Raw genomic sequence first — 128,720 nt, forward strand, 5'->3', positions numbered from 1 at the left:
TATGATTTAAAAAAAAATGCATACTAGCCTATAAGCTTCCCTGTTAAAAACTTGTTTTCAAATTCAAAAAGTACATCATATGCTAACAAATAGAGGGCAGCATATTGGCACAACAGGTAGTGTCACTGTCACACAGTTCCAGGATCCTGGGGTTTGAGCCCTGCTCGAAGTGACTATCTGTGAGGAGTTTGGGCTTCAACCAGGTGCTCCGGTTTCCTCCCACAGTCCAAACACTAGTTGGTAGGTGGATTGGATACTCAAAAGTGTCCATAGGTGTGAGCGTTTGTTACCCTGTAAAGGACTGGAGTGCCCTTCAGTTTGTGTTCCTTCCTTGTACCTAGTGATTTTGGGTAGGTTTCTGGACCCACTACAACCCTGAACTCTATAAGCTGTTACAGACAATGAATGCAAATAAATTCAATGATTTTATTCAACTCAAATAACTCTCAAAATATGTAAAAGTACCCTTTTACATCAACTCAGACTTTAATTTCTCAAATAAATTAAATTTAAATTCCTCTTTCATAGAGCTAGCTCAAAGAATATAACCACTACTAACTAATCTCTTCATGTTGCAGCTAATCAAAATACATGATGCTGAAAAGAACTGAATAGATCCCATGCTTATTCTGTATTACACTTATTAAACTTATTCTTTAATACACACACACATTTGTGTCAATTGTGGGAACATTACAACTTCCTTTCATTTTGTTGAGACTTACCCTAATCTTATCTGTAACAAATATAATGATCAGAATTAAAGAAAATATATTTTTAAGTTTTACGAGTTTATCATTTTTAAGTTTTATAAGTCAGTGGTCATCCCTGTTTAAAGTTATCCTATTATAAGTAGACAGGATATAGTTGAATTAATTTTCATAATAACATTTATAATTATATAACACAATTTCTAAATGTAATATTTAGAAATTACCTCTCTTTCAAGTGAATGTTAATCAGTTATTGATGCTAATCTGGCCTTGGTGCTAATTGCTTTAATTATCTGACTGCCAATTACCTCTTTATCTGCACACCCTTTTAATCATTGTTCAAAATAGCAAGGTGCTCCAAGAGATTTGAAATCCTGCGACGGCGGTTTGTTCAGAAGGCCCAATGGATGACCATTGCTAGAGAATTTGATCATTCTTCATCATGATTTCTAGAATTTGACATTTTTCAGTGTTACTAACTCTTTCAAGTCCCCCAAAAGCACTGGTCATCTGTATCAAACAAATTCATAATGGAACAAGATGATACAGACAGTCTCAATTGAGAACTGATTCAACACTGCAGCTGGAATTGCTCAACCATTCAGTGCTGAATGGGCAAGATTTTGTCTTGGCATAAAGTCTCATAGCCTAAGAGAGTTAGACTGAATGCACACTCTGCAGTAAATAAGCCTCTAATCAAAAGGTTAGACTAACATTTGCTGAGAAGCAAGCTGTGTGAACAGAGAAGAACCAAGTCCATAGTTTACTTTAGTGAGAGGAAGTTTAATTTAGCTGGGTCAGATGCATTATATTTGTTGTCAAACTGGGGAAAGACTGAACCCAAAATGTGAGAAGTCAGTGAATTTGGATGAGTAAGCATCATTTCAGGGAACCTTTCTTCAGGCCTCTTAAACATCTCCAAGATAATGTAAGAGATTGAGAATGCCGGATTTGGGATCTGTAATGTCATTGATATCTATGATTTTGGTGTTTCCGATAGCAAATTACAGAATTAATGATGGAAGAGAACTTTATTTATTATATTCATTTGTGTCCTACTACCAACTGTGAAAATGAAAATGACACGCTAGACATGTATTTACATTGTTGCTGATTTTTAGTTTAATACTCTACTTGAAATTACTTTGAATAAAATCTTTTTACACTGACTTCTATTGAAAGTTAAGAAGGTTTTTTTTCTTTCTTCTATAAAGTTACAATTTTGGAGATACAGGTTTTTCTTTGGACAGTGACAATATATATATATATATATATATATATATATATATATATATATATTCATCTAAAAGTCTGCATGCTGTTTGTGATTTGAAGTGAATGTTGACCTTTGACAGCTTAAAGTGATGTGGGCTATTGAATTGTGATGGGTAGACTTTTTATCTGAGTTTCAATGTGGTTAAATTAGTGAATGGGTGGGTTATTTTGCTATGGTTATTCCTGATTCTTGAATTTTCTGTCTGAAGCATGACATAGGATATCACTGATCCAATTTTCCCTTGCTTTGTTCTCAGAAAATATGTTAATACATAAAAATAAATAAATAAATGCACCAGACACAGCACCTGATCTGATAATAAAAATAGCTGAACCACCCTCACATCCAACAGTAAAGTTTGAGTTATTCATTAATCTCTGTAACCGCTTCATTCTAGTTGTGGCTGGTACAAGGCAGGAACACAATCTGGATAGGACACCTGCTTGAGTTCCACTATATTGCCAAAAGTATTTACTCACCCATCCAAAAAATTCATGTGTTCCAATCACTAACAGACAGATATTTTTCCATGGCCAAGCAGCTGAATCTAAGATTTACATCTTCAAGCTCAATGCAAAGCTTTGCATGCAGTGGTGTAAAGCACGCAACCACTGGACTCTAGTAATGAATCACTCTTTTCTGTCTGGCAAATCAAGACGAGTCTGGATTTGGCGTTTGCCAAGAGAACGGTACTTGTCTGACCACGTTGTGCCAAGTGTAAAATTTGATAGAGGTGTGATTATTGTGTGAGGTCACTTTTCAGGAGCTGGGCTCGGCCCCTTAGTTCCAGTGAAAGGAACTCTTAATGCTTCAGCATACTAAGAGATTTTGGATTATTTCATGCTCTCAACTTTGCGGAAACAGTTTGGGGATGGCCACTTCCTATTCCAACATGACTGCACTCCAGTGCACAAAATCCTGACCAGAGTCCTGACCTTAACCCGATAGAACACCTTTGAGATGAATTAGTGCAGAAACTGCGAGCCAAGACTTCTTGTCAAACATCAGTGTCTGATCTCACAAATACGATTCTGGAAGAATGGTCAAAAATTCCCATGAACACACTCCTAAACCTTGTGGAAAGCCTTCCCAGAAGAGTTGAAACTGTTATAGGTGGAAAGGGTGGGCCAACATCATATTAAACCCTATAGATTCAGAACGGGATGTCACTCAAGTTCATATGTGTGCGAAAGCAGACAAGCAAATACTTTTCACAATATAGTGTATAATCAGATTCGTTACTTTGGTTATTCAGGTTTTTTATTATTCAAAAACTTCATAATCCAAATCACAAAACTGAGACAATAGTTCATTTATTTGAACTGTCTGTATTTAAACAATGCTTGACACAGAGAACAATGTGCATACAGTATGTACATATCTAATCTCTACAGGAATGATCTCAGGCACATTTACATTGAAAAATAGATTATTCTAAGCAGCATTGTGTGTCTGTTAAACATACAATATTTTTAAATATCTACAAGTGCTTTATGTTACAAAAATACAAAGTTCATTGCATCACAAGGACATTTCAGGGATTATTGATCTGCTACCACTTTAAACTACTTCTGGAATTTGAAAAACTGTTGTTTTTCTATAAGCATTATTGATGTATACACATAGAACACCCTAGAAAACAAGTTTCATAGATTCCTTCCACACCAATACAGATGTATTTAACACTAAAGATTTTGTCTGCATTTTGGCCTCCCATCCACACAAAAATGCTGTTTTAGACCGTTAGTTTAAGGTTAAGTTTTTCAAAAATGCTCTCCAAGGTGGAGATTTTTTGAAAATGCCATTGTCAGTGTTTTCCTCGTCCACAGGAAAACTGAGATTTTCAGAAATACTAACGTCTAACAGCATGCCTGTCTCTGGCTCAAATTCAAACAGCTCCTCATTCCCTATGTGGTTTCATAAATCATAAAACTACAGTGTATACATTCAGATATCTCTAAATTTCAGATTCCCACATATGAATATATATGATATTGAATTAGAAATTAATACAATACTATTAAAATCTAGATTCAGTAATTTCATGACTTGCATAGTGCACTACACTGGGAGTATGGAGTGATTTGGAATTAAACCTCTGTGTTTCTCTCTTGCCTCATGGTGTTTTAATGTCTCTCTTAAAGAGGTACTATGCCTCCCCACTAGACTTTCATGATACTGCAGCTGTATTCGTATTCATCTGGATGAGGATATTTTCAAAAACAGTGAGGCAAATATGTTTTTGAAAATATCTGCGTCCATGAGGATGGGGCCTTAGGCTTTATTAATGTTTGATGAGGCAGTGATATGACTATCCCTTTTTATGTTAAAATCCATCAAAGTTGCTTGAATGGAAAATGGAACTTTCCATAGACTCACCTCTACTCAGCTAATACACCAACTCTCATCGAACTTCTAAATATTGGCTAAATAATGCATATGTACCTATTTTGCTAAATATTTTAATTACTGTACAAAAATGAAAGCCCTAGGTAGCTTTTAAAGCATTTGTGTATGTATCTGTAAGGCAAGTTCAGTATTTTTACATTTTTAAAAATTTGCTTCTTTGGTGTAATATGAAAGATCTAACAGTAGAACAGAGATTGTGTTTATAGCTTCACAAAATGTAGGAATCTGGGTTTGTGTCTCTTAACAGCTCTTCAGAAGAAAAACTGGAATAAGAGAATAAGCCCACTTGGATTTTGCCTTGATTATTCATGTACTCTTTGATACTTTTTCAGCATTTTGACATAGGTTCATTTTAAATCGTGTCTTGTTTTTAAAGCTAAGACACCTAAAGGACACCTACCTGAATGTGAAGAAAGCAGATGTTTTAAAAAAACAACATATTTTGGAAAAAATGCATAAGTGTATAAGTACAAAATGTATAAGTACAGAAGATCCATCATTGTGTCCATCCTTACAATAAAACTGACAGTACTGAATATATCTAGCTTTTGACACTTCATAATCACCTGACGCCAGTGAAAAAGACTTTAGCAGTACACTTATATTGTCACGTATGACAAAAAATCCCTTCATTTTTATTCTTCATTTTATTTAACGTGAACTAGTGCAGATACTGAACCCTGACCATCCAGAGCTGCAGTGACTGCCAATGAGTTCTTGCTGTCATAGAGCAATTTTATTTTTCCACTTACTTTTCTAAAAATGCAATGACAACTGAAATATGTCATTTATTACTTCGCTTGAACTTTTATTTAACAGACGAAAGGACAAAGAAAAAATTTGTGTTTCAGTGACATAATTAATTCTGTTTATTAAATAGGAAAAAAAAGTTGAAAGTGACGCCTGCAACATAAAATAAATAAATAAATAAAAGCTGGTACATTTTTACCACTGACTCACATCACCTTTTCTTTAAATAAAGTATTTAATCATTTGTGAACTGAAGATACTAATTTTTACACTAAGTGGAATTTTTGCCCATTCTTGCTGTATTCAAGACTTGAGCTGCTCAGCAATCTCATCTCTCATCTTAATGATATGCCATGCATTTTCCAAAAAAGACAGATCTGGATACAGGCAGGAAGGTCAAGCACCCATACAGCATGTAACTCATGCAGAATGGGGCCTGGAATTGTCCTGCTGAAATAGGCATAGAGTTCTTGGGAAAAGAAGTAATCTTGGTGGCAGCATATGTCTATCCAAAATACGAATACAAGCCTCTGCATCAATGACACTGTCACATAACTTAGGTACTGACACCCATGCCATCACAGGTGCGGGTTTTTGCATTTTTTGTTAGTAACAATCTGGATGGGCCTTTTCATCTTTGGCTTCTTTTCTCCAAAAAAATAAAATAAAAATAAAATAGCTAGAATCATTTGACCACAGAACACATTTCCACTATATTTTGTTTCATTTCTGATGACTTCAGGCCAGAGAACTCATTGTTGCTTCTGTGAAAAATAAATATATGACTTTCTCTTTCCATTATATACAGTTTCAGGTTGCATTTTTTGATGCAGTGGTGGACTGTGTTAAGTGACAATGATTTTCCAAGTATTCCTGAGCCCATGTGGTTATGTCCATAAGTGTAGCATGACAGTTTCTGAAACAATACTGCCAGAGGTCTCAATGGCCACACATATACAGCTGCTGTTTCTGCCCTTGGCTTTACATATCAAGTTTTCCCAACTCCTTGAAACTTTACATTATATCATGAACTGTAGATGGTAAAATACCTCAATTCTTCGCCATCTTGTGCAAAGAAACTTTTTTTTTTTTGAACTGACTGAAAATTCTCTCAAAGTGCAAAGCGCAAAGTGGTGAATTATGACCCATTCTTGCTTGTAAAGTTTATTTCTATGGTGGATGTTCCCTTTTTTCTGCCTCTGTCCCAACATTTTTTGTATGTTGCAGGCATCATATTCTAATGTTTTTACAAAATACAATTAGGTTTGTCTGTTTAAACATGAAAATGTTTCCTTTGTACTTTAATCATTTAAATAAACATTCAAGGTCTTTAACTAATTACAGTTTGTAGATATCATTGCATTTTTAGTTAGTGTCTCAAATATTCTGGAAATGGGATTTGTTATTTTATTAAGGGTTATAAATAAGTTTCTTTGGGCAATATATTCCCTTAGAACACCCTGCATAGAAGCCATTTTAAACCACATTTTAAACAAAAAGGTTTTGTTTCATCAAACTGACAATTTTATCTGGCTATAAATTGAAAGTGGGTTTAGGCCTAAAATTATTATTATTTTTTTACAATACATACATGGCAGGGAGGACAATGCATTTACAGCATTGTGTGTATATATATAAACTACTCACTTTTACTTTTCTCACATCTGAATGGCCAAAGCTATCCAGATAATTTGAAAAATCAGTTTAATTCAGTTATTACAATTTTAGTGCAAGTAATATTATAATAAGTTACTCTTTGTTTTGTTCTGGTGGAAGATTTGCACCAGACTTTCTCTACTGCCACTACAAATGGTTCCTTCATTTTTACAAAAGCATCAAAATCCCAGCAGATCCTGTAGACACTGCGGTTCTTTACGGCTCAGGTGCAGTAGGATGCAGATGAGGGATGTAATAAGAGTATGATATCGATAGAAGTAGCTTATTATAATAATAACAGCGCGCTGATAAGACACCATTGTGTGTTTTTGTACAACCTATGAACAAATATCTTTGTTCATTAAGTCATTTTATCTGTACAAAAAAGGCTGCTGTGACTGTGGATCAGTGACTGTCACTGAAACAGAACGCATGGAAAAGGCACTATTATAGTTATTGACAAAAGCAAATTATATGAAAGCACTTAAAGAGTAAAACCCTTTTCTCGGGACTGTAACTGCATTATGTCAATAGTTCTGATGCTAGGTCACCAAAAAGACACACCTGGCAAGAAAAAAAAAATCCAATTGCAAACTGGGGCAGGAGTTAAATAGCATTCAAAGAGGTACCGACCCTGCTTTGATGAGAAATTGGAGGAATGAGAATGGTCTAGAAAAGGAATGAAAAAAGAAGTGTGAAAGAATGTTAAGAACAGAACAGTTTCATGTCCATTTGCTGTCCTGTGTGTTGACTGGCTGAGGGTAGTGCAGGACCCTTAGCTTGTTTAACCAAAGTCAATACGTGGACGATATTCAAGTACCATTGGGTAGACCTGATGAAAGAGAATAAAACACATAAAAATATATTATTATTATCATTATCATTGGTGAAAGAGCATTAAACATGTAACACACATAATTAGAAATCAATTAGAATAAAATATTGTCAAGCATTTAAGAGAATACACTAAAAGCTCTATTATCTGTAGCATATGATCAGTTACGTCTGATAAAAAAATAGCTTCATAGCAGGTACACAAGCCTAATATTTCAACTGATATAAATCTACATAATCAAATATAAAAATCTTAATCCAACAAAAGACATTTGTCATAAAGCCTGCTTTAGTCAGCTTCGCTATAGAATGCATTATAACAGCATAAAAGAGCATTTATAGAGGTTTATGTCAGTGGTAATTACTTTTATTATTTTTGCTTGTGTGTATATATATATATATCAACAGCACACTTGATTTAACATAATTAAGTATTTATTAAAAATATTAAATAACAAAACTAGGTATTGGATGATAAGGGTTAAACTAACACATTCACACACAGAATAGCAATACTTACTGAAATAATTTTATTTGTTTAATTATAATATGAGGATTTTTGGTTTGTTTGTTTTTGATCAAATAAACTCTTACTGCTCAAATAGTTTTGAAATATTTTTGTCTGTACTACTGTACCTACTGTATATAGGTGTCATGTGGCCCTCTGAAGGATGACCTACAGAAATGTGTTACCCAATAATGTTCTGGTCTCAAACAGAAAACCTGCTAACTATGTAGCTGACCACAGGAAAATCACATTACAATAAACCCCTTTGCCGCAGTAACAGCCTCCAGTTTTCTAGGAAGGCATTACAGGAAGAAATTGCCCTCAACCCTGAGAGCATTAGATTCTGATGCTGGCTGATTAGTTCTACATCACAGAAGCTGCCCCAACTCATCTCAAAGAATGAAGCTCCAGTCCAGAGAAAAGCTTTCCACTGCAAGAGCTACAACTCCCACTGTAAATCTGATTGTGCCCAGTCACTCAGAACATATATCAGAACTAGCTATCTCTATGTTTTCCTGCTGAATTTAATGACTGTTCTTCCAGAGTGAGCTGATGCTGATGAAGACTGCCTGGATTGTGGTGATTCTACCTTTCTTATGTACAACCAGCTTCATTCAAGAGGCACACTCCAAAAGCCTCAAGATTTCAATGAATTTTGGTTTTTAGAATGTATTTGGTGTACAAATAAGCTTTAAAGCGTTTTTATGTAATGTGTAATTGTAATTCAAAATTAAAGCATTTTACCTGTGCTTTGGACATTTTATGGTAATTGTGGCGTATAATTAAAAATGATAATTGTCATTTTAATCAACAAAAAATAACCTAAAATTTAAGTAGCGACTATTGCATTCATTATGATTTCTATTAAGGGACTACACACTGAGGGGTGGTGGCAGGGTGGGGGCGCCAGTCCTTCACAGGGCGACACACACTCTCACATTTACTCACACACTCACACCTACGGACAATTCTGAGTCACCAGTCCACCTAACACACCTGTGTGTTTTTGGACCATGGGAGGAAACCTGAGCACCCGGAGGAAACCCACACGGACACAGGGAGAACACACAACTCCTTATAGACAGTCACTCAAACCCCCAACCCCAGATCCCTGGAGTTGTGTGAAAGAAACACTACCTGCTGTGCCACCGTGACACACACTTGTATTAATACTTTTTTTCCCAATAAAATTATTAGAATTTTTAATACTAAAAATTAACAGTTAACAAATGTTATAAAAATGTGAAATATATATATATATATATATATATATATATATATATATATACACAAACACACACACACACACACATACATGCGCGTACAAAAGCTCTAAAACTTGCAATTGCAAAAAAGAAAAGCAAAGAAAATATAAACACAAAATGAACATAAAGAATGAAGCAAAATATGTGGCAGGTTATTAATTTATTTTCTTAATTAGGTCATAAAGCTGTATAATGCATTTTATGTAACAGGATCTTAATTTGATTAAGGACACTTTATCAGAGGAGGGTGGAACTGTGAATACAAAGCACTGTTGAAATAAAGATGGCTCACTGGCAGCTGTGGAGAGTGGGAGCATCTGGACAGCAGCGACTGCAGGTGAGTCATATGCGCGCACACACACACACACACACACACACTGTCATACATATGCATACACTAATATATTATGCCCAGGCCTAGCAGGGGGCTATTTTTAGAGAGAGTTGAAGAAGGTGTTGTGTGGGGAAATGAAGTGTGGGTCCACACTGACCCACTTGTGAGTGTTTGGATCCCAGTGAGAATTCCCACAGAACTGCAACTAGCTGTCAGAACTCCTTACAGGATGGAGCCCAGAAAATTGGACCTTTGTGATGTTACTGTGCTTATAAGAAACAATCATGCTGCTGTGATATTGATTTGTAAATGACATGTTTGTTTGCTACAGACATAGGTGCACAGGTGCAGTTATTTTACTGGAAAACAAATTGGATCACTACACATCTCTGGGAATATTTAATTATGCAATAAACAAAAAATCCTGACCAGTTCCCTGACCAAGTATACCATGCTGATTTTAAGTCATGTATGCACATCTTCAGAGAAACAGCATATCACCAGTTAAGTAATCACTAAATAGGCACTTAAAGGTGTTGTTACACAATTCTGGAGACCTACTGTTGCTATTTACCTTCAACAAATCAAACACCACCCCACAATTTAGTGCTCCCTCAGAAACACCTCTTTTTGTCTTACACCAAAACAAGACCTGCTGTTGCTAATTAGCTGGAATATAGTTGTTACTCTGACCGAGACACATTGTTTGTTTCCCATTTACAGTGTCAAAGCTGAGTACAAACACCAGATTTTTCCCAGCATGCAAACAAACCAGAGAGCTATCAAACTGTGAATAAACATTGGTGGGATTTTACAGATGTGTATTGGATTGAAATCATATACACTACCTTTAATTGTCACTGGGCCACCACCCTCAACATGTACATGTAATTCATCCCTACAAGTTCACAGTTACATACAAGTCTGTTACCTTACAATTAACCAACTTGAATAAAACATATCCTACTATCAAAGCAGAACAAAACACCTTAAAATTTAATTCAGCACACTTGCAAATATGTATGTCACTTTTACCTGGACTGAAATAGATCATGTTCAGGGTGCATGTGTAGAGAAAAAGCAGGACAAACAAAAGTGAGCCAATGAGGACAGAAGCCTCAGGTCTAACAGCAGCCAGTAATTACAGAGTTGTATATTCCAGATCTCACAACTATTCCATTAGATTACACTTCATTAACAAATTAAAATACACTCCTTCAATTTTTTGTCAGGGGAGCAGGTAAGAGGATACAGATTTAGCAAGAGGTGAGAATAGAGTGCTTAAACAGCTTACGTTTTCACCGTGAAGCCTCCACCTTGTCATGTAGATGAATTCCATGGTGTGATCTTTCCCCATGATCTCTCCGTTGCATAGAACATCTAGCTGCAGGGAAAGACAAAATGTGTGTAGATACAATCATTTTTCACAGAACATGCAAACGTTTGACATCCCTGATCAATTATTTAATAGATTTTCTAGGTGAAAACCAGTTAACGCATACTCTACAAAGAACAACCTCAACAATATTAATTTTCCTGTTGATTTTAGTGACCATTTTTATATATGTGCTCAGTGTAACTCAGTGGGGGGCTGGGCTTTGAAAAGACACCAAAGACTCTTTAAAAAAGATTAATTTCTGACAATATCTTACTTGTAAATATGGTAGGTTTTTAGTCACAAACTGATTTAGCAAAGAATCAAAACTATATTAATATGCACCCACTCCTGATAGAGGCATTCATTAAATCTTGAATAACCTCAGTGACCAGTAGAATGGGATGCTGTGGGGCAGATGCATATAAGTCTAAGATCACCATGTGCAATGCTAAGTGTCAGTCAGAGAGGTTAAAAGCAACCCAGCATTGGGCTGTGCTGCAGTGAAACTGGCTTCTCCTGAGTGAAGGAGCACTATTCAATAACTCTAGGATAATTTGAAGTGATGGTTATGATGTGTGTGATGTGAGCAATATTCCAAACTTTAGGCTAAAAATCCTAGAAGAGGAGATGCTGTTACAGCAGTTGGTGCAGCCTATATAAACTTCTAACACACACATACATACTTAAAGTAATTGCCTACCTCATAAGAACTTGGAAGCTTTAACTTTAGACTTAAGAACTTCTTGATTGTTCCAACTGTGACTCGAGTTGAGCAGCGAATAAATTTCTTCATTAAGCCCTGAAGACGATATATTAAAAAATAAATAAATAAAATAAATAATATGAATTATATCCAGCTTCCCAGTAACTGCCCACCTGCATCCCCAAGTAGCATTTCAAAATTTCCCTCAACATCAAAATGCATCAAAAGTGTTTGTCTATTAAAACAAATTTTTTGTAGTACGCAATTCTACTGAAACTTTTTTAACTGACAAATGTACAAAGAAAATATTTCCAGTGAGTTCACTGATCAGCTTGATTGTAAAATTTTATAAATATTGACAAATTTAGAATTTTTATACCTGCAACACACCTCAAAAATGTTGGGACAGAGGAATGTTTTCCACTGTGTTAAATCACCATTCCTTTTCCTTTATGCTCCTTTTTCCAAAATGTTACCATAGTTCACTGGGGTCTTAATGAGACAACTGTGACATGGGTAACATTCAACAAGGATCAAAAAACACAAGCAAATTTCTTACCCTGTCTAATGAGCCTTGTTCAGAATTGTATGTTGAAAATTAGATTAGCTTTACTACAGTTGCAAAGCACCCAAAACTAAGAATATTTTCATTCTGCGTGGCTGAGTTGCTGTGGTTCCTAAGTGCTTCCACTTTTCAATAATACTGCTTTTAGTTGTTTGTGGAATATCTATGAGGGAAGAAATGTTACAAACTGACTTGTTGCCACATTGGCATCCTCTTACAGTACCACCCTTGAATTCAGAGATCTATACAATGACCCATTCTTTCACAAATGACTGCAGGAGTAGGAGTAATTTTTTACACCTGTGGCAATAACTGACATCAATGAATTCAGTGACCTGTAGTTAGAATGTTTCAAAATGGTGCATCCTGAATATAACTTCAAATTCTAAATTTGTTAATATTTTCAGAATACAATCAAGTTGGTCACTGAACATAGGAAATATTTTCTTTGTACTTTGGTCAATTTATATAAAGCAAAATCAATATAAAAAAATGGTAAATAATTACTGATTTAGTTTGTGTAGCGTTTTACAAACTGTCCCAACTTCTCTGGAATGGGCTTGTATTCTTGGTATTCCCTAGAGCATACGTTTCTGGTTCTAGTCTAGGAGGTAAGCAGTCATGTTTAAAACAGATGACACAAACGTTTGATTTTGGCCTAGGGGCCCCTTTAAGAGCTTACTTATTATATCAGGAGATTTTTAACATATTCAGACATGACTTCAATCAGCCTTCATATTTTGCATAATGTAGACAATGGTAAAGAAAACATGATATTTTTAATTGCGATACCAACATGCTGAATTAATAATTAGAGCTGTGATGTGATCATGTATGATAAGTATTGTCATTAAATGTAAGCAGGCTGTGGAGTGGGAGGCAAAAGCTCAAGATTAGCAGCTACTCTTCAGTAAATCCTGTCATGCATTTGGTGCTCACTTAGGGAGAATTAGCAAGGAGGAAGATCAAAGAGAGAATCAAAAGGAAAATAAGCAGTAACTGAACACACAGACAGAGTGGGAGCAAGGGGAACTGAGCGGTGCTTCATTTTAGACTAAATATCAGTCTTTTTTTCTCAAATTCTAGTTAGATAAAAAAATCCTGTATATGAACAGTCTAATTAAGTTTATCTTCTGATAGGGCTACATGAAATATAAATAACGTCACTACTGCATACGATGAGTGTCCAAAATACCTTATGACCACAATATTATAAATTGTGCAGAGAAGCATGTCACCATTATATCATTATTCCTTTTTTTTTTACTGTATCACCGTTTCATTGATCTGAAATAGTTTGAAATACAAATATAAACGTAAAACATACAATATCACCCTAGTAACACAGTAACATTTATTACACAATACCACAGTAACCATAATAATGTTATTTGTAATTATTTTTTGCTTTGTTATTGCCTTCTTATTCCCTTAACTCCTTCAAGCACTGACAGATACCTGTTATTTGGTAAGATGTAAGCCTTTCACAATAATTACACTATTGACTTAGGGTACAATATATTGACATTTTCTCAATTGTTTTTGCTAATCTCAATATTGCTCATAGTGTTTATTTGTGTGTTTGTGTTTTTAAATAAGAATGAATATCACCTATACTGTAACCAAAACTCTGTTCTGTTCTCTCGGTTTTGGGGCACTTGTGTTGATTTGTTTGAAAACAGTGGTATAATTTTATTTCTGATTTATTTATTTAGGTTATTAAAAAATTATACAGTAATCCCTCATTTTTTGTGGGGGATGCGTTCCAAGACCACCCGTGAAAAACGAATTTTTTTATGTATTTAACGAGTATTTGGACTTTTAAAACCCTCCCTGTACTGTTAACAACCCACCCTTTGCATTAAACAGTCATTCTATAATGTTTTTCAGCTGGAACTACATGTGATATCCTACCAGATTCTTTAATAGAGTAATTCCTACGCTGTGTTTTAGCGTAAGTAAATTTCACGGATTCGGATGTGGACACGAACAATACATGTACTGTACGTAAGAAATATTGTATATGATATATATTTTACCTACAGGCCTAGTCTAATACATGTAAATAATAAAAAAGCCCCCTTGAAAAAACCCGCGAAGTAGCGAATCCGCGAATGATGAACCGTGAAGTAGCGAGGGATTACTGTATTCCAATTCTAATGTCCGAATATTCTTAATAACTTATTCATTCATTCATTCATTCATTCATTCATTATCTGTAACCACTTATCCAGTTCAGGGTCGTGGTGGCAGGAATACACCCTGGAGGGGGCACCAGTCCTTCACAGGGCAACAAACACACACACACACACACACACACTTTTGACACTTTGGACACTTCTGAATAGCCAATCTACCTACCAACCTTTTTTTGTGGGGGGAGAACGTGGGAGGAAACCAGAGCACCCAGAGGAAACCCACATGGACATGGGGGAACACACCAAACTCCTCACAGACAGTCACACACAGTGCGACCTGAACCCACAATCTCCAGGTTTTTTTTTTTTTAGGTATGCTTCCCTTCTTTAATTTTTTTCTTCTTAAATTTTTTAAATTTGTTTTATTGTACACCACTTTGGCTGATACTTGTTGTCTCTGAAATATAGAAACATCCATCCATCCATCCATTATCTGTAACCGCTTATCCAATTTAGGGTCGCGGGGGGTCCAGAGCCTACCTGGAATCATCGGGTGCAAGGCGGGAATACACCCTGGAGGGGACGCCAGTCCTTCACAGGGCAACACAGACACACACACATTCACTCACACACTCACACCTACGGACACTTTCGAGTCGCCAATCCACCTGCAACGTGTGTTTTTGGACTGTGGGAGGAAACCGGAGCACCTGGAGGAAACCCACGCGGACACGGGGAGAACACACCAACTCCTCACAGACAGTCACCCGGAGCAGGAATCGAACCCACAACCTCCAGGCCCCTGGAGCTGTGTGACTGCGACACTACCTGCTGCGCCACCGTGCCGCCCCACTATGTATATTATGTTGGTTTATTTTTTGTGACAATATTATATAATTAAATGAATAAATAAATAATTAATTAAAAGAAGAGATAATTAACTGAATGTTTCATTAAATTATTAAAATTTGAAATAAAAACAAAATAATTTTATGTGATTTATTTAACTGATTTTAAATCTGTCAACATCATCCATCATCTGTCAGTGGGCGGGCCTAACTCCGATCCAGTCTGATTGATTGGCTAGATTGCACAGTAAGGCAAGACAGATTGATCACGTACATTAGATTCATATTTCAGTCTACTAATGGTAGTTTTAAGAGGGCAGAATTTCGAAAGTAAGAGTTCAGGGTGAAAAGCTGCAAATTTAATTGAAGAGCACCCCTGCTGCTCCGTTATCTTCCACTCCATCAGGTTCCACACTAGCACCCAACAGACAGCCAGTAGTTAGCGCTAGCTAGAAAGAAAAAGATCCTAACGTTAGCCAACAGCAGGCTATCAATCGGATTAGGCCCGCCCACTGACGGATGATGGATGATATTTGTGTGAATGTGTGAGTGTGTGTCATCCTGTGAAGGACTGGCGTCCCCTTCAGGGTGTGTTCCTGCTTTGCGCTCAGTGATTCAGGGTAGGCTCTGGACCCAACGCAACCCTGAACTGGATAAGCGGTTACAGACAATGACATTTAATTAATTAATTCTTCTTTTAATTAATTATTCCTTAATTCATTTAATTGTATAATATTGTCACCCAACCCTCCAATTAATAACCCAATAAAATTAAATTACATTTTTTGCATAAAACTAATCAGTGTGGGATTAAACTCAAGTTTTGCAATTAAGAAATGTTTATGTATTATTATATGTATTGTCAAATATACACATGAATAATATCAGACATCGGCATGAGTTCCCATATCGGTGCATCCTTACTTTAAGTCATTTTTTGATTAAGAGGAAAAAAAGAGAGATATGGAAATATGATCAGGGTAGCTAGAGAGGGGGTTGTTGAACACAGCTAACCTTAACAATATTCTCTCCCATCTGACCATTGTTGCGAAGGCAGTCCAGGCAGATGGCTATCTGAGGGTCACTCCTGTGGTAGTCTCCGTTCCCTCTGTCATCAATTTCCTCCTCCACCTTCGCCTTTTTACACTTGGGCCCATCATCTGAAAGGACACACAGTGATCATGTTGAATTTACAAAAGCCATGCAGGAGTGCATAGCTGCACAGATGAAGACGACCATGGGAAGAGAAATAGACTCATGTTTTATGGATTTAATTAAGAATGCATGGATTCTTATATTGGACATGCAGTATGCATGAGGTGCATTGTTTTGCTTGCTTTAATGAGTGAATATAGCCAACACCAAGCTGCTCAGATGTTCAAGCACAATCATGCAGTCTCACATTCATGCAGCTAAACCGAGCAGCTACTGCTGCGAAAGAGCGGCAGAGCCTTCCCCCATTCTTCCTCTATATAATGATATGAAAGGGCCGATATTTGGGAAGACACACTTGGGGAAATGAAGGAAAGTAATTACGTGATCATTAAGAATTGCTTACAGCTGCACACTCTTATGAGCTTTTGTGCAGATTCAAGCCTTCAGGAAAATGTGTGTGTGTGTGTGTAAAAGAGAGATTGGGTCATTTAAAAAGCAAAGAAGATGGCAGAAAAACAGTATAATGTTCAATAAAACCGAACCCCTTTTCTCTGTAGATTATATTTGAATTCCAAGCTCATGAGGGGGATTGTTTCAAACCCAAAGAATGTGACTCGACATCTTTCAGGTTTATCTTTCTGGGAGTAAACGCTTGATTTCCCATCTACTGAAAAAGCCTGACAGCAGACTAGACCTACATAATGAATACATGTCCATAAACTATGCAAATGCATTAATTCCAAGTAGCTTCAGACATGCAGAAATAATACAACAAGATATCTGGTTTCAAATCTGCTTGGGAAGAAAATGTGACCAGCGCAGTATGAAAATAATTGATTTAAGCAAATCTAGCAAGTACCCCCAGCTCTGTAGTCAGGTAATTTGGTGGGCTCTTTGACTTAAAGCATAATACATATTTAACCCTCCTTCTAGAGTACCCATATCCTGCATATTTTCATGTTTTCCTGCTTGTACACACACAATTCACAATAAAAGGTTTTGTTAATGAACTGATTTTTGGATCAGCCAGGTTGGAAGCATGAAGAACACCAAAATATGCAGAACAAGGGCAAGTCCAGGGCCCAGGTTGGGAACCACTGCACTATAGAATACTTAAATGGAATAAATATATATATATAAAATTTATAATAAGCACCAAAACTTTGAATTGATACATATACAAAACAATATTCAGTTATTATTTTGTTTTATATAGTATTGTAAGTTTATATGTGTATAAACTCTCTATATATTTTATTACATCCTTGATGGAAGGAGAAGGTCAAACACTAGTTATGTATGTAACTGTGGTTATGTGAATAGAAGATGACTTCCAGGGCGACACCAAGAGTGTGTATACCAACTAATTCACCATGTGTCCTAGCACACAACCAGTGATATATACACTATATTGCCAAAAGCATTCATTCATCTGCCTTTGCACACTATTGAACTTAAGTGACATCCGATTTTTAATCCATAAGGTTTAATATGATGTCGGCCGAATCTATGCAGCTATAACATCCTCAACTCTTCTGAGAAGGCTTTCCACAATGTTTAGTGTGTTTATGGGAATTTTGACCATTCATACCTAAGGTGCTCTATTAGGTTAAGGTCAGGACTCTGGTCAGGACTCTGTACAGACCAAACTCATCCATGTCTTTATGGACCTTGCTTTGTGCACAGGTGTACAGTCATGCTGGAACAGGAAGGGGCCATCCCCAAATTGTTTTCACAAAGTTAGGAGCATGAAATTGTCCAAAATCTCTTGGTATGCTCAAGCATGTAATCCCCCACTCCACCAAACTTTACACTTGGAATAATGCAGTCAGACAAGTACTGTTCTCCTGCCAACCAGCAAACCCAGACTCGTCTATTGGATTGCTAGACAGAGAAGTGTGACGTCACTCCAGAAAACACATCTGCATTGCTCACATTGCCCAGTGGCAGTGTGCTTTACAACACTGCATCCAACACTTTGCCATAGTGATATAAGGCACCCTCCAGGGTGTATTCCTGCGTTGCGCCCAGTGATTCCGTGTAGGCTCTGGATCCACCGCGACCCTGAACTGAATAAGCAGTTACAGACAATGAACGAATGAATGAACAGTGATGTAAGTTTGGATGCAGCTGCACAGCAATAGAAACCTATTCCATGAAGCTCTCTACTCACTGTTTTTGAGCTAATCTGAAGGCCAAATGAAGTTTGGAGGTCTGTAGTGATTGACTCTGCAGAAAGTTGGCGACTTCTGTGTACTACACGACCCCACTCTGTCATTGCATCGTTGCTGTTCTTCCCAATCACTTTCACTTTGTTATAATACCTCTGACAGTTGACTTTGGAACAATTTGTAGCAAGGAAATTTCACAACTGGACTTGTTGCACAGGTGGCATCCTATCACGGTACCATGCTGGAATTCACCAAGCTCCTAAGAGTGACCCATTCTTTCACAAATGTTTGTAGAAGCAGTCTGCTTTCCATGGGTAATGACACATTTTAACCATTTAGGCACAGTGTAGTCTCTATTCAGCTTAGTGTTCTCTAACACACGTGTTAAAGTTAAAAACCTGTGCCTAAGACAGCTAATTCAAGTGACATGTTCTAGACTAACATATCCCGTGCTTATGGAGTATGTTCAACACAGTAGCATAAAGTGGGTTTTTGAGCGACATTCATTACTGTAATTAAACAACAAAAAAAAAATTCAAGTGTTTCCTCACCATTTGCTAACTCTCTAGTCTGTTAGTGTGGGAAATCAATCTAATGTGTTTCTGAAACTCAAGTGACAGAAAACAAGTAAAAAATGCAATGTGGCTCGGTCAGACATGCTAGACTTCCTCTCTCTGCTCACAGCAGAGAAATGGCAAAGAGGCCTCCAAACGTTGAAAATCTTGAAAATAGATGAGTATACTGCTATATTCCTGCTCCACTGGTGGGTGATACTGACTTATTTTTTTCTGTATCAAACTATTTTGGTAAGAACCCACTCTAATTTCGAGAGACTGCTAACTGCATGAAAGTAAACAGAGCAAAAGTGCTAAATACTAATCAACGTAAGCTACAAATGAGTTTCTGTGGTATGTCAAACTGAATAAAAACTTACAGACAAGTTCAACTTCAGCCACGTACAAACAACAGGAATTTTTTCCCTCAAACATACCATTCCACCTTTAAAGACGTAGAGCTTCTGAACATGAGCATACCAGAAAAAACTGCACTTCCCCACAATTGTCAATACTCCTTTTAAGATGTAAAACACTACTGTGTTAAATACCTCAGTGTTAAACACCACAGTACAGACTGTGTTCCAATTAACTGAGGCTGAAATCACACGTTTAGAAGATAGACTCATATCTCTGAAAACAAACTTGACTGAAGGGTCTTTGCAGGGTTTGTGTCTGTTTTCACACACACGTCATCTTCCTTCTGTGCTAAAGCTGTAACTCTGGTGTGCTACTGGGCTTGTGTTTTTTCCCCCACCTGGTTTCAGCATGACATCATTAGTCAGTGAGTTCCCACAGTGCCCCCTCTCTGTGGTTCTCTTAAATGCACATGATTTTGAAATGTACCAACCAAACAGGCACAGAACTGAACATCTTTATAAAGACTGCCATTTTGAGATACTATACACATTTTTACATACCGTGGTCTATTGTATTGCCATTATACTGCCCAAACCTACCAGGAACCCTGGCAGTCAACCACTATTTACAAACATACCTACCATTATGTTTCAGAGAGTGCATGATGAGTGCTGTTATGGTCCCCCCAGCCACAAGTGGGTTGAGCCACAATTACAGTTAGACAACTCTGAGCACTAATCTTTGCTTAACAGAGGAAACCCTCACCAACTCTTCAAGAATTCGCTGCTTACTCTAGCTTAGATGTGCCTATGTGGCTTGCAGCTTATTCAATGTGTGTAGCTTCACCTGGATGCTCTCAGTGATTATCATTTTATACCGTGTGAGGGAATTTATTTGTTAAAAAATGTTTAGAAAATAAAAACATTTACAGTTATTGTGTCAGTTGATTGGTTTCCTTATTTAAATTTGGAAAACTTCAAGTGAAAAAATGCATGCATACCATTGCCATTTTCTTTTGACTTGCTCCTTTTCCAGAACTCAATCTCCTGCTGTTGTTCCTCTGAAAATTAAGAGTGAGTGAGAGAGAGTCAGAGAGAAGGAGAGTGAGAGAGAGAGAGAGAGAGAGAGAGATGAGAGCAAAAAAATAAAAGAAGACTGAGAACTTATCTGAGGAAACACCTCAGCATACTGTCTCATCAGTGATGCAATAAATTGCTGTAATTTACTGCCAAAACCCAATTAAAGAAAGAACAATACAAGTACATTGGTACACTTACTTTCTCTGAGGCCAGGCACAAGCTTGAAAATGATTTCTTCTAAAGTGTTGTCCAACCTTTTTAACAGACATAAAGAAAATGAGCAGGAATTAAGTATTGACCAGAACTGCATGGACAAAAACATGTCATTTGTACAACATTTTAGATTATAATAATTGCTTTAAAAAATCAATGTGAATAACATTTAAGTAACTATATTCTTCTTTGAATACAACTATTAAAAAATAAATAAAACACTTAAAACATAAGTTAAACAACCATTACTCTCCACTGCTCTGTAAGGGCATTGTTCCACTGTATAATCAAAAAGAAAAACTAAAAGCAAAAAGCCAACTGTGAATCAACTTAGACTTTTTATTATTTTCCACCTCTTGCTTCAGAGACTGCTGGAATGTTCTCTGCGATTTAATAATGCATACTTTTAATATAACATAAAAGAGAGCAGATCTGCACATTTACATGTGATTTACTGACATTACTCAATAACAATATAATAACCAACTTGAGGACTAGCAAGATTTTAGACAATCGTTGCATTGTCCATTTCACTCATTACACTTAAGACCCCTTATATCTAAACATCAATGTATGTTCTACCTCTCCTTTATTATAAATGAAACCAAAACACATTAGTAAAGAAATTAAGAACAGGTTTGCTTTCCCTCTGGTTAACTATAAAACTAAAACCTCGTCAGAACCTGAGAATTTTTCAGAATGTAACCAGGGTTCCTGTGCTGTACAAAATCTTTTGTGATGCTCCATGAAAATTCTCATGATAATTTCGACAAGTCTTGGTTGGTTATTAGCTGTAGACCTCAATGACTGGAATTTAAGCTTTTTGGTCCTATGTGATTGTCAAAATGTGTGTGTGTGTGTGTGTGTGTGTGTGTGTAACTGAGAGCAATTCCATAATGAAATGATACCAACCAAAGAACCAGAGACAGAGAGGGAGCAAGAGAGTTAAACTAAAACATAGACAGAGCTAGATAAAACAAGAGCTAGGAGGCTAAACACAGAGCATACAGAGACCTTGAGACAGGAACATCAGTGGTGGACCAGCAAGAAAAAAGCTACGTTCCAAAGCCTAGGCTGCGGTCGGTAGGATGGTAGGATGTGTCCTCAGTAGGACTTACTATGAAGGCTTCTTTTAGTAACCTAGGTCAGACAAATGGAACGGTCTAAGGAGGCTGAGTAATCTCTATACAGTAACTGACAGAGCCCAATTCTCTGGACATTTCACTGTGTCCATTTTCCTTTCCTCCTATGAAATTTTGCACTTGCTCTTTTTGTCTGAAAAAAAAAATGCCAACATTGAGTATGTTTCCTTATAGAAGCTGTAGAACTTATTTACACTTAGAACAAATCAACAAATTAGTGGGGTAAAAAAAATTGCCTGGCATCTTCTAACTTTTGAATGTATAGACATTAACTGATAACAAATATAATACACCAAAACAGATTTGTGGGCGTCGAATGAGACTTTGTGTGTGACTGTAATGAGGATACCCGTAAGTGATTACAATACTAAAGCAATAAATTTACTGGGAAAACTGCTTCTAGTCTGAATGCAAGATGAAATACGTTTGAGCGTGGAGGCATAGATGATCTGTATGGCATCCTGCAACACATTTGCCTACAGATGGGCCTGTAGATCTGGCACACTCATAGGTTGCCAAAGCTGGCTTCCCATAGATTTGCTCTTAACATTGGTGGGGACCTATGAATCTACCACCACCCTCCTTATGTACACCTTCTTTTTTTGCCTCCATCCTCACTCGATTTTGACACCCATGTGTCAGCCACATTGCACCTGAGTCTTGAACATTAATACTCACTTATGACTGGAAAGTTTTCCTTCCAGTTTTGGTGCTGCTAACAACCAAACTACAGAGACTCACGTGACAGCAGGGAAAGGCACAGCCAATCACACTGGTCTTATGTTAAAGAGAGGTAGGACTCGAGTAGAGAATGTGATTTATCCCTTTCTGCAGCTCTAGGTTAATGACATGTTGATAGATTTTTCAAATTATTGGTGGGGACAATTCAATAATCCCTGGATAATGGTCGGGAGACATCGCCTCTGGCCATGCTAATTCAACACCCTTGATCCATTGTAATGAACACAGAAACAGACACTAGTGAGCAATTCTTCACACACTAGGGGCAGTAAACACACACACAACCGGAGCAGGGGGCTGCTAACCACCTCTGTGTTCTGGGAGCAGTCTGGGGGTTAGGTGCCTTGCTCAAGGGCACTTTAGCTGTGAATGAAGTTTTTCTTGTCAGTCCCGGGAATTGAACCAGCAACCCTCCAGCATTCCCTAACATCAAGGCCACTGGATGTCCTGCCCATATCACTGAACTGTTAGTGTCCTTGTATTATTTCTGGGGCTGACCAACTGTAGCATACTATGTCTCCACAGATCATCACACCCGCAGTTGGGGCAGTGTGTTGCTCCATATCAAAAGCAGGAATGAAACGCTCAACACGAGGCCTCCATACTGGATCACAAACAGTACCTGGATTCATCGTTAAAGACGATATGGTTCCAGTCTGTAGCAGTCCAAGTTTCTTATTCATGACACAACTGTTCCCAACCCCTCCTAACAGCTTGATCAGTATGGCCTAGATTGTGGGCGGTTAGTTGAAATGAAGGGTGGCACGGTGGCGCAGCAGGTAGTGTCGCAGTCACACAGCTCCAGGGGCCTGGAGGTTGTGGGTTCTATTCCAGCTCCATGTGACTGTCTGTGAGGAGTTGGTGTGTTGTCCGCGTGGGTTTCCTCCGGGTGCTCCGGTTTCCTCCCACAGTCCAAAAACACACGTTGCAGGTGGATTGGCAACTCGAAAGTGTCCGTGAGTGAATGTGTGTGTGTCTGTGTTGCCCTGTGAAGGACTGGCGTCCCCTCCAGGGTGTATTCCCGCCTTGTGCCCGATGATTCCAGGTAGGCTCTGGACCCCCCGCGACCCTAAATTGGATAAGCGGTTACAGATAATGGATGGATGGATAGTTGAAATGACCATCCTGCTTCTCACAGTCCAATGATTCGCCCCTTCTAAAATTCTGTCAAATGGGCAAAAGATCTTTGAGTGTACTGTATAATAGAAGCCTGCTTTCTACAGTATTATGTAAATCATTAATCTTGTGTCTATTCATTATTATTTAAATCCTCCCTAAGGTAAATTGCTGCATACAAGTCTTTCATGGGTATTTACTTTCCCTGCACATTCTTTTAGTGGTGTGGCAAATATATAATTAAATTAAATATAATTAAATGTCTTGCAGTCACCAAAAAGAACGTTACCCATATGTAGCATCTGAGAGACTTTTTAATAGAGCATCAGGGTAAAGCAGCTTTATACATTCTTTTGGAAAGACCCAATATCACATTAGACTACACCTGTAATTTTCAAATCTGCATGAGACATGCAGACATGCTGAGATTTGCAGCTGTGTGCATTAATATAATTTTGGTCTTTTTTATGGTCGTTGAATATAGAACAAATACTTAATCATGATACTTCTGATAGATTTAATTGATGAACATGAAGATTCAATTTTGCTTTCGCTGATGTACCAATTCTTCTGAACACACCATAATAAAAACTGTAACTGTGTGTGTGTGTGTGTATGTGTGTGTGTGTGTGTGAGAGAGAGAGAATAGAATTGGTGAATCTCAGAGCTGAGGCCAGATTTACACTCAGCACTCCAGCTGCTGGCCAGAATACTGGAATCCCTGCCAAGATCAAATTCCCCGTATCATCCCCACACCCTGCCTGGCTCAATAACACAACTACAGTGAGACAACTCTGAGCACTGATCTCTGCCTAACAGAGGAAACCCCCATCAACTCTTCAAAAAATTCACTGCTTACTCTAGCTTAGATATGCCTATGTGAAGCAGGAGTAAACACTGATCCTGGATCTTTATCCCAGTTCAGACTAAAGTTTCATCTCCACTACATTTCCACCATGAAGCACAAAGTGCTAATGCTGAAAACTACAAAGCACAGCTAAAATGGCTGGCTCGTCCATCAAAGTCAATTAGGTTAGTGGTGATGAAATTTGTTATACCTGGTGAATGTTTCTCTTATTAACTCTGCATACATTCTTTTCTATATCTCACCCTGTACTTCAATGGTCAGGACACCCGCAGGATCTCCACAGAGCAGGTATGATTTGGGTCATCTGTTGCTGCACAATAACACTACTGTGTCTGACCCAGTCTCACCGGCACAACACACACTAACACACCACCAGCATGTCAGTGTCACTGCAGCACTGAGAATGATCTACAATTCAAATTAAATTGCAAAATAAGTGTAGATACAAGGTAGGTGTTTCTAATCCAGTGATTGTTCAGTGCAGTGGTCCTCAAACTTTTTAGACCAAGTACCACTCATTATCATACCAAAACCTGAAACTGGGCTTTCTGTACACTGATTACTCAAAAAAAAAAATGTAATAAAAAATATTCCGTTCCCTCCCTGGAAAAAGCCGGGTAATGCTGTTCCTAGACATAATCTTCTATGGTGTATACATAGCACTTTGAATTTTCATTGGGGTAAAGTTAACTGTGAAACATCATGGAATTTACACATGAAAATTTACATGCGTAATGTAAAAATTTACATTAAAAAAAAATTTACTGGCGTAATGTGATCTCCCCATGTCTGCATGGGTCTCTTCCCACGATCCAAAAACAAATGTGGGTAGGTGGATTTGTGACTCAAAATGTGTCCATAGGTGTGAGTGAGTGTATGAGTGAAAGTGTGAGTGTGTGTCGCCCCCTCCAGGTTGTGTCCCCACCTTGCACCCAGTGATTCTGGGTAGGCTCTGGACCCACCATGACCCTGAGCTGGATAAGCGGTTAAAGACAATGAATGAATGAATGAATGAATGAATTTGGTGTAACACCTCTTGCTGCTAGTGTTACGCCAAATTCAATGGTTCAGTGTATTTAGTATGATACATTGTCACATTTACAAATACCCTCCTATAAGTTGCTTATCCAGGTCTGCTTTCTGGATGAGACATGATATTGAACAGCCAGCTGGGTCAGTCAAGCAGATTAGGAAATGTTGGATATTCGCCATAAATCATACGTTTTAGAAAAAAATTATACAGTTCATTTACTAATCACTTAAAAACCAAAACCTTATGCAGCTAATATGTAACAGATGTGCCAGTTTTCTTACCTTAACATTTCAAGAGGGTTTGTTTCATGCACTTGGATACCACATTTGGGACACTCATTACTGTCTTCAAAATGCTGGACGATGCAACTTTTGCAAACTGTCAGGGACAGAGAGAGTGAGATATTATTATAACTTAGCAACCACAAAGCCAATACTTATCAATGGACATGTTCATTAATAGGCAGAGGCGACAGAATAATATTCAGTTACTTTATGGAGAATTTTGCTTCAGCCCTCAGGGAGAAACTTTAGCACCACATCCTTCAGGCAAGGTATTATTGACATTAATAATGGCTGAATGTTGGCTGAAAGTGCCTTTGGCTACACAGGCCATATGCTGTAATCTCCGATATCTCATTCTATATATCAGTTTAAGTTATGCAGGGGGATGAAATTGTACCGTATCTGCAGCTGCAAGGCTGAAATCTGCATATCTGCTCTTGTGAGGGTGTGAGAGAGAGTGAGGAAGAAATGACACAGAGCCTGTGGCCTGGCAGATAGATAAAGCCTTCAGCCAGGGCCAAGCCTGGCCAAAGCTGCACCTATCATATTCCCTCAGTCAACCGCAGTGGTGCACAACTGCTTCACTGCTGTCCTTACACACACACATTTGAAGATATCAGGCCATACAAAAAAATCTGTCAGGCATATGTCACCTATATTTAAAATGCTATCCAAAATGCACACAAAAGCTTTTTAATAATATCCAGCCTTTCAACAGAAGTTAACCTTTCCATATCAGGTCCAAGACCAAATAAAATACAGTATAAAATACATTATTTGATTTTGACCACTTTTCTAGAAAGCTTGGTCATAAAAGTATTTACTACTTCTTATGATCCAAATAAACATATCCATCAACATTCAGCAATGATGCTGAAGTCTGGGCTTCGGGATTGCCAGTTAATTGTTCAGACAACACAAGTAGTATTTTGCTTGATAAGTATATGTTGATCTCAGTAGTGGGACTTGTATAGTTTCCACAAAGATGCAATTACACCTGTATTATAATGTGTTATTAGTTATCAGCATTCATAGTGCCTTCAAAAAACAAATTATGTACTTCAGATGTTGATATACATTCATAAATGTTCACTGAACCTCCACTATACTGATGGCATTGGACATGGCTTTCATTACTCTAATGGCATATACAGGGTGGGTCATTTATATGGATACACCTTAATAAAATGGGAATGGTTGGTGATATTAACTTCCTGTTTGTGGCACATTAGTATATGGGAGGGGGGAAACTTTTCAAGATGGGTGGTGACCATGGTGACCATTTTGAAGTCGGCCATTTTGGATCCAACTTTTGTTTTTTCAATGGGAAGTGGGTCATGTGACACATCAAACTTATTGGGAATTTCACAAGAAAAACAATGGTGTGATTTTAACGTAACTTTATTCTTTCATTAGTTATTTACAAGTTTCTGACCACTTATAAAATGTGTTCAAAGGGCTGGCCATTGTGTTGGATTGTCAATGCAACCCTCTTCTCCCACTCTTCACACACTGATAGCAACACCGCTGGAGAAATGCTAGCACAGTCTTCCAGTATCTGTAGTTTCAGGTGCTGCACATCTTGATGGTATGGTGTGGTATATGGGGTACAAAGATAGTGGAAACCTCAGGGCCACTGGATATGTGAAATTGCTACATGATGATGTGTTTCCCTATTTATGCACTGAAGCTGGCACGTTCCCTGAGTTTTTCCAGCAAGATGGTGCACCACCACATTATGAGTGTCAGGTCAGAGCATTCCTGGATGAACAGTTTCCTGGAAAGTGGATTGGTCGTTGTGGGCCAGTTGAAAGGCCCCCAAGGTCTCTCAATCTGACTCCCTTAGGCTTTTATCTTTGGGGTCATCTGAAGGCAAATGTCTATGCTGTGAATATACGAAATGTGCAGCACCTGAAACAACGGATGGAAGCCTGTGCTAGCATTTCTCCTTAATGCACACCAAAACCAAGCACACCATTGTTTTTCTTGTGAAGTTCCCAATAAGTTTGATGTGTCACATGACCATCTTCCCATTGAAAAAAAAAAGTTGGCTCCATTCCCATTTTATTAAGGTGTATCCATATAAATGGCCAACCCTGTAGTCAGATGCACATAAAGAAATCTGCAAGGCAGCTGAGGTGTGTATGGGTAGCTGTTTGTGTGAATGTTAGGGTCTCTGAAAGGAAATATAATGAATTTTGGGTGCAGCTTTAGTTAGCAGGACACATCTGCAAAGTAACATATTATATGAAATTATCTTAATGTAACAGGAATATGTCCCATCTGTATTATAAGTACCTGATACTATCTATTAAAACAGTTCAAATCTGTTTAATCTGTTTAACAAAAGCGTTAAACCCATTCTGTTACATAATAACAGCATAATAGTAAGATAATTGGTTTTTCACAATCCTGTGAAAAAACTGTAATGATACAAACACAAACAAGACGAAAATATATTTAAGCCATAATGCATGAGAGGGATTCCTATTACGTGAGATATAGGCACAAGATCAGAACACCAGTGCCAATTTCTCATAGCACATAGCACTACCTCTCATGTATTATTGCAAAAATATGATTTTTTTTTCTTTATCCACATTCCTTCAAGGTCTTTTTGACCAATTTTTTTTTGGTGGGTTCAGATCATAGTGTTATATAAAACATGTGTGTAAATGATGAGTTTTGTCTGTTTAAATTCAAAGTGAGCATTTCGGTGTGTATGGCTCCAGGGTGTCCTGCTAAGCTTGTGAAGGAGTGCAGTGGAGAAAGGGGCAAGGTGGGAACGACTCTTTCGGCTATCTGGCTATCTGGCATCACTGCTAAGTTACGTGTATATTGTGGAGTAATACCTGAAGAGCATTGGTCAGAGTGCTATTATTGTGCATATTGGCACTCCAGAAACACTTCTTAACCAATCACATTATGGGTGACTGAACTAACTGTGGTATAATATGGATTACAGACGCATCTCAGTAAATTAGAATCAAAATCATCAAAATGTTAATTTCTTTCAGTAATTCAATTAAAACATTCAAACTCATTTTATTTTAATGTTACAACAAAACAGAGTGATCTATTTGAAGCATTTATTTCTTTTCATGTTGATGATTATGGTTTACAGCCAATGAAAACCCAAAAGTCATTATCTCAGAAAATTAGAATATAATATAAGACCAATTTTAAAAATAATTTCTAATACTTACGTATTTGCCTACTTATAGGTATGTACAGTATATGCACACACAACTCCTTTTGAATTAATTACTGCATCTGTGTGGTGTGGCAAGGAGGCAATCAACCTGTGGCACTGCTGAGGTGTTATGGAAGCCCAGGTTACTTTGATAGAGACCTTCAGCCCGTCTGCATTGTTGGGTTTGGTGTCTCTCATCTTCCTCTTGACAATACTTTATAGATTCTCTATGGGGTTTAGGTCAGGTGAATTTGCTGGCCAATCAAGCACAGTGATACTGTGGTTATTAAACCAGGTATTGGTACTTTTGGCAGCGCGGACAGGTGCCAAGTCCTGCTGGAAGATGAAATCGGCATCTCCATAAAGCTTGAGACTTTGATTTACAGATGAAATGCTAAATTTACTTTCATCTGAAAACAAGACTTTGGACCACTAAGTCCAGTGCTTTTTCTCCTTGGCCCAGGTAAGACGCTTCTGGCTTTGTCTCTGGGTCATGAGTGGCTTGACACAAGGAATGTGACAGTTGTAGCCAATGTCCTGGATACGTCTGTGTGTGGTGGCTCTTGAAGCACTGACTCCAGCAGCAGTGCACTCCTTATGAACCTCCCACAAATTTTTGAATGGCCTTTTCTTGACAATCCTTTCAAGGCTGTGGTTATCCCTGTTGCTTGTGCACCTTTTTCTACCACACATTTTCCTTCCACTCAACTTTCCATTAATATACTTGGATACAGCAGGAGGGTGTCAATAACTGCCTTATCTGTCAAGTCAGCAGTCTTCCCCATGATTGTGCAGCCTACTGAACCAGACTAAGGGACCATTTTAACAGCTTAGGAAACTTTTGCAGATGTTTTCTATTGATTATTCTAATTTTCTGAGATAATGACTTTTGGGTTTTCATTGGCTGCAAGCCATAATCATCAACATTCCAATTTTGAACATCATGCTTCTTTTTGACACTGACCATATATGTAAATATCTTCAGCAAAGTAGCACTTTACCATCTTTAAATGTTTTATTCCTTTTTCTCTGGTTTCCATAAAAACCATTTGAGATTTTTCTGCATAGTTACCACAGAGACGCACACTGTCAGTCTTCCATCTCCCATTAATACAATCTCTTAATGAAGATCCTATTATAGAACATAACTGTAAGTAACATGAGAAAGCACACATTTCTCTTTGAGAATGATCTAAGTAATGTCTAAACAGCACTAGACACAGTCAGGTCAGTAATATGTATAGAATAGCCTGGGAGAGGCTGTAAGATATAGGGCGAATTAGCCCCTTGAGCAAATTGCAATGTGTGCATAACTGCCTGGCTGTATGTTAGGGAACTGACCTATACATCACACACAGCTATTCCGAGCCCTGCTGCCATAGCCGTTCATCCATGAATAAGAAACTAGCAGTACAACAGAGCACTGACATCTGTACCAAAGATTATCATCCACGTCAGGTCTATCAGGTAAGCTATTATAAGCCATGCACAAATGATAACAGCCACACGAGAGGATTAGCTCCACAGATTTCTACCAATACACTTTAACATGTAAGTGTTAAGGCTGTATTCTGTGCCATGGTACATTAACAAACATCATCCAGTCAAATACAGGACACCAGTAGAAGCAGTGTTGTTGTTGTTGATGTTGTTGTTTATTCCTGTTTGACATAGAGTATGCTGAAGCAACTGCGTCTAACAAAACAAATAATTTGAACACAAAAAGCTCATTGAAGAAGGCAGATATTTGTTGTCATGGTGACTAAGGCTGCAGATGACTTGTGTTCACCCTGATGCTTGGAGATGTGTCATTTCTGCAAGCAAGCCTTCACCTTTACTATTCCACTCCATCAAACACACACACTCACAAAAACACGACACACACACACATACCTGCCACCTTCAAACTACTAAAAGGAAAGGTACAAACAACATTCCCAAAATCATGATTACATTTTTGCAATTGGGCACTGAGTGCTTTTGCCTTATTGAATAAGCATTCATGGATTTACATGTTTTCTTCTCAAAGAATACATGTCAAAATATTAATATATTGTCTTTTAGGGATGCATCAAACAGAATATTAAAGATCTGATAGTCTTCATGTACATATATTCTATTGTTGGTAAATGGATGGATAAACTGCATTAAATGGGACTACATCTACCTTGATCAAGACCACTGAAAATATCATATATATTTAGAATAACAAATGATGCAGAAAATGAATAAAGTGCAAGAGTTTTAATGCAGTAGCCTAGTGTCTTCTAAACAATCTGCATTTCAGGAGTGCAATATATACATCTTTAAACTGTGGTTCAATTTTGGCTGAATCTAAACATCTGTCTGATGCTGAAATTATCATCTGAGGTGAAAAGCAGAATCAAATTGTAGATTTAATTCCAAGTTATTATATGCAGCTTTTCTGTGGCTTTTATATTGTTTATATCAATACAGGAAATATATCATGATATTTTTTCTCCCATATCGTCCAGCCCTAACGTAAAGCAAAACTGAGTGTGCACTGAGTATATTACCCGTATATGTTTGCTCAGGTTGATGGCTACTGTTTATTATTTTTGTCTGAACAGTTTCTCAGTTGTCACGCCCTCTGTCATGTCTGTTTTCCCTGCCATGTGCTCTCTTAGCACATGGCTCTGTTTGTTGTTGTCCATGTCTCCGCCCTAGTCCCGCCTTTGTCCCGCCTCCTTGTCAGCCGTCCTCATTATCTGTTTCAGGTGTGTCTCGTCTATTCATGTATTTAAGCTCCCTGGTGTCTCTTCCGTGTATCAGTCATTTGTGTTGTTACTTTCCCAGCCAAGTCATTTCGTTGTCTTTCCAAGTCATGTCATGTCATGTTGTTTCTTTGTTTTGTGTTGTTCCCATTCCAAGTCATGTTGTTTCGTGTTGTTCTAATTTCTAGTCAGTTGTTCCTTGTTTTCGTTGCCTCATTTCATGTTGTTGTTTTCGAGTCCTTTCATTTATCCAGTCGTCGTGTTTGCCTTCAAGTTTGTTTGTGTTTGTTTTGTTATATTAAAGTGTCTGTGTTTTAGCAAGTGCATCCACCTCCGTCAGTCCGCCTCGTGAATCGTGACACCAGTACTATGTATTCCATAGAATTGTTCCACTGCGTGTTCTCTTGGGTTGTGACTATATATTCCATGGAAGGCATCCTTTGAGAAAATTAAGGCTTTCACAGCAACAGTACCAGAAGACTACACAGCACCACATGGTTGTTGCAGTGTAGTAGTTGCTACTCCTAACATTACAATTGTCTACATCTGGGAGTCACTTTGGACAAAAGTGTCTCCCAAATGACATAAATGTAAACACCACAAGACACATTTCCCCATCCTTTAGTAAACTCAGAGTTAAACTTGGGACATTATTGTCATTGTCCTGGTAAAGTCCCTGACTTTAACAAACCATAATAGTAAATGTGAAGTACTCACAGGTGTGCAGGCACTCGGTCACGGTTGTGGGCTTGATCAAGTATCCTTTACACACGTAACAGGTGATGAAATGGTTGAAATCCCTGACTAAGTGCTTTCTCTGTGTGGTCATCTTCACCTGCTTCTGCCAGGCTGGTGGAGGAATATCTGAGAGAGTGTATGGGGCTGATGAAGATATATGGGATGAACAGCTGGAGCTAGGTCTCAAAGCACTGCTCGGTCTTAGCTTTACTTCCAGGCATGCTCAAAATTTTGCAATAATACAATATCATGTGTGCTGTATTTTCACCATTGTGCTCCTCTGCTGAAGCCTTGTGTGTCTGTGGAGGAAAAAGAGGTAACTGTGGATTAAAACAATACTCTTATTCTATAACTTTTATTGTATTCAAAGTAATACCCCAAACGTACTACAACAATGTTAAAGACACACTATAGATTTGGCTTTTTTGCTGCAGGGCTCTCCCTAGTGTAATTAATATTTATAGAGGTTTACTGAACTCAGTTGGGGGTGGGGTGGGGTCCTATGCTGCAAAACTTACAAAAGATATATAGTGCAGCTTCTGCACTGCTAAGCACAGAGTAGCAACAACAGATAGTTGTTCTCATTTTTACAGGTCAGTGGAAGAATCACAATGATTCTGTAATTTTAAGGTAAAAATATTACATAGTGTTCCTTTAATGATAATTAATATATAAATATGGATGCTTGGGCAGTTATTTATTCATATGTTTATAGACTATTTAAATAAAGAAAACACCCAGATATTCAGCTGACTTAAAGAGTTAGCTGATTTACTTAATGATCCAGTATATTAACACCCAATGCCATTCAGATCACAGCTGCTAATAACAAAGCTCAGATTTTTACTCCACCAGCAGGAGATTTGAGTCCTCTCACCTTCAGCTGAGGCAGCAGGAATCACTGAGAGGTACAGGGAGCACTATTGATGTGAGAACTAGCCATGACTACACTGGAAAAACTCAACTCAATAAACATTGACCAAGACACAAGATTTTTCACTTTACAGAAATAACAAGGCTTGAGATGTAAATCATTATTCAAAGTGGATGTCAGAGTGATAGGATAAAGTGCAGGAGTTGTGATTGCCTCAGGAGTTAGGATATGCTGAAAGCAAACTGTGATAGGCTCAGTTCATCAGTAGTGAACATGACATTTGAAAGGCATCAGCTCTGTCCCATTTCCCCAATTACTGCTCGTTCTCCCATTCCTCCGCTAAATTTTTCCATCTCTTACCTTCTTCCGGGGTAAGAGAAGGAGCAGTAGGAAGGGAGTGAGAGGACAGGAGGAGTAGCAAAATTACTTATAAGCACCCCTCAGACTGTGGAGCTTTGAGGCAGTGACACCAGCTGCACTACAACTGGGATACTCAACCATTAAATTATGGTATGTCGCGCTGTCCAGAACGGTTCCCTATTCACAGTATAGTGCACTATAGTTGAAGTTGTGTCTGAAAACATAGTGAACAATATTCAGTGCACTCACGATTCCACAATAAAGAATACACTAGCTGACACTAGTAGATAGTTAATAACCTTAATGAATTGCACTGTTGGGTAAAAACCCCGCATGAGGTAGTGTCTGAAATCGTTCACTACCCTTCTTAAATCATTTCCCTATAACAGTGCACTGTATGGTGAGTAATAGGGAGCCATTTTGGACACAGCGTATGTTAATACTGCGTATGTGTTGCTGCAGCATTGTGTTCCTGCTGTGTGCTCATATAGGTCATTTTATGGTGTAGTCTCCTTATAATCTGTATATTACTTTTAATTAGTCTTTTTTAAATATGGGAAGCCTAACGGACAAACGTGTGCCTGACAGAGCAGCATACAGGTGCGTGTTGCGTCACAGCATAAGCCCCGCCCCCATCGCTCTCTCTCTCTCTCTCTCTCTCTCTCTCTCCCAAACCGAAACTGATGATACTCAGACTAGCGCTACTGACATTTAGGCTACTCTTCAACTGACAGCTCTCACAGAAACAAAATAAAAACACAATGCGCTGCAGACCGATTTAAACTGAATTACGGATTAAAGTGATGTGGCTTTTGGATGATTTTGAGCAATTAATACTTGAAAAATAAAAGAAACAAACAATTAAATATATTGACTGCTGGAAGAATCGTCATGACTCGCCAAAACTAGCACGGTGCCTCCAAGTTTTATAACTGCGTTTTCTACAACCTCTTTTCACGCCAAAGTCGCACAAGAAATATCTGGATGTGCGTTATCTAGGGAATTATACCTTTGTCAACTAAACACAAACAGGTCCTGGGTAGGTAAACACTGGACTGTGTAAATGTAATATGTTATATGTATTAGCCCAAAGCCCCGAGGGCACAGGAAAGAAAGACAACAACGTCCTGAAGCGGTAAAAGAGTACATGGAAGCTCGAGCGCTAACAGTCTTAAGAGGAGGAAAAAAGAAACGCTCCGTAATCGGTTAACTCTCACTAACCTTTCCCTTCTGTCATGTAGCTCGACACATGCTCTCGGCAACTCGACCTGCGACACAGGACACCGTCCCGAAACTTTAGCTCAGAGACACAACCGCGTGAAAACCGAGCCGCCGCCGCGTCGTCTCTTGCACTTTCACCGCCTTCTCTTCTCTCCTCTTTACCACCAGAGGATCAGCAGAGCTGGCTCATGGTCGCGCACACCCGTGTGTCTATGTGTGCGTGAGTGTTTTCGGTTTTTGGGAGGTCTTGTCACAAGAGAGCTGTCAGAAGAGAAAGTAGAAGATCCGAAATACGGAACTGCTTTCAATGGAGGGGTGTGTGTGTGTGTGTGTGTGTATGCATGAAAGGGGCGGAGGTGTTCGCAGCGGCGCTTGTTTACGCATTGCTGCTCTCTTTTACAGAGCCCAGAGCCTTCAGTGTGTGAACAGAGTGTGTTTGTCACTGCAGGACAAACTCACTTAAAACTACCTTCTCATTGAAGACTCGCAGCCAAACAATGGTCCAAGGTAAAGAAACGGTCTCCCACTGTAGATGTGTAAAAGGGCGTTTCTCAAAGAGGCTTACGGGAGTCCACAAATAGAGACGTTCGTACTACAAGAACACGTGACGCCTGACCATCACACCAGTTTTATAGTGGCGCTTTTCCAAGGCATGGCCCCTACTCTAATTCACTCTGCTCTTTTGCGTTTCCGTTAGGCAAATTTGGAACCAGGGTATCGTTTTATTCTCTGCTCACTTCTGGTTTCAAGCAAGTCAATGTGTGATATGTAAACTTTTGGCACTTTTCCATTGCATGGTGTCTACTTGGCCTGGCCTGGCCCAGCTCTACACACTTTTCTATTCCTAGTCCCTGGTAGCTTTTCTATTAACACCATTTGAAGGTTTTTTTTCTGGTCCTTGTTGCATTGTCCACCTCTCACTGGAGTTTCTCGTTGGAAACCAAGCCAAGGAGCTTTGAAACTGTTCAAAGGATTTCAATGTAATTTTATGAGCTGCTGTTGTGAGTCGAATAAAACAAATGTGATCTCCACTCTAGCTTGTAGATTTTACAAACAGTTGGACATCATATACCATGTGCCAGATGGAACAGCATCTGGCAAATGGTATATGGAACAGCAAAAAACACAAAACCGGTAAAATTAGGTATTGGATAATAATATTTAATAATATTGGACTGCCTCGAGGAGAGATTTGGAAAATGTTAAACCAACACATTCACACAGAATATTGTTACTTAAAGTAATAATGATACTGTTATTTTATTTATTTATTTATTTTAGCAAATATATTCTTGGATAAATAGCTTTTTAAATATCATTTTCTCAGGTGCCTCAAACTATTGCACATTACCTTAGATTAAAAGTGATTGCATATTGTTACTATGTTACACTGCAGATTCCACCATTGCCTGCTCTTTCCAAATTTTATATATTCCTGTGCTTTTGTTTCTGTTGTAACTTTCAAATCCGAAGAATTGTTGATAAGCTTTATGTCCAGTTTTATGACCCTGTTTAATGAATGACCACAAGTCGTCAGACTGAATGCCACAGCCCACAGGACATGGTCTTCATTCCTTTAATGTGTTCCTTGGGTGGGACCAGAAGTGCTGAGGAACCAGTTGAAAGTGAGATATTATTACCCTCTAGCAGCTGTGAGGAAGACTGTCTTTAAAAAAATCAATAAACAAGTTATTTTTGACAGAGGATGAAAAGGAAACAATTAGCTTGCTAGATAGTGTGTAATTACCCTGTCTTATAAAGCTGTTTTGGAAAATAAAGGCACATCAAAAGCCTGAAGACTGTGATAGAAAACCAGAGTAATCATTCTGTCAAAAGAGCTGCTTTATTTATATATTTTGTATATGAATTTGGACAGTTTGGTGGCATGTCAACAATTAAGCCAAATACAAGAATCAAGTAATCTCTAAAAATTATTTTTTAGTCATAAAAATGAATCTTAATATGCACATAGGACCATTAAGGACTCTTTTAAAAGTGTAGAAATATCACTAAGACTTCACTGGAATTTATTAAAATATCAAGATATTATCAGCACAGGAAGTGAAGCCTGTCTGATACTATTCCCACTTTTGATCCTCTTGGTCTAAAACAAAATGCTAAAGCTCAATTCAGTGATGTGAACCAATCACGAAGCAGCACGGCAACAAAACATTAATTCATTCATTATCTGTAACCGCTTATCCAGTTCAGGGTTGCGGTACGGCAACAAAAAAATTAATTGAATTCTACTTCTGAAATTTGCAGGCAAGTCATCTAGTCTGATTGTCATGAATGAGTTAATATACAGACATCAGTGTATCTAAGCATTAGCAAGTAATGTGAGATTTTAAAAAATCAATCCAAAATTAGTGATGGAAAGTCAGATATTTTTCTCCAAAACAATTAATTCAACCATCAGTTTAAATTAAATTAACTTCTGATTTGGTATGTTTTGTACATCCATAGTAGTTTACACAGTTATATATGTACCAATGTACCAGTGTTAAGTCAGTTCTGCTGTTGTACAAACCGGATTCCAAAAAAGTTGGGACACTAAACAAATTGTGAATAAAAACTGAATGCAATGATGTGGAGATGCAAATGTCAATATTTTATTCGTAATAGAACATAGATGACAGATCAAAAGTTCAATCTGAGTAAATGTACCATTTTAAAGGAAAAATATGTTGATTCAAAATTTCACAGTGTCAACAAATCCCAAAAAAGTTGGGACAAGTAGCAATAAGTGGCTGGAAAAAGGAAATTGAGCATATAATGAACAGCTGGAAGACCAATTAACACTAATTAGGTCATTTGACAAAATTGGGTATAAAAAGAGCTTCTCAGAGTGTCAGTGTCTCTCTGAAGCCAACATGGTAAGAGGATCACCAATTCCACCATTGTTGCGCAGAAAGATAGTGCAGCAATACCAGAATGGTGTTACCCAGCGTAAAATAGCAAATACTTTTACGTTGTCATCATCAACCATGCATAACATCATAAAAAGATTCAGAGAATCTGGAACAATTGCTGTGCGTAAGGGTCAAGGCCATAAAACTCTACTGGATGCTCGTGATCTCCGGGCCTTTAAACATCACTGCACCTCAAACAGGAATACCACTGTCAAGAAAATAACAGAATGGGCACAGGAATACTTCCAGAAAGCATTGTCAACACAATCCACCGTGCCATCCGTCGTTGGCAGTTGAAATGCTACAGTGCAAAGAGGAAGCCATTTCTAAGCAAGCTCCACAAGCTCAGACCTTTGCACTGGGCCAGGGGTCTTTTAAAATGGAGTGTGGCAAAATGGAAGACTGTTCTGTGGTCAGATGAGTCATGATTTGAAGTTCTTTATGGAACACTGGGATGCCATGTCATCCGGACCAGAGAGGACAAGGATAACCCAAGTTGTTATCAACGCTCCGTTGAGAAGCCTGCATCACTGATGGTATGGGGTTGCATGAGTGCTTGTGGCATGGGCAGCTTGCATGTCTGGAAAGGCACCATTAATACAGAGAGGGTTCTAGAACAACATATGCTCCCATCTAGACGTGATCTCTTTCAGGGAAGACCCTGCATTTTTCAACAAGATAATGCCAGACCACATTCTGCAGCAATCACAACATCATGGCTACGTAGGAGAAGGATCCGGGTACTGAAATGGCCAGCCTGCAGTCCAGGTCTTTCACCTATAGAGAACATTTGGCGCATCATAAAGAGGAAGGTGCAACAAAGAAGGCCCAAGATGATTGGACAGTTAGAGGGCCTGTATTAGACAAGAATGGGAGAGCATTCCTATTTCTAAACTTGAGAAACTGGTCTCCTCTGTCCCCAGACGTCTGTTGTGTGTTGTAAGAAGAAGGGGGAAGCCACACAGTGGTAAAAAATGGGATTTGTTGACGCCATGAAATTTTGAAACAACACATTTTTCCCTTAAAATGATACATTGTCTCAGTTTAAACTTTTGATCTGTGATTTGTGTTCTATTCTGAATAAAATATTAGATGTTGGCACCTCCACATCATTGCATTCAGCTTTTATTCACAATTTGTTTAGTGTCCAACTTTTTTGGAATCCGGTTTGTATGTTTGGCTGTAATTTACACATATATACACATAATATATTGTAAAATATGTTTAGAATTCAAGTTTTTAAAGGTAATGTAAACAGTTGGAATGATAAACAGATTACAAAGAAAACAATGTAAAAAAATGTTTACATTCATATTAATTCAATGTCCATTATATTGGACATCAGGTCTCAATTGGTAAATCAAAAATACAAATAAAAATTAATCAAATGAAATTAATGAAATAAAAATTAATATATCATCTACAGTTAACAAAGGAATTCCCTTGTTCCTGAGTAATTTTTAAAAAACTATTTAAAATAAAAAACTATTACACTAAACACTGAACTTAAAACCATGAAGATTTTGATGTCCAATAATCTTCACAACCAAAACTGATGTCCCTTACAAACAAGAAAATAATCTTGCCTTTGTTTTAGCTTTGAATGATATTTTAAGAAGCAATCCAATTGTGTGCACATATAGAGAGATATAGTGCACATTAAACATTTCACAAATGTCATGGCATTACATCCAGTCCTTCTGTATGTAGTGGAGTTTAGTGTATTGACCACCATTGGAACTTAGATTGCACCATTCCTTCTCTTTCCTTCATCCGGCTTTAGTTGGGCCTATCTCCTCTTTTTCTGTGATGCATATTCTTCACAACTGGAATGGTCACTGGACCTGACGTCTCACCTGAATAAGCAAAAAACTTTAATCAAAGGTTATGTGAAATTACATTTTAAACCCACATGTAAGATGCTTTCCATTTATTTTTAAATTAACTTGACTGAACTCTTCTGCAAGACCAGTTTGAAATTATACCAGTTTGAAGTATATAAGTAATAAATGAGTTTTTTTTTCTTGGTTTTCCAAAAACCTTGCTGTCTTGCTGGTACTGAATCTAGCTGTTGATAGCCAATACCTCATTATGCAGACAGTCCATTTCTATCCAGCCATTTTCATAGCACCTCAGTGGGCTTTCTTTGACCATTTCTGAAGCTTGATTTCTAGCTCCATTGGGATGTCTGATGGACTGGGAACTAAGGTTGATAGTTCTGGAAGGTTTTCTATATATTGTAGGGTGGTAGATGTTTTTATTGAACTCTTTGTAGAATAGCAAGGGGGCATACATATATTATGGCTAAGACATAACTCATATGAAATTAGATGCATTCTTTTTTGTGACTGGATTTGTAATGATGATGGAAAGAACCCTGAAAGAAGTGGTGTCACATTGTTTCTGACTGATATCTAGAGTATTTTGGTAGATTATATATACTCCACCTCCTTTGCCTGATAATCTTGGGCTGTGTATATAACTATAGCCTACAGGGGTGGTTTCATTTAGTGCTGAATATTCATCCTGTTTAACCCACTTTTCTATGAGACAGAAAACGTCAAATTTATGATCACTTATAAATTAATTCACCATGACTTCTTTTGAGTTTAGCAATCTTATATTGAGTAACCCAAACTTTAGATCTGAGGTGTTGCTGCTATCATCTGAATATGATCTAATATTGATTAGGTTGTTGAAACAAGCTGATTGAGTTTTTCTAAGTTTAGATTTAACTCACGACAAAGATACAGTCACAATACAGTTGAAGCTTGGTGGCGACTCAAAGGCAGTTAGCAGACGGTTGGTTTAGGCTGTCTGTCTGTGGCCTGGTCCTGGCTCTGGATTGTCAAAAGCTGTCTCCCCTAACCAGGGCACTTTTAACAGGCTCTTCAGTTGGTGATTTGCTGAGTGGAGCAAATTTGTTTGACCCACCAATTGGAGGAGCGTGGTGTTCCAGTGGGCTAGCTTTGGTGTCAGCGTTAGCATTAGCCTTGGCTTTCCGGCTATGTCACAGAAAAGTCATCCATTCACCCGGTGAGGAGCAGGCAGCAGCCGTAGTGCCTCTCTAATAAATACTCCTGTGGAGATAATCAATGGAAGAAATCTGCAGACAGTTAATATGTAAGAACAGAAAAAACAAATAACAGAAAAACCAGGGCAAAACAACTTCTTCCAAACAAATTCAGCCTACAGGTACAGAAATTAATGCAGATTCTTAGATTCTGTTTAGTAGGGGCCTGATGTTCCACAGTGGGTCATTCTTTTCACTCTTAAACTCAACATCATTGATAACTTAAAGGGAAGTGTGGATCTCTGTTTATGGATCTAGAGATGATTGGTACACTTGTCGTTATGTTCCAGAATATTTTATGTTTTGGGCATGACATGTACAGATATAAACCAAACATTTTTTATGTCTTTTGGTGTGGTGTTACCAGTATCTTTTTCTGGTTAGGAAATGCTGAAAAGTCTTCAAGATTTTGGCATCTATCTACTGCCTAAAGTAGAGATATTAAGAGAGACAGTATTATCTCTGAATACTCATTTCTTTTACACCAGCCTTGAATCTTGACATACCAAACTGAGGAAATACACATTTTAACTTTTGCAACAAATGTTATAATCTAAATACACTGCCCACTGACCTAGCAAACTATTTTCCATTTTATTATCACCACTTAAAATCTGTAGTTCTACATGCATTCTAATTACATTGTCACTTTTCTATCTGGTTCTGTCTTTTTCTTGTTTGTGGTTTCTTTTTTGATTGTCTTTTTTTATTTTGCTCCGCTTGCCCTTTAGCTCCAACCCTTGTCTAAGTAAACCCAGCTGTTCCTGCTAATTGTTGTCATGAGGTCTTTGTATATAAGCCCCGTTTCAGTGTTGTTGTTGTTGGGCATTTCAACTACTTGTGCTTGTTGGTTTGTACTAGCGGGTTTTAATTTTGTCAGTCTGACTTTTATAGTATTAAACTTTTGTGTCTTTGAAGTACCTTTGTCTTGTTTTTCTAGTTTAGTTTGTGTCTTGCTTGCTTTGCTCTCTTCTTTTAGCTTTTAGTCTACTGTGACCAAGTGCAGTTAATTCTAGAGTTTGTTTGTTAGCATTTAGCCCCGTCCTACCTTAGCTTTGATTGGTCAGTCCCTTGTGTTTGTATCAGTTTTTCGTTTCTAATATAGTTCTCCTGTTTCCTGTCTCTGTTTTCTTGTTGTTTACCTGTTCCAAGTTTCAGTCTAGTTCTATGTATTTAGCCTAGTTTCCAAGCTTCCTTTCTCTAGCTGTGTTTAGTTTCTTTATTTCAAGTCTTATAACTCTTGTATTGTCTGTTTATTTTGTATTATCTTGTTTGCTTTTGTCATTAGTTATTTTTTTCCAATCTTGCTTGGTTTTCTGTTTTAATAAAATTGTTATATTGCATTTGCGTCCACCTCCATGACCTCCACCCACCATCACATATGTTGTGAATAAATGTGCTATAAATGAAAAGCACATTATTATTACTGATGTTTATGTTACTGATTAGAGATTTTATATCTTTCTAAAATGGGCATGTTCAAAATTGGCCGTTGCTTTGTGAATGCTGCCATTCGAGCACCGGTGCAGACCACTTAAACAGACCTAAAATCCTTAGGGGTTCAGACTCAGCTCACTTTTAGTCAAACTCAAAACTTTGAAATATGAACATACAAACAGAACAAAGATGACTAAACTGATCAAAAATAGTGAACCTCCTCCCCTTATAAAAACCTTTCTCTTTTGAGAATAGAATAGAGTTTAGAGAATTTTGAATAGACAGTGTCCTCTAAAATACATGACATAAACACACATGACTGAATGCATATATGATAATATATGCAAAACAGAAGTGGTGTCACATTGTTTCTGACTGATATCTAGAGTATTTTGGTAGATTATATATACTCCACCTCCTTTGCCTGATAATCTTGGGCTGTGTATATAACTATAGCCTACAGGGGTGGTTTCATTTAGTGCTGAATATTCATCCTGTTTAACCCACTTTTCTATGAGACAGAAAACGTCAAATTTATGATCACTTATAAATTAATTCACCATGACTTCTTTTGAGTTTAGCAATCTTATATTGAGTAACCCAAACTTTAGATCTGAGGTGTTGCTGCTATCATCTGAATATGATCTAATATTGATTAGGTTGTTGAAACAAGCTGATTGAGTTTTTCTAAGTTTAGATTTAACTCACGACAAAGATACAGTCACAATACAGTTGAAGCTTGGTGGCGACTCAAAGGCAGTTAGCAGACGGTTGGTTTAGGCTGTCTGTCTGTGGCCTGGTCCTGGCTCTGGATTGTCAAAAGCTGTCTCCCCTAACCAGGGCACTTTTAACAGGCTCTTCAGTTGGTGATTTGCTGAGTGGAGCAAATTTGTTTGACCCACCAATTGGAGGAGCGTGGTGTTCCAGTGGGCTAGCTTTGGTGTCAGCGTTAGCATTAGCCTTGGCTTTCCGGCTATGTCACAGAAAAGTCATCCATTCACCCGGTGAGGAGCAGGCAGCAGCCGTAGTGCCTCTCTAATAAATACTCCTGTGGAGATAATCAATGGAAGAAATCTGCAGACAGTTAATATGTAAGAACAGAAAAAACAAATAACAGAAAAACCAGGGCAAAACAACTTCTTCCAAACAAATTCAGCCTACAGGTACAGAAATTAATGCAGATTCTTAGATTCTGTTTAGTAGGGGCCTGATGTTCCACAGTGGGTCATTCTTTTCACTCTTAAACTCAACATCATTGATAACTTAAAGGGAAGTGTGGATCTCTGTTTATGGATCTAGAGATGATTGGTACACTTGTCGTTATGTTCCAGAATATTTTATGTTTTGGGCATGACATGTACAGATATAAACCAAACATTTTTTATGTCTTTTGGTGTGGTGTTACCAGTATCTTTTTCTGGTTAGGAAATGCTGAAAAGTCTTCAAGATTTTGGCATCTATCTACTGCCTAAAGTAGAGATATTAAGAGAGACAGTATTATCTCTGAATACTCATTTCTTTTACACCAGCCTTGAATCTTGACATACCAAACTGAGGAAATACACATTTTAACTTTTGCAACAAATGTTATAATCTAAATACACTGCCCACTGACCTAGCAAACTATTTTCCATTTTATTATCACCACTTAAAATCTGTAGTTCTACATGCATTCTAATTACATTGTCACTTTTCTATCTGGTTCTGTCTTTTTCTTGTTTGTGGTTTCTTTTTTGATTGTCTTTTTTTATTTTGCTCCGCTTGCCCTTTAGCTCCAACCCTTGTCTAAGTAAACCCAGCTGTTCCTGCTAATTGTTGTCATGAGGTCTTTGTATATAAGCCCCGTTTCAGTGTTGTTGTTGTTGGGCATTTCAACTACTTGTGCTTGTTGGTTTGTACTAGCGGGTTTTAATTTTGTCAGTCTGACTTTTATAGTATTAAACTTTTGTGTCTTTGAAGTACCTTTGTCTTGTTTTTCTAGTTTAGTTTGTGTCTTGCTTGCTTTGCTCTCTTCTTTTAGCTTTTAGTCTACTGTGACCAAGTGCAGTTAATTCTAGAGTTTGTTTGTTAGCATTTAGCCCCGTCCTACCTTAGCTTTGATTGGTCAGTCCCTTGTGTTTGTATCAGTTTTTCGTTTCTAATATAGTTCTCCTGTTTCCTGTCTCTGTTTTCTTGTTGTTTACCTGTTCCAAGTTTCAGTCTAGTTCTATGTATTTAGCCTAGTTTCCAAGCTTCCTTTCTCTAGCTGTGTTTAGTTTCTTTATTTCAAGTCTTATAACTCTTGTATTGTCTGTTTATTTTGTATTATCTTGTTTGCTTTTGTCATTAGTTATTTTTTTCCAATCTTGCTTGGTTTTCTGTTTTAATAAAATTGTTATATTGCATTTGCGTCCACCTCCATGACCTCCACCCACCATCACATACATACTTTATAAACCCCTTATCACTCTGTTCTTAAACAGCCAAGATGCCTGCAGGACTACTAAAGAGCATTATTTGACAGGTGGATGCAGTGCTGCAGTGACACTGACCTGGTGGTGTTAGCGTGTGTTAAGCTGATATGAGTGGATCAAACACAGCAGTGCTGCTAGAGTATTGACAGTAAGTGTCATTGCTGTCCTGTGGGCAACATCCAGTGACCACTGATGTAGGACTAGAGGACACAGACAAACCAGGTTTCATTCAGTAGTTTTACTGAATAACACTGCATTATTCTAAAAATTCACCAAATTGCAAATGCAATGCTTATTTTTTTTATTTAATTATTTTTTAGAAAAGGTAATAAAACAGTATTAAATTTGCATAATTGTAGTCTCTTACTGGGTTTTTTCCCCTCCATAAAATTGAAGATTGGAATTGACGATTTTTTAAATAAGCAGAAAGTTGTCAATGTCTAATGTTCATTGTGAAATACATGGTTAGAGTAAGAGTAAATACTTAAATTAAAGTTTGATTTTTCCAGATAATTTAACAAATTAGTTTTTCTAATTTGTTACTAATTTGTTAACTGTTTTTTTCCATATTTGGTAAGTAATATGAATGCCCAGATATGACAGCTAACATTTTTATCACTGAGTAATTAACAAAAAATAAATTTGAAACATTTTAGTAGTCAGTATATTAAGTTTTATAAATATAAAATATTTTTTTTAGGAAGTTACAAATAACCTTAACCTAAGACTTTTGACAGTTTTTTATAAGGAATAAGGATCAGCAAGTTCAAGCTCCTTGCAGTGCTGACTCATAAAAATAGTGGGTGGGAAAGAATCTGACACACAGAGGCAAGGACATTGCCAAAAGTGGCTTTGGGGTGTCCAGAGCAGCTGAAGCACAGGTCAGACCTCAGGCCATTTTCAAGGCTAAGAACAACAGCTTAAAGAAGAGAGTGGTCATACTTCCGGAACTGGAGCTGCCTAGCTGAGGTAATGCCACCTAGAACCTAGCACTGTAACTCAGCTTCATGCATGGTGCAATTAAAAGTAGTCTTTATGTAATTGGAACCACTAATTTGTACTAAATCAATACTAATATATACATTAAATCAACTTATATTTATTGAATTATTCATGTGTTTTATTCTCCACACTGCTAATACAATTTAAATATATTTATATGCTTAGTGTATTATAGGTATGTACATGTAATTTGCAAGTATTGTAATTTGTAATGCTATATATTGTATTTTGTGTTACTTTCTTTTAATCTCTAACAATTTTGACATGGTCTGTTTGTGTTAGTGCCTTTTATTTTATTTTTTATAATTTAAGCACATATTCAATATGTTTTTAGAGGTCAGCTCAAAGAAATATACTTAAATTGTATTAGAAGAACGGCAAAAACATATGAATAATATACTCCGTATATTTTAAGTTGATAACTTAAACTTTAATGATAACTTGATATCATTTAAATTACATATTAGTATTAATTTAGTACAAATTAGTGATTGCAAAATAATACAATTTTACTTTTTTTTCCACTAAGGAAAAACAAATCTTTTGTTTAAAAGGGCAGAACATCCATCTTAATCAGAATATATCTACATTGGTGAAAATATTGAACATCGAAACATATTTTGGAGGAAAAGTAATAGTGAGTTGCTCAGTCCATCATGCATCATTGCCTTGTGCACAAGAAAACAAACAAATATCTACAGGCAGCTTTAGAGAAGACATTTGAGGACATAAGATCAAAGAATTGTCAATAGACCATAACAAGGTCATGCAGGCTACATGAAAAGGAATGAATAACCGCATGGGTGAGTTTAATAAAAGTAAACGGCTTGGTGTGCCACAGAAAAGAAGTAGATGAACAAAAAGAAACATTCTCTCTTAAAGCAAAACTTATTAAGAAGGTCCAGCACACTTGGGTCAAAGTACATAAAGTGAAGAGAAGAAAGGGCAAGCTCAAGATTTACCATAAGCTACAATTCACTAGAAATCTTCATGAACTCACAGGGTGATTCTTAAAGTCAGTGTAGAGAGCATGTACCCCACAATGGAAGGAATGCAAGCAGAAAAAGAAATAAAAGGAGCAAATTACTGCTTCTGCTCTAAAGCATGTCCCCTCTTCTTTATAACAAGCTTTGGTGTTTCATACCAATGTCTTTGTTAACATGCAATCTTTATTATGTGATTGTGTTTTACAGAAAATATGGAGGGCAGGACTAATAAATGCAGAAATGAAAAAAGGAGGAAGTTTTGTACATAATAAATAACACTGGCATCAGTGATTTTCTTTTACATTTTATTTAAAAATAAACACTAGATGATCTACCACCAAACATCAAAGAAGACCAAGAACATTTTGCGAACACTCAAAATGAAATAAGACAAATTCAGCAGTCTTCCTTTCTCTGTGAGATATGTGTGTAAATGTTGTAGAGTGTGCTGAGCTTGCAAACAACGTAACGCAACGTAACATAAGCCCAAATCCAGAAACACACACAAACGGAGCATGTTCCCGTTTTATTTCCTATTATTTATTTATATAAAACTATGTAAATGACCCCGTCCAGCTCCACTGGGCAATAACGCTGTGTGTGAGGCTCTGAGTTCTTTCTTGAGTTACTGAACCTGAACATGCCCACAAACGAAGCCACGGTTCACGCTGAAATCATTTTTTTCTGGTTCGCAAACTAGTTTATGTCGGTGGAAACATGTCGAATGGTTCCAAATTTAGTTCATGAACTGGAACCATTTTATTTCCTCGCTGCTGGAAAAGTGCTATGTGAAATATGGCTGAACTAACAACAAATGGTGTTGTAGTGCCACCGTGTGTAATATGCTAATACCAATAGCATGATATGAAATAACGTTCTTACTCACGCGTGCACCTTTTAACATTAGGAGTCACCAAACATAAATAATCTAAAATTAATTTAATATGTTAAGTCCATTGACAAAAGCAGCTTTAAAGAATTCAGGGTTCTAGCCACAAGTGTTTGATACTGAGGTAACAGTGGCAAAAAAAATACTCCCTCAAGAACCTGAGGAAGAAACCTTGAAAGGAACCATAACACAAATGCTCCTCTGGTTAACATTAGAGCAATGAAATGAAAACAATAAAAGCAGTATGAATGAAGATTTATGCATTTACAATTGTGGTTATATAACAAAAGGAGACAAAATAGGTAATTATAGTCATACACAAAATAAGATGTAAAATATCCTATGCCAATCCATTAGAGCTTCACATAGGGCCCACCCCACCCTCTTCCTATTGGCAGCCACACAATTTATATTGTTCCAATACTACACCCTAAGGTTGCTGTGGCCGTTTATGATCCAATCAACAACCAGCTACTCATAACATCTATGGGTACTAATTGAGCCCATCACATGAGTACCCAAACCACCCACTGTATCACTAGCTCTTCACGGGGGTCATCAGGTAGGCACCTCCCCTCATAAACGTTTAGCTAAATTAAGCCCATGAAATATCCAGAAACCTGGTGTCCCAGACCCACCCTACTCTACAATTAGGGTACATGTAAACCCTGATTGGGGGAAGCCGAGGACCATCATGCAACCTCTCCCCATTTACGACCCACATAGAGGCCCTGATTACTACCTCCATCGCCATCGTAAGTGCTAATGGTGAAGTCGTACATCCAGCCATTATACCTATTTCTAACTGCTGTCATGACATAACAGATTCCTCTGAATGTCCTCAAAATATGCTTTAACAAGCCTGGTCACCTTGTCTGGCACCTGGAAAAATTCAAAAGGCTATTATTGGACAGAGAAATGTATAGACTAGTGATAGAAATCCAATCTCTACTATTACAAGACCATCAGAGTCAAAATACGAATTAAGACTATTTATTGATGATATAATGGTACACAGCGGCAGCAGAATTAATTCTGGACAGATTTTCCTTTTTCAGATTCACCAAAAATCCATCACTCAATCTGTAAAAAAATCCTCACAACAAGAACCTAAACTTTCTGCATTACGGGCCTGGCAGAGCATCATTATGGAGGAAAGCAGCATCTGGATTAATGTCTTCTTCATGACATTATTTGAAAGTACCACTATTTACTATTTACAATATTTACATCCACTATTTACACTTGAAAAATGCCATGATTAATGAAGCAGTAAAATGGTCCTTACTGACTTGTAATAAATGATTGTTGCACTAACTTCACTTATTTATTTTTATTCTCCTGTAAAATTATTATTTTTGGAGGTACAAGGTTTGGCTTTGACAGTGAAAACAAAGTAGTCATGAACTGTTAAATCACTTGCTGGCAGAGGAGGCAAAAGTTAAAAGTACAAATCCTCTCCAAGATTTCATTCCAAAGGCCTGGGTTCTATTTAGGCATCTCAAACCTTAGAGCTGTAAGGACAGCTGAAACCTTTTAACTTCTGGACCTGAATTTGCTATCTCTGCTCTCTGGCATGCTCACTTGTCCAATCACTACCTCAATAAATCAGTCACTGGCTTGCTTGTTCGCTCATTCCATTATTTACTCACTCACACCCTTAATAAAAAAACTTGCTAGCAAGCCTGCATGTGAGTGAGTGAGCATGTTAACATCCTCGCTTGCTCACATTTTCACTCAGTCACTGGAGAGCACAGTCATAACAATAAAAATAGTTACACATTTTCAAGGTGTATTAAAGCAAAACTAGGTATAATACTAGTATATTTACTTTAAAATTACAACTTCATTTTGATGTTTCATTCATCTGTAATAGGGACTGATCTGTCACTGCTCTGGGCTCAGCACAGCAGAAACTGTGCTATGTACATTTTGGAGCAGAGGAAAAACAAGGGTGGAAGGGGTTATTTCCTACACTCCTCCAAAACGTTATTTGAATTTTAGGACATTGTTGTAAACGTGAATTAAACTCTGCAACCGAAGGGGGAGCCCAGGAGCAAAAATACCCCTGGCTAGTTTTCCTTTAATACGGATCTACCATGGGTTCTGGGGGGGTATTATATCTCCTGCTGTTCAAAGCTTATCATTGATGCCAGAACAAACCCTTTTATCTGTCTACAATTAATGGGAAATAATTGAACAGTTTTTTTTTATTTGAATATTTGTATTGATTCATTCATCGTGACATTTTAGAACAACATTTATAACCTTTTTTGAAAACATTGAAAACAACAGAAATGGAAAATAGACATAGAGTCTTGTTCCAGCACTTAATAGAGGGCTGTTATTCATGAGCCTCTTAAGTAGGCCTTTGCTTTCATTCATTGTAGTGGCAGAGGTGAAAATTGAAAAAAGTTTGGGGGGGGGGTGTTCAATAAATACATATGGCATACATTTGTGAGCACACAATAACAACAACAACAACAAAACCTGCTGATGTGAGCATTTTGGGAAAAGCACTGTTACTGTACAAAACTCTGCCCACAGTCCTGGTACATCAGTGCTGTCACCTGTGCTGTATTAAAATGGTGTTGTGAAGGGTCAGCTCACAGTCTTTCTCAGCGGTTTCCTCATTAATAAACATACCACACATACCAGTGCCTCTCTGCACCAGCCACACTCACTCTGTATGCAGGGGTGACTCTGAGGATCTTACTGTCAAGCAGAATAAACACATAAACATTTACATTATGAACAAAAAAAGCAGAAGGAAATGGAAAGAAATCTCCACCACTGCCAAGAATGAAACTCCATATCAAATACGTAAACAGAAGAAATGCCTTTCTTTTTCTGGAAACCACATTTACAGAGTCACACCTTCCCTTCCTTCTCATTTCCAGAGAAACCCATTCTCAAGTCAAAGTACTGTTACATGGGTTAGTCAAAAATAAATATTGAAATAAATAAGTAGCTCCGCAAAAAAATAACTCCAGTAGAATTACAGCTCCAAAAACTACTTAGTAGTAGTCATTCTTACCACCAAAAGTAGCAAACAGTTTACAAAAATGGTTATTGACTATGTTTTGCATTTTTATTAAAGCAATATTTGATGTTTTCAGTATTGGGCTCACCTTACAGATGGAGAGTGTAATTCACTTTTCCAGCACTGTTCTGAAATCAAGGTGGAGAGGCAGGGATGGGGTGGTTACCTATCCACCTCCAAATGTTACATAATGCACTTTCTGAAGTGCTGAGACCGGTGTAGCAAGGACAGAGGCTCTAATTTCTCTTTTATAGGTCTGTGACGCATCACAATGATTTTGACAGTGTAAGTTTAAACTAATAGTAAAAACCAAAGTCAAAAGTTCTTTGATGTTTTATATAACTCATTATATGACTGTCACTTTCAAGAAGCTGTTCTTAATGACTTGCTTAGCTAAATACATACATCCATTATCTGTAACCACTTATCCAGTTCAGGGTCACGGTGGGTCCAGAGCCTACCTGGAATCATTGGGCGCAAGGCGGGAATACACCCTGGAGGGGGCGCCAGGGGGCTACCTGCTGTGCCACCGTGCCGCCCTAGTTAAATACAGGTTAAAATAAAACAAAAGAACATTAAAAAAAACTCTCATCAATGCAACATAATGAAATTTAACCCAAGAAGGAATCATTGTACATGTGCAATGTACAAAAGTTGTAATTGAGAAAAACAGAAGTAGCTTACTCACAAATGCACTGTAATTCCAAAACACAGCTCTATTAATGAGTGGTTTTCCTACTTTATGGTGCACCCAGTACTAACACAAATGGTGCCCAGGACCATGTATAGGCTAGAGAGGTAAAAATCTCCTCAGCATTGGGCTGTGAAAAGGTGGAACTGTGTTGTAGCACCATCCAGTACCTTTGGGATGACTTGAAATAGCATTTGTGATACAGAACTAATCATCCAAGAATACCTTATGAAGCTGAATACAATCAAATCCTCACAGAAATGTTCCAGAATCTAATGGAAAGCTTTCCAAGATGTGTAGAATCGACCTTTAAAAATGTATGTCTTAATACCATTTATTTCAGTAGAAACACTGGGCAAGTGGATTTAAACAATGACTACCTTAGTAGAAGTAAATGTATTTAAATAATATGTAAATAGTTTAAGTACATTTAAAAAATGTATGCAGTTATGACCCACTTCTATATGTTTCTGTATGAGGCTTGTAGCTGAGCATATATAAGTAAATACTGTGTTGTTGTTTTAGGTTGGACACAGATGGAGCACTATAACTTCCATTTACTTTCTGGTGAATACAATGAGCTGGATTTTACGAAGGTGAGTTTACACACACACACACACACACACACACACACACACACACACAGCACATGCAAAAAATGTTGGAAAGTAAAGATGACTTCAAAACTAATGGAATTCACTTGTTTATTACTTGAAAGAAAAAGACAACAATGTGCATTGAACATTAATAAACAAAAGAACATAATATTATATGTGACACCCATAAATTGCTTTTTTTTATATTAGTCCTAGGTACAGTTTATACAGATTTATTAAGAAATTAGATGGTAGTTTAACTAACTGTCTTGGAGAATCTGCCACAGTTCTTTTAAGAAGTTGGATTGTCACACTTCTTTTTTTATGCAAAACTCATTTAATTGGAGATTTCATTGTTTTTTTTTATTTGTTTGTTTGCTTTTAATTGAACGTTTTTTAATAATTTGCTTTCTTTATAGACATACAATTACTTTTTTGGTATTTTTTTATATTATTGGTAAAGTAAATCTGATTTTATTACAAATTTCATAATGACTGGACCAACATTAATGCCCCAAAATTACTTGAAATAAATTATTTTATATTGACTTCCACTGAAAATTAAGAAGGCTGTTCCCTTCTCCTAAAAAGTTACTATTTTGACGATATTTCTCTTTGGAAAGAGACAAAACAGCATTAATAATCTGTCTGAAACTAACATTTAAGTAATTCTGTGAAGTGAAAAAAGTGAAATATCTGAAAATATGAACACAATTTTTGTTATATAAATGAGTATATTTATTAGTAGAATTAACTCCAGTAAACCTCCCTTGTAACTGTTGGATTTCCTAAATAGAGCAGTGTATGCACAGCACTGATTGTGTGTTGAAAGTTTAGATGAAAACCTGCTAAAAGCCAGTGTTCTTTTACCTTCATAACATATGTCAGCACTGAGTTTAAATTTCATACGGCTTATTAAAATGGAGAAAGGCATGCTGTAGTGTCTCAGTGTGGCGACAGCTTTGAGCATCTTCAGAAGGTAAATCAGTAAGGTAACACCTCACTGTACCCTCACAGCAGGGGCTGGAAATGTGCTGCATACCAGCTAAGAGTGACATCAACTCACACGCTTGTAATGAAAGAGATCCTCAGCTGCCTAGAAATGATCCACATGCACAGCACCTTGACCTCTGATCATCTGCATTTAGCTCCTCACAGCAGTAGCACTAAAAGCTCAGCATCACTCACATACTGCTATTCACTCACATGACCACTCAATATATCTATCAGCATAAGCCATTTTTAACACAAAAAATACAAAATACTCACATTTATATTTGTTGTGGGCAACTCACATGAGATAAAGTGTCAAATTTATTTACACTCTGTGAATGAACTAGGTAGAGTAGGTCTCTGGCACGTTGATGGCAATGTTTAAATTGGATTTTGTACATAATCCAAGCCTCTATGTGTCACTATAATATTTGCTCCTTGAACTCCATGCAGTAAAGAGCCAACACATATGGTCAGGTTTCATGCTGAATAAAAACAGGGATTTCAGTGGACTAAGCCTTGTGGTACATTCAAATACATATCAGACTGATTGTGTGTTGTGTTCCAAACAGCCACGCAAGGCACATCTCACAGGTTATATGCTTAATGCATTTTAATTGCTGAAAACCTATACTAAGTCATTAACATACATTCTTAAAGGAACTCTAAGTAGTATTTTTAATCACAAAGTTAGAGCTTCAAAATCAATGTGATACCCCACTGACACAGAATATGGAGAACAGAGCCTCTATTGTTGCTACTCTAGGCGCAGCATTGCAGAAATTGCACTGTGGAACTTTTAGAGGAGGGTATGAAAACCAGCCCCTCCCTCCGTGCATTCTTTATTACAAGACGGTGCTGTAAATATGAATTACACTCAGCAACTGTAGGGGAAACCAAGAGCAGAAATCTTACCTAGTGTTCCTTTAAAAGCAAATGTGATGAAAAGGATTCTTCCACACTCTCAGAAAAAATGTGCATTAAAGGTACATTATTGTTCACTAAGGGCGTTTTTACACCTGTAGTTCGTTTGTTCTGGTCCAAATCAGTTAAGAAGCTTATATTCTTGAAGCGTTTTCCCCTTTGCTTAGTTTGTTTTCACACACTGAAAAATCCAAGCACACCAAGACGCATCACTGCACACCACATGCATTTCTGACCCATTACTCTGATTAGTGAATAAACTTCTTTGTTTCCAGTTCTTTGTTTACCTGCCTACTGCATCCAACATGCAAAGTACACCCTGGCTATGATTCTTATTGGTATATTGTGATGTTCCTGCCAAAGCAGGGATCTGAATATTAATCTGCCATGTGGAGGGTGGATTGTAACAGACTATGCTGTGTCAGCCACTACTAACACCTTCAGATATAGTCATACAAGAACAAAATACAAAAGCACAGCAACAAGTGGTTAGAACTATGCATGGGCAACAGTATGGTTACTTCAGGGGCAGCATGGGGGCACTGCCAGTAGTATCACAGCCACAAACCTCCAGTGTCCTGGTTAAGCCTCGGGTCACATGTTTGTGAGGAGTTTGGTGTGTTCTCCTATGTTTGTGTGGGTTTCTTCTGGTGCTCCATTTTCCTTCCTCATTCCGAAAACACATGAGGATAGGTGGATTGGCTACTCCACAGTGTCCATAAGTGTGTGAGTGTGTGATGCCCATCCAGTGCTTTTAGCCCGATGATTCTGGGTAACCTCTGGACCCACTGTAACCCTGAATCAGATGAAGAGATTACAGAAACGAATGGATGGATGGATGTATGGATGGTTGTTACAAAGAACTTCAGCAAAGCATCCCAACAAAAACCAAGCTGAATAAAGTAGTTTCTTTGTCGTATAGTAGTAGTTCCTAGAGAACCCTGAAATGCATGATTAAAATAAAAGATGAAAGTATGTTCCTGAGCCTAAGTTTTATTTTTTGCCTGATGTACACACTAAAACAGTTGAAAAAAAAATTATTCTACCAATATTTGTACAATTTTTTTCTTCCTAAACATTTTTTCTATCAGTGAGGTGAGCCTGAAGGGTATCAAAATATTTTTAAATGGATAACAATGGCAGCAGATATTTATTTTTTATTATCTCTCAGGGTTTCATAGAAACACAAAGGAAAATGAATTCTGGAGAGATTTTAAACATTTTTTCACTTACTCTTCAGGCTCATTAAGTTCCCTATAGCACTGTGATGGTACATACTTAGCTAAAGTACCTCAAATAATCCTGGTGCTGAACTAATATGACAGAATGAAATTAAACACAAAATGAATGATCAATTAATAATAAAGGGTGTAACTTAAAAATATTTATTTGAATAAACATTAGTATCACATTACTAAGATTCTCATGAAATGCAGGCAGTTATTTCCGAACACATGTAGTGTTACAGACTGACTTTTACAAGACTGAGATATTTTAGGAATCAAGGACATTAAATGCTCTACGCTGACATTTGATACTTTGGCACAGTTATGACCTTTAGTACAATAATTCTCTGCTCTTCTGAGTGTATGGCCTCTTGGAGGTGAACCCAGTCAAAGAGTATGGCAGGGTGATGGAGCCGAGCTCTTAGCATTCTCCTCTATAAGATGGAGTTTTAGTGCCACGGCACTGAAAGATAAAAAGAAAAAAGATTCAGAGAATAAAGTCCGAATTCTGAGAATAATCTCGGAATATTTTGCTGTACGTATTATTGGGGCAGACACACAGTGTAATTGTGGAATGGTGTGTGTTTCTTAAGTCATTATGGTATAGATTTCAGGAATAAACACTCAGTTCTCTTCCACATCAGGACTGATTGTGATTAGTATTTATACCCTGAATCGGTGCAAGAACCAGTTCATTCATAACAGGGCATGTAGTTTCACAGGATAATTTATGATCACGAAGATGATGGATCCAGAGCGAGTGGAACTCCAACATGCCCATGAGGCTTCATTGTGTTACGGCTCATGGACTGTACAATAAACTAAAGCCTTATGCATCGCAGTCAGGGGTTGCACTGATGGGGTCGTCATGTCGTGTGGATGCATTTAATAAATAATTTTCTTCACTTCACTGACTGCTTCTTTCAGAACTCACCCTATGGCGCACAGTCTGTCTGTCTACATATTATAATAAATAATAACCCAAACAGTGTTTCTTGAAATATTCTGACTATATTCTCGGAATTATACGGACCTTTTTTACTCAATTATTCAGAGATTTTTCTCAGAAATACTCTGAGATTATTCTCAGAATTCTGACTTTATTCTCAGAATCTTATTTATGTTTTTATTTTTTTCAATGCCATGGCCCTAAATCTCTGTCCTACCTCTGAGCCTAAACATGTACATTCATTCATTATCTGTAACCGCTTATCCAATTCAGGGTCGCGGTGGGTCCAGAGCCTACCTGGAATCATTGGGCGCAAGGCGGGAATACACCCTGGAGGGGGCACCAGTCCTTCACAGGGCAACACAGACACACACACATTCACACCTATGGACACTTTTGAGTTGCCAATCCACCTACCAACGTGTGTTTTTGGACTGTGGGAGGAAACCGGAGCACCCGGAGGAAACCCACGCAGACACGGGGAGAACACACCAACTCCTCAACATGTACATTAATAAAAGCAAAGTTACCTTCTTAAAATGAGGATTCCTAGGAAATAATGAACAATAAATAGAATAGAATAAATAGGAAAGCAGCTGGTCAGAAAACTCCTATAAAACTGTATAAAAAGTAAAGGAGTAGATTTTACTGAACAAACTCAGACTGTGATCCTCACATGTTTACATAAGTAGAGCAACAGGGGTAACACTTTACAAAAAGGGTACATAATTCATGACAACTAAGACAGTAATAAGTCTTACTAAATGGTTAGTAATGCCATAGTTAACCATTACATAAGGATAAGAAATAAGAACTAGCATTAACTCACCTTTTTAGGATTTTGTAAAATTATAAAATAATGCTAGTTCTTGTTTTATTGTTTTGTTATTACTTGATAATAAATTGTGGATTAGTTAATTGCTTAGTGTCCTCTTTCTGTCTACCTGCTGGTCTGGATAATTTGTATGATACAGCATGTTACAGATATATAAAATATGAGCTAAAACAGCTGAAAAATGAAAAATTTATACTAACTAAGCAACTTAGGTTAAAATATATGACTTCAGTGGGCATAAAAATGTTTAGGGACCATTTATAACTCATCATTGATGGAAAGGCTGCAGCAAAATGGATATTGAGTCTTGCTTGTACTGGTGCCAAATTGTTTGAATAATTACAGATGTTAATCAATACCTGCAAGTGTGCTCCTGCTGCTGAATCACTGAAGAGTTGACTCAGATATTAGCAGTGTGTGGAGATGTTTTTAAGCAGCAGTTTGAGGATAAAATGTAGTAGATGTGCAGGAATTATATGTAGAATGTAAGAATTTAGACTATCTATAAAAAAAACAAGTATTAGTTCAACAATATTGAAGATTATTGTTTTTGTCAAGTATGTCATTATTTTAACTTTCTTTGGAGGATTTTCCACTGACCCAGTTTCTATTGACCATTCTTATGGGTTCCTTCTTTTCTATCGGTTTTTACTGACAATTTGTATTTGTCTTTTCCTTTGTATTTACTGTTCAAAAATATTAGGCACCTAAAATGACTAATTATTAAAAATTTGGATTATTTCAAAGTTTGCTAAATATCACTGTTCTGGCCAGTCGAAGTTTATTATTATTATATACTTTTTTTAATATTTCTTCTGTGTGCGTGTGGGGGTATATATATATATATATAGGACTTTTTTTTAGCTCAGATAAATAGTACTGTAAATCTTTATTTTCTCAAGTGCTTAAAACTTTTGCACAGTGCTGTACCTTCTCTACTGGCCTATTCTTTACTATTGTATTCTGGTGATTTTGTACATAGACAAATTTCTGTACTATATTAAAATTATTTATATATTATAATTTATCATTGTAATTATATTATATAATTATTATTATATATATAAACATTATTAAATGTTTTTAAAAAATAATTCCTGCAAAATTCATGGATGGGAACAAATTCATTGCAGCTGAACGAGAGAGAATAAATAAAGGTTTTCTCTATTCACTATTCTATTTCTCTATTCTGTTTCTACACTTCAACACTGTAAGCAGAAGCCTGATCAGTGAGAATGTGAGGAGAAAGTGAGTTTGTTATTATTGGTTGGAGCTGAATTAAAAGGTATCTGTTGTTATAATCAAGCTTAGGCCTATCGTTAGGGAAGAACCATTGTTACATTCGGGTTAGTCTATGCGTGTGTAAAGGTTAGGGAGAATTTACTCTATTAGATTTGGTTAACACATTTCTGCACATTCTTTTGATTATTGCATGTTTGCTAAATTTATATTTTGAAACAATTAAAATATAAAATGTGGCCTGTGCAACACCTATGGCCTATTTATATGTCAGTCAGGGAATTAATAGAACCAATGGATGTATTTCCATATTATAGTTCACTGATCATTGAACCAAACTTTTGCACACCACTGTATGTGTGTCTGTGTGACAACTACACTCTTGGCTTTATGATGCTGCAGCTGCAGTCCACTCCAAGTTGGTGGTGAGATCCTGTTCTGTTTAGAACGCTCTCTTCTACCACACACAGCACTAAAGGAAAAGATGTCATCTAGTCAACAAATGCCTCAGCAATGCCTCAGCATTTGTTCAAGCTATTTATCATTTCATTGGGTGACTTGAATGACTGGAGGGCTCACCATTTTATGATTTACAGGCTCCAGTACAGTCCTACATGCAGAGTGCCCTCATGACCTGTTTACTCCGAACATAATTCACTCCTGACTCAGTCACAAATAGTCACAGGTAGTAACCTTTACTGGTGCCTGTGGTAGCAACATGTGGCCAGAAACCAGAGAAGATAAAAACAAGCAGAAAGATGAAAACAAAACAGTTAATATGGAGGAAAACCAAGGTGGCTTTGAAGACCGGCTTATAAATGATGACAAAATAAATTTCCATTATACTCATTGTGATAAATCCTTAGTATTATGTTAATAGTAACTTAATTTTAATCTTCACTAGTACATAGAGCTGTAAAATATGTCCAACATTTATATCATATTATATATCTTAATTTTGGTCAAAACTATATATCACCGATATCGATATGAACAACGAAAAAGAAAAACTAACATGAACAAACAAGAAACATGAAATCACCATCAAACATAAATCTCTTGGATTTGTCAGTATTAATATTTTTAAACTAAATTTAAACTGTAGTTCAAATAACTAATAGCAGCAGCCTGTAATGAATGTCAGTTTATGACAGATGCTGTAAATAAAGTATACTGAAATATTGAAGATGGGTTTGAATACTGTATCAATGTTATTGAAACATTTTATATAGTGCTAAATATTGATAGTGAATTATTGTCCAGCCCTACCAGTACAGCATTATTTTTATTCTGATTTACTTTTCTGTTGACCCATTACTGTTCCATGCTTCCTGTTGTTTTCTGTTTATGATTTCTGCTGTTCTAAATTTTCTATTTTCTTCTCACAAACATTTCCTCTAATCCTCTCTTTTCTGTTGTTTTTTTCTACGTCCACTGTTAATTCTTTGGAATTCTGATGGTGATTTTTACAGATTCACTATTTTCTATTGTTTTGTAATGACTTTCTAGTGGTCTGTTCTTTTCTATTTATTTATTTTGATGATTTCTACCAATACATGCTTCTATGTTGGTTTCTATAGATATTTTCTACACTAAAATTAATACATGTACATGCTTTTAGTAATATACAGATGAGAATGACTTTGGCCTGTCAGCTGGTGCCAGGAAGCATGAGCAGACGTATGATCATTGCTTGCTGAGATTCCTTTGGTGTATAAGCAGAGTCCCACTCGTGTTTCACCTGAATTCCTGTGACTGAGTGGTGATTTAAGCTTGAGCCATCTTGAAAGACTTTTCTTTTCTTTCTTTTTTTAACATCCATACCTTTTAGTATGTGATTGACATACAATCAAGAGTCCATGTCAGAGGTAGAACACCTTAAGCAAAATGGGGAGGGCAAGCAGGACTTGACGTCATCCCAAGGTATAAGAGGTGCTGGTCTAGGGTTCTGCTTAACTTTTCATACAAGAGTAGTCATCAGGCAGTGACTTTGCTGGACTTGAATTGACATTACAATTTATACATGGGAGTGCTACGGGTTCAAGAGCTGGTAGGTAAACCAGGAATAGTGTTTTTTCATTGCAAATCTTCTTTTACATGTTCTGGACATACTGCTTCTATGTCCAGCATACTACTTCTGTAATGTTTTTGTGTTCTCCTTTGAATTAGATGATTTGTTTGTGAGGAGTGTTCATTTATTAAACCAGATAATATAAGTCCATTCTATCTAAAGTCTGTCCAATAGGAAATAACATGACATTTTTATTGGATAGCCCTCAGCAATGGATTAAGTTATCCAAGTAATATATGAGGAATATTAGGTGTTTACTTTTTTCCTCGTTTCTTGAATAATTGGTGTTGATCATTTCTTTAAGAGACTTAAGGAGTAAATGTTTTTAAAACTGCATGTAATTGTTGTCATTCAGAGTTGTTTGATTTGAAATACTCAGCTCTAAATAAATGTTCATATTCAGAATCATTCACAGTGATGGTGATGGGAACCAGACATGTTAATGATTATGCAAAAGGGTTAGGAATATGTTTCCTGATGCTGGACAAATTATTTTAAGATGGTTATATATATAAGGTTTAGGTCTTTTTTCAGGTATTTATTCATTTTTAAAATACATTCATGGAAATTTACAAGGAGATTGTTATAAGAAAATTCAATTTTTAAAACATGTTTTTATATAAAGTACAGTGCAAAGTCTTAGACACCTAAGCATATTATTCTTTAAAATAAGAGTGGTGCTTGTATAAAATTATATACAATCACAATAAATACAAAAACATAAAACTGTAAAAGTTTTCTAAAATAGTAAACATGTTGTTAGCTAGTGTGCTAGTGTGAAGAACAAAGTTTGTTGTCAGATTTTCTCCTTGATTTGATTTTCTGGAATTGATAAGTCAGCAGCACATATGATTTAACATAAAGTATTTATTAACTGGTAAAAGGTATGATATCCTCAAATAATACGCCATTGCCACAAGGAGAGATTTGGAAGGGGTTACCAACACATTCATCAACAGAATATCACTATGTAATGTAATAATGTTATCTGCTTTTATAATATTAGGATTTAATTTGTTTATTTTTGTGAAAATACATTTTAAATAGTTTTCTCAACTCAATAAATAATATATTTTTCTCAGGTGCCTAAAACTTTTGCACAGTACAGGTACTGTTTTTACCATTACCAAATGTTATAAAAACACAAAAAGGCATCTGTCGGTTCACTTGCCAGTTTGGAGACTTAGCTTGGACACTGCATATATTGAAACTCTTGCTATATATCATGGGTGGAGCCAAACATTTTAAACATCCCAGGCTTAGTCCAGATGTCCAGAACCATGCTTACCTCTGAAGATTTATCTGTCCATTTACAGCATTGACATGAACTCTTTTTCAACAATGCAGTGCAACAATTAGTTAATTATAAAAAGTTAACAATTAACAATAAATTAATTATAAAAATTATGATTATTTACATTTTAGTTCTAATTTCTGTCATTTATCGCTAAAGTTTATATAACATTAGCACTGTAATTTTGCTATATTTTCCTTATTGCCAAATTTATTACATTTAAAATTTAAATAACTTTACATCTGTGAAAAGTTATTCACTGTTACTTACTTTTTGATATAACATAAGAGGCACAAAAGCATTTCTCCTATTTTAATGAGTCTGAATAAAACTTTTAGGTCGCTTTGGCAGTCATACACAAATACTACTAGCCCCAGTTCTACGTCTAATGTTTAAGCACTTAGTAAAACTAACAAGATCTCAACGGTTCTGACTTTAGTCAGCGAGCTAATCGCGGCTAACATTTGTTTACTAGCACTACATCTAGCTACCAGTTCACCCACTTATTGGTGTGGACTCATCACCTGAAACATCTCTCTGCTGTTCACCAGTGGTCGATGTAGCTGACTGTTTAACTTGAACCTTTGTCAGAACTCTGGCAGCAACAGCCAAAAATACGTCAACTATTGTTTTTAAATTTTGCGTTAATAATTACAACAAGTAAAAAACAATAAATAAAAATAAAAAGGGCACCTAGTGCACAACAGGGGGCCCCACTAGCGCGTCAAAAGCTATAAAATAGTTTTCATCGTTGTATTATTTTAATGTAACATTATTTTATTAGGAAATTTGATTGAAACTATTGAAAAGTTTATTTCCCGAACACCAAGAAATCTATTATCGATACGTGTTTAACACATTTTTCATGTGTTTAAAATATTTATAGAATGGAACAATGGTAATGAGAATTCTTTGGTTATTTTTAAAACAATTGTACAATTAATGTAACGTAATCTAATCTATGCAGGTAACCTAAATACAATTAACCAAGCATAATCTAACCTAAAGGGTGCATTGAAAAACTAGAAAAGCATGTTTCCAAAACCTGTTGGTCCAAAACCTCTCCCAATACAATTGTGGACTGACATGATCAGGGTAACTTTTATCAACATTTCTACATTCCCCTAAAGCTATGTTTATATATTATCATATATTATAATATTGTATGATATATCGGTTCATAAAACATAAATAAAAAATGTATTTCACTGGACCCATAGACTGTTGTTATGGAACCAACTTGGGAAAGCCTACAAAGGCACTGCTTCATGTTTTCTGACCTGGAAGGGCATCTAAGAGGGCACTTCACAAGTTTTTTAATTACAATGAGGAAGTCGAATTTAACCCACCTATAGTGTTGGGGCCACTATATAAAATTTTCACTGATGTAGCTTCCATTAGGAAACATACCCATATTCTGTCAAATATAGATACACCCTTAGCATGCCATATTCTCACCTGGAAAGGCCACTGTCACGGAGGGTCACAATACAAGACACTTAATAATGTACACTTCTCTATTTAAAGGAAACCATGGCACTTCTTAAGACACATTGTCAAAATCTCTTGTTCTAGAGGGGACATCATAATTTATTGCAAGAAATGGCATCCAAAAGGGCAATCAGTTATTTTTTTGCCATGTGAAGTGCAGCCAATAAGGCACTTGGTCTTGTTTTTGCCACTCTAGAGGGTACTTTAGAGACCCCTTTTTGGCCCTCAATTTTCATATATTGATTTTGCCAGTCAAATTAGAGATTTTTTATTATTTTTTTGTTTTTTAATTTTAGTATCTGAAAAAGTTTTGGGGGTCTTTTGCCAAATCCTCTGGGGCTAAATCCCCATAAGCCACCCTCTTGCTGGGTTATATCACCATGGTGACAATATCTGAATCTGTGTGTTTCTCTACAATGACCGATTTCAAATCAAACCTCTCTGAATTACATTTTCTACATCTTAATGTTTAACTATTGCAGATAATTTGGGGTGGGGTGGAGTGGGGGTGGGGGTATCACTGTAATTAAAGGCAACGTCTAAAATTTTTCATGGTTTGTATACATTCAGAATCTCCACTTCTTTTAAAGTGGAATAGTATGTTTGTATATTACTGAAATTGAACTTGTCTGTAAGTTTTTATTTACTGTTTGAATTACCACAGAAGCTCATTTGTAACTCAAGTTGTGTAGTTTTGGTCTGTGTTTACTTTCATGCAGTTAACACTCTCCTGAATTTAGAGTGGGTTCCTACATAAATAATCTTTAACAGCAAAAATAAGTCAAAATTGCCCAAATCTGGACCAGGAATATAGCAATATCCTCATCTATTTTCATGATTTTCAGCATTTTGAGGCCTCTTTAGAGATAGAGGAAGCCTAGCTTGACTGACCAAGCCACTTTGTTTTTTTACTCTTGTACCGACACTAGGGTTTTATACAAATATTAGACTGTTTTTCAGTGTACAAACAGACTAGAGAGCTAGAAAATGGTGAGGAAACGTCATGAATTTTAAAAATCTGTTTTTTGATTAGCTCAAAAATGTCACTAGGTGTGAGTGTGTGTTACCTTGCGAAAGACTGGCACACACCTCCTGGGTGTATTCCCACCTTGCACCCAGTGATTCCAGGTAGGCTTCGGACCCACTGCGACCCTTAATTGGATAAGTGGTTACAGACAATCAATGAATGTTTTTTGATTACAAGCATGAACGACATGTTTAATTCCTTTAAAAAACAACAAGTCATTTACAAAGTGTAAATAAACAGTATTATTTCAGCTTGGATCCTACATTCATGACCTGACTTAAGCCTTCATGAGTGTATAATGCCACCTAGAGAATTCCTGTGTTTAAAATAAAAATGATACCTATTCAGTTTAACCAATGCGCATGTCTTTCTTGTTAGGTCAAGGGCAAGGAGTGTGGGGTCACTGAAAAAAGGGACATTTTCACACATAAAACATCCATCAATCAAGAGACACACGTTGAGTTGGGAATCGACAGTGACGATGAACTCAATGAGGTAAAGCAAAATACACATTAGTCACAAGGAGTATTTACTTAAAGCTAAGAAAATTAAATCCATATAAATAAGGATCTACTCTTAAATTACATTTGGTTGATTTTGCAGACTAGCAAAGTTAACAGTACCAACCAACTCCAGCAAAAACTTATTGACGACCTTCAGAAGATTTTAGAACTTCGACAGAGGAAGAAAGCCAGGCGGACATCTGAACTAAAAACACCTCCAGCTCCACAGACAGTGGTAAAACTGAATTTTTCATGGTTATTATGTGCATAAAATCCATCATAAGTTTAAAGTCACCTCTTTGTTACTATACTGATTTTCCATTTTATCCGCTCCACTCACCATACAGGTGCACTTTTTAGTTCTACAATTAGACTGTAGTCCACCTACTGTTCTGCATACTTTTTAAAGCCTTGTTTCATCGTTCTTTCAACAGTTAGGACCTCTACAGAATTACAGGCATTATTTTTGTGGTGTATGATTATCAGCAATGCAGTGGCACTGGCATGGAGGTGTGCTAGTATGTGTGGATTAACACAGTGCTACTGGAGTTTTTAAAGCCCTTAGTGTCTGAAAACAAATGGGGTGCTGCGGGAGTAATGAATATTAAAAAAGAGGGTGAAATGTATACAAAGCAAAAGACTGACTACATTCCTACATACTGTAATTGTAGAAACACAACATGCTCCCAAATAGTAAAAAGAGCTGATAAAATGGACAGTGAGTATAGAAACAAATAAGTGATGTTAATGTTTTGGCTGACTGATGTATATGTTCACAATAAAATAGTCCATATAAAATGGGATGTGTCGTCAGTATGGTGTCTATATAAATTTACAGTCATATGGCTTTTTGGAGATATCCTCTAATGAAAATCAATGAATATAGAGCATTTCTCAGCAGATTTCAGTGCAGGGTTCCTGTTTACTTGCTGAGTTTTTTATAGTCATAGTTATTGGTATATGGCTTTTTTACAACCTGCTGATGTCATAAAATAGCTTTACAGAAAGAGAATTAAAACAAAATTAAAGTTAATAACACCAGGTGAGCAAGCCAAAGGTGACAGTGGCAAGGAACTCCTTTTTTGAAGCTGGAGGAGAAAACCTTGGAAGGAAGACTCACAAGAAGGACCCATTCTCTGGTCAAACAGATTCTAAACAACAGAGTTTTCATTTAGAACCGCAGGTAGAAGCAGCCTTGGGGTATGTATAAATAATGGAGGTTTTTAAATAAAGGTCTGTGCTGAATCAGTCCCATCAAATATCCAGGAGCTGCTGCATGGTGACGACAGGGGCCACAGATGTGGTGTGAATATTTGGAGTGTAACAGAAATTGGGAATGGAGGGCAGATACTGGTCTCAAGGCAAGTGAGCAGGAACTTCCGACAACCAGTCTTCCATAATAATATTGCTGCCCTCCACACAGCAAGAGAAGGTTCAATTCCCAGAAACAGCCATGCTATATTTTATGCTAGCTGTACACTCAACAGAAAACATGTTAAAAATGTCATTTAAAAGGTTTTATTTAATTCTAATTTGGATACACTGTAATTCAACCTGAATTGGATAAAGCTGTTACAGAATATAAATGAAAGGGCATTCTGTGTATGTTCTTGCATGGATTATTCCCACAGTGTGATTTTGTTGATGAAGATGGCTTTCTGAAGGCAGCTGTGGACAACAAATTGCAGATGATTGAGAGTTATCTGGCCAGGGGAGCAGACCCAAATGCCTGTGATAATGTGAGCGCTAAAACTGAGCCACTTCTTGACATTCCAACAGCTCAACTAGACTGAGATACGCACAGAGATGAAAATCAATCTCTCTCTCTCCCTCTCCAGTTCAACTGTACAGCTCTACACAGAGCTTGTTCACAAGGTAACGTAGAGATTGTGAAGAGGCTGTTGGACGCTGGGGCGTTAATTGAAATCAAGGATAAGGTATGCTTCAAATTACATAAATTCTGAACACTGTACTTTTAACAGGGCATCACACATTCACCATTCCCTTCCCATAGAAAACTGATATTTTTTGGAAGTCTTCTAGGCTTTTTATTTTTTTGTCATTAACAAATGTTTTCCTATCCATTTATAATATATGGCCAGATGTTTGGGCATGCATCTACTTTAATGTGCAGATTTACTTACTTACTAGGCCTACAGTTTGTATTATTAACATGCAGCTGCACATATGCTCAAGTTCACAATTCCCAATTCCAAGTATGGCCCCACAACATTGGACTATGACCTGTGGGAGCAATGGAATTATGTTCTCTGAATTGATGGAGCAATATTCCATGCCTCTGGGATGATTTGGATTGAGGTTTTTGATCCAAAGTTAATCCTCCAAACGTACTAATTTAATTAACCATAATGTTAAACTTAATTCACTTATGTTTCTGTGGCTAAATGTCAAACAATCCTCACAGAATATGCTACACTGTTTTCTCAAAAGAGCAGAGGTTGGTACTGCCACAGAAGAGGATATATTGCTTTTTAAAGGCAACGTTTATTATTTCAATTAAAAAAAAAATGTCCACCAAGTAAAAACATCCAGCCAACAGCATCCTGTGTCCACTGATGAAGGACTGGAGGAGGACAAACAGAAAATGTGCAGCAACAGACGAGCTACTGTCTCTGACTTTACATCTACAAGGTGGGCCAATGAGTTAGGAGTGTCTAACAGAGGGGAAAGTGACTGGGCACAGTGTTTAAAAACTCCAGCAGCACTGCTGTGTCTGATCCACTCGTACCAGCTCAATACACACTAACACACCACCACCACATCAGTGTCACTGCAGCACTGAGAATGATCCACCACCCAAATCATACCTGTTTGTGGTGGCCTTGACAGATACAAGCCATGTGTTGTTAATCCAGTGATTGTTCAGTGTATAACACAGGGAAATGAATAAGTTACAGGTTGGACAAATTTATACTTTGCACTTCAATACCCATTTGATTCCTATCAAAACTTGTTGCAAGTAAAAATATTACTATAACTGTAGGGATCTCATAGAAATCAAAAACAACCAATATATTTTTATTAAATATAAATGTACTAATTATTTTTAGTACCCAGAAATATTTTCAGAAACATTATCTATTGTTAACCATTTAAAATTTCCCCTCTACTATGAACATGCTGGCTAAGTTGCAGAAATATTTCTACAAGACAGGGTTATTTTAGATGCCTTGCATGTTGCTATTCCGAGTCTGCCATTTTCACTGATATGTGGTGTGATAACAGCTGAGGTGTTGATGGATAAATCAGTTCTCCCCATCGCAAACGAAAATGTTCCTCTTTTCATACCACCCATTCTACCATGTTGAGAAAAGGCTTGTTTCATCTTTCATTTTTGTTTTTCTGCTCCCCACAAAGGTCCATTCATGACATAAACCCACAACATGTACAAAGCCCAATACCAAAAAAGCTCAGACGCTGTGCAGAATATAACAAGAGATAGAATGCCATAATGTGCAAATCATTTAAAACCTATATTTCATTGAAAACATTAAAAAGACAACATTTGAATTGTTGAAAATGAAAAATGGGTTCACCATTCTATAAAGAAGTGTTCACGTGCATGTTTCTGCACTGGGTAACAATTCAAGAATCATGTTTCAAGTAAAATAGCCAAAAAAAAAAAAAAGTACATTATTGCATATCATTAAAAGGTTCAAAGAAACCAAAGAAATATTTCTATGCACAGGACAAGGTTCAAAATCAATACTGACTGGCTGTGATCTTCGGGTCTTCAGGTGGCACTGCATTAAATACAGCCATGATTCTGTATTGGAAATCACTGCATGGACCCTGAACCACTGTCTGGAAACATAGTTAGCTACTGCATCCATAAATTCAGGTTAAAGCTCACAAATGCAAAGAAGAAACCATATATGAACAGGACTCCGAAATGCTGCTGCCTTCACTGGGCCTGAGCACTTTTAAAATGGGCTGAGGTGAAGTGGAAGTGTCCTGTATTCTGACAAATAAAATGTTTATATTGGTTACATTTTTTTTCTTTTTAAAATCATGGTTGCCACATCCTCCAAGCTAAATAGATGGATCATCCAGTGTGTTATAAGTGCACAATTGAAAAGTGAATGATGGTATGAGGGTGTATTAGTGCACATGGCATGGGTGACCTCTGTAAAGGCCCTGTTAATGCTGAACAATAATTGCTGTACAATAAAAAAAATTTAATTAAAACATCTCCCAAAATAGTAAATTTACAGAAGGAAGTCAATGTATAAAGATTATATTCCAAGTAATGTTGGATTGTGCATTTCTATTGCTCCATTCATGATTTTCACACGATGTGAAGGACAGCTGGTGTGTTTAAATGATTTTGTCAAAATTGGACAGCGGCGATATACAGGCCTTGCTTATTTTATCAAGACAATGTCAATCCACACACTGTATGGATTACAACAGCAATGTCCCATAGTACTACAGAGGTGCTAAAGTAGAAGAAGTAAATGACCTACTGTAAACAGATAAATGAGTTTTCACCAGAAGTCTACAAGGTGTACGAGCAAGGTATTTCTACCAACGTGGCTGCTAAGTGAATTTCTATCCAGCTTTGCTTTATGATTTTTGTTTCTATCAAGCTTGATGCTACTGCTGTTCATTGGGCTTGTCGTGGAGGAAGTCTGCCAGTACTACAGCTGCTCCTGAATAACAACGGCAGCCTGACTGCCAGAGACAAGGTGAAAATCTTCTTCCTTGTGTCACACTGCTGCATAATTTATTGCTAGCTCAATTGCACAACAGAAATGTTTAGTGACTAACATTTTGTGTATTCAATAAGTGAGAGTTGGACAGTCCAGATTTATAAGGCCAGTTCTCTGCAGCAACAATAACAGCAAACTTGTTGGCTAACTGACTTTAAAATTATTATTATATATTGTTAGAAATATGGGCGGCACGATGGCGCAGCAGGTAGTGTCACAGCTCCAGCGACCCGGAGGTTGTGGGTTCGATTCCCGCTTCGGGTGACTGTCTGTGAGAAATTTGGTGTGTTCTCCCCGTGTCCGCATGGGTTTCCTCCCACAGCCCAAAAACACACATTGGTAGGTGGATTGGTGACTCAAAAGTGTGAGTGTGTGTGTTGCCCTGTGAAGGAATGGCGCCCCCTCAAGGGTGTAGTCCTTCCTTGCGCCCAATGATTCCTGGTAGGCTCTGGACCCACCGCGACCCTGAACAGGATAAGCGGTTACAGATAATGAATGAATGTTAGACATGTATAACTTTTAGCAAATAGTGCAAATCGGGGAATGTGTGGATTATCTTAGCCAGCATGAGTCTGTAAATAGTTTTGCCACTAGGCCGAGAGTGTAAACTAAGGGAAAACAAGACCAAAAAAAAAAAAACCCTCACAATTTCTTAGGTTAGTAATTCTGATTCAGTTGTTGGTACCACCATTCCCACTACAAATTTTGTTTGGGGAGATTTTCTAATACATGTCAGAGAACAGAAAGTTAGAGGACTTTTACTCACTGAGAGGCACATCTGTCATAATTCTGACAAATTATTTCTCGAATGTGACACTGTCTTCTATGTACAAATACTATCATCCAGCTCCAGAGTACTCCTCTACATGTGGCAGTGAGAACAGGTCACTATGAATGTGCTGAACACCTCATACACTGTGGAGCGGATGTCAACGCTAAGGACAGAGTAAGCCATATGTCATGCCCTTATCACTGTTTCTGCACAGCCACAAGACAAGGCATTGTATTAAATCCCATTCCCCTCCCCCACAATTCAGGAAGGAGACACACCAATGCATGATGCTGTCCGACTGAACAGATTCAAATTTATCCAGTTACTCCTTCTACATGGGGCCAGCCTGAAAGTAAAGAATAGGGTAAGTATACAAAAAGCTCCTATATAAATGCAGCTGGAAATTAAAATTAATCCATATTAAATTATACAAGATATTCTCTAATATTTGTCAATCCAGAAATAAGGTCAGAGATAAGGTACTACTTGGAAAAATAACAGATTTTTTACTTTATAGCAAATTAACAAATCACAGACAAAAAAACATTGTTGCATAATAGCTGTCTTCTGGCTTCATAAAAACAACCTCAAACTAAACAAATTCTATTATTTGAATTAATGGCTTATGATTATTTTTAAATTAAGTAAAGGGGAAAAAAATGGAACCACTCCATGTTGAGGAAAATTTATGGAAAAACACAAGTGTCTTAACAAGCTGTTGGCTAACTGAACAACAACAATAACAAAAAACACCACCACCAACAATAGCTTTAGTGAAATCGCTTCTCTGCATTTGACCCATCCGAGGTAGTGAACACACAAATGCACACTAGTGAGCGATTCTTCACAAACACTAGGGGCAGTGAACACAGACACACAACCAGAGAAGGGGAGCAGTTTGGGGGTTAGGTGCCTTGCTCAAGGGCACTTCAGCCATTAATGAATTTCTCTAACCTCTAACCAATAAGAAAGTTGAAGACAAATAAATGAAATAAATCTAACTTTAACTGAAAAAGAAAATGCACACAAGGACAAATGACAAACAAATTAGTGGAATCTGGTGACAGAACTACAAGCAATTTTCTGAATGGAATTACATTGGAGTTACATTTTAAAACTGGATCAATTTTGATAAAAGTGTAGAAAATGACCCAAACTCAGAATGGTCTCAGGCACAGATGCCGTTTACATGCTTTAGTCTTCTTTCAGGACTGTTTAGTACAAATGTACACAGTGCCATCTACTGACCTCTTGATGAATACACTCCTTAGGCCAAAGTCTAAGACAAAGGCCAAATTGCAGGAGGCAGAATTTTATGTGAGACCAGTTTCAATATGATGACCCTATTAGGACACATTATCTGCACTTAATGGTAGAATTAGGGATTTAGTGACAATCCCCCTGCAGCCATAAATACTGTGCTTAACTTAATATATGACTTCTTTTCTACAGGAGGGAAAGTCACCGATGGACAGTGTTTTGGAGTGGCAGAGTGGGGCCAAAACCATTCTTGACAACTTTAAAGAGTCTCAAGCTATTTAAATGTGGAAAGCAATCTGATGAAAGTTTAGGTTTTCTGCCAGTATGTGTTATGATGATATTGCAATGGTAACCATATATTACTTGTTTTCATAGGAAAGTGAGAAAATATGAGGCATTCGTGAATGTTTTGGAAAGCAAGGTAAAATAATTTTAGTTAGTACAACTACATGTTGATGATTTTTAAAATTAGATCCCTTACATCAGAACTTAGAAGTTGTATGCCATGTATGATAGTGTCTTTGATTCTTTTTTTAATTATTGGTTATAATAATAATAATAATAATAATTATTATTATTATTATTATTATTATAATACTGGAATGCATGTGACACTTGCATTATTACTTGTTTTTATTGGTTTCATATTTTCAAATAATCACTGAAAACAGAAACACTGTCTTAATTTTCTGAATAAATTTATTTTCATGGTTACTTCAATACATTTGTTTAAATATTTTACAAACAATACACTAAAGAAAATAGAAAGTAGTAGAGGTTCAAGATACCAATTTAAAAGGGAAAAAAAGTTCAATAGGTGACAAAATCAGTTAAAAACAAACAAAATTCAAATTCAAACCTACACTCCTACTTTGTGTTTGAACTAAAGCTTTTCAATTTTAGCTTTTTTGGCAGCTGGAGTTTCGTCCTTTGGATGATCACTGGACTGCTGTGGTCTCTTTATAGTGTGAATGATGCCGAATGCTGTTGCTCGGGTCTCTATGATAAACAAGTGAGAAAAAAAAGCCTCTGAGCAATTTGCTATAACAAGACAACATTCAAAACCATGCCTGATTGTATGATACCTAGTAATAATAACAGACTTTATTTATATATAATTTTTCATTTATAACTTGATGCAAGTGTCTCATAAATATATAAAAAATTCTGTTTATAAAAAAAGAACAAACAAAATGAGGCAAAATATAGATTTTAGATATTGGAATAATAAATAATAAAAAAAAACAGGTGGACCGAAAATGGAGACTTGTGGAACACCATGAAAATTGCCTTTCAGTAAAAACATGGTAACCAAGTGCCTAATTTCCTGACATACTACACTGTTTGATTGACCTGAAATATAAACAGAACATTTATAAAGGTAACATAGTACAACTAAGGTAATGCAGCTAGAGAAATAATTTACCTCCATGCAGTACGACAGATCGGCAGTTAGTAGAGACTGCAGCTTTAGCATCCCCCTCCGAGAGGCCAAACACTAGCCCTCTAGATTTACATTAAGGATTATTAAAGAAAAAACCTTTAAAAACATATCACGTCTTTAACAGCTGCAAATAATAAAAGGATACAGATTGGCGATATCGTATGGGCCACGTAACTCAAGAGGCTAAATGAAACAGAAAGAAGAATATTAGTTTCTGAGAATGAAAAATGAAAATTTTTTCATAATAAGCTAATCCCCCCTAGCATTTGTAAAACAGAAAACAGAAAAAGAAGAAATTTGCTCTTACTGCCTCTGCCGCACTGGACACAATGACGTTCTGTGAAGGTAGAAGTTACACATCAGACTTTATGACCATGGTATTTGTAAGTCTGTATAAGCATGTTAGGGGCTTACCTTTCCCTTGCATACAGACATTAGATTGATGGCATTTGCAATGGTGTACTTCTTCATGGTGGAGTCTCTGATGGCAGCAGTGTAGCTTATCTCAAAAAACACTCCCCTCTCAATAGCCTAGAGAACCAAAACAGAACATGACACAACAAAAGGCACACTCTAGGATTTAATCTTATATTGGTATTTCACAATGAATTATAATAATATGTATTTTAATAACAACATTCATTTTCTACACATATACAAACATTATGCACACTGTCACCTAACTGCTGCTGACTCACTGTGAAGGTAGAACTAATCAATGAATTTCTAACTCAGTAATTAAACTTAATCAATCAATGACAAGAGCCATAACCTATGTGATTAAAAATGTCTGTTCACAGACTAGGTGTAATACTTGCAACACTGAACAGTGACGGTTGGTTGTCCATTTAATGCCTCAGCCATCCAAGACCAGGAGCTCGTGGGTAGGATGGCCCTCCCTTACCCCCAGTGAATCAATGTTAACAAACACAGGTGTCTATTACCTGGCTTAACAAAAAGAGCAGGTAGTGTTCTCCACCAAGCATTTTGAGCTGTACAGTGGGTTTTAAATGTGTTCCGAAAAGAAGCAGGGGCTGGCTTCATATGTTTCATAACTTTACTCTCCCATGATTGCAGCATCATGTGTGTGATCAGACTCCACACAATCCAAAAAGATGTAAATGGCAATGGCTAATCTGGGGAAAGTAAATAAGTAAAAAAAATAATTGATTTGAACTAACCCCATTTATAGGTGACCTCTTGCAATGGAAAGGCTGCTTTTCAGTCGCTGCTATGCAGATAATGTCCACATCATACGTCATGCAAGCTGCCTGTTGAAATAAGGCACAAAAAGAAACATGTACTAAACCTGCAGGTTATTAAATGGCTGAAAAAACATGGAGATTAAAACATAATATTAATTTATAGATATTTAAAAAAAATCATTTGACTTACATGGAACAGCTTCTCTGTCGTGGGAAGCACAGCCACAATATCAAAGTTTTTGTAGTCATTGGATGCCCTCTAGAGTAAATGTCACAGAAGAATATGATTCCAATAATGCACCAGATTATGAAAGATTCCCGCTAATGACAAAATGACCAAATAATATTTCATCTACACTTACGAAGTGAGAGGTATCTGTGGCCACAACTGTCAAACGGTTCAACACTTTAATTGGCCTGGATTTACCCTGAAGTGACAGACAGCAAGAATTAGAAGAGTCACACTGCTACTTATAGCCACAATCTCCCACACAGAGGCAGATTCATCACAAACGCAGCAAGTCACCTGCACTATTGGAAATCTCTCAAAGAGCTCTGCCACCGGCTGTGGCTTTGGAATATGCTGTAATCAAAATTAAACATATAAGCACACAATTAATTCAGTATATTTCCAGCATCTTACATATAAAACACATAAAAAATAAAGTAATTACCTGTTTCTTCTCTTGTCCTTCCACAACATAATTTATTGCAACTGTGGAGTAGCCAACTGAAAGAAAATGAGACTGTGATTGTTTAAGAGAACTTCACATATATACATACGTAATGTGGAAATGAGCCCTTCATGTTGTAAAGTTAGCTGAATGAACTGGGAATTCTGGCTTAAAAATAAATGCTAACATTAACTGTCATGTTCTTGTAACATTCTGGTGGGCATTAAGAGCCATACACAATGAAGAGACTTTTTTCTGATCAAACTGTACACGCTGTGTTCAACCCTTTTTTGTGGAATTTCACAGGAAAAAAACAGACAAATGGATGAGCTACAGGAGGAAGGAGCTTTACCTTCAAGATTAACTTTAAACAAACACAAGTTACCCTGTGTCCGAAATGGCTCCCTATTCACTATTCCTATGTGACTCACTATGAAGTGCATTATTTTAAGGAGCTGAATTCCGGAGTGTAGTGAACAATTTCAAACACTACTTCATGCAGGTATTTTACCAAACAGCACAGTACTTTATGGGTATTCACTATCCACTAGTGTCAGCTAGCGTATATGGGTTATACACTATCTTTTGACCAAAAAATGACCATTTGAAAAATGACCAAATATGCTCCTCTGAGCTCTCCGAGTAAGATGTGGGCATGGTCTAATATACTAATGACCTTGTGTGACTGAGAGCGCTCTATCCCTGTAGAACAGCATGTTGTTTACGTTACCATGGCAAAACAGCTTTGAGACAGAGCAGTTGAAGGTTTTATTTTCTGGATTTTTACTCTGAACTGTGGTTGTCATTTTACACAAAATACACAATAAAATGGCACAGGCGGGTAAAGTTGGCATTATACAGCTGTTCATGTACGAACCTGTGCGTCTTTGTTGTGGTTTTGTGTGATTATTTTGTTAACATAATCGCATGAACGAGATACCTTCTAGAGTGTCTGCAAATTGGTGCGTTCTCCGCTGCTACTCTGCTGTATTGCTGACTGAGTGTGGCTGTTATCCCCGCTGCTACTCTGTTCTATACGCCGGCCCAGTGTGGTCACCATCTCCCATCTACTCTGCTGTACTGCTGACTCAGTGCATCTGCCGTCCCCGCTGCTAATCTGTGTTAAATACCGACTGAGTGGTTCTGCCTTCCCCGCTGCTACTCTGCTCCACATGCCGACCCTACCCCTATGGAGAGAGATTAGTCTCGAAATACTTGACAAAGGCGTAAATGTTAATTAACAAACGAAAAACAAGTAACAAATATCTTTACATTTTTGCCTCACGGTTTGCTATTTGTACAAATAAATAAATACATGTTTTTGGCTTTCATCTATATATTATCATTTAAAGCAAAATTTACATTGCATATATTTCTCGAATTTAAAATGTATATATAAAGTATATATATATATAAATCTGCATTTGTGGATCATGTCACTCACCCGTTTTCCGTGACGTATAATTGTTCATTTTCTCTCATGGGTTTTTGGATTCTGAGACTTTCCTTTCATATTTCACTTGATCCACACACAAATGCATCCTCATCCTCAAATGTGGCCAGCAGGCGAACAAGTCATCGCTATGTGGCACTGTTGTTTCCCCCAGTTTTTAAAGACTGACCTGTTGCTCTCAGGACCACCACAAAACAACCCCCTGTAGGTGGGACTGTAACTCTGGCTTCCTCAGTAAATGATGGGCAGCTAACTCAAGCTTCTGATTGTCTAAATAAAAGTAACGACCAATGAGAAGCGCATTTTCTGTTTAGGAGCCATGGGGTATCTGCCCCTGGATGATTTGTCTGGAACAAATCATCCGTATTAACAGTCCTTAAAAATACAGAACACAACACATCCCATATCAGACCAATATACAACATGGCTTTTAGTGTCCAAATACTGGATGGTTTTAAAGTATTTTATTTGACAACCCTAGTCTGAAACAAAATTAGGAAAGTTCCGCTGGACTTTGTTAAATTTAGGGCACCTTTAAAAGCATTCCACAATGATCACCCACTCCTAACCGTCTGTGATATTCGGCTTTTTGTTCAACATTAAGTGTTGAGCAATTGCTTCTCCATTTAAGGTGGCCCTACACCTCCTAAAACAGCAGTTTCACCTAGCAGGTAACATGTTCGCCCGGTGGTCACATCTGTGGATGAGAATGCATGTGTGTGTGGATCATGTGAAATGTGAAAGGAAAGTCTCAAAATCCAAAAACCAGCAAGAGGAAAAAATGTGTCATGGAAAACAGGCGAGTGACTTGATCCACAAATGCAGATTCAACACTTTATAAATAAACTTACAAATCGAGACTGTGACTTTACAAATATATTCAATGTAAATTTAATGTATGTATTTTCACATAAAATTATAATATCTATGAAAAAAAATGTATTCAACTGTATTTGTGCAAACCGCAGACCATGAGACACAGATTGAGATATATTTATTTGTGATTAGTGAAACATTTGTGACTTGTGTTAAAATTTGTGGATTAACCTTTATGCATTTGTCAAGTATTCTGAGATTAATTTCTCTTCGTATACCCCTAGTTCACTATGATGACTCCTTAGCTCACCAGTCGAGGCATGGCTATGGCAGCATTGCGATTGGTCAGGGTAATACTGACATAAGCATTGCCCACTTTTTTAACTGCCCATTCTACATGGAGAATAGAGCAGTACTGGTCATTTTTTGAGGATAGATTAATCATATTTCTGTTGTGAATTTTTTTTTTTAATTATTGCTAAAGGTTTCACACAACACCAAAGTTTAGAATTGTTTAGAATTATACAAAAAAAATCTAAATTAGTTCACAAGGGCTTTAAATGTAAACATAACAATTATTATTAATGCCATAAAATAGTAAACGTAGTGAAAATCACAAATACGTAGCTGTACACATGGGTGATATTCTGCGCATGCGCTGTCCAAATGTCTAGCCAGGGTAACAACGCAAATCGCTGAGAGGCTGGGCTCTTCCTAACTTTTAAACGCATACATCTCACTCCAAACACTATTGTGGCTTTAAAGTGGCTCTTTAAAATGTGTGAAAGCAGTGTATGACCCTCACATCTCTGTACACTGCTAAACGTGTCCCTAGACACCTCGCTTTAGCCGTGTGTATAAACTACAAATTAAGACTCCTGGTGAACTAAACGTGCTAGGAACTTACGATGAGCAGCGGTCTCCACTGTGCTCTGGAGCTTTGCCTTGTCACTGGCGGCGATGATGTTTAAATCCATAAACACAGACATTCCCTTTATGTTTTTTTCCCGAAAACAATACTCAAATTTCTCCACGGTCAACGGTGTATTTTCCTAAACATCTAGGCGTGTTCTCTCTATTAAACTGAACTGTCTTTTGTGTTGACGTAAAAACACTATTTTGTGTTACTGTAACTTCCTTCAAGTTCGCTAGCACAGCTACAGCTCGCAGCCCTTTCACAAGCATGTGCACTGCGGCTGTGTCTCAAATCTCTTATTTACTGCCGCATAGTGTATGAAATCATGCCATTTACACTTAAAAGTGTACACGGTTGAGGCTGTGGCTGAATATACATGAATTTGTGGTAGAAAGTATTATTAATAACAATTATTATAATATCAATAACAATAATATTTTGTATTACAATATCGCAGGTTAAATTAAAGATATATTATAACCAAAAATGTACTTACTCCAGTTGTGTTACACATTTCATAGTGCACTACATCGGGAGCAGGGAGAGGTTTGAGGCTGAGCCTGGGTTTACGCAGCTCATGGGATTTGTATTTCACAACGGGAGTTAACCGCTTAAAGCGGAGCTAGTAAAAACTACAGTATTTTGACTTCCGCTCCCGGCAGGCAGTTCGACTCGGAGGGGAACACCGATTGGTGCATTTTAAACAAGACCGCGGCCGAGGAGAGTCTACTGGGAAGCCTTGTGGTCAGCGGCGATTGTTCTAGATAAAAAATAAATAATAATATTAAAATACAAAAGGCGAAGAAACGTATTTATTTAAACGGACTTCTGACTCTATTTTCCTGGGGAATAAATAGTTTTACTCTGTGCTGACGTTTAACTCTGACTCAGTTCAGCCGCAATTCGTTGTTGAAATGCAGTTACCTTTAACTGCTGCTGATTTTTTTTATGTTCTGTTTTTGAACTTATTTAATGTTAATTGAATTTTACATGCGACATCTATGTAGTCGCTGCTATTACTAGCACAAAATAAAGGGTATTACTTAACGTTACGCGAAGGCCGTTTCTACTAACCAGGTTTGACCTTTTACCTGATCTTAAGCGACCGCGCATATGTTGTTGTTGTTGTTGTTTTTGTTTTTGAGATGTTTTACTTTCTTTCTCAGAGCTATGGAGTCCTGCCTCAATTACAAACCGGAGAGAGTTGGGTCTGTCATTGTGGAAGATTTAAGGAAAGACCTCTTTGCCGAATTCTCCAAAATCCCTGCTTCTCGGGTAAAAACATCGTTTGCCAGTTTTATTATTGCGGAAGCCAGTAACAAAAGAATACAAATGAGAAGAGGTGGAAAAGCTATTTTGTATATAACTGACTTTAAAAATAATTTAATAATCCGTTTTCAAAACTTTGTCCAAATAGTCTTACCTGTTCCTATAAACAGTCGCATACAAATAATAATAAGAATAATAACTGTTAATAAAAATTGCATGTCATGTATAAAGCTAATAATTTTACAGTAGACGCGTTTATTGATCATAATTTGTGGTCTCAGATCTGATTGCACGATTAAGTCTTAAAATAGCTTAATTACAGATTGTCCTTATGTATCAAATTAAACTCAGCTCTGAACTGTGATTTGCTTGTTAATAGGAGTCTGTGATACTGGAGAAAGAAAATTTGCAGGTGTACCTCAGGATACGTCCGTTTACCTCCACAGAGAGTAATTTTGGAGAATCACAGGTATGGACAGTGTTCATATTAAACTGGAGATAATTCTGATATCCTGAACTCTTAAAAAAAAAAAAAAAAAAAAAAAAACCTCGTTTGCTCTTTCGCCAGTAACATGCTTTTTACGTCCGCTGTCCTAATACAGGATTGCATTTCAATTGAGTCTCATGACACCGTTGTTCTGAAGGCCCCAAGAATATCCCTAACAGCGAGGCAAAGTGAAAAAATAGGGCCCCAGATTGCACAGAGATTCCAGTTTTCCAAGGTATGAGACAAGCCATTTTCATTTATTATTCAAGCACATTGTACATAAACAACATTTGGCAGACACATTTATGCAGTGTGGTTTACAGTCCATGTCATGTTACAGATGTAGGCAATTGTAGTGTTAGGAGTCCTGCTCTGGACTCTTGGTGTGGTGGGGTGTGTCTACCCAGGTGGGGAACTGGACCCTGGCCTGACACATTTGCAGTGTTAGCCACTACACAACGCCAACTAAAACCAATCTACATTCTTAAATCCGCTAAATTCATTGTTCAGGTGTATGGTTCAGAGACGACACAAAGGCAGATATTTGACGGAACCACAAAATCCCTCGTGAAAGATGTCCTGGGAGGGGAAAATTCCCTCATCTTCACTTACGGAGTTACCAATGCTGGGAAAACTTTCACATTTTTAGGTAAGTTCTTCTTCCAGGGCTCCTCGCTTGTGAGTATTAGATCTCTTCTGCAGTGGAGACATGACTAGTCTGGCTCTTATTTTTAAGGCCCTGAAACCGACGTGGGGATTCTGCCAAGGTCCCTGAATCTGATCTTTAACAGCATAGAAGGAAGAATCTATGCTCAGAGTAACATCAAGCCCCACCGCTGCGTAGACTTCATCAGACTCACCAAGGATCAGCAGGACGAAGAGGCAACAATTAAAAAAAACCTTCTTAGAAGATTTAAAGAGGTAAAGCACAGGGTTTTTACATGTTTTAATTAACAAAGCACCAAAATGAAACTTCTTGACAGAAACTGAACAGAAAATGGATGGCTATAAAAAATATATTATTTAAAATTTTTACAAATTATATACAAACTATTTAGGCTATTTATATACAAGTAATTATTACAAATATTATGGAGAGCACAATATGTGCTTTTTAGGTCTTTGATGACAGAGTAGATTGTAGATTATTATTATCATTAATATTATTTTATTTTCATTATTTACATATAATAGAGTTAATATGACATTAATAAGTTAATGGAAATTAATGTGAATTGAACATCAATGTTTTTAATTGCATTTTATATCTAGTTTTTAAAATTATTATTATTATTTTAATAAATATTCTTTTTATTTCCTTCCCCCCATAGAATGATTTGCAAAAAAGCACCTCCAGCATGTCTCATTCTGCTTGTAGTACATTGCTAGAGGGCAAGTATCTACATTTCTTTCTGTTTATTTATACCTGTTCCTTTAGAAAATAGTATTAAATACTGTATTTCGCTATCGCTTTAGGTTCCAGCTGTAGTGATTTAGATGCAGAAAGTCTTTGTTTGGAGGAAGATTCTCAAGTCAAGTTCTCAGTGTGGGTCTCCTTCTGTGAAATCTACAATGAAAACATACACGATCTGCTCAACTTTGCCTCACACAGTTCTCAGAGAAGGAGCGTTCTACGGCTTAGTCAAGATGTTAAAGGGAACACGTTTGTCAAAGGTAACCAGATGGTTCTGATAAATGGTCAGCTCCTGTTCTGTTTCTATACACAGTACTAGGTCCATTTTTGCAATGTTTACTTGCCAGCCTCTACATTTCTAGTATTGACTGCAAATGTTTCCTTTCATGAGACATTAGTACAAATAATCATTTTATTAATGCTAAAATTTAATTGTCTTCACAGATCTGACTTGGGTCCAAGTAAACAGTGCTGACGAAGCATACAGAATTCTGAAGATTGGACGTAAAAATCAGAGCTTTTCTTCTACAAAACTAAACAGTGTGTCAAGCAGAAGGTAAAACGTTTTAAATGATTAAGCTGTTATACATATGCAGCTACCACTCACAAAGGTGGTACCAAAATACATTTATAAAGTGTATTTTTTAAAAATGAAAAGATTGTTTAAAAAATCTGCTTGTTAATGTTATTAAATATGTTAATGCATTAAAACTCATTAATAACCAGTTATAACAGATAGACAGAAAGAGCAACAGTGATATGTTTGTCAAATAGTGAACCCTCATCTATCTACACTCTTAAACCTCAGATCTTACCTGATACTGACCTTACTTGGCCTTCCCCATCAGTTGACGTTAAGCCTGTCAGCTTCAGCACATATTTGTTAATACATTTAACCAATTAACCACTAAATTATCAAACGAACCACAAAGAGAGTGTCTTTTTATACATTCATGATAATGTGGTTTTACCCTAAATGACATGTTAAATGACTAAATTCACATTCTCATGTTTACCTTAAAATGTTTTGTATGTCAAATGACTCTTTCAGTTTTAGACAAAATAGAGGTCACTGTTGCCCTTTCTATCTCTATGTTAAACATTATTATTAATGACTTTTAAGGTGTTTACAATCTAATTAATAACCATGTAATAAACTGGTGTTTATGACATTTTATAAATGTTTTCACATGTCTTATATTCAAGTGTTACTCTTATGCGTAAATATTATGATAAATATACAACGGTTGTATTGTAATACATTATATAGTATAAATCAAACATATTTTGTTCTTTCTCAGCCATAGTATTTTCTCTATCCGAATTCTGCGAATTGAAGATATGTGTGTTCCTCGAGTCCAGGCGATAAGCGAGTAAGAATTTTTGTCCAGATATTTTAAAGGGGACATAATTACCTATGTTTTCTGAGTATGCGGACCACTAAAACTAACTAAGTTTGTTTATTTCAGTTTGTGGGTTGGTAGGAACTACAGGCTCTCAATTTATTTTGCTAATGCACTGATTTTGATTTTGAAAATATGTACCATTTTAAAGCTGAAACTAGGGAGCAAATATACACTGCACAGTTAATGGTTCCTTTGCTAATGATTTATTAAGAAATTTTACTTTAAATCTGGCCTTTTTCTTGTACTTTATTTTTTAAAAATTATGTAAACGTGTGGTGTTGTGCAGCGAAATATTTTAAATAAATAATAAAATCTTTGCAGAAAGCTTAGTTTTTGTACATGGACCGCCAAGTGTGCTGTACATTTTAAACATTGTGACATTGTATTTACATATCAGAACAACAAAGCAATATGTAACAATTCAGTCTCAGTACTAGCATTATATCTATGTTTTAATATATATTAGTTTTGGTTGTTAACTGAATGTTTGTTATGCTGCAGGTTGTCTCTGTGTGACTTGGCAGGATCAGAGCGATGTGCCAAAACCCAGAACAGAGGCGAACGCCTAAAAGAAGCTGGCAATATCAACACATCTCTCTTAACTTTGGGGAAATGCATAAATGCATTGAGACTGAATCAGACACAGTCCAAGTGAGCTTTTGATCTATGTCGCATTTAGAATTAGATTATAATCACTTTATTAGCCACTGTGCTTGCACACAGAGGAATTCGTTCTCCTTATTTTAACCCAATCCGTGTAGTGAAACACACATTTACACACACTGTAACACTAGGTGGCAGTGAGCACACATGCCCAGAGTGGTGGGCAGCCCTAGCCACTGTTGTTTATCAAATAACCAGCCAAATAGATGCAAATGTATGCATGTTATTTAATACCTCTTTGTTAGCCAACAGTATATCTGATTTAAACCACAATTTTGGGTTTATATATATATTTTTAATACGTATGTATATGATTTATTTATATATATATATCTTTCTGTTCTTTTTACTAGGTTCCAACAGCACATCCCTTTCAGGGAGAGTAAGCTTACTCATTACTTGCAAGGCTTTTTCTGTGGCCGTGGAAAAGCGTGCATGATTGTCAACATCAACCAATGTGCTTCTATGTTTGATGAAACCTTGAATGTGCTTAAATTCTCTGCAGTGGCTCAGAAGGTTAGTCATGCTTTTGTTTCACCATTTCTGTCTCATCCCATGGTTCATGTCAGTTTCTTCTCAGAAAAGATTTTTCATGTACATTGTAGAAGGTCATATAGAAGGTTAAGCCATCATTATTTGTCTTAGTCATGCATTGAATGTATTTGAAGGTTACATGTAGGCACATGTTTGTGCATTTGCTCCCTACAAAATTGAAATAAGACCACTATATACAGTGGAAATATGCTTGACAGTGCTATTGAAGTGTTACATGTTCAAGCACCTGCCCATTTGCTTTCATCCTGTACAAGTGCCCATCCATCTTAATGTATATTATAATTTTGTTTCTCTGTGCACTCCAAATATTTTCTCTAGGACTATAGCTTTTATGTGATATTTGAATAGCCTATTCGTAAAGCAGGGGTAATGTTTCTTTGAAAAGATTACATTCCTTAATGGGTCCATGACCTGGCAGATGCTGATATTAGGTGTTTCCAATAACTTCCTAAAGCATGTCACATTTATGTCTGATTTCACTGTTCATGATTTTATTGTACATTTCATAATTACCCTTAAATGGAATAACTTTAGTATTTAAAAGTTATTTTGTACTTAATTGTCTTGCCCAAGCAGAACATGTGGCTTCCTCTGAAATATTAATTAACCTTCCTTAATAAAATTCCTTGATATACATTGTACATTAATTTTTTTACATTGGTGGCATGGTGGTGCAGCAGGTAGCATCGCTGTCACACAGCTCCAGGGTCCAGGGAGTCCAGGATTGCGATTCCTGGTAGGCTCCAGACCCACTGCAACCCTAAACTGGATAATCGGTTACAGACAATGAATGAACAAGCGATAGTTCAAGCTCTATATTTCCCCTCTTAGCCCCCCACACCTCAAAATGTAATTGCACAAGTCTGTTTACTGTCAGTTATAAGTAGGTTGGCCAGCATTATCTTCCCTGTGCATAAATTCAGTTATCTGAATTAAAAATAATTTGTAAATCCAGAAAACGTCAAAGGATTTGGAATTAAAATAGAGGATGTTCCCTGAAGCATTTTGTTAGTTCTTTAATAGCCAGCTATGATCTGATTTTTAACTCTGGGTGTGTTCATGCTGAATGCTGTAGGTTTTGGTCCTGAACCCAAAGCCGATGTTTAGCATTATGCCAAAGAGATCTGCCAGAGATGTCTCTATGGTGATCAACAATGTGGACAAGAGAGAGTGGACCAGGAGAAGCACTTTGATTGGCTGGGAGACAAGTTTAGAGGATGTACAGGAGTATGACAATGATGAAGATATGGAAGCGGAGGAGGAGGAGGAAGAAGAGGAAGAGGAAGAAAGTTGTGATGAGAGTGTAGTGGAAAATACGGTTTTAGAAGCTGGAGATGATCAGGAGTTGCAAGAGGTATGGTGTCTATGTTATAATATGAATGCATTTACTATTAATCTATTTAATTAGGGGTGTGCAGATATGGAATTTCTGCACTGATAAATGAACTGGCATCTTGTTACAGTCACATTATAATCCACATAACAAGTTTGCTGAGTATAGTAATATAAATTAATAACTATGAGATGGTTTTGTTCACTCAGGTTAAGCCTAGTCTTAGTTCATATTCCTTATGATGTATTCAGACATTTTTCAAGTGAAGTACCATTTCCAATGTTTTGTTTTGTAACCTCTCAATAATGTAAACTACTGTGGCATGTATACACTCTTAAGTAAGAAAATTGTCAAGCCTAAACTGTCAAATATCTAGTTAATGGCAAAAAATACTGTATGGAATATTGCAAAAAAGGCTTGCTTTCTAAAATTAAAAAGATGTTACATTTTTAAAAGAGGAACCAAGAAGTGGATTGGGAACAAGACCCTGAGGCTCATGTTCTGGCGAGTGTCCAGATTTAAATTCTATAGAGAACCCTTAGACTTGTTAAACAGTCTATATTGGAAATGTTTGTAATGGCTCCTTGACTGTTAGAAGCTGTCCAAAGTGATTGGAACAATACTGAATTTTTCAAAAGCTGTCTGCAAGGCCTGAACATTTAAAGATATCAAACGGAAACATTCCCACTAGGGCTTCAGTGACCACACAAGAGCATTCTGTACTTCTACAGTTAGACTGGATTCCATCTGTTGCTTTTCATACTTTGTACGCCTCCCCTTTTCGCCTCCTGTTCTTTAATGATCCCTCCAGAACAACCACAGAGCAGGTATGATTTGAGTGGTGGATTATTCTCAGCACAGCAGTGTCACTGTTGTGGTAGTGTTGTACACTGTTGTGGTGGTGTTGTGTTAATGGGTGTTGCGTGAGTGGATGAGACATAGCAGTGCTGCTGGAGTTTTTAAACCCCTCAGTGTACTGTTTAACTAGGAAAAGTCAAAAATATTCAGCCAACAGTATACTGTGGGCAGCATCCTCTGTCCACCTTTGAAGGGACTAGAGGACGACCAACACAAACTGTACAGGAACAGATGAGCTACTCTCACTGATTTTACATTTAAAAAACCCAAGAGCAGTGCTTTGTCTGATCCATCAACATGTCTCCATGCCCGCTCTATGCTGGTCCTCTGGGGGTCCTGATAGTTCAAAAATGGGGTGAAAGGGGGCTAAAAAAATATGCAGAGTCTGTAAATGTAGAACTGTGAAAAGTGCCCCTATATGGTCTGTGGAACTGAGAGAATGGACAGTGATTTTAGAAACAAGAAGGTGGCTGATTGTTGTATAATAAACTATGTTCTTTTGAAAATGAAGCCTCCATTTTGGAAGGGGGTTAATTTGCCTGTGGCTATGTGAGATTCAATTTGACCACGTGTTTTTAATTGGGTAAAATGAACTTAATTTAGACATTTTATGAGGTCTTTTAATGTTTATTTTTACTTTTCCTACTAATTCTCAAACTATTACTGACATTAGTGGTGCCAATAGTCTTTAGAGTGTTTTTGTCTGAAGCAACAGAATGTGTTTTTCAGTGTGTGGAAAATTGGAATTCAAGTTGTTACTTGTAATTATGGACTGCACTTATGGCTGGGCAATTAATCGAAAATGAATCTAAATCGACATTTAGAAGTTCTATTCAACATAAATTTGTCTATATTGATTATTTTTATTCTGTTATGTTCATCTACTGTCCATTTTAAAAACCACACTACCAAGCTGTAGTTACGTGATACTGCCCCTATCTGCCTCATGGAAGCAACCTAAATGCAGAGGCCGACCAAGCAACTCAAGCAGCTCGTACCAAAGAAAAACAAAGTGTCTGTGGATTGGACGTGTTGTGTTTTTACTATAATTAAGACGACATTGAACAAAAAATGTCAAATGTAAACGAGAAAAAACTGTTTCAGCGGCCAAAGCACAATCACACACCAAATATAAACAGTTCTCAAAAACAAGAGAGGAACAAGCTTCCAGCAATGTTAGGAAATATATCTCATATTTAATACTGGAGCAGATGTACAGTACAAACTTGACAGTGAACTATGAGGGTCAAAAACAAAATAATCGTTCATTAATCATAATCATGAAAAAATGTACAATTAATTGTGATATTGATTTGTGCTCACATTGCCCAGCTCTAACATCACTGTATTATAAGATTGATAATATTTAATCTTTTTATATTTGATTTATTTTTTTTAGCTTAAACAGAAGATTAATGATCTTGAACAAAAGCTCTCCAAAGCAGAATCTGATAAACTGTCGATGGAATCCCAAATCAGGGAAGAAGTTACCAATGAATTCATGGAACTGTTTTCTAACATGGAAAAGGATTACAAGTAAAGCCAAGTTCTTTTTTTCTGAAGGAAGTCTAGTAATTTTAAGCCTGCCACATACACTTAATGCATTTTTGTTTCCTCAGTGAACGTCTTGTGAGAGAGAAAGAAATTGCAGAAGAAAGAGCTGAAAGGAGACTGGAAATTCTTAAGAATTTAGTCAACAGTAATGATAGCGAGTTGGTAGAAGCCAGCTCCTCTGGAGGTGCAACTAAGGTGAATATGTTCATTTTATTTTAAGCTTGTTTACTGTAATGTTTTTTTAAATGCCATGTGCATCATCATTTCACCTTTTGGCAAGTGAACATGAATAATGCATCGCATTAGCATTTTTATATTGAGACATGAAGCTATGCGCTGTTTCCCCTGTTGTTCAGGAAATGAAAATGGAGTTTAAGGATTGTATGATTGAAGTCATGCAAAATGAAGATTCAGATGCAGCACAGATGTGTCCAGAAAGGGGAACCCTCTCCCCTGGAGCAGAAAGCAGACTAAGGACACAGCTGGATGAAATGTCTGAAGAGCTCCTCAAAAGCCAGCAGCTCCTCAGTATAAAAACCAAGGGTATGTTCACTAACTTTGATCCATGTATACCATATAAAACACAGCAAGACGATATTTTGTCACTCTAACAGCTTGGTAAATTTCATTTCAGAAATGGATGCCCTGCTTGTGGAACTTAAGAATTCTAGTGACCAGCTACAGGAGACTAACCAGGTTGGTTTGATTCACAGCTATCATTTTTAGTACTATAATGTTGTAGTTGGTTTTCAAGTATTCATTTATTTCTTGTTCCTTTTTGTAGAAATATGAAAATCAAAAAACAAGGTGTCAGGAGCTCGTAGTGATCTGCCAAGAGAAAGATGAAATGATCTCCAAACTACAGGCTACTCTGGATCAAAATACTGAGGCAGCTAATGAATCTGTGAGTTTTAATGAATTAACTGTATTATTAATAATAATAATACTTTCTTTCTTATATAGCTATTTTCTAAAAAAAAAAATTATGCTTATTATTATTATAATTATTATTAACATTATTGTTATTATTATTATTATTATTATTATTATTATTATTAATACTATTTCATTTTTATGGAGAATTGTGGATGGTTGCTGGGCTTGAAAGTGTGAATTAGGAAAGTAGTGGCATTTAATCATTTACCAAGATATCATTTTAAGGCTACATTCACATTACCAGGGTGAAGATACACAAATCTTTTTTTTTTCTTCCCCCTCTCTCTTCACTTTTGCATTAATATCACTCAGATCTGATCTTTTTATGGCTGTCTGAACACCTCAAAACCAGTTTTGAAAAATTTGAGAAACTCTCAAATGTCCTGTTACATCGGATGTGTGTCCTATTCCTGGTAATGTCTCATGAATGTGAATGATCAGATTGGATTTCACTCATCCTTTTGCCTGTTCCCATGCGCTTAGTACTGTCGCCTCAGCCAGCACTGGCAGTACAACCAAACAATAATGGAGGAGAGCCACAAGATGCTTCCCATATAGCACCATACTCTCTACATATGGTGGTTTTCCATTGCATAGAACCTGCTTGGCTTGGCTTTTTAGCTTTTCCAGTAGGCAAATCTGATACCTGGTACACGAAACCGGTTCAAATGCTGCTATGATTGGTGGCTGACAAAAAAACTCCAAAGAGAGTCAGATGTGCAACGAGGAACAGAAAACATTGTTTAGTCCCCATAAAAAGAAATCATGTGAATATATGAAAATTAAACACATTTTACATTACTGTCACTGTTGTTGTGTTTTCAAAGCCCACACTTCCCGTTAGAGACTTTGTTTTGGCAGGGAGCTGTGCTAAAGGAAAAAGAAACCAGGGCTGAAAAACTAGCCGAGCTGAGTTGGTACCATGCAGTGGAAAAGCGCCAGTAGTGCACGTCACTGATGATAAAACTAAAACTGCAAAAGCCAAACAGGGCACTCATTCAATAGATTTGAAGTTTATAACACTATTAATTGTTTCATAAATCTACATTCAACTTCCTACATGTGTATTATTTTATACTCTACACTGTGCACTTCATCAGTGTGCGCATTTGTGCTGTTTCAGGGACAGATTCCTTCATATTACAGGCAGATACATGTCACATATGCTATACTCACACAGCAGTGGCATGGAAAGGATGTGGAAACAGACATGGAGATCATCTGGAATAAAGAAAAGGGAGGTTTTGTGATACAAAGTTGAAAAGTCTGATTGCATTCCTTTATTTCAAAATCAAAAGTTATTGTATGAAACATGATGGACATTTCCTTCTGGTCATCGCCTGATGCACTGTTCATACTGTGATCTTTCAGATATATCAAATCAAATTTATTTGTATAGCGCCTTTTACAACTGACGTTGTCACAAAGCAGCTTCACAGTTTCAAAACAGAACATTTAAATCAAAGCCCAATGCAAGCAAGCCGGAGGCGACAGTGGCAAGGAAAAACTCCCTCGAGGCTGGAGGAAGAAACCTTGGGAGGAACCAAGACTCACAAAGGGGACCCATCCTCCTCTGATCAAACTATAGATTGAATTTTAAATGATCACTAATGAAATGTCATTATGCTACATAATAATAATAATAAGGTGAGCAGCTGGTCTGGTCTGGTCTGCAGGAGAATCCAGCAAACAATCTTCCATCAGTGGGCCACCATTCTCTCAGAAAACAGTAAAACAGTAAAGGGAAGCAGTTAGTTTAGTTGAGTGCAGCAGAGAATAAGAGCATGTGAATATTTTCTTTAGTGTAGTGACGGATCTGACTGTAACAGACCGGGAGTAGGGAAACCAGAAGGAGCTCAGGCAAAGACATTCTTTCGCTCCAAGTAAGAGAAATTGTGAGCATGTCATCCAGGTTTACCCTGATTCTCCATGTCCATGAGTTCCTGAAATGACAACCTTAAACTCGACAGAGGTTAGTTGCCAAAGGCTAAACTGAACAAGTGTGTTTTGAGCCTAGACTTAAACATAGTAGATAGATAGATAGATGATAGATAGATAGATACTTTATTGATCCCCAGGGGAAATTAAAGGTCTCAGTAGCTTACAGACTTAGACATCACATACACGAATCACTAAACAGCAATGGACTAATAGAGTTTTAAAAAAAAAAAAAAAAAAAAAAAAATCAAATACCCAAGAAGCTGACAGTGTGCTTAAGAATAATCAATCAATCGTCAGAGTAATCAAACATAGCCTGGCAAGAATCTGTGATACTGTGAGCAGCTGGGGATGATCTCTTTTGTGCAGCATATGATTTAAAAGTTGAAAAGGTGTGGATAATGCAATGGGTATGGAATGTGCAATATAAGTACAGTGCAATAACAGTGCAGTTTCAGAATTAGAAATAAATATATTAAATAAACTAGTGCAAGGCAATTTAGTGCAATGTACCTGTATTAAGTATACACCTACTATTGTAGCTGTCAGATTAAGGTACACATGAGGTAGATGAGTTGGTTGACTTGTCCAGTGGTTGACCTGTCTATTGTCCATTGTCCAGTTAGGTACACAGGTAGTGACTGTGTCTGCGTCCCGAACACTAGCTGGAAAATTGTTCCAGAGCTGAGGGGCTTTGTAGGAGAAGGCTTTCCCCCCCGCTGAAGTCTTATGAATTCTGGGTACTAGTAAGAGGCCGGCGCCCTGAGATCTGAGTAATCTTGGTGGTTCATAGTTTGTGATGAGGTCTTGCAAGTATTCAGGGGCGAGACCATGTAAGGATTTATACGTGAGTAAAAGAATTTTGTAATCAATACGGAATTTAACTGGAAGCCAGTGAAGGGCCGATAAGACTGGGCTGATATGATCAAACTTTCTAGTTTTAGTGAGGACCCTGGCTGCAGCATTTTGAAATAACTGGAGTTTACTCAAGTTTATGCTGGAGCATCCTGATAAAAGTGCATTGCAATAATCTAATCTTGATGTAATAAAAGCGTGAACTATATAGATATAGGTCACATTTATATAGAAAGTGTGAACAGCAGAACGAAAAAATCAGGTTTGGTCCTCTCTTACCTGCTGTGTGAACGTAGCCTTATACTCATGAATGTGATATGTCAAGACAGCCAGATCCTCTCTTTAATGTGAACATAGCCTAACACATTACCTTGATGACAGAAATGGATTAATTATATGACTCTTGTGGTTTCTTTCAGAGGACAATTATCGACACCATAAAAGAGGAGATCGTACACTATAGGAACAACTGCAAGTGTATTCTTTCTGCTAACAAACAGGAGATTAAAGACCACAAAATTCAGCAGCTCACGCAAGCTTTTAAAGACAAAGATGAGTGCTCAGATGAGCTCACACAGGAGCAGCTTTTACAGCAAAAGGTGAAGGATCTTACTGAGGATCTGATGAAGCAGGCTAGTGCATGTGAAGCTGCTGTTTCCTCGCTTGAGAAAGCGAGGGCAGCAAACATGAAACTCACAGATGAGAATAGGGCTCTTGGCAGCGAGATCAATGTGCTCCAGCAGGCAGCCAGCAACATGAGCTCCAAGCTCAAAGCCATGGAAACAGAACTAAGCACTCAGATGACTGTGGCAGCCAATCTTTCAGAGCAGCTTCACATGGCCAAAGCTCTTATTAGGGAGCGTGAAGAAGAGTGTAGCGAGCAATTCAGTACCATCGAATCCTTGAAGCTGGAGGCAGAGAACTTGCGCCAGAAGCTTGGCACCCAGGGAAAAATGAATGACAGCAAGTTCCAGTACACTGTTGAGGCCTTGCGGAAAGAGTGTGAGGCGATGATGTCCACTACCCAAGAGAAGAGCAGGAGGATAAAGGCCGTGGAGCAGGAGCTTAATGAGACCAAAATGGAATTGTGCCACTTTCAGAACCAGTGCAATCAACTCAAACAAGAGCGAGATGCCCTGAAAGAGGAACATGACAACATTCTCTCCCTTTACAATAGCAAGAAGTTGGCACTGGAGCAATTTCAGAGAAGCCACTCTGAGCTTCAATCAGAGCTGGATAGTCTGAGGCAACAGCTGGAGCAGCGTGAGCAAGCTTTCACTCACAGCGCTGAAAACGTGGTGCAGCTTCAGAAGGAACTTGCTGAGAGAGAGGCCCATGGTGCAGCTCTGCAGGAGAGACTGCTGCACACTCAGGAAGAACTGGGCCAAGCACAGGAAGATTTGAAGAAACAGCAGAGTAGAACAGAAGAGGAGGAGAAAAATGCTGCAGAGAGCTCTAAAGTGAGGGATGATGCACACAGAAGGAGAAGAGAAATGGAGGAGGAGCTCATTCATAAGGATACAAAACTGCAGATTAAAACTCAGGAACTTTTGAGGTAAGTCCCAACTTCAGTACTCAGTAGAAATTTGTTGTTGTACTTTCTTGTTAGTGCTGAGAAAGCAACTCTTGGATTAGATTTGTTTTACTGAGGGAAATACAGTGTAGATGATTCTGGAGAACTACTGTTCTTACAGCAAACCAATCACAAACACTCACACACACTCACTATTCAGAAGCTTCACATCTTTTAAAGTGGAAAGGTATGTCTGCTTAATTGGCCAGCTGTAGCTTGTTTGTTGCTAAAGTTTAAGGGTGTTTTCACACCTATGGTTAGTTTAATTCATGGTATTGTATACTTGGAGCGTTTCCCCTACGTTTAATTTATTTTCACACAGTGATAAATCAAAGCTCACCAAAATGCATCACAACAAACCATGTGAGAACATTCTCTTCGCTTATTGGTCAATTCTATATGGGGCAGGAGCAAGAAAGTTCATACAAGAAGAAACTTAAAATTTTGTCAGTTCTTTTTTTGCATGTTCTGCCGCATCCCATAATGCAAAGCACACCTGGCTACAGGAGCCATTTATCAGGAGTTCATCTGATAATTGGGTTGGATCAAGAACGGATCACATTCTCATCACAAATGAACTGCTCCAGAGTTCATTTGGGACTGGACCGAGACCACCTCATCTCAAGGGTCTCGGCGTGGTTGTTTTGGTCCACATCCGAGTGCATTTACTGCGTTCACACCTGTGCAAACGAATCATGCTAAAGGTGTAAAACGAACTGGAGTCCGATTTAACAAATCTGACTCTGCCTTGTACTTGTCTGTAAGTTTTATTAATTGAGTGCTTTTACATGCATTTAATTATCTGAACTTAACTGGATTTCTGCTGTTAAGATTACTCAAATGGTCATGTAAACAGCAAACACAGATTTCTGAGATTGGAGTGAGGTCTACAAATCAGATTAAGAAATCAGTTTAAGAGAACTGGATTTTAGCTCGGTAATCTGATTTCTCAGTGGTTGTGTACTCCTACTGTCATTTCTTCCTGATTTCTCAGTCTGTGCATGCATGCAAACATAACCAGACAGAGTGGAGAGCCATTTCTGACACATCCCTAAAACCGTTGAGATTTATCAAGTACTTACCGTCTTAAAATTCATCAAGTACAATTTGCTGCCCTGGTTCCTCACTGTCAGTAACGTAGAGACATGTGCTGCATTTTAAGAAACAGACGCTCTCGTGCAGTGTAGAGAAAGCTGTGAGAAGGGTAGCAATACGATCCATGTTTGCAGGTAAAGTGCGTCGATGTTTACCAAACGCCACAGCAGGAAGCTTATGTCACATCACTCTTAGATATTATTGGCTGTTGTAAAACAGAAATCAGATTATTGCCGGACTCATGTAAACTCTGAGTTTTCCCATTATCTGGGAACTTGATCTGTTAGGTTTTGTAGCATTTTTAATATGCGTTTACTTTCATTCAGTTAGTGGTCTCCTGTATTTACAGTCAGTTCCACCTTAAATAATGTAACACTACATTTTTTGGGTGGAATAGTTTGAGTAAGAAAGTGAATACTTCTTGTTTATAGTTGAAGTTTAACTTGTCTGTAAGTTTTTCTCCCTGTTTAAATTCCAAAAGAAGCTAAGTTGTAACTCACATTTCATTTTGTAGCACTTTCACTATGTGCTTATTTTCATGCAGTTAGCGCTGTCCTGAATTTGGGGTCAGTTATCAAGTATTACCCATCAGGTATCGGTGCATGAACAGAGCTCCTTGTCACTTTTCATGCTTCCTGTAGGCCATGCCCGAGGGAGCAACTGAGGGAGAGAGTTTGTGAGCCAGTTCGGACCAAGATATTTCCTATTTACTGAGCCAGGGCTGCATACAACAACAAGGCTTTTTTTCCAGTGTGCAATCAGACCAGCGAGGAAGCATACTCGGAATTTTATAAAACTATTTTGGATTAATATCACTGTAATTATTGGGTCAAAAGTGTAGAAAATATAGGGTCTAAAACAATAGTGACTTTTCAACAATAAATAGAGACAGAGGAGGAGAAGGCTTAAGCTTTAAGGAGATTGGTCAAGATGGAGGAGGCTATTGAACAGCTCAGGACCGTGAGCACTTTTCTTCTGCATTATTGACTTGAAGATCTTTATCAGGTTTACTTTTAGATTGTTTACTCATTCCTTTTTGTACTTTTGACAGGAACAAGCCAACAAAGTCTAAAACTAAAGTGACCTCTCACCAATAAATAGTAGAAATTATTATTATTATAATTATTATTATTATTTATTAAACAATCAAAAAACACTTTAAAGGTGCTCTATAAGAGTTCAATGCAGTACGCTTTTGTAAAATTCAGCAAGTGTCTCCTCACGGTTCTCTCCAGTGTTCATTCTCAACCCTGGCTCTGTAAATGTGTTTCCGACTAAGAAACAACACTATTCCAGCCAATCAGTTCAAACTCCTGCACAGAGGAGGAATGGGGAGGGGCATTGGAGCCTATGTATGGTTTGCAAGCCCAGTCTTGTTACCTTGCCAGTGTGCATGCATGAATTTGGTTGGTGAAGCTTTTCAAGCAGCATCAAAGGAAGGGTTGTGTTTGTTTTTCCTCTGAATCCAAAATCAACAGCTGTTCTCCAAAATCATAAACAGCACTAAACTGAACTAAACATCTAAATAGCATATACAATTTATAATTGTTAAAATGAATTAAATTAACAGTTAATTAGAATTGTGACGCAAATTAAATTTTCTTGAATATTATGTTGTCATATTTGATAAACTTTACATGTTTGAAATTCCACCAGAGGGCATTTTATTTCAAATCTGTTTAATCCTAAAAAGGAAACATAAAAAGATCACTGCAATCATCTAAAGCAGTGCGTCTAAGACCTGGTCCTGGTGGGCCACTGCCCCGCACACTTCAGTCTCTGTCCACGGGGATCCAGATATTTTTAAAAACTGACATTTTCGTCCCTAAATTTTTTTAAATATCCTCGTCCAAATAGGCAAATGGCTGCATTAGCATGCCAGTCCAGTAGGAGTCATAGGAATACATAGTACCTCTTTTAGAGAGACATCAAAACATCACAAAGCATGGGGAAAAACTGAGGTTTAATCAAAAAATCACTGTGCCACATATGTACGTACATATGGAGCATGGAGTGATTTTTCTGTCATGAAATAACTGGATCTAGATTTTAATAATGCATTAATTAATTCTAATACAGCATCATTTTATTCATATGTGGGAATCTGAAATCAAGTGCTGTCTGCATTTATACATTGCTGTTTTATGACTTATGTAATTGACTATATAGGGAGAGAGAAGCTGTTTGCGTTTCAGACACTTAGACACTGTTTTCCTCGTGCACATGAGAGCAGTGACAACAGCGTTTTCAAAAATGTGAAACTTTTTATTTTTTTATTATTTTTTTTCTTCCTGGAGAGCACTTTTAAAATCTATTTTATTGACCAAAAATACCCATTTTCATATGGACTGGAGGCCAAAATGTAGACAAAAACAAAAACTAGACAAAAACAAATGAAGAGCTAAATAAAAACACCCTCTGAAGATGGAAGTGGGTGTGATGAAGCAAGGAGCAAACCAAAACACACAGGGCAGTAGCTTACAAGCACCAGGATGGAGAATCACTGAGCTACACGGAGTATAATGGGAAAAAAAGCCTCTATAAACATCAATTTCAATCATTTTACACAGTTGTAATGTAAACTTTTCAACAATAATAATTAACATCACGATATTTGGCACCAGCTAAGTAATAACCCGCAGAAGATATGTTTGTTGTTCTTGAGTATGTCTTTAATCTCATGTCTTCACCTGAGCTAAGATATGTAATTTATGGGAAATCAGAGAAATTACATTACATGAATACATGAATGTCCCCTGGTAAAACATAGCTTCCATAGGTTTTAAATAGGCTATTTTTATTAAATATATTGCAGTGTGTGATAATGTATAAACCTTTATAAATAGTAGGATGAGTAACACACAGCATTGATTTGTCTTTCCTGGCAGATGTGAAAAACAAGTGATTGATGGGCTGGACAATGTTAAGAGCTTAAACCTTCAACTGCAACAAAAAGATAAACATATCTCGGATTTACATGAAAAGCTCTGTGAGGGAAAGGCAGAAACTGATCAACTACAGAAAAGGGTAAGTGATCTGGTCTTATGGTGAATTATCAGAATGACTGGCCTTCTGTTGTTGGAACTGACACATAAATCCAACATGTTCCCCCTAAGATAACATCCTTGACTGAAGAGATCCGAAAGCTGCAGCAAGAGCTGCGTGACATAAAGGAGGAGAAGGCTCAAGCTTTAAGGAGCTTGGCCAAGATGGAGGAGGCTATTGAACAACTCAAGACCGTGAGCGCTTTTCTTTGGCATTATTGACTTTGAGATCCTTATCAGGTTTTCTTTTAGATTGTTTACTCATTCCTTTTTGTCCTTTTGACAGGAACAAGCCAATTCACAAGAAAATCTCCAGCAGTATCAGGATACTTGTCAAGGTAATCCTTTCAAACTAAGCTGTTTGCAGAGCAACATTTCTATCTGTCATTCTATTACTCAGTTTTTCACCTCTTTCACTGTTATCAGAACCTCTAGATTGTAACGTCTTAATCCAATGGCATTAGATTGTATATTGTAGTATATTAAAAAAAATCTTGCATTTGATTTCTTTTTATAGCGCTTCTGGCCAAGGAGGAGCTGATTGAGGAAATGCGTCTCACTCTCACTGACAAAGAGAGGATACAAACGGAACAAGATGAAGTTCTTCAGACTAAACTGGTTGAGATTGAATCTTTAAGTGCAGGTAAAAGGACGCTCCCCCTCTCTCTTTTCACACACAGTTAAAGTGCACATTTTTCAGTGTCGCTGACAATAATGATGACTGCAACCTCTAATGATTCTTCTCAGAGCTCATAAGGTTAAAGGAGATGTGCCCAAAAGAGGGAATGACGGGCTCTGGTAATTCACACCAGGATGAACAGAAGGGACAACATACTGTGGGATCCTCAACAGTACGATAAATCAATTGTCTTTGATCTCACTGCATTTCCAATCCAGATAGGAAAATTTAATCCAGATAGGACAAATTGAAGCATTGGGAGAAAAACGATTTCTTTCTGATGTTCCAGACAGATGAGCAGCAGACAAAGAGCTTAGGAGGAATCCTTGTGTCCCCTGATGGGCCCCAAAAGCCAGAAGAGAAAGCAGACCCGGTGACAGAGGTCTCACAGGGTGAGATCCATGGCAAAGTGCAGTTTGAACTGGTAATAATATATATATGTATATATATATTTTTTTCTTTTCCTTTCTTTCCCCTCCTCCCCTCTCTCTCCTATTTCTCAAATCAGGATGTGACACACAGAGGTAATTTATTCACACAGCAGGTGTCTTGCGTTTCATAGGTCAAGTGATTATGAACTCTTCTACCACCAGGAGCTATGGCTGACCTATGGCAAGGAGTTACCTCATTTAAACACCAAAAAAAAGTCTAGAAATGTCAGTGTTGTATGTTTCAGTTGATCATCTACTTTCCTGCAGTTAAGTTTTGAGATGCAGAGCTCTAAGAAGGACCGCATAGTTTTTACAAAACTTACATTTTTAAAATGTGTTTATTTTTATTATTTTTGGTGTGGAAGGTGAGGTGAACAATCAGATTTTTGATTGTAGCATAAACAGAGTGTATAGCTGTGATTAAAGCAATTTTACTACAGAAACACTAATAGATTTAGGTCAGAAGATTCATTTGAAAAATATATATTGTATATATGTATTGCTCCATTAAAACCAAAAGTAGTACTGAAGCCTTTAGTTAACTCCAAACACTAAAGCATTTTGTAATATTCATATGATGCATGGGGTTATTTTGAGAGATTGCAGTACTAGAAAGTGTTCAGAAGTTGTTGAACGCTTCTGTAGTTTGGACCAACCTTAACAGAAAACAAATTTACATGATGGCAGTATGGTGAAGTACTTAGAAGAAGCTTTGAAAGGAATTTAACACAATAATATTTTTAACAGTATTTAACCATGTTCCCAAATTTAGCCACAAACTCCACTCCGTGTTTGAGTTTGCGAGCTACCCCCCTGTAGTGTTATTTTCACTATTAAATCTTGTGTCCAAAGCTAAAGCTTTCCCTGAAACTTGTACTTAGCAGATTAAGAGATTGTAATTCTTAAATCATCAACTCTGAGATATTATAATAAAGTAAAAAGAATGTTTTTTTAACCAGTTTGTCATGCATTTCACACGACACATTTACCTTCCTCCAAAAATACAAGTAATAGCATTTTAGCTTTGTTTTTGTAATTATATTTTTCAATTAATACTCAATACTAACACAAATATAATTGCATTGTCTTTATTTTACATTGAGTAATATATTTTATATTTAAATATCCATTATTTAAAGCTTCATTTTAAAATCTATTAAGCGCCCAAATATTTATTGATTACAAAAATAATTAGTTGCAGTCATAAATAATATATACATTTTTAAAATAATTTGTAATAAAATAGTTGTATGTTTCTAATGTACTTGCAGTTGCAGGGGGAGAAAGATACTTATTGATTTTGAAACAGCAAAATCTAATTATAAAGACTGAAGATCTGCTTCTCCACAACAGGAGGTCAGCAGAGAACAGATTGTTGCTACAACACATAAGACTAGAGTTTAATTTGCCAGAATTAATTATGCTCATAACTTGATTCAGTGATTATCTTCTTTTGAGGGTTTTTTTATAGTGTAGACATTGGTGATGGAGACAAAAGTGCATGTATTTGGAAAAATTGTTGATATGCAGTGTATATATATAGAAATCAGAACTAGATCTAGCTGCATTAGCATTCAAGAGGGAAAAAATCTATGTAAAGTCTAAGTCTATAGAAATACAAATGCAGTAAAATAAATCATATAAATACAGAAGCCGAGCATCAGCTAAATATTCTGCTTATCCTGAGGACTAGGAATGCATCAAATTATGTTTTTGAGAAATTCACTGATGCTGACCTTTTTTAAAGTAATCTGTCAAAATCAATATATTTCCGGTGTCTTAGCACACATAATTGCATTATCTGTTTGTTTGATTATTTTTCGCTCTTTTTTTTTCCCCCTTGAATAAAATTTGATATGTTATGTCTTAAATATTTACCAGCTCTGACTCTTGAAACAGCTCTCTCATTCTACAGTTTAACACATGCATGTGTTTGTCCACTTCCATCTTATTGCCTATATCTATGCGCAGACTGCAGTGCAGAACTCCTCTGTGCTCTCCACTGAAAGCGAGAATGAGGACAAACGCTTTCCCAAACCACAACTGGAGATCAGCTTCACCCCTCTCAAACCTGACCGCATCAATGTCCGCAGGCCAGGAGAAGAGGAGTCAGTTACAGTCAAAATCAGACGCACTGCTAGGAAAAGGAAAAGTGCTGAGATGGAGGTCTGTATTATCTCCCAATGCTGTGTTCTATAGAGTGTAGAAATGTGTTATTTTTTAAAGTGGTGATACAATGGCATTTAGGAATGTTTGAATGAATTATTATTGATTATAGTAATGTTCAATGAAATACACATAATTTGTAGTTTTTGGCTTGTTTTAAACGAAAACCATTAATGCAATTGAACTTGTGTTGTATTCAGTGCATTGTGACAATTGTGAATGGCAGAGATTTATAAAAAAATAATTATTATTATTTGAAACACACATTTCTACTGCGCTTTTGTTTTTTCAGATGTCATTAGAATCAGAGAACAGGAAGAACTTGCGTCTGAGAGGAAACTCCAGGGCCAATATACAGTCAGTAGAGGTACATATGTGTGTATACCTATATTGCACTTACTTACAGCTGCATAAGGTGACCAAAATGCTTCATTGTGATGCAGCAGGCAGAAAGTAATGATTGTATCTTATTATTTGCAGCCTTTCACATTAATATTAGGGACTAAAACTGAGTTTTTATTAATATGTATTTCATATGAGAGCATATGAGTTTTCCCAGTAACCCTCTAAATATGATGTCATCAAGTTCGTGAGTGCATTCATCCTTCATTTGTGCGTCAATATTTTTTGTCCCACAAGTCTCCCGCAGTGCTGGGTAAAAAGGGCAATCAATCAAGGCAACAGGATTCTCCTGCTAGCCTGAAAGGAAGAAAAGATGGAACCTTGCAGAAGATCGGTGACTTTATCCAAAGCTCACCGACCCTGCTAGGTAGCAAAGGTCAGTACTGGCTCTTTTATTTTAGGCACTGTCATTGCTATTGAACTTTACTCTCAGATGCCCTTGTCGCTAAATAACCCAAGCTTCTGCTCTCTTTCTCTCTTCAGCCAAAAAAATCATGGCAAAGGTTGCTGTGAAATCTCCAGACTCACAGATCACCACAGAGACAAACAACAAACCCAAGAGGTCCAAACGCAAGCTCTTCAAGACCAAAATTTCCTCCCCTCTTGATATACCTTCTCATCCGGTGAGTATGTCTACATAAAGTTGTTGTCATAACAAAACACCTTTGCGTTTTGTTTTCAATCATTTGAGTGAAATTCAACAGACATAGTATATAGAATGATTTGGAATAAAGTTCTGCATTGATGTATAAGGGACATATTTAAACAGGAGGAGGTTTCTTCATCAATAAATATGGTGTAAACAAAACAATTTTGCTGAGTTTTGATGTAATGCTCTGAGGGCACTTGCTGACGTGACTCAAATCATATCTATTTATTTATTATATTTTATTTATTTATTTATTTTTCTCTTATCGTGTCTCAGATCTAACCTCTACAAAGCTTGTATGGGCATGTCAGATCTGATTTTGTGAAATCAGAACATTCATATGTGTCCCTACATGGGTTACGATACATATCTGATTTGTGAGCATGTGACATGAATGTGAACAGCCAGACTGGATTTGCTTCTTTTTTTCCCCTATATGCATGCACTTACATCAACAATGGAGTAGAGGCTTAAGTGAGTCCCAAATAGCAATATACCCCCTAAGTAGTAAATTTTCTGATTATGACACTAAAATGTTACTTGGAAACCAGTTGTTTATTCATTCAACCTCTTCCTGTGCTGTGCTAAAGATGGTTGCTGCCTCGAAATTCACTTTACATTGCTAAAATTCATTTTACGTGCTGTCGTGCATTTTTTCAAACTTAAAGGCGACGTTTCACAATTGAATCCAAAAAATAGAAGTTGTTTTCTCACCATTGGCTAGCTCTCCAGTCAGTTTGGTCTACAAACGTTGGTCTACAAACATTTTCACCCATTTTCCATTTAAAAGAATGTAAAAAAAAATAGTGATGGATTTTTTTTTCAAAGTAATGACATATAAATTGGATATTTATGTGTCTGAATAAAATTTGGGATTAAATGGGTTAAATAAAAGGACAGTAAAAGTGAATGGTCTTCAAAATGTTAAATAAATGATACATATTAATTATTGCTAACTGAAACACATTGAAGCAAAAAATTATAGGTAGCAAAAAAAAAAAAATTTAAAAATTATTATATTGCTATTTTTATTATTATTTACTTACTTACTTATTTGCAGATTGTTGGTGTAGACCAAGAGGACAAAGAAAGTGATCATCACATCATCAAAAGGAAACTTAGATCAAGAACAGCTAGAAGGTGATCTTGTCCATGGGCATTTTCCTGATGCTGTCATTTATTCATTACTTGTAAATAACGTGACCTGTCCTTGCCTGCTGTGTGATGTATATAAATACTTCGTAGTTCATAGAGCTTTTTTTATATTACATTTACAGCCTTGTAATATGTGCAATTTTTTCTCTTTTATTTTTATATTTTTATTTAGGAACATGTGATGTCCATTTGATAAATACATCTCTCAAAATATATTGATTTATGATATTTCTTTCGTTTCTGTGTTTGTTCTGCTCTTTGGGGATGACACTGCTCAAACAGTCGAAGCATTAAATGTGTCCTGTAGTAATGAGTGTTGTACATTGTAATTATTACTCTAAACAAGTGGAGGTGAACTGTTGTGGCTCAGTGTTGAGGGTCAGATTGCTGTATGAAAACCATTCATCACCACTGTCAGTGGATGGAGGTAGTTGTCATCTGAGAAGAGTAAGTAATACATTTTCTCTTGATCTCTGCCCATGGCTCTAAGACAGGTCACAACTGCACTCAGCTGTCTGAGGCTGAAACTGTGTGACATTGAAAACAAAGCACACTTCATATTTGTGGCTCTGCCAGTGCTACAGTAATTCTAACCATAGAATGCTGTTAGCTCTCCTGAATTTTCTAAAGAGCAATATTATGTAATATTTTTTTAGCAGGAAAATTAAGCTAACTACAATCTAAAGTGGGGATGTTAGGTCAGAATCTGATGATTTTTATTCGTCCAATCATTCAATTAGTATTTGACTTTGTCTGATTTGTGTTTTGCTTTTGTGTCTGTGCACCCTCGCCCTTGAAATATATTGTAGCATAGTCATATTCATATGTTAAATAAATCTATCTTTTTAATAATTGAAAAGAACACTAGTTAAGTTTATTTCCTTGAGGTAAACATACGTAGTTATCATCATCTTTTCCACTTATCCATTTCAGGTTTGTGGTAAATAAAAAAATATATATTTTTTTATTATTATTATTACATATATTTATTTTCTTAAAGCAGTCAAATTTAGACTGTTTGAATAACATGCACCATTCATCAACCAGGACTGTATTAAACAACACAGTTTTCTCAGTTCAGTCAGATAACTTAAGCCTGTCCAATAGTAACAGAGCTGAGTAAGATTCCTATTGTCTTCAAATTTAAGCTCAAGTTAGCTGGCTAATGGGGAAAAAGCTTATTTTGTGGAATACTCAAAAACTAAAATGTAGCCTGAGTTTTAAAAAAATAAAGGCAATGACCTCAGTAAGGTGAGATGCACCTTTTATTTCAGAATTTGCTTACATTTCATCGGTTGACAGTCCCACTGCACGTAGGCCTGCTGGATCCTGATTCACTCAGTGCACTGGGATGTTCATAGTGATGGAACTCAAGTAGCTTGACTTTGCTCCGTGCACCTGTCACAGGGTGATGGATTGATTGACATCTGGGTTGTGTCATGGCCATTCATCAGTCCTCCCTCCCTGTGGACTGTGAGGCGGTCATCAGAGCAGCTGCTGTGGCCCTGGCACTGTTTGACCACGTTGTCAAACTGAGCAGGAGCCTCACTCCAAGGTGTCGTTTACTAAATGCGGTCATTTGTAGGAGAAGCCATGAAGTGAGTGGCAGCTGTTTCCTCTAGGGATGGTCACATGTCTCTATAATGGACAAGACCTCACAGTCTCATTCAGTCAATGATCATTGAAAATCAAGGCTTGATCCTGCATTTTTCATCTCATATGTCATTCCCAATTTTATAGTGTCAACTACACTGTGTACACTTTGCATGTCCAAAATAATAAAAAACACACACTTTACCTGGACAAATTAATCAAGTGAAAGGGGCAGATGTGTTTTATGTTATGTCAAAATATGTAAATTAGCAAAAGATTTAAGCAATTCTACATTTTTGTTGCTGGTGAAAATTTTAAAAATGAGTCACTCTGAACTAAGAGAACAGAGGCGATTGCTTTAAGACTGCAAGGGAAGCTCAGCTTCCCCTAAAATGTCAAAAAATAAGTGATAAAATATATACTGTTGTGTGTATATGTCATTGAATAAATATGCACTACAACGCGCTCAACTTTTGTTCAGAATCAGCTTCTTATCACTGGTAAAGACGCGGCAGTTTCACGTGCTTTAAACAGCGTGGACGCTGAGCGTCCACAGAGTTCAATTGCGAAGCAGTGAAGTGCAGCGAAACGAGACGAGCCATTGGATAAATGCTGGGCTTTGTCCCTCCCATCGGACACTCAGCGTCTCTGGGGGTCTATGGGGCAGTGGGCTGGCCTCGGCTGGCCCGGGCGCTCAGCTTCTGCATGATGATTGGATGATCTGTCTGAGGCTGAATCCCTTTTTGATTGACAGCGAAATGAGCGAATCAGCGACCCTTTGGTGTAAAGATCCGTGGGAGCATTACATTTTCATTCTGTTCTGAGTTGAACTGGAGACTTTCTTAAACGTAAATGCGTTTTCTTTGTTAAACACAACTAGCAACAAATCGAGCTTCTATTTCTGGTGGTTTTTTGTAGCTGCTTGTGTTTGGAGACTGACTTCTGTCGCAGTTTCTTTCCAGCGGGTGCTGCTGAGCCCCTCCACCGTCACAAAGCACTCACAGGCGGACACACTTCACATGGGCCAAGGCCGTTTAAGCAGCCTAGCTCTGCTGGCCATTGAGAGGACACTAGTCAAGTCCCTGGAAAAGACGCCTTGTTGGTACGACAGGGTCACAGATCATTTTCTTGAAAAGGAACGGAGGGTAGAATTTACGAATAAATAAACCAACACATTTTATGATGTAGGCCGAAATTGAGCTTCCACTCCTTGAAAGACCAGCATCCGCCACTGTTAGAGAAATAATTTGTATATCCTGTGCTCTGAACTGGTATGGATATATAGTTTCACAAATGGTTCTACTGAAAATCAAGAGAAATTAAAAATAATATATTTATTTTCTGAAGACTTTTTTTTTTAAGTTAGTTTCAATTAAAAGAAAGTCAGATTTTTGTTCCACATGAAAAAATAATTGTCTTTATTTGCTTCAAACCCAAAAATGATCTCTTTAAATCCTTTACAGTGGTACAATAACCTGGGTTCTGGGTTTGAGATTTCAATCCACTCTTCAGGTCTCTGTGAGAAGTTCTCAGTCTGGTATGGTCTTCCTGTATCTGTATGGGTTTCCTCCAGGTACTCCAGTATCCAGTGTCCTCCCACAATCCAAAAACATGTTGGTGTGCACCTGGAGGGACTGACGTTTTTGTCTTGCACCCAGTGGTACTGGGTAGATTCTGGACCCACCATAACCCTGAGCAAAATGAAGCAATTATAGAAAATGAATGAGGGATGTAAAGGTCAGTTCTAGAACAGCATTTGTATATATACATTAATATGATACATAACATTATGATCAGCTCTTTGTTTCTTCATTCATTGTCCATACTCTCAGCTTCACTGACCACACAGGAGCACTTTGTAGTTCTACAATTACAGGAAAAGGAAACCAGCAATCTTGATGCTTCGCTGTCCTGTGGCTTGCATGGCAGCATTTTAAAATTAAGGTGTTTGTAAATTAGTCTTATTAGAGACAGGCTTTAATAGCATCAATATTTCAACATGTTACAAGGCTACCTACAGCATTTACCAAAACAATTTCATCTTTGAAGATATTGGAGTAGAAAGCAGGCAGTGTATACTAAGGATTATTTTTAGACACAACTCTGCGCCTTCCTCCCTCAGTATACTGCCTTAGTTGACAGCAATCTGCTTGTTTCAGACACAGTCCTAGTGACCTGTATCACATTCTGCTCTCAAACTATTTTAAACATGGCCACCCATGGACGCTAAAACAATCTCCATCTCATGAGTTGAACTTTACAGAAAAATATATTCATCTATGTTTAATAATTTCATCAACAAACCCCTTTATGGTGGAAAAAAATACATTGATTGCTACTTTAACACACATCACAGTTGCTGATTTATGGCTTTTTTCAGCATTATTTTAAGAAAGCAGTCTTAATCAAAGCTATGATGAACTGTGTGACTTTACTACACCATTCTGCTGCTCTGGAGGCTCTGTATGACTTATGGAAAATGAAATAAAATATTAAAATCAGTACAAGCATGTCGGCTTTCATTTTCTCCTTCATTTAGTCTGGTGTGAAGATCTGCCCTCCTCCCTCTGTCACTATCATCTTTCCTGGATTAGCACATCCAGGCTCATTACTCCTCTACATGAGGGGTCACGACACCAACCCCCTGCTAACACTGCTCATCAACTTCCTAGCCATCAACCTGTTTAAAAAAAAAGCCAACAACTCATTATTCCAGGGAGAAATGGCTTCCTAAATATGACTGCGGGTGTCCATTGAAGTAGCTGGTGGTTGTTTCTTCTTGCCAAAGGCACTGATACTTCAGGAACTGAACGGAGGCTAGTGTGCAATTAAGATGAACACACTCTGGTCCTGCTGTATTAAACAGCATCATAATTACTCAGTTCTCTAAAGCATGGCCGGACAGAGCTGATAACACCAAGGGGACGTAATCTCTGACATGATGGAAGAGTTATAAAGGAAAGAGGAGCACAAGGACAGTGCTAGTTATGCAAGCTAACATGCACTAAAGGCATGGTGCAAATATTGTGTAATCAAGGTAGCAGATGAGTGCAGGACGGTGACCTTAGTGATATGATTTACTGCTGGCTGATGGGAGGGATCATTACATGACTGATCTGTGTCCTCACACTGATCCGTACCTAAGTAACCCCTGCTGAAAATTTCAGCATAACACCTACTTTAGCTGCTAGCTGGTTTTAGATGTCGTGAGCTCATCTTTGATGATCAAGGTGGTCAGAAACCTGGTCATGTAGGCAAAACATACCTTATACTGGTAAGCTAGCTAGTTAACCAGCTCTTAACCAGCATAGTGCATGTTTCATTTGATTTTGGTCATGCTTGGTGGTGCTGGTCAGCCAACTTTATTATGCTGGTCAACAAATTTAGTTTTGTTAGTCATGCTGGTCATGCTAGTCAACAAACTTGGTTTTGCTAGTCATGCTTGTTATGGTGGTCAACCAGCCTGGTCCAGCTTGGTCATACTGGTTGTCTAGCTTGGTCAGTTTGATCATGTCCAGCTAAACCATCAAATTTAAATAAAAGCATACCCTAAGCTGTTTAAGATTTAAGTTAGTCAACCAGCTAAACCAGAACGACAAACTTGAGCTGGTCATGCTGTTTTTTTCAGCAGGGACAAGACGTTTTGCAGATACTCTTGCCCCTCTGTTTACTATATATGTTCAGAAGCTACATGAGTTTTAAGGTGGAAATTCATCGCTAGCTAACTCTGCATTAGCCATGAGGTAAAACTGATTGTATAGGCTCATATATTATGTTATCTCGCTAATATATCGTTACTGAATAAGTTATTAATTTCCAAGCTGTTTTCTACTATGTGGCACTGTTTTTGTCCGTTTAACACACCAGTGTCGCAGGCAAGCAAAAAAAAAAAAAAAACTCATTGTTTCTATCTGTCAGTATATCTCAAGTATTACAGGTTCATTATAGACTGTCAGTGTACCAAATTAAACTTTTAAGTCTCTACTTTTCATAGATTTTGCCATTATATATAATTAATAATATTAATATTTTCAGTCAAAATATACCTTGCCAGTTGTTCGCAACATTACAAGATATTCAGATTTTTTACAGAGCCACATTTGAGTCAATGTGTACATATTTGTGGGAATGTTATTATTATTAAGCAAACTGGACAGAATTTTGCTGAAGAAACATTTTAAAGAAACGTTCCTAACAACCAAAATAGAACATTAGAACTAGTAATTACAATAAAATATTATCCATCTCCAAAAGTTACATAGTACAGTTTCTGAAGTACTGAGCATTAGAACATTAAACGTAATTTTGCAATGTTCCTAGAATATTAAATTATTGATGTAAATAGGTTGAGGTAACATTCCAGTGCAACTTTCCCAGTACCAAAATGTAACGTTTGGGGAACATTTTGAGAACATAATTTTGTTACCTGGGCACCTGTTTGTGTCTTTCAGAAGGTCACCATATTTTAATGAGGAACAATATATTTGAGTAAAAAACTCACAGTTAGTTTCTATTCACTGGTTGTAGCAGTTTTGTAGCAGTTTCTAGTCAGTGCTTTCAGAGTTTTTGAGGCCATTTCAGATGTTGTTACATATAAATGGCAAACATTTTCATATTTAAGCTTTTCATATAACTCTTGGCCCTGATCTGGTGCCATAGGTAACAAAGTATGCAGCACAGTCGATGGATTGCCGTTGGTTATTGTTGAAGTACAATGTGCACCTGTATGGCAGGAGGAGCTGATGGACAATGATTGTAGAAACAGCTTAAATATTATGGTTGATGAGTGTATACTTTTAATCCATATTTAAGGCTCTCATTCCATTATATTAGTCTCCAATGATTTACTATATGAAACATTTCACTGACATCTATTGGCCTGGATGTGTCAGATTCTTTATTAACCTATTTTAAACATGGCTGCCCCATGTGGGAGACCTGTTCTATGGGGGATAAAATGGTTCTCTCAGAGATTACCAAGAAGTTTGACCCCTACATTTTACAACAACAACAATAATAATAATAATAATAATAAATAAACACAAACATATTTTTGTATTATCCTTTGCTTCAGGTGCTCCACCCATATTACAACCATAATCTCAGGTGATATCACATGACATTAATCTAAATTGAATGAATAGAATGGGTCAGGAGTTTACAAAGGGGACTTTTGTGTTTCTTGTTTCAGCAAAGGGGAGGATGGCATCCCCTTACATTCCTCTTCAAATCAAGCTCAGGTTACACTACTTATCCACACTGCCCCTGTATACACTCTTCCATTCAGCTGGTTTTTATTCTGTCTATTCAGTCAGATGTCCAAAGCAACACATTAGGTAACAAACCAAACAATGCCAAATAAATACACATTGACTCAAAATTCACAAGTGACTGGATAGATATTAAAATGCACATTTGACAGCAGTAACTATGCTGAGTTCTCTGATCTGTTATCTGGTCTATATCAGCTTGTGTATTTTTCATGTCTAGAGTGTAGACGATTCATGATGTTCTACACTCTCAGAAAAAAAGGTACGTTAAAAGTGCATTATTGTTACTAAATGTACAGTATTCAAATATATTTAAATGTTTAAATATTTAATAACTAAAAATCAAGTTTTTATGTATAAATTACAGTTTGATAATGGGTGCCACTTGGTCTAAAAAGATTGAGAACCACTGTTCTATAGTAGAGCTGCATAGTGGTGCAGCAGGTAGTGTCGCTGTCACACAACACCAGGGACCTGGAGGTTGTGGGATCAAGTCCCACTCCGGGTGGCTGTCTGTGAAGAGTTCTCCCCGTGTCCGAATGGGTTTTCTCTGACGTTCCAAAAACACATGTTGGTAGGTGGATTGGTGACTCAAAAGTGTCCATAGATGTGAGTGTGTGTTATACTGTGAAGGTTTGGTGCCCCCTCCAGGGTGTGTTCCTGCCTTGCACTTACTGATTCTGGGTAGGCTCCAGACCCACCATGACCCTGAACTGGATAAATGGTAACAGAATATGAATGAATGTTCTAAAGTAATAGTGAACTGGGCATTACTCAAACGTTCCCACAATGTGATGTACAGTCATATCTGTTTAACACAAGAACTCCAGGGGATACAGATTATTAATGGTAAAAAATAGTTTTGTGTTTGTATAATGTATATTTTTAATAAAAATATTCAAATATTCTCTCTCTCTTTTGGTAACTGGGGCATAGAATTAAAAATTATTATTAAAATTATTATTATTATTATTAATTATTATAAATTATTATTATTAATTATTAAAAATATTAACAATTTTTTTATTTTATTAAAAAAATAATAAAAATAAATAAAAAATTTGCTTGAATATGTCAGGCAAGAATAATTTATTCATTATTTATTCAAGTTCCACCAAGTGAAAAGTGAAGCAAAAGTATGTGAATCCATTTGATTTTTGGATTAGTTTTTTTGGGGGGGTTAATGTTATATATATAAGTACATGTGAGTTTTGGTTTCAATGATTTAAAGATTGGGATTTTGATGTTGGCAGTTGTGAATGTAGTGTATGTATGTGTAATTTATTTTTTATTTTTAGTACTTTACAGCAGTTAGCATAAAATGACAAATGACAGGGAGAATATTTGAATTATGTTTATATGTTACATGAAAAGGCTTTAAGACATGGTTGTAAAAGTAAAATATTGTGCACATTAATGCATGATATAAATAAAGCTGAAAATCATTTTGAGAGTTGAATTGCAGGCAATTTCGCTGTCACAGAGCTCCAGGGTCTTAGGGTTGTAAGTTTAATCCTGCCCCACACAGCACAACTTTGAACAGGATGAAGCAGTTACAGACGTCTCAGGCTCATTTTAAAACCCATAATTATAGACTTCGGGTAAAAATAAATAAATAAAAAATAATGATAATAATAATAATAATGAAAAAAAAAATCTGAAAATTACAAAGTACAAAATTTGCCACAAACCAAAGCACAGGATATGATGGTCCTGTCTGTTCTGGCAGTCCGGTCTAATAAGATATCTTCAGTCCAGTTTGATTTCAAACATTAACCATGCTGCCCCACTGTCCTGATTGTCATTCACAGCTGTTTTTCATTCAATAATTCATCTTCTTTAACCCTTGCATCCAGTCTGGAATCTGTCTTGAGTCCACTTGAACTCACTAGGCACAAGGCAGGAACACACCCTGAACTAGCTAGCCCACTGCAGAGTGCCATTTACATTTACATGAGTTGCCAAGTTCTTGGGGGTGATCCAAGTCAGCCTCTGCCTACTGGACTGCAGATTGGCAATTCCAGAGTCCACTTAACACCAGGGTCTGAGATTGAGTCCACCATGGGAGATAGATAAGATTACTGCTATTGCTCTTCCTGTGATGAAGATGTGGTTTTCTACCCCTGTGTTGTGAGAGAATAGGAATTGAAAAACATGTTGAAAGTTCAAAAGTGTAGTAAAAAAGTGTAACAGAAATAAAATGAAGAGAAGTAAAAGGTTGAAGGGACCCATTTCTGGAGGGTGGGTCGTCCTAGTCACAGCAGACTGATACCTCCAAAACATATCCACCTTGCAGCTAGTTATGACACACCCTGCAGTTTACCCTTTGAGTAACCTGAAACCACACCTAAAACTAGTAATTACAATAAAATATTATCCATCTCCAAAAGTTACATAGTACCGTTTCTGAAGTACTGAGCCTAGAGTAGCAACAACACAATGATTTTGAAGCTGTAATTATAAGGTAAAAATACTACCTAGTGCTTCTTTAAAGTAATCATGGTTAGTGAAGAGGAGTCAACTCCCAAAGTGTCTTTTCTTCAAGTGTCTGGGAGTCGCTTGTATGAACTTTATAGAGTCAGCTTCAGTTTCAGTTTGCAAGCACCTTATGCAGCAACATTGAACTGTACAATATAAATTTGAACAAAAAGTGGTCAGATTCCTGTCATTTTAATGTTTTTCCAATGTATTATTTTTAAGTTATTTTTAATGAAAGTAAGTAATGAATATAAGCTGTAAATAGTAAAACCTTTAAAAATACATGACTAAATTACACTGTTTATTAAATGTAATGCACCAAAAAAAAAAAGGCTAAACTGTTTTTAGTATCAGTGGACTAAAGTAGCCTAAGACTAACAATAATTAAATTACTAACATGAGAATAAAACTAATACAAAAGACTAAATATAAATCAAAATCAGCTGCCAAAATTAACACTGGATGGAACCCAGGACCCCGAGATCCTGGAGCTGGTTTGCAGTAACAGCACTTTAGCTCTGCTGTGCTACATTTTACAGTAATAATAGAGAAAGGAAAACACTGGTTGTTTTAAATGAAGTAATCCTGCCAAGTGTAAAAAGAGCATTATAAAATCAACAAAAAGCATCTGATGACAGATATTCTCACATATTTCCTATTGAAGATATTTTGTTACACAACTAATGAAAGCTGCCTCCTATTGTCAACTGCAGGCTGTGTTGTTTGCATGTGGATTTGTGTTTTGATAACCAGTCAGCCAGCAACAAAGATCCAACAAAGCAAATGTATCAGGTCCCACTAGTACATAATGAAAGCTTGGGTTGAGTTTCTCCTCGATGTAAGATGTAGGAGGTCTCCTCGCTCCCGGGAGTTAGATTGCATATTAAATTGGACATTGGAGGTGAGTCAAACAAGACGAGAGGAGCATGTTCTAATTTGGAGAACTGGAATTGAATTTGGTTTGTAGCCGCATGCCTCACGCTTAATGTGCATGAAAAGTTATTACTCTAGAGATGGAGAATCTGTCTCCATTTTGAGACCCCCTCATGTCAGCAGAAACTCCACCTTATACGTCAAGAGAACGGTGAAGCCATTCCAGCGAGTGTAAGCTTTCCAAAAGATTTGCCCTGCTGTATCGCCGTTATTGGGGCCATACGTATTCCCAGTGAACGCCCATTTCAAACAGGGATCTGGATCTTTCATCAAAGGACCTGACTTCTGTTCAAGTTTTCTTTGTGCATTATTCAACAGTCTCAGCGTGATGCACTGTCATTAATGCATTCGTCTCCATTAATTACACATGATTGTTTTAAATTAAACATAATTGCACATGATTTATTCAACTCAACAACATGCAAACACAAAGTTTCTCAGTTTGTCAGAATACATATAACTAAACCAATCAGTGTGGAAGATTTAGGCAAAATGCAGTTTATTTTCAGAAAAGAACTTTAGGTTCTGCATTAATTGTCTGCTCCTTGTAGACACTGAGTGACATAAGCATCCAGGGGGACTATATGTCCCCCTGGATGCTGGTGTCACTCATATATACACAGAAGAAGCACTGGATATGGAACACCTACCTTGTATCTACACTCATTTTCCATTTAATCAGATCCACTGACCATACACTTGTAGTTTTACAGTCCACTTGTTTCTCTGCATACACTCTTAACCCCATTTCACCCTATTCTTCATGGTCAGAACCCCCAAAGGACTATCACAGAGTAGGTATGATTTGGGAGGTGGGTCATTCTCAGCACTGCAGTGACACTGACATGGTGGTAGTTAGTGTGTGTTGTGCTAGTACAAATATAAGCCCTCAGTGTGACTACTGGACTGAGAATATTCCACTAATCAAAAATATCCAGCTAGCAGCATCCTAAGTCCACTGATGAAGGACTAGAGGACAACCATAACAAACTGTGCAGCAAGAGATGAGCTGCTTCCTCTGACTTTACAACTACAAGAAGGACCAACCAGATAGAAGTGTCTAAAAGCGTGGACAGTGCGTAAACATAGTGTTTAAAAACTCCAGAAGCACTGCTGTGTCTGATTCACTTGTACCAACACAACACACACTAAGATGGAGCGGGAGATTGACAGGCAGATCGGTGCAGCTTCTGCAGTAATGCGGACTCTGTACCGGTCCGTTGTGTTCAAGAGAGAGCTGAGCAGAAAAGCAAAGCTCTCGATTTACAGTTCAATCTACACCCCAATCCTCACCTATGGTCATGAGCTTTGGGTAGTGGGTGTCTGGACTCTCCCTTAGAGATTATGAGTTTGGACATCTGGGAGAGACTCGGAGTGGAGCCGCTGCTCTTCCATGTAGAGAGGAGCAGTTGAGGTGGTTCTGGCATCTAGTCCGGATGTCTCCTGGACGCCTTCCTGGTGATGTACTTCGGGCATGTCCAATGAGGAGGAGGCCCCGGGGAAGACCCAGAATGCTGGAGAGACTACATGTCTCGATTTGCCTGGGAACGCCTCAGTATACCCCCGGAAGAACTGGAAGAAGTGGGTAGGGAGAGGGAGGTCTTGGTTTCTCTACTCAGACTGCTTCCCCTGTGACCCGAAGAACAATGGATGGGTGGATGGATGGATGGATGTGCAGGAATGTACTTCTTCAGATTCTGCCTCAGAGGCAGCAAGTTGTTATCCTCCAATAAAGCATAACAAAATTCAGCATATTTGCAACACCTCCAGCAAACTATGAAACAGAACAATAATTAAAAACATCTTACAAAAACAAATTATATATCAGTTTATTATATTAGTTTCAGCACATATTTCTTATTGACTTTAACTGTTTATCCACCAATTCTCTACCAACAGATAGTTCTATATATGTGTTACAAATGATAATTAATTAACTTTAAGCTGTTAAAAACTAATTAATAAAAATTAAATAAATTATTTTTAAACCTTTACAAGTGTGGTTTTAATTTAAAGTGGTGCTGAATGAATGAATGATTGAACAAAATTTTAATTCATTCATTTATTCATTAATTTATTCATTCATTGTCTGTAATGACTTATTCAGTTCAGGGTCGCAGTGGGTCTGGAACCTCCCAGAGTCACTGGGCACAAGGTCGGAACACACCCTGAAGGGGGCGCCATTCCTTCGCAAGGGCAACACACACTCACACCTATGGACACATTTGAGTAGCTAGTTCACCTACCAACGTGTGTTTTGGCAGCACAGACTTTACCTGTTGCACCAGGTAGTGTTGCTCTCACACATCTCCAGAGTCCGTGTGATTGTAATGTTTTTGGGGTGTTTCCTCCCACAGTCCAAAAAAAAAATATTTGGCAGGTGGATTGGCTACTCAAAAGTGTCCCTAGGTGTGAGTGTGTGTGAGTGAGTGGTGGCCTGACCCTGAACTGCATACACAGTTACGGACTTTGAATTAACTGAATTGAATCATGCAAAATAATCAGCAGTGTAATAATGGAATGCTAATGGAATTTTGTCCATGCTGCACATCACTAGTTTCAGTGTTGTGCTGCTAAAGGCCCCCTAGGCATTTCCAAGGTGGCTCCTCACATTATTTAGGTCATCTTTACATTGAAGGACATGCGGCAAGCCTGTCTCTGTTGGTAAGTAGAAGTGATTTACACAATAGACCCTGACAGCAGAAACAAGGTACAGAAACACAGGCACCTTGTCAGGGGTGAAGAGTCCTAAGGGAGAGATCACTTTTGTAAACACAGAAAAGGGGGTTTGTCTCTAAACTGATTACAAACTCCCTTTAACATCTGCTTTGTTGTGTACCAATAACACACATCTATGCAGTGTATAAAAAAATCCAGTAAATAATTGTTAAAGCAGATAACCAATTTGCCTCAGCCATTATGTTCTACATGCTCTCCATGGGCGTCTGAGCCCACTTGTGTAATGAGCTCATTACCACCTATGAAATGGAGATGAGGCTTATCACCCTGTTATATTCGTAAACTTCAGCTGATTTCCAAATTACACTGTGGCAAGTAAGAAACCTCAGCAATTACCGTCACCTTATAAACAAAGGCTGTTTGCTAATTTAAAGAAAGATGGATCTCTCTCCAGGATCCATGTTTCTTTAAATTAGCAATTAATCATTTTCTTCAATGAATGGTCATCATGTTATGAAGCAGACAATTTAGACAGGTCCTGGATGCCTCAGAGATTCTGCACTAAACTTGAAAAATGGTCTCCCTCATGTGGGGGGCCTGCTTTGGAGTAAAACTCTGGGACTACAAAGATCACAAACCAATTAGTGTTTTTCATATTCACTTATTGAATTCACTAAATTTCACTGTATTGAAAACATTTGTAAAATTAATAAATGACCATGTAACTTTTTGGTAGAGATGCGTATGAAGAGCAATGGATATCAACTGAACTGGTAAGACATAAGGGAATAGACAGCACTATTCATTATTAATGGAGACTTCTGTGACCTGAAAGGTCACCTCAATAGCTTCATGTCTCTGAGCTCTTAGAGACTGTCCCTGTTCATTTGACTAATCACCAGAACACTCATTTCGTTGTACATAAAAAAGGGACATAATAAAGACAACGGGGTCCCCCGTGTGAGCCTCCGTTTCTCTCAAGATTTCTTCCTCAGCTCCGAGGGAGTTTTTCCCTGCTATTGTCGCCCCTGGCTTGCTCACAGAAAAAAAATGAATGCATTGATTTGAAAGAACATAAAGTTTGGCTGACCAGATCTGAGATGGTGAAAAAGACAGCCCGTCTCAGGGGTGGTGGGGGGCTGTCTTTTACACCTTTCTTTGCTACACATGGGAAAACATGGGATTCGGCATACGTTTCGGCATAGCTGCTCAAGTTGAGGGTAGGTACATGAGCTTTGCCTGACATAAACAAGGACTATTGACGTGCAGACTGACCAATTAAATGTTTACAGAGAAGGTTATCAACCAATAACCGTAGCTCTACAGTCAGAAGATTTTAGGCTACTTCACCACTCCCCCTTCTCACTCAAGGGAACCAAACGGAGTAGGGGAGGGCGGGACTAGTTTGTGAACAAAATCCTGAATATTTGTGAAATTCTGCCCGGAAATCTTTTTAAGTCTAAAAAAGAGGACATGTCCGGGTAAAAGAGGATGTCTGGTCACCCTACATAAACAGTTGCAAAGAATGCAATGTTTGCCGTTAGTTCAGCTATCACTACATTTCACATTCCAGTTTGTGAACTAAATTTGGAACCCTTCGGCGGTGACCAAACGTCCTCTTTACCCTGGACAAGTACTCTTTTTGGGACCTAAAAAATTGTCCGGTCGGGATTTCTTTTTGCTGTCTGCAGGCTTTTCCCCATCCTATTTCTTGCCATAAGCCCTAAATTCCTTCATTGATGTGTTCACTTTTGGTGTTTTGCACCGAATGGGTCTTTGAAAACCACAACAAGTTAGGCACTTTTTACTCATCAAGTATATGCCTGTTGGTTTTTTTTTTTTTTTTTTTTTTTGGACTAAACACGGCTCCGCTCCCCAGTTCCTTGATAGCAAGGAGATGGCGGACCACTGTTGGCAAACTGAGGGCAAAGTTGGAGGTCCACTAGTGTTTTGCACAGCGTTTTCTGGGCGGACCACTGGTGTTTAAACAGAATTTTAGACAAAATGCTACATTTTACCATTTTTCCATTCACAGTCCAGTTTTCATTTTTTTCCTTCATTAGGTTCTTTTCTTATTGTTTATAAATAAGATTAGTAAATCATTTTAATCCAGCATAGTGTCAACATCTTTATAATAATCATTTTATATCAGGCTCATACTCATTATTATATCTCTCATAGTTGTTGGTAATATTTGTATTAGTTTGTTTTCCAGAATAAAATCTCTGTGAATTTAAAATCTGTTTGAGGAGATTTAAAATGAGTTATATCCTGTACAGGACAGTAATCTGAGTTGTGTGATGGTGGACCAGCAGTGGTCTACAGTCAGTAGTGTGCCAGCCTTTATATGCCAGTGGACTGATATATACTCACTGTTGGCCATCATCCCAAGGAGCATATAAACCTCTTCAACACACCTCGAGGTAGTCACGAGCTGCTGTTGTGAGTCCGATAAAAATAAACTTTAAAGCTGCTGTAACTTGAGATATTTTACAAGCGGCAATTTGTGCTGGATTTGAATAAGCTCTGCATTTCGGTGATTGACATGGCTCTGGCCAATCAGCGCTCTGCAGGGTTTACCCATCACCATTTAGTACCTACTCTGCACCGTTTGAACCCTGAATAAGCTGGGACTGAAAACCTTACTGGTTCCAGGGACCAGGTACCAGATTTGGCCAGTGGAAAACAAAAGATCCGTTCCAAGACATGTAGAGTCGTGTAGGTTCCATGTAGTGGAAAAGCGCCATTTGATGACGTTGTCGTTGTTGAAAGGTGGGCAGAAGGCGTGAGGGTTGAAGTGTTCAAGGGGTCAGAGGGTTGGGAGCTGAACTGGAAAACACTCGCCCTGATTCAGCGCAACTCAATATTTATCATAGCATTTCTGTGGCCCAGGTTTTTTTTTTTTTTTTTTTTTTTTTTTAAACTATATATTTAACAAATAGAAAGTTGTCTGTCCCTATGACATGACTACACGGACACATCTCACCGTTACTGACTTTCTGAGGAGTCAATTACATCTGCATAGCTTTTTGGGGTTTTTTATGTTTTTGTTTTTTTTTTCAGTCGGACACTTATCGAAATGTAAGTCAGTAGTAAATATCTAGTTCCCATCGATGCTCTGTTCCTTTATCAAGTACAGATTACTTGGTTGAAAAAATGTTAAAGTGCTTGGTTTTAGAAATGTCCAAAAACCTGCTCAAATGTCCAAAAAACATGTTTCCATTAGCTGATGTGCCTCAAGGGGTGATTTTTCAGGTGCCAGCTCTGGCCCAGGTGAATGAAGAAGCACAGCCAATCAAAAACCTGCAACAAATATCCTGCAATGTGCTAATTTGCCCCACCTAGAACATTTGACCCCAGCCACATTAAATGTGGACCAGGATTCATTGCAAGTTTCTTTCTTACTGAGCAATGAGCAGTGTCAGTGTTCGAATTCACTTGTGCTTCTAGCACTACTTAGTGAACTGCATAGTGCCTCACAGAATAGAAGCTATTTACACTAGTGGATAGTGGATACACATATAATTTATTACACCCCTGAATGCAGATAGTGCACTGTATAGAGAGCAATATAGGGAATAATAAATAAAGAACCATTTTGGATCTGAATCAGGTCATGACTCACACATGAGTCACTATAATACGTCTGAAGTACATTAAGGGTTTTAGTAGGGTATTTTAAATTTAAATATTTATCGTATTTTCAAAAGAGCTGTTGTTTGCTGCTTTACATTAAACTGAGTGGAGCTCATTGGAGGCAAAATATCAAACATATTAAACCATGCTTTGGGAGAAAGACTTTGGGATTTGGGGATATTCTAGGGTATTCGTTGAGCTGATCAGAGTTTATGGTAGGGTGACCAGACATCCTCTTTTCGCCAGACATGTCCACTTTTTTGGGACCCAAAAATGTGCCCAGCTGGGATTTTACTGCCTGGAGTCTTTCCCCTGTCACAATTCTTGCCATAATCCCTAAACTCTTTCTTGAAGTGTGAATACACATGTAATCCTGAGATTATTAAAGGCAGAACACCAGAGAGCGAGGAATGAGGCTATGAATTGTATTACATACAACACTGTTTTATCAGTCAGAACATTATACACTCTAAAAAATGCTGGGTTATTTTTATAACCCAATTGCTGGGTTGAGCATGTTGGGTCATGATGTTGGGTTATTTTGACTTAAATTGGGTTAATAACAAGCAACCCAGCCAAGTATGTCTCGCTGCAGCCTGTAGGAAGGCGGGGTTGGACATCCAACTCCTCCCACATCCAACTCCGCCCACATCCAGCCACGCCTTCTAATTCTGACGTGTTCAATAAGCACTGTGTGGCACTAAAACGCAGACATGTTTAGCGACACTGAGTAGCACATTAAATACGCATATACGTCTTTTATTAATTATTACACTGTTCAGGTGCTTTTTTGTTTTTTCGCTGAGGGCATCTGTTAAAAAGATTACCTGATTTATACCTGATTTGAATTAACTTTTGTCGTTGTTGTCAGTGGTTGGCAGACTATTATTATGAATGGTAGGGTGAACGGAGGATATCGTTCAGGATTCATTACAATACTGTTCTCCATTCAGTTAATATCTTGTCCCAAAAATCGTTAATTTTATTATTCGTAATGGTTATTCTCGGCCACAACGAGTGGTGATGATATGCCAACTATGACATGATGGATTGTTATGTAGTGTATGTAGTGCACAGCTGACTGCAAAACAATAATAAAATCCAGTGCTAATAAGTGTACAGTGCCTTGAAAATATAAGCATCGCTGCCTGGTCATGAACATCTTCTCATTTTAAGAACACACAGATTTCCATAGGTGATGCTATTTGTCTGCATATAATTTATTAGAAGCTTATACCATTTTCATATGTATTTAAACGTCTGTGTTTAGAGGTTCAGACAAATAAGTATTCACAAATATTAGAGGTACCACTTATTTCATAATGATTAATAATAACTGCCTGTGAGTGGTTAGAGATGTCTAAGGGTAATGAGCCAGGCTGTGAAATAAAAGTAAAAACTAAAGAGATAATGATGCTAATGACAATATTCCATATGTCCAAGTGAATAAAATGCTGCAATAAAATATATAATACATGTTCAGATGTCCAGTCGTGCAGGATTGGTTTCAATAAGAAGAAAGAGAAACACATTACACAACTTAGCACTCCATTCACAACTCCCTATAGTCGCGGTTGCTTGAAATATAGTCAAATAGAATATCCTTATTGGCAGTGGCATGTAGAACTCTAAAATGTGGTTAAGTCACAAGTGTGCAGTCTGTATTAAAGACAAGGAAAAACTGGCACAGTAGTTTTATTTTTTTATTTTCAAGTCTTTACAACATTTTTTATATATATCTATATATACACACACACACACACACACACACACACAAATCTTCATAAACTTGTTGGCAGAATGGGCTGCAGAACCCAGGATGCATGTCCTTGCTGTGATACCCCACAAGTTCCCCATGTCTCCCATGCCCAAAGCAGCCTGTGGACAACAAATAATAAACAGTAATAATTTACTTCCTTATCTTGTCTGTCTTTTGATGTTCTTTGTACTCTGTATCGTAACGCATGCACAATGCTTTGAGGCCTTGAAAAATGCTGTATAATTAAAATGTATTTATTTTATTATTATTATTATTATTATATTATTATTATTATTATCAAAGCCAGCAACACTGCTTTTGACTGCAAAATTCCAACAAAATCTTCTGATCATAAAACATTTATTTGTCAACTTTTTTGCAACCACTGGCAAAAGAAACAATTCTCAAACTTCATACGCTGTACACAAACCCGGTAAACAGTCTTTATATGTCCCTCTACAGCACAGGCAGCGCTCCAGTCCATACACTGTGTGAAACTGTTGTTTGTATTCAGTGCTGTAGAGTTTCCAAGTCACAACAGCTGTACGTGTCGAATTTGAGAATTAATAAAGATTACCACCTCTTCTTATAAGGAGTACAAACATCTTAAAATAAAGTTTACTGAAACACAATAATGCACTTTATACTCACTGTCAAACCACTGAAAATGTGCTTGGGCCCGGAATGACTGTCTTTCAACAGTGTCCTGGAAGAGGCAACACACCAGGGAGAGCTTTAAAAAAGCTTGGTCCCCCTCTTCCAGGACGACCTCTAATAGAATCTGCTCCAGGACCGTGAGGGGCATCTGTTGAAGACATTATAGAAGAATGCAGATATTGTTTTACAGTGTATTTAAATTTAGTAAAACAAAAAAGCTAAATGTAAATTTACCACAGAACCTACATTCCAATTTATTTATTAAAACAAACCCCAGTTTTCTCATTTGTGAAGTCTATTGCACATTAAGCAAAATGAAAGTTGAAATGCCCAGTTCAGCTTCAAGAACAGACACATAATAAACACCTGCTCAATGGAGACGGTAAACATTCTGTCTCCTTTACTGTTAACAGAAAAAAACAAGGTGAAATCCAGACTGAAATTAATATAAATACTATTTAACAATGGACCATGTCTAATTTGAGCTCATCAGATGCTATAAATAACTGCTTTAAGTCACACTAGTTACACACTGACATGTGTCCTTATAAATTCAAATAAACCATCAGACCCTGAAAGCTCCTCAGTCTTTCCCTTCTTCTGTTTACTGGCCTTTCCTTGTACATTAGAGCTCACCGTTCTAAAATACAGCTGGAATATCAATGATGTAAGATAATAGAAAATTAGGTTTATCAGCTACATTTACAAACATTACGTTGTTTGCAATAAACCAATCAAACAAAACCAATTTAAATAACTCAATACAACGACTTTAACAAGTGGTCTCTCCAAAATGTAAAACATCACAGTACAATGTACAATGTGTCTGAGAGAAAGCTGCATGTGTATGTAAATATTTTTGTTTCAGTAACAGGTGTATATACCTTGCAGGTGACAGTAACCGGCACCACCACCTACGGAGCTGTGGGGTGTCACTCTAACGGACAAATGACAAAGTTTAGAATGCAGTTTAAAGCTTTACTGGAAATGTATCCTCAAAAAAGTCCTAATCTGAAGTAATCACCTGACTGAAGTCAAAAGGCCAATCAAGGGCCATGTAGAGTGCATACTGAAACATCCCATAGATACAGCTGAGAACATTGAACATTGAAGGGTCAAAAGTGGCCTGAACGTGGGCTGGATGCTGAAAAAAATAAAACAATAAAACATAAAAGGAGATTACAGTTTATCTGTGATATTCATGTTCATTGTAACTACATTTGTGAGCTTTTCTTTAAGTCAAAAGTCTTGTTAGTCTTGTCTCAAGTTTTTTCTTTGTGTAATTAAATATCAGTAACTCTGTTACTTATTTGGCTAAATCAATCACACAACACGCGTGCCGCAGTTGAATATTCGTGTATTTATCTATGACCCTACTAGTACATACTGAAATAACGTATTTATAACGTGTTCGTGTATCTAGCAAAAACACTGACAACAACGAGCTTTGTAATTATACTTACAAACTAAATGTTTTTACTCACCGACATAACGTGCGCTGTTACTTTTTCCGTAAAAACGTTCTGTTTGAGAGTTTTTAGGGCGCGAGCGTGAGCTGTGTTCGAATTCACGAGGGTAGGGAACAATTTCGGACACTACCTTAAAATAGTGTGGTATATAGTGACTAGAGCACCATTTGGGACATAGAAAATCACTAGGCCACGGGTGTGGCTTCTGACGTGGTGAGAGGGCGGGGTTGGATGTGGGCGGGGTTGGATGTCCAACTCCGCCTTCCTACAGGCTGCAGCGAGAGGCTTCTCAACCCAGCAGCGTTGGGTTGTGTATGCGGACCTGAAAGGGAACAGTCACGTCATGCGTCGGAATAGGCGGGAAGCCGCGAAGCTCGAGCGAAAAGAAGAAACCGAAAAAACCGAAGAAACCGAAGCTGAACACCAGAGGAGAAGAATATCTTTTGGCCGTGAGCATAATTGTAAGTTTTTTTTCATTTACATAATTTTAATATATAGATTAAAACCGTTTTGTATTAATCAGGATCTTAGTTGATTTCATATTTCCGGTCAGCGAGTAAATCCCAGTTTCCTGACTAACGGACATTATCATTCTGCCGAAGGAAATAAAGACACAGGCTAACGTCACTAGCTACCTAAGTCAGGTTGATTTTTACTAAACCTATATTTATGATGTTTATCGTTGTATCTTCTAGTGTACCCAATTTGGAAGTACTGTTTTTATTAACATTGGCGTTGCTTTGATGTTATTTCTTGCCTGCTAACGCTAGGTCAGTTACGCTAGCGGTACCTCAGATAAATGTCCTGCTCTGCGCCTCCGTGAGGTAGCACTAGATAGCGTTAGCTGAGTTAAATAAGCTTCTACCTGACTTAAGTTCACTTCTGCCGTTCTTGGACTGATGTGGCCCGTGTGTGGTAGCCTTAGGGTATGTCATGCTTTATTCCTATTGGGATGTTCGCTTTTTAAATGAAAGCCAATAAGCTAAAAAAAATCTGTACAGCACTCCTTAACCAGTGCTTGTGATTCCTTTGAAATGAATACCTCGTTTGCTTGTTTTTTTACTTATGAAACGAGTGATAAAAATCACGATGTGAAATCAGAAAATAGCTTTCCATCTTCGTATTAGAATTTTCATTTCCACCTTAACGCTAGAAGCATCGCGCTTATTTGACCGACTGAGACCGGAGCAAAGAGAGCCGCTGGTTCGACAGCTGTGACTAAAGTCTCCCTTCCGCACCAAAACCAACACAACACACGGAGTAAAGTCAGTCACAGGCTCAAATACACACCGGCTCTCTGTGCTCCTACTGTTAAAATTGTCACTAGTCGAAGCTGATGTTGCCTTCCTTATTTATTTTTCCCCCTTCCACCTTAAATGCTATTTTCGGAAGACGTTTGCTTCTTATTCTCCATTTTTCGTATTCAAATGTTTATTTCTACCTTAAACCTGTCAGTATATGAGGCTAACATTGGCGTAATTCACTAGCTTCTTGTTTGAATTAGTAGTTCCATCTTAAAATGGGTAACTGTGACGATTGTTAGCTTTTTATAAAAAGTCTCTTTCCTCTTTGTTCATAATGCATTAAACATCTTTTAATACCAGTCGTTATATTCGTAAAAAAACAAACCACAAATATTTTACCTTTTAATACCCTTTATTCCTCATGTACCTCTTATAAAACATGCACTACACTAACTTTAACTAGTTGTTAACAGGAGCTGTGTATGAGATAAATATATTCATTTTTCCTATTCATATTCATTAGTGTTGCACCTTGAAACCAGACAATCGCACCCCAATATGGTGCCCACGCCAAAAAGATTGTCATTTCAACCCATGAACATGACGGGTACTCGGCAATGTGACTCACCTGCAACCCATTCATAAATGCGTAATACTATGTCAACAATATTATGTCAGCACAGTGGATCATCTTGACTTCTAACTTTACACATGGTGTTTTTTTTATTTGGTCTTGTACTATGAAGTATTGTACATGTCTTTCTAAAATGTTATGTTGATATCTGCAGTGACACATGGATGAATTTGTTCAAACAAAGACTGGAATCTTCAAACATTAATTCCTAAAATCGAAGGTATGTAAAATTGTGTGCATCCTCTCTCTCTCTCTCTCTCTCTCTTACTCAATTTTAGTTTTGCAACAATGTATATAATGTTTAAGGACAGTGAGTTTTCAGGTATAGACGTTTTGTCTATACACGAAAGAAAAACAAGGTTTTGTCTCGGTTTTGGCCTCCCATCCCCACACAGGTCACTGAAAATTGAAATTTTGCAAAAATGCTCTCCCAAGGTGGAGACTTTTAAAAACATGGTTGTCACTGTGCTCACATGGATGAGGAAAACTGAGACAGCACATCTGTCTTTGTCTGAAATACAAATAGCTTTTCACTTTCTCTCTATTAATTACATCAGTCATACACTACACTGTACACAAGCAGATAGCAATAGATTTCAGATTCCCACATATGAATAAATATAAATGATGTTGTATTAGGAATATATAATGCACTGTTAAGATTTAGATTCAGTAAGTTAATGACTTGCATAGTGCACTACATAGGGAGTATTGAGTGATTTGGGATTAAAAGTCAGACTTCATGGTGTTTTGATGTCTCGCTTAAAGGGAATGTCTACATTTGTTGGAAAACACATTTCTCTCCGTTTTGTTTACATTCGTAAGTTTTGTGTCTTTTAAGTTAAAACGCCATGTTTGAGGGGGAGAAAACTAAGTTTTATTCTTTGTTTGAATTACCACAGAAACTCATTTATAACTCTTAAAAAACTAAGTAGTTAAGTTTTGTAGCGCTTTCGGTAATTAAATTATTTACTCTCCTTTTCAAAATAAATTTTTTTTTTCATTAAAAGACAAGTGTCGTTTTTAATACTACACAACAGTTACCTTAAAAATCAGTGATGACCTTTAAATGACAACTATTTGGTACACAACACTTTAAACTTTTGTACGCATATTGAGGTATGTATAAAGCATGTATTTGTCCCCAGAGCACTGACCCGGAAAGTTTTGTTTTATATTTAGGTTTAAAAAATTTTATTTTTTAATCACATTTCTTTTTTTTAAAATATATTTAAAAAATGTATTTTATTACCTCTACTCCTCAGCGTCTGCTGTGACTGTGGATAGGGCTATGCAAGAGTGGCTTAAGGACAACATTCATCCACCAAGCCAGGTTAGACAATACATGAAGGTGACTGCAATCCATAGAGCTAATGGATAAGGGAGAATCGGACCAAAACAGTTGTAGAAATACTACAAGAATATCCACGTCTGTTGGACACCGCATATGGAGAGAGATTAGTCTCAAAATATTTTACAAATGTGTAAATGTTAATCCACAAATTAAACACAAGTCATAAATTTGTTTCACTGTTCACAAATGAACAGATCCCAAGCTGTGTCTCACAGTCTGCAGTTTGTACAAATACAGTTACATTCATAAACACACGTGTTTGTTTTTCATAGACATATCACAATTTTATGCAAAAATAAATACATTTGTTTAAATTTACATTGTAAATATTTGTAAAGACTTTTTTATTCTTATGGGCTTTAGACAATTACATTTAAAGCATTTTTATTTTAAATGTGCGAACATGGGAAAAATATCAGTAAAATATAATGTAAAGTTGGGATAAACATAACAAAGAAAGGCAACTGATACGCTATCAAAGCTAGCATCTGTCCAAACATATCATTACTCTAAAAGCTTACAGGTGTCCAGGCTGTAGGCCACAAATGTGCAGGTGCTTTTTATTTCTGTTATATAGTACAAACGCTTAACCTATTGTGGGTTGTACCCTGGAATTCCATGTGAGTTAGTTTGTGATTTTGTTCATTTATTCACTCATTCATACATTAATTCAATTTCCTCTTTCCCACCTTTGCTCAACTTGTTTTCCTAGGTTGGAAGTAATATGGCTGAGTATTTAAGACATACCAAGGACACCAGGGAGCTTCCATATGTTCGGATGCTTGGGGACTGCAGTCGTTGTTCTCAAGCTTTTGTAATCATCAGTGGAGAAGATCTGGAGCAGAGCACACTACTGAGAGCAGTGGATGTTTGCTTCAAAGCATTTTACGTATTTGACCTCCAGTATCTTGTTGTCATTTATTAATTGTATTTTCAATAACATTTATAACCTGAAGAAAAATAATTTGAACTTGTTTATTGTGGACTTCTGGACTAGATGTGTTTCTTGGTAAATTATTTTGTGTTGCTTGATTCTCCTGTTGTCCGTGTGTATAAACAATATACACTTTACATTTTATTTTTGAATATTTTAAATGTATAAAAATCTACAATACTTTGATAACTTGACTACTGTACATATATCTTTTATTCCAGCTAGACACTGATTATATTTTTATTTTTGTTTGTTGGCTTATTAATAAAAATATTCTGGAATAATATTTGTGTGCATGCTTGCATTAAATTGATTAAAAATGAACCAACCCAAAGGTTGCCGTAACCCTACAATATAGTTGTTTTTACCCAATAGTGGGTCAATGTCAATAACCCAGCCTGTTGGGTTAAACTGGTAACCCAGCATAGCTGGGTTAAAATAACTAATGCTGGGTTTGTCCCTATTTGACCCAGCGCTGGGTTGACAAATTGAACCAACTTGGGTTATTTCAACCCAACCATTTTTTAGAGTGTATGAAATGAAAGTATTTCTACATAAATGTCTGGATGCCAGTGATGTCATGTTCATTTATCAGGTATAGCCTATATTCTGGTTGCTTTTAGTAAGTTTAAAAAAGAATTTTCTATCTATCTATCTATCTATCTATTGGCCAAATGATGAATGGAGTGGAATCTGGCAATAAGGGCATATGTTAGGTTAGTTACCAAGATAAAGAGTATATTTGTATCTATTAAAGTTCAACAGCATTTTTTTTTTTACTTTTCTGAAAAACAAAATATGGTCACCCTAAAGGAAATTTCTGCAATTTGGAAACGCAGTTCTAAGCTCCATGTCCTTTAATGTGGAAAGGTGCATTTGAGGGGAATAAAACAACTGTTGTTTGTACATGGCTGATGTGTAACTTGTCTTGAAATTTTATTCACTGTTTAAATTACCAGAGAAACTTGTTTGCAACTGGAGTACAGCAAACTGGACCGAGACCATTTATTTTAATGCTCATTTTCTCACACTGGAGGTTCATAAATACATTAGACCAGTTTTGAGCAGGCAAACACACTGGAGAGCTAGTGAATGGTGAAGAAACATCTTAATTCATGAAAAGTGTTTTTTGATTACAATCGTGAACTTCGCCTTTATGGCAATATTTTCTGTTTTTCTGCTACTAGTTGTTCTATTTTAAACGAGCTTTGATCCATAGGTTTTTCCCAATATAGCGTAGACATTATAAAAGTGTATAACTAGTTTAGATGTTAACGTCATATCTTCCACAGGACTCAGTATAAGTGATATATCTGGGTGTATATTTCTATTATCCCTTCCCAATTTGTCCAAGGTTGATGCATTCATGTAGTGTAATATGAAGCACTTCAGCTGATATAAGCCTTCACAACCACCTTCAAAAGGTTCCAAAAATAAGCTGATGAGAACAGCTAGAAAAACACACTGGGGAGTCCCTTCTCCTCAGCGTGTCTTTTA

At 37.2% G+C, this 128,720-nt stretch overlaps 4 protein-coding genes and 2 long non-coding RNA genes across 10 annotated transcripts; 3 read left to right on the forward strand and 3 right to left on the reverse strand.

The window, feature by feature from the left end:
* Positions 1-3,275: 3,275 nt before the first annotated feature.
* Positions 3,276-35,451, reverse strand: pcgf5b (polycomb group ring finger 5b). Of its 3 annotated transcripts, none has more exons than XM_066664720.1 (9): positions 35,215-35,451; positions 32,739-33,058; positions 26,091-26,187; positions 20,895-20,950; positions 20,618-20,677; positions 16,392-16,537; positions 11,824-11,922; positions 11,040-11,125; positions 3,276-7,636 (listed from the first exon to the last, which is right to left on the reverse strand). In XM_066664720.1, exons 2-8 carry the CDS (start codon positions 32,848-32,850, stop codon positions 11,066-11,068), a joined length of 630 nt encoding a protein of 209 aa, XP_066520817.1. In that variant the 5' UTR covers positions 32,851-33,058; positions 35,215-35,451; the 3' UTR covers positions 3,276-7,636; positions 11,040-11,065. The 3 variants fall into 3 exon arrangements, with proteins under 3 accessions (XP_066520817.1, XP_066520816.1, XP_066520818.1); XM_066664719.1 differs by having other exon boundaries at positions 11,040-11,129; XM_066664721.1 differs by lacking the exon at positions 11,824-11,922 and having other exon boundaries at positions 11,040-11,129.
* Positions 35,452-48,973: 13,522 nt separating this feature from the next.
* On the forward strand, positions 48,974-71,895 carry ankrd1b (ankyrin repeat domain 1b (cardiac muscle)). Its single transcript, XM_066663928.1, has 10 exons — positions 48,974-49,166; positions 52,226-52,296; positions 64,724-64,840; positions 64,949-65,083; positions 66,480-66,587; positions 66,687-66,785; positions 69,459-69,557; positions 70,429-70,527; positions 70,619-70,717; positions 71,806-71,895. The coding sequence occupies exons 1-10, from the start codon at positions 48,974-48,976 to the stop codon at positions 71,893-71,895; spliced, it is 1,110 nt and encodes a 369-aa protein (XP_066520025.1).
* A 430-nt stretch (positions 71,896-72,325) lies between these two features.
* Positions 72,326-78,409, reverse strand: rpp30 (ribonuclease P/MRP 30 subunit). 2 transcript variants are annotated; one of them, XM_066665395.1, is made up of 11 exons: positions 78,113-78,407; positions 74,937-74,992; positions 74,789-74,845; positions 74,625-74,690; positions 74,453-74,521; positions 74,239-74,328; positions 73,472-73,588; positions 73,365-73,394; positions 73,203-73,240; positions 73,040-73,119; positions 72,326-72,612 (listed from the first exon to the last, which is right to left on the reverse strand). In XM_066665395.1, exons 1-11 carry the CDS (start codon positions 78,192-78,194, stop codon positions 72,497-72,499), a joined length of 801 nt encoding a protein of 266 aa, XP_066521492.1. In that variant the 5' UTR covers positions 78,195-78,407; the 3' UTR covers positions 72,326-72,496. The 2 variants fall into 2 exon arrangements, with proteins under 2 accessions (XP_066521492.1, XP_066521493.1); XM_066665396.1 differs by lacking the exon at positions 74,625-74,690 and having other exon boundaries at positions 74,453-74,520; positions 74,737-74,845; positions 78,113-78,409.
* A 510-nt stretch (positions 78,410-78,919) lies between these two features.
* Positions 78,920-103,362, forward strand: kif20bb (kinesin family member 20Bb). 2 transcript variants are annotated; one of them, XM_066666586.1, is made up of 30 exons: positions 78,920-79,198; positions 79,288-79,396; positions 79,770-79,859; positions 79,993-80,112; positions 80,388-80,526; positions 80,614-80,798; positions 81,209-81,269; positions 81,354-81,551; positions 81,736-81,847; positions 82,593-82,664; positions 83,199-83,348; positions 83,714-83,876; positions 84,991-85,269; positions 87,506-87,642; positions 87,726-87,855; positions 88,017-88,203; positions 88,295-88,356; positions 88,445-88,564; positions 91,809-92,944; positions 96,946-97,084; positions 97,174-97,296; positions 97,388-97,439; positions 97,619-97,744; positions 97,849-97,952; positions 98,070-98,204; positions 100,183-100,377; positions 100,670-100,744; positions 101,017-101,155; positions 101,263-101,402; positions 102,489-103,362. In XM_066666586.1, exons 2-30 carry the CDS (start codon positions 79,292-79,294, stop codon positions 102,570-102,572), a joined length of 4,758 nt encoding a protein of 1,585 aa, XP_066522683.1. In that variant the 5' UTR covers positions 78,920-79,198; positions 79,288-79,291; the 3' UTR covers positions 102,573-103,362. The 2 variants fall into 2 exon arrangements, with proteins under 2 accessions (XP_066522683.1, XP_066522684.1); XM_066666587.1 differs by lacking the exons at positions 78,920-79,198; positions 79,288-79,396 and having other exon boundaries at positions 79,790-79,859; positions 79,959-80,112.
* Positions 103,363-120,565: 17,203 nt separating this feature from the next.
* On the reverse strand, positions 120,566-122,727 carry LOC136690670 (uncharacterized). The gene is made up of 3 exons (XR_010801747.1): positions 122,473-122,727; positions 121,583-121,736; positions 120,566-121,050 (listed from the first exon to the last, which is right to left on the reverse strand). It is a non-coding gene; the product is annotated as an uncharacterized lncRNA (long non-coding RNA).
* Positions 122,728-125,089: 2,362 nt separating this feature from the next.
* LOC136691086 (uncharacterized) lies at positions 125,090-127,295 on the forward strand. The gene is made up of 3 exons (XR_010801830.1): positions 125,090-125,155; positions 126,201-126,268; positions 127,002-127,295. It is a non-coding gene; the product is annotated as an uncharacterized lncRNA (long non-coding RNA).
* The last annotated feature ends 1,425 nt before the right edge of the window (positions 127,296-128,720 follow it).

Source organism: Hoplias malabaricus, chromosome 3, assembly GCF_029633855.1.
Source record: "Hoplias malabaricus isolate fHopMal1 chromosome 3, fHopMal1.hap1, whole genome shotgun sequence".
NCBI classification, from domain to species: Eukaryota; Metazoa; Chordata; class Actinopteri; order Characiformes; family Erythrinidae; genus Hoplias; species Hoplias malabaricus.

Excerpts from the sequence above, each read along its gene's own strand:
- kif20bb (XM_066666586.1), top strand. The coding sequence starts at position 79,292 with ATGGAGTCCTGCCTCAATTACAAACCGGAGAGAGTTGGGTCTGTCATT. Across the intron at positions 87,856-88,016 it reads CCTCTGGAGGTGCAACTAAG|GAAATGAAAATGGAGTTTAA; the intron begins GTGAATATGTTC and ends CCTGTTGTTCAG. Across the intron at positions 101,403-102,488 it reads TTGATATACCTTCTCATCCG|ATTGTTGGTGTAGACCAAGA; the intron begins GTGAGTATGTCT and ends ACTTATTTGCAG.
- rpp30 (XM_066665395.1), bottom strand. The coding sequence starts at position 78,194 with ATGTCTGTGTTTATGGATTTAAACATCATCGCCGCCAGTGACAAGGCA. Across the intron at positions 74,993-78,112 it reads AGTGGAGACCGCTGCTCATC|TTGGCTACTCCACAGTTGCA; the intron begins GTAAGTTCCTAG and ends ATTTTCTTTCAG. Across the intron at positions 74,329-74,452 it reads CGACAGAGAAGCTGTTCCAT|GCAGCTTGCATGACGTATGA; the intron begins GTAAGTCAAATG and ends TTATTTCAACAG.
- pcgf5b (XM_066664719.1), bottom strand. The coding sequence starts at position 32,850 with ATGACCACACAGAGAAAGCACTTAGTCAGGGATTTCAACCATTTCATC. Across the intron at positions 26,188-32,738 it reads GACCGAGTGCCTGCACACCT|TTTGCAAAAGTTGCATCGTC; the intron begins GTGAGTACTTCA and ends TGTCCCTGACAG. Across the intron at positions 7,637-11,039 it reads GGAGGCTTCACGGTGAAAAC|GTCTACCCAATGGTACTTGA; the intron begins GTAAGCTGTTTA and ends CTCTTTCATCAG.
- ankrd1b (XM_066663928.1), top strand. The coding sequence starts at position 48,974 with ATGGTACACAGCGGCAGCAGAATTAATTCTGGACAGATTTTCCTTTTT. Across the intron at positions 52,297-64,723 it reads ATGAGCTGGATTTTACGAAG|GTCAAGGGCAAGGAGTGTGG; the intron begins GTGAGTTTACAC and ends CTTTCTTGTTAG. Across the intron at positions 64,841-64,948 it reads GTGACGATGAACTCAATGAG|ACTAGCAAAGTTAACAGTAC; the intron begins GTAAAGCAAAAT and ends TTGATTTTGCAG.